Raw genomic sequence first — 144,179 nt, 5'->3', positions numbered from 1 at the left:
GCAGTGCAACAAATGTACATTACATCTCGATCTTCTCTGTACCTGTCAACAGAACCTACAGAGAATATCACAAGAGGCAGTGAAACACTCAGCGTGGTTGTCAGGCTTTCTCATATATTTTACAAGCTTTGAGTCCTTCCAAGATCATGAATAATTGAGTGTATTTTGAGTATTAGTCTTGGAGACCTGACCTAAAACAGGGAAGGTTGATTATCCTATGAACTCTCTGAGACCATAAACTGTTTCAACTCCTATTTGGGATCATTTAGTTGAGCGTGTTTAAAATCCAACCCTTGGCCTAATTCTCTTCAGAAAGGTCACTTAGTATAAATCACCCATGTAGATTTCTTATTAAAAAAGGGAGCCTGGGACTGTCACCCCACCGAGACAAGGTTCAAAATTAACAGTGTAGAATCTGGTTAAGCTAATGATGTGGTAACCACAGACCTGAAAGTCCTTATAATGGGATCCCAAAAACAGAATTATTCCATGGCTACTTCTATGAGATAGAAACTCAATCAAGGCATTAGCTACCACCTAATCACATGTATATGGCCATCTGTGCAAGAAGGACACAAACATCTACAGAAAGAAAGACTAGTAAAGAGGCCCTCTGACATATTTCAAAAGGGTCCCCCCAAAGCTTAGCTCTCCCCAGTATGGCACAGAGGGTAAGTCCTTGCCCAGTCTCTGAAGACGCATAGTCCTGGAGTCAAATCCCAACTCTAACACTTACTAGTTGTTTGATCTTCAGCAAGTTACTTAACCTCTCTGAGCTTCAGTTTCTTCATTCATAAATTGATGATTATATCAATTATAATAATATCCACCTGCCAGGGTTGTGGTGAGGAATAAAATAATTTATGTAAATTATTTAAATAAATGTTTATACAGTACCCTGACACATGCCATTCCAATGAGTTGTTGCAGTCAATGTTATTATAATTGTTGTTGTTGCTGCTATAATTAGCAAGACCAACTTTAGAGTAAGAGTTATATTATTTTAAAAGTAGTGTTCCCAAATTGGCCCCAAGTGCCCTCAAAGAAATAAAACCTTTTATTTTAGAATTGGTAAAGAATCTTAAAATGAGACGATCTCCTCAGAACTGTGATGTGTAGATTTAAATTCACACAAAGACTTAAATATCAATGGAAAATTCCTTTTCTGGTGGAGGTTTTGAAGAGGATGGAATGAGGAATAGAAGATACCTATAAAAGGAGAAGAAGGTCAGAGAGGGACTACAGGGGAACTTTCCACCTGGGCTTTGAAATCAGACAGAAGGGGATTTGGTTCCAGACTCTGTCATAAAATGGGAATAATTGTGATACCTGTGTCCTAGGGCTCTTGTAAGGGTTCAGAGAGATACAGCCTATGAAGCACACTGGCTGATATATATAGCAGGTTGTCATTAAGGGTTGATTTCCCTTCCTACACATTTACAGTGCTTCCCGGAACTGATTCATTTTCTCACACTCAATTCTGACTCCTGGTTAGTGCTGGCTTTCCTACGGATCATGAACAGAAGGATCCAGAGATTTTCAAGATTGGATTTCTGTATGATGGTAATACCATATAGAAGCTAATGAGGCAATTTAGCTGGGAAAAATCTAGACACTATCACCTTGATGCCACTGCTAGATAATAGAGCTAAGGTCTCTCTACCCCTAGATGAAATTCCAGGCTGAAAGGCTTCTTCAATTCATCCAACCCTAGGTGACATTCACAGGCCTTGAACTGTCCCAGACTATGGAATTCACCTAAAGTCAGTCTGGGTAGCAGATGGGGCTGGGAGCTCTGCTCTGCTACACTCTACTGTCCTCGATGTACAGTCTGGAGTCCTCCCTAGCCTTTGGGTCTTACTCAAGAACCTGGCCTAAACTAAGGTACCGGAATTTCAACAGGCCCTGGAGATCCTTGAAGGCATTCCTGAGCCCCCAGGGATAAGCCAAGGGAGGCAGAGGAGGGAGAGGACAGGCAGGAACTACCAGGGATCTTGCATAGCTAAGGTTTCTACTGCTACCTCTTTCTCACCATTGGATGTGTTCCTGCTCAGGACCTCCAGGAAAGAGGAAATGGGGTTTTTTGAACTGAAGCTTTTCTAGTAGCTCAAATTTAAGAAGAGAAGATGAACTATTCAGTTTGAGGATTCCAAGACTGGGGGTCAGAAGTGGGGAGAAAGTAAGTAAACGAGTTCTTTTTACAGAATAATGAAAAGAATTAACACTCTCTATGGTGCTCACTGAACATGGCAGTGTTCTAGGGGTTTACTTACTTCATTTAATCCTACAATAAGCCTACAAGGTAGTTGACAGGGTGGTTTTTGTTGTTGTTGTTGTTTCCTTATTTTACAGCTGAGAAAACAGAAAAACAGAGAGGTTGAGTAACTTTCCAAAGGGTGCACAGCTAGTAAGTAGTACAGGCAGGATCCCCCAACAGACATGCTGGCACTAGAGTCCACATGCTAAACTCCTGAATCGGTCCCCAAGGCCCTCTTTCCTCTGACTTCCCAGTGAACTAAAGCAGCCCAGCCTAAGCTCTCCTGTTGCTTCTTCTATGCCAAGCCCTCCCTTGTTTCACTATCCTGAGAGTGCTTTTGCTGTTGCAAATAAATTTTTGCTTGCTTGACTGCACTTGGCCTCTTGACTGAAATTTTTCCTACAAGAAGACAAGAACCAAGGGCTCGTCATCTCGCCAGTAAGAATACCACAGAGCAAAAAAGTCTTGGGTTGTTGCTAATGAATAAACATTAGACAGTTTTTGCAACATCTACTTCCAGCAATCTTCATTTTTGTTGTTTATGGATATCAGGGTGCATTTAAACAAAAAAGAGTTTACTTGAGGGTGCAAGGGTTTCATGCTATGCTTTATTTTATTTTATTTTATTTTATTTTTTTAGCTGCTTAGTAGAAATCCAGCCTGCCCATCCTGCATCATACCATGGTCTTATTTGTGTTACTTCTACCCAGATGTGGAAGACATTAGCTAATGAGGTCTGTGCCTGTGTCAGAGAGGGAGGGACTCCATTAGTCCTCACGTTGACAGCAGCTTTCTTTGCTTCCTCTGATCATTCGAAACCCATCCCAGCTGCTGAGTCTTGCCTGTAGTAAATGCATCTAGTTTTCTTGCTGCCTAAAAAAATAAAGCAAATCTTACATTTCCATACTTTTAATATGTTCTTTGTCTTCCCGTTTTGCAGCTGGCGTTTGGCCGCAGTCACTCCTCAGACGTGCTCCGGCTCTTCCAGTGGCTTCCTCAGAGTGGTGAGTCGAGGGTTTTTATGGTCTGGGGTTTGAGGTAGGGGAAGTTCGGGGGAAAAAACAAAGCCATCTGCGATTTCTTCTTAAGTCACATGCACAACTCATATCGACACTGAAAAGAGTGAAATTAAATGTAAGGAGGTCAACCAGGCTGACTCTGCTATACGAGTCTCGGATAAGTCCCACTGGAAAACCTGGTTTGCAGAAGGCGCAGCTGTACCTGAGGAATGACAAAGGGCAACTTCATGTTGCAAAGTAAAAAAGAGATGTTGTTTGTGATGGGAAGAATTTTCTTAGGGTCTTTCCCACAGGATTCAGTGAAATATGTCAGGTCATCTCCTGCAGATCTCTGTTGCTTCCCTTTTGTAACTCCAAATCTATGCTGAGCCCTGGCCTCATCACTCAGACCCTATCACCAACCCTCCCACCATCCCCGCCCTCACCCACCCCTACAAACCCCCCCCACCAGTCCAGCCCTAGCAACCAGCAGGACCTGGATAGGCTAACAGCATCTTAGCCTGTGGAGAGCCCTTGTTCGTGTGTTCAACAGCCATGGGACAGGACTAGAGATCAGGAGTTAGAAATGCCATGGAAAACCAATGTACCTTTGATGGACGAGGAACAAAAGCAGGATCAATAAATGTTCTCTGCATTTGCAAACTATTTGCTTCCCCTTTCTTTTCCTTCTCCCTCCTCTCTTTTGTAGACCATCTTCTCTGTGCTTCACTCCCTTGGATAAGGCCCCCTTCTATTCCTTGTTTCTGTTCAAGTAAGTAAAAGGGCATTTACTTACTTGAATGCATAAAAAGATCTGACAGAATGCATAAGAACATCTGACAGCCCCTCGCCCTCAAGAGGGACAAGAACACATTGGGGAGATATGGCAAATACATGGGTAACACTTAGGGTGCAATCAGAGCCACCGCTAGTCTGTTTGATGTCTCGTGAGAATCTGAAGGCTGTTGGCATGGAGAAAGGAGCATGGACTGGCATTCAGCCCCTACTCAACCTGTTTTCCAGAGGCTCTTGAGCAGATCACAGACTGCATGTGGGACATGTGAGATAGCCCTAGGAACAATAATAAAAATGTTCAGCCCAATGTAATCCATTGCAAATAGGCATGGTACAGAAACTATCTGACATAGCCCATCAGAAAGGGGAGAAATAAATGCTGGATAATTTGGGGGAAGGTTGTGTATAGAACATGAGCTTTTAGACTGGTGGGGTGACTAGGGAAAGATCAGCATTCTGGATGGCAGAAGACATTCCAAAAGAAGAAACCTGAATAAGCAGAGACATGGAGGTGAAAAGGAACATCAGTCCCCATACTTCTTCAAGCCCCTTCTCCCTTTTGCTCTTATGTGCCTTCATTTAAAATGTTCCCTCAGATTTCTCAGTCCCATTAATTCATCTTTTTTTCATAGATCTTCATAAAGGATGGGCAGACATTGTGTTTGCGTGAGGAAGCCTGTTCTGATTCTGTCAGTGCTAAACCTCCTTAGTGGTAAATAAATCACTCTGGTCTCCATAGTTACTAACCTCGATCATGTCATAAGCTTCAGACACACAGCAAAAATAAAGGCCCTTGAGGCTGCAAAAGCAAAGGACTCTGTGAGCCTCTGAGGTGACTTGGCCCTACCCCTCAGCCTAGGCAACTCAGTTTGCAGAGCCTGATTTTTCATGGTTATTCTCTTATTCTTTCATCTCCATGTGTAACTGGTGTTAAAGGAAATGGCTGAAGTGTAAGAAACATCAACACCAATGTACTCATGATCAGTGGGAAAACAGAAATAAGACTGACATAAACATATCAATGAGTCATTTATCTGCCACTAGCCTAAATAACATTTTTCAAATGGAATTTTATTTTCAGACCTCAACTCTAGTTAGCAAACCGAGGGATGAAAACAAAGCAAGTTGCCAGAATATTTATATGTTCATTTCCTTCCCAATCCAATGCAAACAAAGTGACTGTTATGGAAACAAAGGAGATTGTCCAATGTCTTTTTCCATACAGGCATCTTTTCTACAATATCACTGGAGGACTATTCTTCACTGAAAGAATACCTGTGATAGAGTTTACTACTTTAGGGGGGCACCCCTTTCATTGTTGGAAAACTCTTAGTAGTTCTTAAAAATCTTCTTTACATTGCATTTGTCGCTTTCTGGTTCACTGACACCCATTGGTCCTAGGTCTGCCTTCCACAAGTGCATAGAATGTAGAGGACTTACATTTTCAATTACTTATGGTAATTGAAAGAGCACTAAACAGATGTCAAGAAACCTGATTTGTAATCACAGCATCTCCATTCAACTGCCATGCTATGTTGAGCAAAATCAAGTCAACTTCTTTGAGCCTCATTTTCCTTATTTATAAAATGAGAGCAATATCAGCCTGTCCTACTTCACAAGGCTTATGTAAGAAATCAAGTTAAATAATAGAAATGTAATGTAGGGTGTTATCATTATTTACATGCAAGCCCTCCAAATACAGGGTGGAGCAAAAGCAGGTTTACAGTTGTGAGCATGTGAAACACAATTTATTCTTGTATTATTATTTATTAATTATTGTATTATTTTCCATACAAACAAGAGTAAACCTACTTTCGCCCACCCCATATCTGGTGTTCGCTGACATGATATTTTCTAGATTACTTTTCCATGCCAAACGTTCTCATCTATAAGCTTCCAATTTGTCATTGTCTCTTTTAAACATGGTGCTCAGAATAATTCCCCAGAGATGGTAAAACCAGCAAAGTAGAAGGGAATGATTTTCCCCTGCCTCCGAGGCTGAACACAACACAACAGTTCAATTACAGTATTCCCTCACTTATTGCGGGTATTACATTCTAGAACCCCTGCGAAGTAGGAACCTTACATTTATTCTACACTCTTAAACCTACATAACTTTAACAACATATGTATACAGTACGGCAAAATCCCACGATACAGTGAAAAATACGTAATAAGTAATTAAATATAATATATTTTTAAATCCCGCGATAGAGTGAGGCCACGATAAGTGAACCGCGATATAGAGAGGGACTACTGTACCTCTGCCTCGGGTTGCACTGGTGCTTGTAACAGATTCCTCAGACATACATTAAGTTAAGGCCGCCTAACACCTCTTTGCTTTTTCACATGAACTCTGTCAAACCAGGTCTACCTTTTCCCATATTCATTTAATGTTAAGATGAATATCAATAATTTTATAGTTATTTACATTTTATTGATCTCTATTTAATTTCATCCTATTGGTATCAGCTCACTGTCAAGGAATAAAATGCTATTTCTTTATTCTTCAGCTACTTCAACTGACCTTTGTGTCTTGAATGGGAGTTTCTGCAACAATTTGTGACAGAAAGACTTCTGAGAAGTCCCAAAATGTTCAGTAAACAAAAGCACTTTGAAAAAGATCTATGTACCTCAGAAGGAAATCTCCCTAATCAAGGTCTCATAACTAGCATTCTTGTGGTGAGAAAAGATTGTTTTAATAAGATTTTAGTATTAAAATGATTGATCTAGTGAAGTATTTTTAACATTAACAGATATTTTTGTTTCTAGAAAGTCACAAACAGTATTGCAGTTCCAAAGTTTGAAAACATTTTTCTATGTTCTAAGCATTGAACATGGATTCTTTTAAATTAAAATGCTTTTTCAATAAAGTAACACCTACAGATTCACATTATCCATCATGTAAAACAGGATTGATGAGGTTTTTTTTCCAAAGGAAAAGCCAATTACTGAGTCTGAAAGTATGCATGGAGGGAACTAAAGAGACACCCAAAACGCTACCTTACCCCTGGCCTCTCCAAAGGGAATGAGAGGAGGGAGGCCAGGCAGATGGGGGCAAGATGGCCCTCACCTCCAACAGGCAAGGATTAAGTAGGAATCCTTTGGTTGCAAGTGACACAAACCCATTGCCAAGTAGCTTAATCAAAAAAGATAATTTATTGATTTATGTAGTAACTGAAACATCCAGAACTTAGTTTCAGCAATTCCATTCCTGGGTATATTCCCACATATGTATGAAGATGTTACTGACAGCATTATTTATGGAAGCAGGGATCTTTAGTCAACCCAGAAGCACTAACATAGTCAGTTCTAACTAAACAAAATACTACTAAGTCAAAAACAGAAAAAGGAAAAAAACTTAGTGAAGTCTATTATACAATGCCATTTATTTATATTTAAAACATATGCATAAAACCATGCCAATATATGTTCTTTAATATCTGTGCCCCTTTGAAAATACATAAATACATTTAAGTAGGTGCCTGTAGTGGGGAAGAGTATGGGAGAAGAGATGGAGGAGGACCGTGGACAATAATTTTTTAAATGAGAGACATTTTTTACAGACTAATAGTGATGTGTGCCAAGAATTGGGAAGTATGATTAACTTGTATTCCAATCGTCCAATAATTTTTAAAGAATTTTTTCAACAAACAATGCAATCACAAATCAGATGGTCTTTGTCTCCTCTCTGGATTGGCTTCATTCTCCAGCAAGCTCTAACCACCTGGATGGAAAGATGATCCTGGAAAGATCAGGTTTGTGTGTTTACAGTTTAGGATCTCAGGAAGAGAATGATTTACAACACTCCTACCAGGACTCTGCTTGCCACTACTTGGGTCATGCATCCATCACTGTCACTGGAAACAGGTTATTCTTAAATGGTCAGCCTGATCATCTACCTGTCGACGGGAGAGACAAGGCCCTTTGATTGACAGCCCTACTAGTGGAGACCACCACCCACTATGATAAAGCATATCTACCATAATTCCAAAAAAGTTGTAAGCAGTCTGAATTCAGAGATAACTTTACTCTGACAAAAACATGTTTACTAATCAGGCTGGACTCTGTAGAGTACAACCAGGAAATAGGTTTATTTTATTTTTCTTCCATTCTGGTGCTTCAGACCTGCTCTGTCAGATCTCCTCTTACTGACCCCAGATAATATCTTGAGCAAACTCTGTGATTTCTCCAGGTGCTTTTTACTTCTGTAGCAGTCTTATACAGGGTATTACACAGGTTCAATATTCTCTAATAGCCAAACTTAGCTCTTTTCTCTTCTTCACATCTTTCTCCCCTACATTCCACATCAAGCCTTCATCAGTCCCAGTACCCTGCCATAGGGAACTGGTCACAGTCTTACTCCAACCACAACCAATCTTGTGGGTTGTTCCTCTCCAGTTGGGGCATGGAGGAGAAAGGAGAAAAAGCAAAGAGGTTTTCATTATTGAGCTGGTAATGTCCTCTAGGAGGCAGATATTCAAATGCCAGCTGACTCTCTCCTATGGGGAATTTCCTGTTCCCTTAAGTGGATGGTATGTTCTCCTGCTGACCACTAATGATTCCCCGTTAGCTTCTGCTCAGACAGCAATCACACAGGGTCCTTTCAAGATGGTTACACATCCCACATGTGTCCACTTGGTCCTCATAAAACACAACTCTTATCTTGCTATCATAGAATTGCAGCTTACTCCCACTACAGCCTCCTCACTTCTTCTTGGTATGAGGGGCAGCTCCAGCCAGCCTCATATATAGACAAGGAGCAAATTCCATACCCTGTGCTCACAAACCCCAGGGAACAGAGGTCAAACTCCCCCAAGACCTCACAAAAACATGAACATGGATATTTATGTAGCATCATTCATAATAGCCCCAAAGTGGAAACAACCCAATATTTATCAACAGATGAATGGGTAAACAAAATGTGGTATATACATACAATGGAATATTATTCAGCCATATAAAAGAAGTAAAGCTCTGAAATATGCTACAGTATAGATAACCTTTAAAACGTTATCCTAAGTAAAAGAAGTCAGATACAAAGGGTCACATATGTTGTGAATCCATTTAAATGAAAATGTCCAGAATAGGCAAATCCACAAAGACAGAAAGGAGATTGATGATTGCCAGGAGCCAGAAGGAGAGATGGGAAATGACAACTAATGAGTGTGGGTTTCTTTTGGGGTTGATAAAAATGTTCTAAAAATAGATAGATGTGGTGATTATACAATTCCGTAGGTATACTGAAAACGATTGAATTGTGTATTTTAAAGGGGCGATTTGATGTCATGTAAATTATATCTCAATAAAGTTGTTATATAAATAAGGTCTCCCCAAAAACTCTTGTTGGAGTTGGGTGATGGACAACAGGTCATAGAAACAGTTTAGGGCACTTTTAACAAGCCCCTGTGTTGGTCTAGCTCCTCTCCATCAAATGCGCAGGGACTTGTTCCCTGTTGTGCTCTGCTTTGGCATCTCAACCTGAGACCACAGAAAAGTCCCATCTAGAAATTTTACACTGGCTCCTATTTCCAGGTTCTAAGAGTAAGATAGATGTATATACTAGTGTCCTCCCCAACCTCCACATGGGCCATTCACTTTTCAAAGTTTTCAGCAGAAGGAGGAACCCCTGCCTACATAGCTGCCAAAACTATCATTGTTTCTTCAGAAACCAGGGACACCCCAGTGCTTTGAGAGCTCAGAAATAAAGGAATTATATTCACTATTGTGACCGAATGTACTACATGAAGCCCTAATAGCTTATCATCACTCAAGACTTTATGGACCATGCAACTGTTTCCACTGTTGATGGTTACAAACACTGTTATAGTTTTAGGAGGAATTGCTTTATTCAACCACAATTTTACTGAGGTGCTACTATTAGTAAGCACTCAGATTATAAGGATGATTAATATAGGCAGGCTCCTTGCCCACACTAAGTTTGCCTCGCTTCAAATTCAGGCAGGATGTATTCTAATGATGCTGCCAAGTTTCCATCGGCAATTACTGATGATCAAGACAATGATAGCTCTAGGAGATACCAATGAGTTTCATTACATCATCAGAAGAAGTATCTAAGCTATTAAGAATAAAATAACACATAGAGAAACACACATTCTACCACCACCACCACCATGTAAGCACTAGAATTTAATTCCTACCAGATTATGTGTTACAAAACAGATACTCTGCTGTCACACCCTTTCTTGACTAAGTATTAGTGCCGTAATGTTGTAACTAACACCATGAGAGGAAGAGAAGGCTCCCTTTCCCAAAATGTTACTGCAAGATTCTTACACAAAGATTAATAAACCTTTATTTTTTTTTCAAAAGACCTTTAACAGTTTTGCATTTCTAGAAGTAGTCATACTTTGAGGTTTGGTGTTTTTGTCTATTTGTTCAAAATTCTAATAGTTACATTGGTATTGAGCGAGGCTATGCATGTGTGGGGCAGAGGGTGTATGGTAAATCTGTACCTTCCACTCAATTTTGCCGTGAACCTAAAACTGTTCTTAAAAATAGTCTTTTAAAAATTTTCTAATGGTTACCACATTTCTACTAACCATGCAGTGAAACTTTGTAATTGATATCTAGTGTGTTTCTCTGCTAACAGGACATACTTTCTAAATTTCTCCCATCCTCTAATTACTCCAGATTCACATTGAACTGGATCAAACACTGTCCCAACCAGGACTTGCCACCTCACTCTACTGAAAATGAAAATTATACCTTTCAAGAACAAGTCATGTCTTCCTACATTCCCATTTTCCTTGTTCTCCCTGCTAACACCCCTCACAATTCTTGGTACATAGAAGTACTTGATGTGTGTGTGTGTGTGCGTGTTCATATTCCTCAGTTGTCAGAGGTTGAGTAAGGAAGGTAAATATGAGTATACATATTTACACAACATCATCCAGACTTAGAACTGGAAGAAAGCTATGGAGCATCAAATTTAAGTCCCTCACTTTTCAGATTAAGAAGTAGAGGCCTGGAGGCACACAGTTAGTACCAGAGCTACAGGTAGTGCTAGATCTTCAGGCTCTCCCTCCAGTGCACAGCCCCCCATGCACTTTTTACTTATCCTGCTACATCTTTCTCTGTGCCATTATTTCCTCATCTAGAGAATAGGAATACAGTATTCCCTCACTTATCGCGGATATTATGTTCCAGACCCCCCCACAAAGTAGGAACCTTACATTTATTCTGCACTCTTAAACCTACGTAACTTTAACAGCATACGTAGACAGTACCGCAAAATCCCGCAATATAGCGAAAAATCCATGATAAATAATTAAATATAATATTTTTAGAAATCCCGCTATGCAGTGAGGCCACAATAAGTGAACCGTGATGTAGCGAGGGACTATTGTAATAACACTTCTGCCTACTTCACAGGGCAGTCATGAGAATTAATGTGGTAACACATGTGAATGTGCTTTAAAACTTTTGTAAATGTCAGATGTTATTAAAATAAAAATTATTTCAATAAAGAAAATAAATGCATATCATAAAACGGATAATAAAATAAATCACAAATGAGAAATACTCTGCAGATGACTTCTAGCACTTATAATTAAGTTTTCAATTGAATCTAAGTACCAAATAAGACTGACTGAAGGGAAAATAAGATTGTCTTCTGCACATGGGGCTAAAGAAATCAGCAGGTGGCTAATGGAAATTAGATAGCTACATGGGGCCTAATGAAAATTAGGTTATGTTGTTAAAAGTGGGAATTATACCATGCCCTATATTTCCCTTCCACTATTGACTCACTTTCCCAACAACCTAGTCAGTAATGGAACTTTGAGTTTATTACCATAATGGAGATGATTAGATGTTCTTATTCAAGAAAGTAGCCATATTCAACAGAAGCAAGTCCCTGGAAAGAGAAATTCTTAGGGCTGACATTTAAATGATACTCAAAGTTTGGGAAACTCCAAGGAAGCCAAAACAGGAATAAGAGAGAAAACAGAGGGGAAAACCATGGCTTCCCGAAACATTTAACCTGCATGTAAATATTAAAAATGAAAAATGTGTAGAAAAAAACTGAAGTCAAAAACCAGAACTGCAGCACTATGATGTCATTAACGTAGGAGAACTGGGACACCATGTATGGCTGTATTGAACAAGGCTGGTTATTCGAGGAGATAAATTAGTAAAGAAATTTCCATCAAGAAGAAAAAGTCCCCTAGTAGCAAACTTTATACAGAGTCACGCTCCTAAGTATACCTTGGCCTGTGTATAGTCACTTATTACACACACACCCCAAATCCCTTTGAACCAACAACTAAACTACATAAGTCACTTTATGAGCAACACAGAGAATATATGACTCAGCCCTTCTTCTTTACCACCTTCTTTCTGTCAATAGGAAGATTAAGTGCTGGTAGAACAGCCTTTAAGTGAGATGAAAAGACCAGACACTAAACACATGCCTCTGAAGGCTAAGCTGATGCTTAGGAATCAGGCACTTAGGAGAGACCAGTCTTGTGGGCAGGGCATAGTGTCCAGAGAGTAGAATAGGTAAGCAAGTGGCTGACACAGCAATGGAGAATCCTGGACCAAGTAATCGTCAGAGATGCTGGCAGCAAGGTCTGGCAGCCGGTAGGTGGAACCCTGCTTGGAGAATGGCATTCAGGGGCAGACTGGCAAGGTTAAGGCAGAACCTCTGCTCCAGAAGAACTGAAGTCTTGACCAGAAAGTAAGGCAGAGCCTAAGGATGCAGAAATTAGTCAAAGGTTCAGTCACTACACCAAAGATACTAGATAAAAATTTGGTCCAAGGAGGAGGGCAAAAGGCTTATCTCTATAAGTAAAGTACAAGATCTGAAAAAAATGACCTGCACTAAGAGTCACCCTGATGTTCAATAACCAAACTCTGGCTGTTCCGTATTGTGTTTTGTTTTGTTTTGTTTTGTTTTGTTTTGTTTTTGGTTTGTTTGTGTGTTTTTTTTTTCTGTTCTCCTGAGTGGGCAGAGTGGAAACAAAATTTTGATGTTGCTAATAGGACTAAGTATTCCTACACTCTCCTGTGTATATCTCTGTTGTTGTTGCACTGGCTTATTGAAAAAACACTTACATAAACACTTATATTTTATGCATATTTCATAAATATTAACTCCAATGACAACCCTATGAGGTAGGTACAATGGCGCTCCCCATTTCACAAATAATAAAACTAGACATAGAGTAGTTAAGTAAGTTGTCCAAGGTCACTCGTATAGGAAGTGGCAGAACAAGAATTTGAGCTCAAGCACTCAGGTTCAAAATCCATGTTTCTAGCCATTACCTCATAACATTTGTTACCTTTATCATGATCCATTTGTGTTTCTCTTCCATCTAAAATCTAAGATGTGGTCTCTGCTATAGAGAACTTGGGTCATCTTTGCATTTCCAGTGCTTAGTGCAATGACTAGTACATAGTGAGCCTCAGTAAATGCCTGATGGATGGCTGAATAAAAGAATAAATTAATGGGCAAATGATTATGGGCCTGGCATATCACAACACAAACACAAAGGACAGAGGGAACAATAGGATTCTGGATTTGGTTAATGTGATCTCCAAGACTGTGTGACAGAAAGCAGCCAGGATCCAAAACAGGGAGTGGCCAGTAAAGCTGCCTGGAGGGAGGTGTGGGGGATATGGCTCATTCAGGAGCTGTGGATCAGTTACTTAAAAAAGCAGCTGAGGTCAGAGGAGGCTGGGGCACAGGAAATGGTTATACAATAATCTGCTACTTGTAAATGTCCCACATCCCACTTGCTCTCTGGTATTTTAGAGGTTCTGCCCACACCTGATAGAATATATGGATTTTGTCGACCACAATTTTTGTGTGGAAATGACTCTTACTATAGATCATTGTCAATAGTCTTACAGGATTAGACATAGCAACCTCTGGGAAAGAGTCAGCTCTAATAAGCAGAACTTGAATTCAATCATCAAAGAACAGAACAATATTAAAAACAGAACTGATCCATCTAACTGCATAAAAACCAGAATGGTCACTTACAAGAGAAATCTTCATAAATGTTCAAGCCTTCAATGGGCCCGATTATGCTTTTGTGCACAGATACGGGTACACATAGGAGTTACAGTGGACAGAGGGCACATCCACATATTTCTCATTCTTCTATAATTCCCTCTCCAACTGGAACCATCGAGCTAGACAGTGAGTCCGTAATCATTTGGCATCATTTGCAATTTCAAGAGGAGAAAATAAAAGTAGCTAATATTTATTGAGCACTTACTTGGTGCTGAGTTTTATTCTAAGTGTTTACTGAGACCTCATGACATTCCCCATTTACAGAGGCAAAGACAGAAGCACGATGAACTTAAGCAATTTGTCCTAGGTCACATGTCAAATATCAGTAGAAGCAGGGTTCACACTGAAGGCATTTTGTCTCTAGAGCCTGTGCTTAAAAACACAACTCCATAGGGATCATCCACTCCGAAGAGAGCAAGTAATGGAATGACAAGAATGTAAAACTGACTTCTAGCAGCCACACCCAATTCGCCTTTGTATACCCATTTGGAGATCGAGACTGTGCTAAGTTACCCAGAATGCTTAGCCTCTAGATTTAATAAATGTAGGGAATGTAAGGATCTCAAAGGCTTCCACAGATGTATAGTATAGTCTAGGAGAGCGCTTTCCCTAATCATTGGTGGAGCAAAAATCAGATTCAAGAAATATTTAATCCAAAGTAAGACAATAAATTCTGCTCCCTGCCAGGTTAGCACAAGCTACTACTTCAAGGGACTTTTTTCAAGCCACTACTTCTGTCCCTGAGCTCCCCAACACACTTTCTTCAGACTCAACTTATTCAAATTTGAGGGTGCCTTTACATGACTAGGAAGCCGTTGGCTCCATATTTCCACCTTGGCAAGAAACCAAAGTAAGAAGGCCGTCCTCAGCCCATGTGGACCAAGCCCATCCAAAGCAAACAGTTACCATGACTGTTTATGGTAGAACAAGCTTCTTCCTTTAAACAGGGCGAATGTGGAAAATCACCCAGCCAGACATTGCTTGTTATTCTAGCACTACTGAAATTCAGGGAGGAGGCCATCCAGCCCCATGCAAATGGCAAATGCACAAGTTGGGAAACATGTCAAATATTCTATTGGCATCCATAAAGATTTAATTATTTTGTAAAAGCTCATTTTTTAAATCAAAATTACTTAAACAGTCACTATGTTTAATATCTCCACTTAAATAGCCCTTCCTGGCCCAGCTTGCAAACACTCCCTGCTTTTCTGTGACACTACCCAGAGGAAATTCATAATCTGTCTGTGTTCCTCCGCCTTGGCAAGACCAGGGAAAGAGTCTTGGTTGAGCTGCTTCCCAGCATTGGCTTCCACTGCTAGATCAGTTTCACTCTTTAGTTGTAACAGAGACTACAACACTGTTGCTGAAATACTTTGAGGCAACCATAATGTGTGCTAAGTTTTTAAAGAAAATGTTTGCAAGTATTCACAGCCAAGTCTGAAATTTGGTGAGCCAAAACAAGGCATCTGTATGATACGCAGGATAGTTGACAGCTTTATGGAACACAGGATAAAGTCAGTGAATGGAGTGTGGCATAGGCTAATATATATGGGTGATTTGAATAACTCTACTTGGATTTGTACTTTTCTCTTTTTTCTAGTTTCCCAGGAGTTGGACATTTCTTGTGCAAACTTAATTGAGCATTTGGTGTTTTAAGTTCTGAAATGACTGGGCCAATTAAAATAATAACATTAAGTGTATTGGGAATAGTAAAACAATGTCTAATTCTTATTTATATGGATCTATTCTAGAAATAGAAAAGACTATACTGCACAAAAAAAATAAGTCTCTACGTTCCTACACCATAGAAAGGTAAGCAACAATCTTTGAGAGGGGGTTATTTACTTATGTTTAAAATAAAGTAGGATCCAGGTGCCCTGCAGGGGTTACTTTGTGATTGCCCAAAATCTTGACCACTACTGATTCAGTAAGAAGGCCACTGGGGTGAGAATGAGTGAAGGAACCTCTGGCTTTACCCCTGGATGTGTGCAGTTGAGAATGAGGAGACCCTTTGGCAGTATCTGCTTCTATTTGCGCTAAAGTAAAAGGATAAGGCGAATGACAGCACTGCTGTCAGATTGGCTAATGTGCTGGCTGCTACCAGAAGCTGCTGCATGCGCCTCCAGAAAACTCTGTCCCCACAGATCAGCTTTTGTGTTCCTAATCTCAGAAATCAGGGCGGTGGGTGGCGGGGTGGCATGCATGCAACTGCAATCCCTTCTGTATCACTCTGGGAAATAAACAGTACCAACTTCAGACACCCACAACTGTCAACTGCGGTAAAAACACAAATATGTACACCTTTAAATATGTACACCTTTGTATATATCTTCTAACCAAGAATTATGTGAAATGTAAAAAAAAAAGTCTTTTACTCAGCTGTTGCTGCTTCTATTCTTTTTTAAATTAGGGAAGATCCATTGTAAAGAGCTTTGATATTTTTTAAGGAAACTTGTAGTTATAAGCAGAAGGGAAAAATGAAGAAACAATTTTTTAATTAATGCTACATTGTTTATAATTAAAAACAGAATTTGGAAGCATATACAATGAGTAATATCCTAATGGCTAGTATTAGCATGTTCTTATTTTTTTGTTGCCTCATACTCTTCTTCATTCACTATCACTTTATATTCGTATTTGCAGAACACTATAATAATCATTCTGTTAATCACATGGTTATTTTCAGTGGTGTAAATAATTCTTTTAGACAATGTTGAACACTGATCACATATATTTATGGACTCCAGTTTTCTCTCTTTGGCTAGGTTGAATATGTCTACCACATCAAACCAAAGCCACAAATTTCAGTTAGAGTCAGTTGTGTTTGTTTTCTATTTATTTATAAACCCTGTCTCCTCCCAGAAAGGGCTTGAAGCTGCTGTTAGTCACACCAGTCCTTAAGAGTCCAACAGTTGGTTGAAACCAGTATTTCTGGTTTCTTACTGCCTGTGGAAGCTCACTGGGCTGATTCACAGCAGTCAGGACCTGTGCGGACTGGCTCAGATAAGTGCCCGGAGAACTAGCCGTTCCAGCTTGCTTCACCAGCCAAGAGTGGAGCCAGCCAAAGTGGAAACTCTATAGAGGTTATGTCTTTCTTATCAGTATAGAACTGACAATCACTACTACCAATACCCCTCACTCTGTGATAGAAAAATACATACCCAACTTCAAAGCAGTTGCTCAAAGATATTATGTCCTCGACTCTGCCAACTGTCGACACAGTCAACACACTTCTGTCAACTCACAGGATACACGTGTGTTCTGTCATCAATGTACTTTCTTCTCATACAGACAGCTTTCCAACTCTAGGCTTCCCATTCACATATTTTTAGTGTTTGTTAGAAGCCAGAGATTTTCCAGGGAATCCCTACTAAATAGCTGGATGAACGATTGATGTTTTTATAGTCCAGAGACACACTGTTCTTTCTGGGCCATAAACTTGTCACCCTTCATTTAACTCTGGACAATTCTTAGATAAGAGCTTTCGGGGAGAGGGTGAAAAATTCGATTCCACATAAACTGGGGTCAATAACCCAAGTGGCAATTTTCTCTCTTGAGTAAGATTTAAATCAACACACTAGTTGAAACATGAGCCTCCAGTCCTGACATAATTTGATTTTTTGAAAATACATCAATGCTCCCTAAAGGATTATGATACAAAAGATATCTTGATTCATTCTTAAATTTTTTCATGGTTTCAAATTAGAAGTTGCTCTTGACTTTCTCTCTTCAAACCTATTGTAAAGTCTTAGTGGTGCAGAATAACCAGAGAACAGTTCCTCAAACATCTGCTGTAGCCCAGCAGTGTTTCAACTCAGATGTTCTACCTGGTAGTTCTCAATCCTCCTTCTGCAACCAGTCTTTCCTCCTGAGGTTCAGAGAGTCCTGATGAAAAGGAAAGAAGTTGGCAGTGGCAGCCTACTCCTCATACTATTCAGGAATTTTACTGTGAGCCTTCCCTTTCTATCTCCACTCTTTCAGCCACCAACTGCCAGGAAACTCTTCTCCGACATGAGGATGGTTTCAAGGATTTCAGGATACACTTTTCCTCTTAAAAGAATCTCAAGGAAAAAAATTGGAACTACTGTAACAACATAATCAATAAAATATACTTAAAAAATAAAATAAATAAATAAATAAAGGAATCCCAGACCTAGCATGACACCGAATACATAGTGATACCAATAAACGTTAAATGAATTAAAGAATTCATGAATGAATCATTCTCCTTCTCTGAAACTTCCCTCTTTCATCTCCAAACCCTGAATACTCTTTCCTTAGCTCTAAAAAACTCCAACTATTATGCTATATTAACTATAATGGCTTTTATAGAGGGATTGTTGAATCAAAGGGGGAAGACTCTTCAGGAATAAGATAAAGACATTTCATGTTCAACATTAACTCCAACAAATCAAAATAATTACCTCCTTTTATTTTAACAATGTTTTCAGTGTTTATGTCTAATTACCCGAAGTCTATGAACACATAAGCTTTTTAAAATAATGGTATAGAAATGTTGTCCATCTACATGTCTTCAATTTAACTAGAAGGAAAAATAGCCTTAAGAAATGAGATAGCCCTGGCTGGTGTGGCTCAGTGGAATGAGCATTGACCTGTGGACCAAAGGGTTGCTAGTTTGATTCCCAGTCAAGGCACATGCCTGGGTTGAGGGCCAGGTCCCCCAGTAGGGGATGAGCGAGAGGCAACCAATTGATGTATCTCTGCACATCGATGTTTCTCTCCCTCTCTCTCTCTTCCTCCCTTCCCTTCTCTCTAAAAATAAATAAATAAAATCTTTTTTAGAAAAAGAGATAGAGTTTATGATGGTCCTGGAAAGAGTCAATAAAATAAATATATAAATATATATGTGTGTGTGTATATATATATATGTGTGTATATATGTGTGTGTGTGTGTGTGTATATTCCCTCTGTCTTTTATTTCCAGCCCAAAGACCTCTGTTTATCTCAGTAGAACTGATTCGAGGTCAAATGGGAGCATGTACACAAATAGGGTTAGAGAGGTAAAAAGCAATATAGTAATAAAATATATTGTTGTTGTAGTCTTATTGTTGTTTCCATAATAATCAGCTGATTAATCCTATTGAAGAAGGCAAAAGGCGGGTTTGTAACCATAGTCCCATTGCTTAGCCTGCCACTACTCAAAACATCATTAAAGAAAACATCTTGGGGTCCAAAGAGAAGCACAGAAGTCAGGAGGAACAATCAGCACTCCAACACAGGAAAATCAATGACTAAAGTGACTTCACATACTAAAACCCCCTGAAATGGAATCTTATTGCTAGTTTCCATCATCTACTCCAGACATCCCCCACTTCAATGCCTAGCTATATGTAGTTTCATTCACACTATTAACAGGTGTAAATACTATGGAAGAAAAGCCATTCAGTTATCTCAACAAAGGGTTTACATTGGTATGAGTGAGAAAGACTTAGATAACTCACTAAATGGTGATATTTTTTAATGCTAGTTTATTATGAAATATTTTCTTCCAGATATTGCATTATTTCTTTAACGTTAAAGGGCAGAGTGGTTATTCTAACAGGAAAATGTGTGATCTTTGTATAATTTGTTTTGTGTATTTCAGCATATTATAATAATTAATCTGGCTTCTGCTCCTGTCATTCTACTGAAGCCTCTCTTAAAAGGCATCAATCACCTTCTAATCACTAAATACTATTTCTTCTGTCTACATCCTCCTTGAGCCCTCAATTGTAATCTTCAGTGTTGCTCAAATTCTTTCTGAAATCTTCTCTTAAATTCCATCACACTGCATTCTCCAGGTTCTCCTCCTGCTCATACCATTCCCTCAGTATCTTAATACCACTTGCTCTTCTTTCTCCTGTCCTTTAAAAATTAGGTTTTCCCTAAAAGTTCCCAGTGCTCTTCTTTTCTCTCTCTGGTTTTTCTTGGTGATCTTTTCCTCTTCACAACTTCTACTCTTACCCCTGCATGTCCTTATACATCTGCTCTCAAATTCTCTTTAGAAAGGCTTCTAACCACCTCCAGGATACCCATGTTTCATTGCTTTCTCAAACTCAACACATTCACAGGTAAACTTGCTCTTCCTTCTGACTTCCATATTTCTATGAATGGGGTCACCATAATCCCAGATACCCACATTTTTGGAGATTCACATCTTTTGTCTCCACTGAACTTTTTTTGGACATTCTTCTCCAAATCATCATGGCATATTGCTTATAAGCTCAGTTATGGCATTAATTTAACATATTCTCCCTGGTAATTTAGTAAACTGTACATATATCACATGTTCCCCACTAGACATAAGCTCCTTGAAAAAAAGACTATGCTTTCCTTAACTTTGTACACCCTGAAGAGTCTAGCACAGAGTCTGGCACAAGGTAGGCATATTTTGTTGAAAAAGTAAAATTGAGCATTCATTGATACATTTTATTCACATCTCCCACTGTCCTTTTTCATCTACAATCAACAACACTGAGCTAAAATCATACTGAATCTCAGTACTCCGAGGAAAATATCAAAAACATTTTAAGTAATACAGCAACATTCAGAGTTCTTACTGTACTGATTTATCGTGTATGCAGCCCATGTTTTCAGTCATTGATTCTACATGAAAAAAAAATCTATATTTGGAAGGGACACTGAAATATGTGGGAAACTAAATTCACATCTAACATGAAAGCTATTCTTTAGGTTTCTTTCCTCAGTAGTGGAATCCCTTCTCCAGTCCCCTATAATTTGCTTGTTCTGGTATTACTCCCACACTTGGCTATGAGAGCTCTGTATTGTTAAAGCTACACTCAAAACATTGCAACTTGAATTCAGTGAAAGCAAGCACCTCTGAGGGTGTGACACACTGTTTTAATGAGGCCCATGTTCCTACTTTTGCTGATTTCTTCAATGACTCTGGGGTTTAGTGTTAACTGAGCATGATCACAAACTTTAGTTGTAAGGGTTGATTTTTGTTTTCCTTAATATCAGAATAAGCAAGGTAATGGAAGGTAGCATAGTGAAGCTTTCTGATATCCTGGCCTACATTCCAATGCCAAATGCATGGCTTTAAATCCACCAATAGGAAGAGAGCAGGTGTTGGGTTTATTATAACCTGGGGAATTAAAAAGAAGCTTGCCCCAACCTGCATTCTGACACAGAAGTTTAAGAAAATTAGAACAAAACATTCCACTGTCCTCCTCTTACGTAAAGGGCTATAAACAAGTAAATAAATAAAGTCCCACCTCTACCCTAAGGATTCTTCCAGATTCATCATTTTGTAGAAAGAAAAAACATAGGTAATTCATGCCTGAACACTTTACCCAGCTCAACAGTTAATTTTGTTTAATGTCCAGCTACTGGACAGAATAAAGCTAACACATATACACCAACACCATTCATGTGTGAACGGTTTAATTTACTAAATCAATCAGAAAAGCTACAACCACAGAATTAAAGATGCATTTAGAACTCAGCTTTGGTTCACATCTAGTAATGGCTGACAACATCTCAAGCTCATGTTTGGACATGAGCCGATTTTTTAAGATTAGCTGAAATAGATCTCACCGGAAGACTGTGCTGCCAGATTGTTTTTAATGAAGCCAAGTTCGAATGGTATCACGGATCTGTTTACTCCATCCCATTCCCTACAATGTAAGTTACATCTACTTCTACAACCTGTTTCCAACCCCTCCTACTTCACACTTCCACATTCCAGCCATCTGAACAACTCATTCCTCCCCCATATCATCTCAAGGATTTCTGTTTCTATGTGTTTAATGTGCTATTTTCTGATTCACTCTAAAATCTCAGTTCAAATGTTCCTTCCTCCGTAGAATACTTTAACTCACCTTCTTCTAACTGTATCTGTACCTCTAAAATAATTTCATTACTTCCTACTTTGTTTTTTTTTTAACTATTTCTTTTTATTTTAATTTCCCCTACTAACATGTAAACTCCCTCAGGAAAAAACCCACAAGGAATTTTTTTGTATATTTAGAGCATATGTTATAATTTTTGCTTATACAGATACATTAATATACCTCAGAATAAAAGAACAAATGTTTCCCAAAGTATTACTGAGAATGGAAAACTGTCAATGGCGTGACTGTACTTCGTGGGTTGACAATCTCTGAGTCCTCCCTTGGGGTTAACATCATTGCTATGATTAGCATGGCCGCTCCTGAATTTCTTTCCTCAAAATAAGCTACTCTGTGTCTGCTCTGTGCCAAGTTTATCCATTGTTTGTGGTTATTCTTCAGCATACAGTGACTTCACTACACAATATCCATGAGCTGCATTACAAGCAAGCATGAGGCACATGTTTTATAAGTTGCCATAAAAAAAAAAAAAAAAAGAAAGAAAAAAACTATAAGTAGCAATTTTACTCTTTGTATTCTAAGGCAATGTCAGCAATCCTGAAACAGCCAGCACATGGTCACTAATGTCTTGCCAAGTCTTCTTACATTATCAAGTCCATTGATATCAAAGCCAGTCATCATCATCATCTACTATTTATTCAGTTGCCGCAGAATGCTTGGCAAAATACTAAACACTTAAGTAAAAAATGTACCTTAATTGTTGAAAGCACAGTCCCTGAGTTTTTGGAATTTCCTTCTGAGTCAGAGCACATTGGCATGAAGTGTTACCAATAAGTTACAAGGCTAAATTTTCATAAAAGAGTCTGAAGTTAGATTTTTAAAACAGTCAAGTTGGAGGACAATGTAATTCCATTGATGCTGGCATTGCCTAAAGTTATTTTAGAACTCTCCCTTTGATTTTTTTTTTTTTGTCTTTTAATTTTTTTCCCCTTTTATTCCCCCCTATATCCTCTTTAACATCCCCTATTCTCCTTCCCCTCTGGTAATCACCATACTATTATCTGTGTCCATAAGGTTTTTCTTTGTTTTATTCATTTATTTATTTAAGCTTAATCCTTTCACCTTTTCTACTTAGCCCCATTAAAGTCGATTTATAGGCATATTTATAGCCTTTCATCAGGTTTTATCTTATTTATCACATTTTTTTCTTTGCGTTGTTTTAACCTCAAGTGGAATTATCCAGCTTGGTTACCCAGACCTGGCTCCAAATGAACATTGGTAATTTTTGAAAATCACATCCATCTTTGAAAGGTGAATATTTTCTACAACAAAGGACATTTCAAAGAAGGTGTGAGAGGCCCCTAAGGCGCTCCTAAACATACTTTGAAGCATTGGCAATGCAATAGGAGTAAATGTATAATCTCACTGGGAACAGAAAAAGAACTTAGAATGTTTGTGTTTAGACATATTCATATTTAGCTTATTTCCCAAAAGAACTATAAAAGGCAAATAGAAAAGTCATTTGGAATCTTTCTCACATTTATACATGTTGCCTTTTAAAGAAAGTATTCAATTAATACTTTCTTTTAATGAAAATTAGCTATATGAGAACCAAAACATTGGATCTGAGGGCCAAACTGGACTCAGCCAAATTTTCAAACACACCTCACAGCTGTGTCGTTGCTAGAGAAATGCCCACATATTTTAGTTGTTTCCTATTATACATTTTAATTTGGTTTGAGTACTATAGGATTTCTCTTTTTTTCTAAGTCATGCCAAAAGTTTTATGAATTAGGGCCTCCAACATGGAGGTTTTACATCTCAACAACTACTCTCCAAACCAGGGACATAAGCAGTGAAAACTGCACTTAAATTTGGGGACAATAAAATAACACAATGGACTTCACGGGGTATTTGAGAGGGCACGGTTGAACCACATCAGTTAGTCATATTATATTATGTCATGAAAGGAAAAAAATGATCAAGGACTGAAGATGGAGAAGTAGACCCAGTTTCCTATGTCATGTAAAGGTATATTTTGCAAGTATTATATGTATTACAAATACCTTTTGACTTTTCAACTACTTAGTTGACCTAATAAGTTACCTCCCTACCCAGAATGATCAAAATGAGGCCTTAAGAAAACACCTCCAATATCATAAAGGTAATAAATTACAATATTTAATGAAGAGTACTTAATCTAAATAGTAATGATTATAATAACTCCATTTATTGAGCACCAATTATGTACATGTAGTGCATACTTTAAGACAGCTATTAACTATCCTCACTTAATAGGTGGAGCAAATGAACCTTGGAGACACACAGCTAGTAAACGGGCAAGGTCTATGCTGATGCTTGATTCTATAAATCCATCTCAGTTTTCAAGAATAATTTGAGTGTTAATAAAAGAAAAAGGGAAGGGGAAGGAAAGAGAGGAAAGGAAGGAAGGAGGAAGGAAGGGAGGGAGGGAGGGATGTTGCAATACAGTATCCATTATCAATACTCTTCATGGTTTTAATGATTCCATCTGCAAACCCATGACCCATCTACATGATATTAGTTCTCTGTTTTTATTGAGTCCAAGGGAGTATGCAGTCATCTGCCAAAGTGAGAAGGGGGTTGTGGCTGGTACAAAACAATGTTAATTCTGTATATTATTGCCCTTGCCTTCCTGGAGTTTATGTTCTGTAAGAGAGTATGTCTGTTTTCTCACTAACACATTCCCAGCCTTTGGCACAGTGCTTGTCACAAATTGAGCCCAGTATTTATGTGTTGTTGAAAGCATATTGAGTGTTTTGAGCGAAGCATAGGTAAATTTAGGGATGTGGCTGCCTGAAATAATCATAGAGCAACAGAAACTGCCCCTACTCATAAGAACCCCTCAGGGATATCCTACCATTTTACCACTTGGAGATTTGAAGATAAACCTATGACTGCATAGCAGTCATTCACATCTTGGTGCCAATGATTTTATCAGGGTAAACATCTTTGGGAGGGGGAAGGGTGTCAAAGAAAAGGGAGTTAGAAAATGTGACTAAGCAAAAGTAGAGAAAGATTCCTCTTGCTCCCCCAGCTTCTTCCCCACTTCACTTCAAACTTTTTAATGAGTTGTCTTCTTGGGCAAGAGAGTCCTTTATTAAACAAGACTGAAGAGCTTCTAATTACATCATTAATGCTACCATAGGGAAATGTTCCCATTTATACAAGACTTCAGGTCTAAGTTGTACTACTTTTACACACAACTGCAAATGTGTATTCTTAGCCTAGGTTTTCTAATTCACTAATTCAGTACTTGGTCTTTTTTTTTTGCCTTGACTTTAATTGTTTAACAACATCTATATATTAAGCTGTGATTTTCATAAATTATTTTTCCAAGTGTATGAGATATAGAATCATAGAGTTATAGATAAACACACAACATAGTGTAAAACAATCTGCCTTTTTCTAAATAAAAATTGGTTTGCTCCAAGGTTTTAGTAGTGTTATGGAAAAATTGATGATCTTATATTCATAAGTCTCCAAGTCATAGCCTTGCTATTTATTATGTGTTTGGCCTTAGGCAAGTCACAGCCTCCTTGAACTTAATTTTCTTCCTCTGTAAAATGTAATAATAATAATGCATACATACAAATAAAACTGAGGATCCTTATGACTTTAATTAAATTTAGTTTTAAATCCTATTTCTAGAAACCCTATTTCTCTCTCACACTCTCAAAACTTAGCATTTCCCTCAGATAATCAGCAACCCCTGAGGCAGCAGACAATAGCCTGGAGCTGCCGCATACCTCTCCCTGGCTAAAGAGAACATCTTGACCTCAGTTATGTTTTAGCTACTGAGCCCTAAGGTGGACTGACTATCTTTCCATGATGTCAGACAGATGGATGCCGGGAAAAGACCTCAGAGTTGTCCTCAAGGCCTGAAGAAATGATTTATCACCCTTACCTCACCTCCTACCAATCAGCGTCTAGCATGACTGGAAAGACTTAGCCCACCATGTCTTGTGATTTTGCCCTGTGCAATCTGTAACCTACATGCCATCAGGGAGTTTGGGCTTTTTAGCATCAGCCTCTTGTTCTCCCGGGTGGCGACATTCATAATTTCTCCACCGCAATTCTTCATGTTTGGCTCTGCTAGAGCTGGGTGCACAAACTCTTTCTGTTCTGTAACACAACTTTAAAACTTTGTAATAATATATACCTCACAGAGCTGTTGGGAAAATTAAGGTGATAACATGGGAAAGTATTTTGCAAACTATAGAGCTCTGTACACATATAGGATACTATTATTATTTGAAGAAACTGAATTTTATCAGTTAGACTAATTTGCATTCCAATCATGGCTCCTCTGCTTGTGAGCTGCATGACATCAAGAAATCATATAATCTGAATTTAAGTTTTTTTCCTTTGTAAAATAGAGATAATAAAGACTTCACAAATGAGGTGTGAAAACAAAACAAGAAAATGCTTTTTGAAGTACTGCCTGGAACTCAGTAGGTACTGAGTAAATGTTAGCTACCTTTCTTTTTTCTGCTGCAGTTTTAAATGCCTTTATTTTTTTTAAATCGGGATAACTTCCACCATTCTCTTGCCCAATAATAGCCAATATGAATCATGATGATATGATGCAACAACAGAGCAGCAAGTCAATGATAAGACATAAATCATGGTGTTTTCCCATCCAGTAAATAATCTCTCATTGTGCTGGAACCATTAATAGAAAATCGCACGAATGCCAAATAAACAGCCTAAGAAACAGCATGAGGCAACCATGGTAAGGTAAATTAACCTGGAAAGCTACCGTAAAAATATGAGTGATAACCCCAAAAATATCCTTGTTTGTATTCAAAAACATAATTGCAAATTGCTTAGACAAGCAGGATATGTTCAATTAGATTCTTGAAATTTTACCAGAAAAATGATTTCAGCTCTCTAAAGACCTTGTAGAGTCCTGGGCCCACAGCACACTAGCTATTTATTCAGTATTGCTTCTTACCCCTCCCCCCAAATTTCTTTAAATGTGTAATATTGCATTCCCTGCCACTGAGCTCTATGGTGTGTCATCCTAATTAAGGATGCAGACAGGCTGTGCAGTAATGATGATTGATGTCTGCTGCATGTCTTAGTGAGGAAGAAGGTGAAGATGAGCATTAGCTGCAGCCCACAAGAGAAACCTGGTAATTGGTATTGCTCACTGCACTGCAAATCACATCTTCCTGGAATTACAGAAGAGGCACTTAAGAATAGGGAATTATCTTGCATAAAATTGTAGCTTTGCTCATCCTAAGGAACAAACCTGCAAGGCCCTATTTCTAATTATTTTCAATATAAAAATTAATAACTATAATATTTATCATTTCGTTTCATTTGGGGCATCACGATACCAATAATAAAAATAGTTAAATTTTGACTTTCTGACATGGACCTCATTTTATGTTTTGTGTTTCAGACTTCTGTGCCTTGAGATTTATTAGTCTTCTTGTCTGTATGTATACCTGACAGCTTGAAACCAGCTATTTGGATGGTACTGGTAATAACTGTCCTTGAAATCTGTGAGTAAAGAGCTAGTTCAATAGCCAAATATTGGCTCTTGGCCTACTCCCACCATCATGCAGCTTGTTCACTTCTTTTCTCTAAAAGAAAACACAGTAATTATCACTAGTTAACAAACGCCAAGCACAGGTAATACAAGCAACCATACAAGGTATCATGTGGACTTCACAGCAGAGGGAAGTTTTGCCTACAGAGACTGTACCTACTACTTATCAGGAAACGCAAAAAGGGGTTTCTGCTCTGAAAAAGACATGCATTCTACTCAATCTTTTTTTTTTCCCAAATGTATTTTATTGATTATATTGTTACAATAGTTCCAATTTTCTCCCCTTTACTCCCCTCCACCCAACATCTCCCTCCCCCAGCAATAACCCCCAGCATTCTACTCAATCTTAATCTTATAAAGCCAACTTCCTAGAAAGTGAGGGGTCTTTATCTATGCTCTCTAACTTATCCATTTACCAAATCCAAAAGTAGAGTTAAAATGTTCATTAGTTGGGGAATAATTTAATAAATTATAGCATACCCAAAAAATGAAACATCATATGACTATAGAAAAGAAAGCAGAAGTGGATGAATACTATGAGCTCATTTATGTAAAAACAAGGAAAGAATAAGAAAGAGAGAGAGAGAGAAATAGAAGGAAGGAAGGAAGGAAGGAACAAAGGAAGGAACAAATGAATGAAGGAACGAAGGAAGGGAGGAAGGAAGATTTTAAAAGTAATCCCCACACACAAAATAATTTGAAACTTTGAAAGGTGATGGATACAATAATTAACCTTATTGTGGTAATCATTTCACAATGTATACATACATCAAATCATTATGCTGTATCCTTTAAACTTATACAATGTCATATATCAATTGTATCTTAATAAATATGGAAAAATTAATATAAATAAATAAAAGCAGGCTCTGGTAAGAGACCCAGAAAGCCTCTCTCCCTCGTCTTCATCAGGAAGAACAGAAGGGAGGGAGGGAGGAAAGGAAGGAGGAAGGGAGGGAAGAAGGGAAGAAGGGAGGGAGGGGGAGGGAAAGAGAGAGAGAAAGAGAGAGGGAAAAAGGGAGAAAGAAAGGAAGGAAGGAAGGAAGGAAGGAAGGAAGGAAGGAAGGAAGGAAGGAAGGAAGGAAGACAGAGAGGAAGAAAGCAAGCTGTGTGTGTGTTTACATATATGCATTGAAATCTTCTGGAAGGGTGTATGGAAGGGTCCTTGTAGATCCTCTTCATTTATTTGTATTATTTGTCTTGTTCACATTACTTTTATAAAATAAAAAAAAAAGTGGGAGTAGGTTGGGTTTAAAGTTCTCCAACGTCTGCAAATCAATTTTATCCCATTGCTGCTTTGATCAGGAGCAACAAATCCATTCCAGTGTGTACTGTATTCTGGATATGTTTCTCTTCTCCTTATGAAGCATATCAGTGAAGGGACATAAAGGAAAACGAAAGTGACAGACTTGGCCTTTCTCTGACCATGAGATGAAGTGTGAGAAAAGATGTTTAATTCACATTTACCTGATGACTTAAAAAAATTAGAAAGAACACAGCATCCCCATTTTGTAAGAAGCTAGATAGTTTTATAAGGGGGGAGGTGGAGGGGAGGTTGGATAAACTGTCTCTATCATTCAAAGGAGTCAATCAGAATCGACCTCAGTAAGCTCACTGCATTCTCTTCAAAGGTCAATTTTGACCCACTCTGAAAGAAAAGAGAGGGGTAAATCAGGGACTTAGACCTCAATAGAGCAGAAGAAATTGAGGTTTTGGGGCTATGTCATGCTCAGACTGAGGAGTAGAGTGTTATTAAGGAGTGGATTCACACTATGCCAAAAAAGTTGAGAAGCTGAATATAAGCTGGGCTGGGGGGGATCAAAGTGAGATGAATCTGACCACTGGGTCCTTGCCCATGCCCCCAAATTTGGGACCACTGTTCAACTGATAAAACAACTCAAGACAGAACGACAGGGCTGAGCGAGAATCAGAAAGCTGCTTTGGGACCTGGCCTTCAAGTTCTCTGGCTTTGCAGAGACAGAAATGTCAGGGACAAGACTCATCATTATTCCATTTGCCCAGTTCAACCTCATTCGGCCTTCTCTTTCTCAGTAGAATTGTAGACAATTTGTAGACATTTATAGAGCTGATAAAAATTGTGGAGCTGCCACACCCCCACTCTTATTAAGGATTTCTTGACCTAAGGGTAAGTAGGACGATGACCATGTCCAGCCTGAAGCAGCTAGAGGAGCATGAGACTTTCGCTCATTGTCCTTTATAAGATTATAAAGGGTCTTAAGTCTGAGGAAGAATTGTTACAAAGTGGGAGTCCCCAAAAACCCCTAGAGCCTGCAGTTAGGGGATGGGGGAAGGGGGCAGCTTTCAAGATGCCTTTGTGTATCTATGACTGGTAGCTAGTGTCTTGGTTATGCAAATAAATTTGGTTCTTCCAAGACTCCAAGGAGATGGGAGGGATTTTTGACCATGGAATGGTGCGGAAAGAGCATATGGGCTTGTGCAAGGTTCTGTGAATGGTCAGAACCAGTAACCAAGCCCACTCTGTCACAGGCCAGGGTCAGGGATTTAAAAATAAGGTGGCAGCCATTTTTTAAAGAGAGGAGAGGGAGTACCTCACCATTTTTAGAGAGAGAGATATTCATGCAGCTTTGAAAGGGTAAAGAGAGAACCATATGATCCATTGTAACATGGCACATGTTTTCCTGGACTGTTATATGGAGACTGATGACATCGTACCCCAGATCCTGAAGGAGAGAGCTGACAGTTAAGGAATAGGGAACTTCTGGGCATGTTTTTGGTTTACAGCCTTTTGAGGAGCAAGGGAAGTGCTGCGTCCTGTGTGAGAACAGGGCTCTGAGCTGAAGTGCTCACTGACCTCCCCAGGTTGGAATATTGTAAATATTTAGCTGTTTACCTCAAAAATTAAAATTAAATAAAAAGATAGATTACATTGAAAAAGAGTTGTGGAGCTGAACACTTTATTCATTCTACCAATGTGAACAGAGACCTAAGAAAGGATGCCACTGCTATAATAGAACACTGGCCAGGGCGCTAAGGACATCAAATCTCGAATTAGCACTCTGGCCATAACTATCTATGTGACTTTGAGCAAATCACTCCTCTTCCCAGCCTCTCTTTCCAGAATGAACAAATTGCTTCTCCCCAAGGTGCTAATCACAGACAATGGTCCAATGTTGCATTTCGTCCAGAGGCTTCTGAATTTGAATCCTCCACTTCTGGAATAAAATATTTTACTTCAAAGGAGTGAATTTCAAATAATGAGAATTATAGTTAGCACTGCTGTCTTACCAGTGCTTCCTTTTACTATTTTGATTTATATATTTATTTTTGCCTGCACACAGTGAGGTTACACAGCCAGCAGTGATGTTAACAAACTTGAATTTGAATTGGAGGGTTTGATGGCATGACTTTCCGTAAGCAGTTCCAATCTTCAAGGCTATTCAAATTATGTATGATTTTGTAACTAGTGGGGCTTCCAACTAATGCCAATGCTATTTTTCTAAATCGGTCTCATTATTTGGAAAGTAAATAAAAGATGTATTATTATCCCCAAAGATATAATTTTATATGCAGAGGGTTAGAAAAATGTTGAAAGAAAAAACGGCTGAAAAGAAACGGGCATTAGATATGGGCATTTTTAAGCAGAACAAGGAAAAGTTGTTGGGTTTTTTTCAAAAAAAGGATTCAAAGTTCTTTTACTTGCAAATGGGAAAGATGACTAAATATTGACATTGTTCTCTACTGTAATTAGAATTATATACACTAGATATGGTTGACTCTCAATTAGTCAGACAAAAGCATACCTAAGCAATTATCTTTCCATGTGTACAATAAGCAATGGTGTCTCAGAATGAGATATTATAAATATGCAAATCACCACCATTGTGAATTAGCACAAATTACCCAAGACTCTTCATCTGTTAAAAAATGATCACTTGGTTCCTTTCCAGCTCACAGTGAGGTTTCTCTTCCTTCAGTGGAAAAAGAGTCAAATTAGCTACTTGCAATGAATCAGTGGCAATATGACTTACCTTGGGCCACTCTTTCATGTATTTCCATGTTAATAAAGTCCCTGGACTTAAATGAAAACCCATATGGTTTAATTTATAACTTAAAAAATAGAAACTAGATATTTTTTATTATGACAATCCATTTCTTTCAGAAGGCAGAATAGCTGAGAACATTTCTAGATCTTTTTTTTTAACTGTTTTTACTGTTCCATTGTGTTGAAATTTGTTGACCAATGATTTAAATAGAGCACTGTCACAGGGTAGGTTCCCTAGTAGATCTACTGGGTTTAAGAAACACAGAATGTCTAAGAATACTGCCTTCCCAGAGCAATGTGTGAATTCCCTTCCCATGAAACATAGATTCATTAATTCACAGGATTACATTCTTCTGACCATTTCCCTCTTTTTCTTACATAGGGCAATTAAATTGTGTCTAGTAAACATTCTAGTGTCCCATACATATTTTTTAAAAAAGATCTGCCTTTTGCAAACAGCATTTTCTCAAAATAAACATTGAAAATTTTTTGCTTCTTTAATATACTTTCTCCGCAACTGAGTGCATATCTTAGTTGGAGAAAAACTAACCACCACCACCCCAAAGTTTGGGTTGCAAATGTAATTATAATGCTATTTTCAACTGCCCTATAGCTTCCTGCAAAGTTAAATCTGAAAAAAGGTGAGATTGTTTTGTGATATGAATTTGTATCAACATTATTGCTTCTTGCCTAAGGAGTGGTTTCTAAAATAGAAAATAAAAAATAACCTTGAACCTCTGACTATAATTTGACCTATTTAATGATGCCATCATGGTTTCCTTCCACTCAGTAAATTATTCCTTCTGAAAAATAAATTACATCTGCAAATAACTTTCATATGTATTATCTCATTTAATTCTAACCACAACCATACCAAATAGGTAATTATCCCCATTTTACAGATGAGAAAACCAACCCCCAAGTGGGTGTTACTTAAAGCAGACCTTCTTCTAAGTCCATTGTCCTTTCCACTACACCAACTGCTTCAAATTGATAGAAATATCAAATTTTGCATGAGGTCAGTCAGTGGTGTTAAGTGATAAACTGAGGCATATTAAAATTTTTAAGGATATATTTGTGCAAAAATCAATTTGGATCAGGCATCATTAAATCTAGAACATAGAGAGGAGCTCCAAGGAGCTGTACAAAATGAAAGACTTTTATAGGCAGAAGGGTTCAGAAACAAGGAAATTACAACTAACAAAAAAACAGATTGGTTATTGCAAGGTTGCTTTTCTTTAGGGGAATAAAAGGGATCCACCAGGCAGGTGACCTAAGTAATGTTGATCAGGAGATTCCTGATTGAGAACTAGTCTATGATTCCATTTCTGGGACAGCCAACACTGTAATTGTTTTGTTTTGGTGACGTGGAGCCTAGCATAAGGGACTACGTTTTGGGCCTGTTGTCGTTTTAACAGTGGTAAAACATGTTTAAGATCAGTTACTGATAAGGGGTATGACTTCCAGAGGACGTAATCGTGCTTGTATGTTTGTGAGTTCCTCTAAAGCTAATTGCTGCAGTGCCTCTAGTTTATAACACATGCATGAGATTGAAGGTTCTCTAAATTTTGATTTGAATTAATGAAACATAATTGAATAAGTACATGACTAAACAGTGCCTTTTTCTGTTCCTTTGAAACAGTGTTTTCCAAGTTGTTTCAAAAAATAATAAGAAGTATACCATAAAAGTAGTTTCTACTGGTAAGTGGAAATTTGGGGATTATTATTTATTATAGACCCTTCTAGAGAATTTACAGTGCATATTAGCTTAGTAGAGGTTCTGAAAAGTCCTTTGGTAAAGAATCTTGTTTAAATTGATTTAACCAAGTATTTCCTAAACATTTGCCTGCAGAAATCACCCTTTTTTCTTTTTACAGAAATATTGTAACTTCCCTCCACACACCAGTTTTCATTAGTTCCAAAAAGAATTCTTTAAAATAAAAACCTGAAAGAGAATAGTGGCAGAAAGATACCACAAAAGAGAAAAAAAATATTCTAGGCAGAGTAGCAATATTTTGAAAAACTTAAGAGCAATATAACTGAAGGTCAATTGTTGTGAGATGGACAAGACCCAAAAGAGCCAAAGAATCTAGGATGCAGTGACCCATTAGACACACTCCTGTGGACTGGGAGCTCTGAGACTGATCCACACTGGACAGAAGCCCAGACAAGGAAGGGATCAATGTCTGGAAGATTCCATGTAAGTGCAGGTGAGTCTCAGAAAATAAGAACTCAAGCATCTAAGGAATTCAGGAGCTGGCCAGAAGCAGAGATGGAGGTAGCTGATCATCAGAAACAGAGAGGGCTCAGTAGATATAAATCTCTGCTATGTGGTGGAGCTGAAGGCCAGGAATTTAGGCCTAAAAACCCTAGTGAGTAAAGTAGAACTTTAACCTCAGAGAAGGTCAAATCCCAAGTCAAGAAGATGGGCAAAAAGCAGCAAGTCAGGGGCCTAATGACTATAATTATCATGGATATATTGTATTATACTATAAATACAATACAATTAAGAAGGGGGCAGCCCTGCTACTAAGACCAAAATTTGGAAGGCCTCCCTTTATGCCACCCTAGGGTCTAGAGCACCCAGAATCACTGCTGTTTCCAACACATCATAAGGACTTGGGAACTAATTAATCCATATTGGATCCCCTTAGCAGACAATCAGTCTAGGTCATGGTTAGCCCCGTCCTGTTAATCTAAGTTCCTTTTTCTCCTCTTGCCTCTTTCCATTGTTTCAGAGATCTTGTGGATATCTAATCTCACCATGTCTATCACACAAGGTTACAACAAAAGGCTTGTGCGGGTCGTGCACTACCTGAGGAGCCACCATTACAAGGCACTAGCATCCTTGTTTGGTTACATGTGCCCTCCCTACCCATGTAAATTTCTCCTTCAATCTGCCTTTTATATTATCATTCATAATTCATTATTTCGGCCAATCCTTGCAATTCTCTCAGTTGCCTTTTTATTTCACCTATCTAATAAAATCCCGATCCTGTTTTCTCTGGTCCTATTCAAGCTATTCTGCGTGGGCAACAGCAGACCCTCCATATCACCCCGCCCAGGCTCTGTAGCTTCAGCTTCACTGGAGAGGACACTCCAGCGTCATCGCAAGATGTCGATTCAACACGGGAGGAGACAGATACCGTGTCACTCCCGAGTCGGACTGCACAGCCATTCTCGGCGGTGCAGATAGACTCTTAAGAAGCTACACCATCGTCTCTCGAGACGGACGGCTGCCGACGATTCAAGCTACTGAGGATTGCTGGAGGAAAAGACAGGGTTGTGCATACTGGATGCTGTATGGGCTTCACCTGCTCACACTTCAGAAATATTACATAAGCATGAAATAAACCTATTTCATAAAACCACTGGGGAAAATAACATGGTCTCTAGATGAAAACTGGGACATCAACCATGCCTACAGTTTCTTCCAGGGAACTCTCTCACTTTTCACATTTTCGTCACCCTCCTCAAGCCTCCTATTCCATCCTTGGACCCCTCCCTTTGAACCAAAGACTGAGTTCCCTATTTCCCAGGACAGTGGTGACCATCAGAGGAGAACTCCTTCAACTTCAGTCCCCCTGTCTTCCTGAATTCATACCCATCTCTGCTTCTTTACTTCCTGCCCCAATGCAAGAAGGGTCCATCCTCCTATCCAAGGTTAATACCACTTCACCCTTCCCTGACCCACTTCAGAGACCTTTTTTCTCTGCAGTTCTTACCCTTTTAATCTTCTTTCTCTACTGGCTCTTTACCACCATCTTTTAAACAATTCACCCTTCAACTCCCCAGGTGACTTTTCCTACCACTCTCCATCTCTTCCTTTTCACCTCTAAGTTTCTGGGCCCACAGCCTCCTGAACTCACTGTCACCTTCAACCTTCCCTCCTGAATTCTATTGATTCTCCTCCAGTTTTCTCCTCCCGTTCACCCCTCAGCCCATTACAACCTGGTTTCTGGCAAACATGCCACTAAAACTTTTCTTGCCAAAGCGCTCTCTACCACAAATGGACTGTTTTCCATTCCTACTGCATGCACTGTCTTAGTAGCATTTGACACTGTTGATCACTCCTGCTTTCTAAAGTGATTTCCCCTTTGGTTTACTCCTGGATTTTCTCCTGCCTCTCCAGTTTCTCCTTCTCGGTATCTTTCAAGGGCTCTTATTCTTCATGTCTCTTCAATGATGGACTTTCTCAGGGTTTTGGAACCTCTTTTTGTCCAACCGCTCAGCCTCTCTGAATAATCTTAACTCTACTCCTAGATCTGGCCCTGGCTGGTTTAGCTCAGTGGATTGAGCGTCGGCCTGCGAGCTAAGTGTCGCTGGTTCGATCTTCCAGTCAGGGCACATCAGAGAAGGAAAACTCTGACTCCAAAAAACCTCCGCTGCCTTGCGGCATACCTCTTCAGGGGAAAGGCTAAGGGAGTAAACCCCGACAGAAAATCCGGAGCCGGAGTCCCTAAGGCGGTTTGACGTTGTAGTCAACACCGGCAACTCCTGCGGCGCACCTGAAGCCAAGCTGTATTGACTCCGTCTTTCCCTTGGATCCTTCAGCTGCGAAGAGAGGGGGGGTCTGCTGCATGGGCAACAGCAGACCCTCCATATCACCCTGCCCAGGCTCTGTAGCTTCAACACGGGAGGAGACAGATACCGTGTCACTCCCGAGTCGGACTGCACAGCCATTCTCGGCGGTGCAGATAGACTCTTAGGAAGCTACACCATCGTCTCTCGAGACGGACGGCTGCCGACGACGACGACTCCTAGATCTTTAAGTATCCTCTAATGCTTACCACTTTCCAATCTTGTCTTCAGAACTAAATATCCAGCTCCTTAAGGGACATTTGCACTTGCTTCCACAAGCAATTCAAAGAGCATTTATAATTCCATCATTTTCCACAGCCCATCTTGTACCCTTAGATATCACCTTTCCCAGTAGCCACTCAGTGGAGCAAGGGATGGAGCAAGAAGTCTTTCCCAGCAAGGACTGTGGGCAGAGCAGAATTTCCTCCCACCTGGATTCCTCCAAGCAGATGGCTACACTCCATCAGGGAACCCATTCAAAGCAGCAACCTGACACTTAATTTCCCTATTTACCCTGAGAGCAATAAGGACTCAGTAAATGGTTGTAAAGTCCAAACTTCTTACCATGGTACACAAAAGTTTTCTTTGGCCACTCCCTATCTTTCATTTGATACTGTATCTAAATAATAACAAGCCCTTTTTATTATGTTATATACCAGGCACCGATCTAAGCACTTGTACATATGGTTTATTATTCCTCACAACAATCCTATAAGGCATGTTCTATTATTATTTCTATTTTACAGATGAGGAAACTGAGGGAAAAATAGATTATCTTGACCAAGGTTACATAGAAGCACTCAGAATTCAAACCCATGTGGTCTGGCTTTGAGATCATGATCTTAACTACTATGTTATATGGCCAAACAGAGCTGCTTAGTGCTTTTGGAACATGCTCTGCTCTGCTCTGCTTATCCTCTGATCTCTCTCATTCTCTCTCTCGCTCTCTTTCTCTCTCTCTCATACACACACACACACACACACACACACACACACACACACACACACACACTTCTGCCCTGTATGTTTAGGTAACTCCTACTCAGCCTTCAGATCGTAGTATAGAAATCAGCTCCTCGGGAAACCTTTTCTGCCTCTCCCTTCCTTACCCACCCCACGCTCCCAAGGTTTATGCCTCTCCTCAGTGCTCCCACAGCATCCTTCTTGTGGCTCTGTCACAACACTTATCACTCTGCCGTGATTACAGGTTAACTTGTCTGTCTACACTTCTAAACTGCAAGACCCTCAAGATAAGGACTATGTCTCAGTAAGTGTTGGGTCTCCAGTGCTTCACACAGAGTGCCTGGCACATGGCAGGAGCTGACTGGTACTGAGGTAGTGTTGAATAAATACAAGGAGAATGTTCAAATGGCACCAGCAGACAGGCTGACTTGGACTGAGTTGTCCAGATACTGGTCTAGGGCTCTTTAAATTGACCCAGACCTGACCCAGAGTTGTTCCCAAACGTAAGTGTAGGACTGAGCCTGTGAAGCCTGTGAGTGAAGACTTCGGGATCCCAGCTGTTGAAACCAAAAGAGAGGAGATTGCGGAGAGCCAGGAGGAGACTAAAGCATTAGCCCTGATAGAAGCCTGAACAGATCTTATGAAGTGGATTAGGGTATAAGAAAAAATGAAAGCAGATAAGCAGGAAGGAGAGGAAAGGATTAAAGAGAACATTATTCTGGGACGTTAAAATAAAGAGGGAGTGTGGGAATTTGATATGTGAGCTTGATCTAAATTTAAACTGGAGAGTTTAAGGTTCCCAAACCCACACAACTGATCCAGAAAATGTAACCAAGTTGAACAGCAGTCATGGTGCATTTAGAATAAGCATTTTTTGTATTATTTTGAGTGTGCTTCAAATGATTATAATAATTCACTCTTCATAGGAAGGGGTAAGCCTGGTATTTTTCTATGTTGATTTGCCACTCTAGAGAGTGGCAGATGATAAAACTCCTAATTCTAGTGGAAGCTCCATCTGGAAGCCTTTGGTATGCTTTCTGGATGAAGATTGATCTTAGGTTATAGTCATGCCATTCACCAAGTCCTTTAATAGGATGCCTGAGTCTAGGGGCAGAAACATTAATGTACTGTGACAGCCTTAACTAACAAAAGCATCTCAGTAAGAAAAGTTGTCACAGTTACTGCCACAAGCAGTAAATTATCAGAAATATCGGAAACATCATGTTTGTGTACCTATTTTAATGAACATTTATATTGACAACAAATCATCTTGTAATTATTTTAAATATCCTCATTTATATTAAACTTCATTGTTTCAGATTTATTAATATAAAATATGTGATAAGCATTTCTAGGTTTGATATATAAAAGTGAATTTTGGGTTCCATAGCATTTTTATTTTATCTTCAATAGAAAGCTTGCTTTTTTTTTTTTTTCTGTCAGATTGAGATAATATATAAAAACCACTTAGAGGAGTCCCTGGCACATAGCAATGGTTAGCCAATGTTCAATGTCATACTATGCTTGTTCTGAAATTAGGACTTCAAGAAATCAGTTTATGGCCAAGTAGTATTCCATTGTGCAAATGTCCCATATTTGTTTTATCCATTCATCTATTGGATATTAGCAATTGTAAATAATGATGCAATGAACATAGAGGTACTTATGTTCTTTCAAATTAGTGTTTTGGGTTTCTTTCAGATACTTCCCAGAAATGCAATCACTGGGTCATAAGGCAGATCCATTTTTAACTTTTTGAAGTTTCTCCACACTGCTTTCAACAGTGATTACACCAATCTGCATTCCCACCAACAGAGCAAGAGGGTTCCTTTTTCTCCACATCCTTGCCAGCACTTGTTTGTTGATTTATTGATGATAGTCATTCTGACAGGTATGAGGTGATATCTCATTGTGGTTTTAATTTGCATTTCTCTGATGATTAGTAACATTGAGCATCTCTTCATACATCTATTTATTTTGGCCATCTGTATGTCCTCTTTGGGGAAGTGTCTATTCAGGTCCTTTTCATATTTTTTAATTGGATTGTTTGTTTGTGTGGTGTTGAGTTTTGTTAAGTTCTTTATAAATTTTGGCTATTAACCCCTTATCAGATAGATATATTGGCAAATATATTCTCCCATTATGTGGGTTGTCTTTTTATTTTGTTGATGGTCTCCTTTGTTATGCAAAAACTTTTTAGTTTGATGTAGTCCCATTTGTTTATTTTTGTTTGTTTCCCTTACCTGGGAAGATGTATCAGATAAAACATTGCTACAAGCAATGTCCTAGATTTTTCTGTTCATGTTTTCTTCTAGTATTTTTATGGTTTCGGGTTTAATATTTAAGTCTTTAATCCATTTTGAATTTATTCTTGTGTGTGGTGTAAGAAGGAGGTCTAGTTTCATCTTTCTGCATGTATCTGTCCAATTTTCCCAACTCCATTTACAGAATAAATTGTCTTTAGCCTATTGTATGTGCTTCCTCTGTCAAATATTAATTGACTATAAAGATGTGGATTTATTTCTGGCCTCTCTATTCTGTTCCATTGGTCTGTGTGTCTGTTTTTATGTTGGTACCATGCTGTTTTGATTACGATGAACTTAATGATAGTCTGATATTAGGTAGTGTGATTCCTCCAACTTTGTTCTTTCTCAGGATTGCTGTTGCTATGCAACACCTTTTGTGGTTCCATAGACACTTTTGAAATATTTGTTCTAGTTCTGTGAATATGACACAGGAATCTTGATAGGAATTGCATCAAATCCATAGATTGCTTTGAGTAGTGTGGACATCTTAACGATGTTAAAAGTCTTCCTGTCCATGAAGATGGTATGTACTTACACTTATTTGTATTTTCTTCAATTTCTTTCTTCAGTGTTTTTTTAATTTTCTGAGTACAGGTCTTTTACATCCTTGGTTAGATTTATTTCTAGGGGTTTTTTTTTTTTGTTTTGTTTTTGGAAGCAATTTTATCCTTTGCAACAGCATGGATAGACCTGGAGAACATTTTGTTAAGTATCATAAGTCATAATGACAAATACCATATTATTTCACTTATATGTGGTATCTAATGAATAAACTGAACTAACAAGCAAAATAGAGGCAAACTCATAGATAGAGAGCAGGATGACACTATTAGTGAAGGGGAGGTGAGGGGTGTGGAATGATCAAGCAAAAAAGAAAAAGGACTCATGGATATGGACAACAGTGTGGTGATTGCTGTGGGGAGGGAGGTATAAAGGGATTAAATGGTAATAAAAAATACAATTAAAAAATTGTTTTAATGTCATCCCTTTTTTATCTGCATTTATTTATTAAATTTCTTAACTTGCTTTTCCATTCTTCATGTAGAAGAGATTTCTAGACACAGTTTCTGTTTCAGTTTATATACATTTTATTTAAAAAATAATAATTACCTCCTTAAGAACATAAACTGTTATTAAAGACTTTAATAATATGTGTCCAGTTGTTGTTCAATGAATATAGATTTTTAGTCATATAAGATGAAAAATGTCCTAGAGATCTGATGTACAATAATGTGTATATAGCTAACAATACTATAATGCACACTTAAAAATTATTAAGAGGGAAATTCATGTTATGTGTTTTTTGCCACAATTTAAAATAGATTCTGTGACCAAATGGTCTGTTAATTGCAAGTGAATCTCATCTCTTCATTAAAGTAAGTACTACAGCAGAATCTCTTATTGAAATCTTCAGTAAATGAGTCATAAAGGTACATACTTGCATTGCTGGGGCAACACTAATAGCTGTAACAAATAAATTTCTATTGTCTTACAGTTATTACACATTTTGAGGCCCTTTCTTGCTCACGTGGTGCTTCTGGTTGACAGGCAGCTTTCTTGCAGGTGCTTACTTAAGAACCCCAGTTCAGTTCATCTGTAGCTCCACCTCCATTAGGCCCCCATTGTTATGTGCCTCCAGATGGAGGAGGCAGAAGAGGGAATGGAAGAGGAGATTGCATGTAGAAAGGCATACCTCCTTCTTAAAAGACTTAGTCCAGAAGTGATGAATGTCACTCCTGCTCACATTCCATTGGCCAGGACTCTCACATGGCCACATCCACATGCCAGGGAGGCTGGGAAATCTAGACCCCGGCTCAGCAATGGAGTTCCAGCAACAGCTGTAACCATAAAAAGGAGAAGGGATTTTGGTGGGCAGTTGGCCACCTCTGCCACGGCACTTGAAAACAGCTTTTAAAAACATGCTTAATCTTAATTCAGACTTCTCATAAAGTTAAATTGTCATTCTCTTCAGTACCATAAGTACACTTTGCAAAAATACTATAAAATTATTTTAAGATTCTTTTTAAAAATAATTGTTTTACTTTTGTCACATTCTTAATTTCCACACATCATATTTTAAATGGGATTTTAAGTGATTCCAGAATCACAGGATTCATTTTGAGACTCTAAAACATCAAGAAACATTCAATGTTAACAAAAATGGTCTCCAACACTATTTCTAGATATAAAAACTTACATACCATGCCCACAGCATATGTTGAATGTACAGTAGGAAAAATGTCAATCAAATTCCAACTGAATTCATATGAAACACTCACTTATTCAAACTTCTGCTCTTTCCTTTTTGAATTCAAAATGCAGATTCATAATGAAATAATTTTCTGATAAAAAGTAATGCTTTAAACAATATTTTAAGAATCATTTAGTCAGGGATTAAAGCAGAAAAGAAAAACTCCTGAGTTGGCATTAGAAGTGAGTTCCTAAGAAGTAAAAGTTCATGGAGACAGGGTGTCACAAATATATGGAGGGATGATAGAATTTCAACTTCTTCCTATTTTAAAAGGAGATTGAGACAACAATTTGGGTGAATCATCTGAATTTTCACAGTTCGTGTGTTTCGTCATAATTAACTTGTGGTTATGTGTACTTTTGTATTACCATCATTATTACAATTAATAGAAATAGTAACTAACAATGATTAAATAATAGCTTACTATGTGAACCTGAACCTGTCTAGAATAAAACTGCTTTATGGTGAAGTTGGACATGTTTAAATCACATACATACATACTCTTGTACGTAATGAGAAGTGTGCATTGTGCAATTCAAAAGCAATATTCTTGTGTGGAATAAATGACATTTGCCCTTAGAATCCCCATTTCTCCTTTGTTAAAAAAGACTCATTTGAATCTTTTTGCTCTATGCAGGCTTCTCTCCACCACATCACCCACTTCAAGGACCCAGTAGCTTCCCCTGAATCAGTCTCTTAGGCTTATTGATTAACTGGCCTATTAACTGGTATGAATGAGTTTCTGTCAATGTATCTCTTCTACTAGGTATTTGTTTTTGTTTTTATTTTTTTAATCTCTAAATGTCCATGAAAGGAGTTGTAAAGAAAAGGAATTTCAGACATAGACAAGCAGATAAAGAGGTATTTGTGGAGTTAAGGAGACTCTGGAATCCCCTATGCCCACTCTGAAAGAAGAATTACTTACTTTCCTGTATGTTAAGTGGTGAGAATCTTTTGGGGGCTGTGTCTTTCTTCCTGGCCCTGAAGAAACAACAGTTTTTGACTGAGCAGGATTCCCCTGGTAGGTGGAGCACAGGCCTCTTCAACTACCTTAATCTCCCAGAGAAAGGGGTTACTTCTATGTAGCTCCAAATCAGGTCAGTAACTGAGGCCTCCCTGTTTATTCACATTCCTGATCAGATTTCTTGGAGGGGTCAGTCATTTGATCAATTGGCTGAAAAGCTCTTGGGGAAACAAAACAATCCCAGGAACCAAGTCTGAAATCAAAGAGTAAAGTCTTGAAGAGCAAAATGTCTCTGTATAGGTGCAAAGTCAACAACAAGGTTAGGTTTTCTAGGAATGAGACCTCAGTAGGACCTTACACTTTGTTAGAAACAATTCACACCCCAGGCTCTATCCAGGGGATCAAACTATCTGGAAGAAGCACCATGAAACCCAATAAACCAGAGCTTTCTTTAGGTGGTCCTGGAACTTTGATATCAGAAATAACCAAATCAGTGAGCATATATCTGCCTCAACCTACTGCTCAACTCTAAAACCACCACCATATTCAACCCATACCTGGCCTGACTTCAGGTACACTTTTTGCCTCTAGCTGCCTTACCTCATGCGTATCTTCACCTTAGATGCTATTGCTCTGTTCCAACCTGCAAAACTATGCCTGCTACAATATCTTAGCTGCTTTCTTGCCAGTCAGAGAATAGAGAGATGTCAGCAATGACTACTTTCTTACCCCTTGAATGACTTTTTGCTCTTCTGGGAAAGGATGCTAGACTCTGGCTCTCAGAGTTCTATTCCCAGAAGATAATAGAGTCAGAAGAGAAAGAATCTCATTTTTACCACTAATGTCCAGGATGGAGCCCACTCTGTCCTCAAGGCCACTCTACCTCGAACTTCTCCCTCCTTCCTTCAACACCACTGTATCATCACCACTCAACCCATAATACATCCCTTCCCTGCTTTTTCCCAAGAGTTCCAGATATAGACTGTGGATCCCCAGAATGTTATCTTTAATTCTAATTAGGATTTAATTATATATTCAGATGACAACTTCATTTTTCTATATATTATATCTTCTACATTGTTTTCTACTTTTTAGTAATAAAGGATTTAATTAAATTTAAATGTGACTCATTTTATTTGCTAACATAATACTATATTTATAATATTATACTATTTTAGACTGGAAAAAAGTCTTTATAGCAGTTAGTCCTATACCATAGGTTTCACAGGTTTTAGATCTCATGACTCTCATCTTTGTAATTTACATCAATCATTTTAATCAACTTATCAATGGGGATATAAACTACGATTTTCCAAGAACTCTAAAAAATAGTGTTTACTTTTTTGGTTTATGAACATTATCTTGGAGCTTTTAAATAACAGGGTGAAATTTCAAGAAGAATTTGACTTGAAAGACATAGTCTTTGATACTTTTCTGTCTTCTCTGCCCCCAAAACTCTCCATACCCTGAACAAAACCCTTTGTCTTCTAAGTTCTGAGTCCAATTCTGCTTCTGGAGACAGGGGATTTAAGAAGCCTCAAAAATCAACCTTCTGCCAGTTATGCTCTGTCTGGACACATCCTGGTTCTAATCACTGAGTTTTGACCTAGTTCTTCATAGGCTCTCTCCCATTTCTTACCCCCTAAATTCTCATCTCTACCCTTATTTTCCATAACATTTCTATTCTGGTGTTTATTTCAGCTAGAAACGTATTTGACTGCAACAACAGAAATCCCAAAATTGATTTTACCAAGAAATCTATAGGCAGGCTCTCTAGGGCTGGGACAGGGCTGCACTATGTTGAAGACCCAGCCTTATTTTCTTTTCTTGCTCTACCACCCTTAGCATGTTGCCTTTGATCATTATATACTGATGTAGCATGCAGCATGCTTGTATTCAAGGTTGAAAAACAAAAAAGAAAAGGTTCTTGCCAATAATATTTATCCCTATTTATCAGCAAAGCAAAATATTTCCCAAATGTCTGCTTCTTACTCCCAACAGACATCCTTTAATATGTCTTATATTAGAATTGGATCACATGGCCAATCCCTGACTGCCAGGGAGGGGAGCTAAAGATGCTTTTGGGTAACAACAGTATCTTTTGTAGTTCCCACTATAGTTATTCTAGGCCTGGGATCCATAACCAGGGCAGTGCTACCCACTTCCAGTCCTTTCCTGCTGACTACCTGCCCAGGGTTTTCTACTCATTGCTCTTACATGACTGTATGGCTGTTTACTCTCAAGAGACTGACTGAACATCTTTCTATCACCTTAGCTGGCCTCATCCTCAAAGCACCCATTCTCTGCCAGGTGCTTGGTCTGAAACTCTGAGAACCCTACCCCACCCTGTAAGCCCAACTAGTCAGTAGGGCTGAGCCTTTATACTCACCCTCAGAGACAATGCAGCATTTCAGTCTCAGACTGCCTTTGCTCTTACATTTCTGGGAATATATCTGATACATGGTAAGCCCCCAATAAAAGTGTGTTTTGTTTTTTTTTTAATGAATGATGAATGTCTATGTCTACCTGATAGGCATGGAGCAGAGTGAGAGACAGTTTGGCAAAGCCAGAAATCTAGAGGGAATCATCTATGATAATTCTTTGTTCTGTGTGACACTCTAGGAGAACAGGTTTCTATGTGACAGAAATTTACATGTAGACGATTAGTTCTTCAGTTGCTATGCTGCTTAGAGAATGCTGGTGGAAAAATATTTTTCTCCCCCTTCTTGGAAACTTAAGGAAAGAATCAGGCACACATCCTCAGATTACATTGAAACTAATAAGTTTTTTTGTTGGCCTTCCATGCAGTTTTAATGTCCCTGATTTTATGAACCATGATATATAGACATGGATAATCGGTGGCAGATGTACGTATCTTCTCTTCCAGAATAAGTTTAAGGAAATATGATCTAACTAAGGAACAGTTAAACATGCACTGATATTTAAAGGCCACGATCCTTTTGGATAACACTTAAATGAAAGGAAGTTTTTGTTACACAATTAAAAGCATAAAATATAAATTTAAAAGATGATAAAATATTTAGGAAAAACATCTTTCACTTAGAGTTTTGACAAATATTCTACGTGGACAGACCTTAAAGAGAAAAATGCATAAAAAGCCCTTGTGGTTTCCCATTATTTGTTGTGGTAACAGCAAAGAAGCTCTGTTATATGTATAGATATTACTCATCCTACATTACCATGATATTCTAATTATAACTTTTACTTAGCATTACTATCACGTGCATACATGTATCCAAAACTGAAGCAGAGGAACAGAGAATACAAAATCTCCAGACAAAATGGAAAGTTCTATGATTCCCTGTGTTAACTCGGGCACTTCTAGGAAAAACAAAAAACAAAAAGACAGCAATTATACAGCACAAGTTATTACCAAAATTACAAATACACTATGTCACTGAAGAAACTATTGGTAATGACTTGTCTTGCTGTTTACTAAATTGTTTTAGGAAAAAAATATCAGTGAATGAATTAGACTTAAATACATGAGGGAATTTGCTACAAATCATCTAATGTGATTCTTCTTACAACTTAACTGTAACTCTAAATTTTACATTCTCATCAACATTTTTGAAGGAAGAATCAGACTCTCAGAAGATAGTCACTACTGAAATTTTCTAACTGTACTTATTGACTAATATTATAGGCATTCATACTTCTAACATCTTATCTACCAGAATTAGTCTTGTATTAATAAATGTGAACTATAGAAATAATTCCATGTACCCATTTTCCTCACGTCTTTGATCTTTGTGGTTTTTTTTTCTTCTCAGTCAGAATTTCTGTCTGAATTTGGAGAAGAGGTTAGGTACCAAGTAGCTTACTAGTGATTGACCCTTTTGTGTTTTGTTTGTTTTTTAATATTTAATATGCATATGGTAAAATTTTAATTGTTATTGTAATTTTTTTCATTACTGTTTATCCCTCTTATATCCCCCTTATATGCCCACAGTCACCACACTGTTGTCCATGTTCATGAGTCCTTTTGCAATACAGTTTCCAGCAAAAGATTCTCACTCTGCTGAGCAAGCTTAGACCATCTGACTGTGTGGGAGGACGGTGTTTGGAGATAGGTATTTATGGGTACCTCCAGTATTTTCCTCTTTGTCACACCCCAAATTCAGGAAGGTAGTAGACCTCGTGCTTCTTTGCCTAGGAGAGTATTAACATGTCACAGAAGAAAGCAGAAGCTGACTTCAAGATACTTCCCTTCTTGGTTTTAATTCTAAATGCCTAAACCACCCCCACCCTCAGAAGTCTCTGCTGGATTCCCCGAAGGGAAAAGAGATCAGAAGTCTCTGCTGGATTCCCCGAAGGGAAAAGAGAACTGGGTTTGCCTCGAAGGGAAAAAGATGCTGCTGTGAAGAAAATGAGAGATGTCTCTGCACCTTGTGTTCTCCTGCCCTCTCTTCCCTGGTAGTAACCCTGCAGAAGTGGGCAAGCGTTTCTAGCTCACAAAGACGACTGTACCCATGGATTGAACGAAAGCAGCAGGGGCCTAGATCCGAGGGTTTGGAAGAACAAAGGCAAAGGGTGCCTCCGCAGAACCCAGAGTGGGTGGATGACTAAAGGGAACTCCCCAGTGTCTTGAGGCTATGTGAAGTCTGCACTTTACAGACATGGGGTGTGGATGACAGGGGAGGGGAGCCCCAGAAATTATTGAGGTTGAGTTTCTGGTTTATCTTGTAGAAGAGAAGACTCCAAGTCAAAACTAATTCAAGTACTAAAAAAGAGCAATAGTCCCCTCCACCAACAACTAATATTCTTTAGGAAAAAATCCAGTTTTGTTTACTGTGGTAAACTACATGTAAGAACTAGCTGTGATCGTTTGAGAATGTGATCCTGAAGTACATTTGAAGGACTTGGTGTACCAGTGTACCTTCAAATATACAGTTCTGTATCACTCAAACCTCCTTATTCATTTAAGCCATCCTTTCATTTCTCCCATTCATTCTTTCCCTGAGCTCACACACAACATTCATTTCCTGAGCATATTCCATTGCCTTTCCTATTGTAATAATACTCAGTGTCCAGCTTGTGCAACAGACTGTACAGCCCATAAGAAAAGAGGCTTTGAAAGGAATTATTTTTCTCTAAAGCACTAGTATACCCACTACTTTTTTAAGTTCTAAAATACAGAGTAATAACAAGAACAGTGAATAAAAATATTAACTATTTTCTATCTGGGATGAACCAGCATTAATGCCAATATGTTTTTCCCCCTAAAATAAAGGCTAAACTGCATACTAAGTTTTTGATGAGGTAGAAAGAAAAAGGGAAAGTTTGTCACAAGTACTTCCAGTTTTTTATAGAGGACAATTACATATTCTCCTTAATATTGGCTCATAGTCAGTAGGCAAAGCCACAAAATATATTCATGGATTCAAATTTAATTTATTTTCAATGAGACTCTGATCATTAAAGCAACAGGATTCTCCTGGGTGTTTAAAAAACGGAGGAGACAATCTGTTACAGATAGATATTCATTATATGTAATATTCTTAACAAAAGATAGCACTATATCTGTTCTACGCTTACTTTCTTTTCCCTAAGTAAGGTCTAATTCATGTTTATTTTCCTCTATTTATCTCTCTTTTCCCCTCTCTCTAAAAAATATAAAGAAAGAACGGTTTTCTAAAATGATGCAAAACAAAAGAAACCCAAATAATCTCAAAGGCAGAAATAGGGTTACATCTAAACACAGTTTTCCCTTAGAAGGAAGCAGATGGATAGATCAGACAAAGGTTTTTATCTTGTTCCTTTATGTATTTGGAACAAGACATTCTCCTTTCATAGAGAAAGCAATAAAAGCATCTGTATACATAGCTATAATGTTTAAATGTCATTTAAAATATTTTTCTTCTCTGTACAAAGTTTTATAAAATAAAACAGTTACAGTTAGTAAGTTTTTGCCTTTAGGTAAAATCACCCATAATACATTTTCAAAAGGTTTTTATTTTTTTCCTTTTAAGAACTACAATAGAAATACATTCTACAAAGTTCAAAATTCATTTAATTGTTTGATGCCCTTATGGTAAAAATATGTAAGTACACCTAAATTTCATTATGTGATTATATGCACATTTCCCAACTCAATCTTAATTTCTAGAGAGAAAGAACCCTATCTTCTATATAATAAATTTTCACAAATGTTAAGATTGTTGTTAGGTTCACTTTTTTTTTTTCCCCTCATGGACAAATGATTCTGGCTTCTTCAGCTTTTCCCATCAGGTCTTACTTTCTATTCTTAAATTATCTTTATGGAAATGATGAGAAAACGTGCAACATAAAAATGACAATTTAGTATCGTGAAACTGTCCTCCAGTGTACCAGGACATTTCTAACTTATAAATACCCAAAATGGCCACTATGTTTTCTTCCAGTGAGGACTCTACCTTAATATTTCTGAGCTTTTGCTAAACATATAATTTAATCAATCTGCACAAGCAACTACTTCCATGAGCACAATCTGTAAAACATGGTATGGTTTTTTCCTTATGAGGTTTATCATTTATTGGGAGTAACCCAAACCATACAAAAGTGGACATAGTTGTTTGTAATAGGCAGACCTTGCGTATTACAAACATCCAGAGAAGAAAGCCTTCCTTTGTTGATTTGGGGGACATTTCAAGGAGTGTCCTGAGGTGGCTGGGAAGGTCGGACGGGCCTTGGATGGGCAGGGAGGGGAGGTGAAGATAGTCCAGACAGTGAGAACAGCAAGAAAGAGCAAAGCCCCCCCCCCCCCCCAAAATGCCATACAGGGAAGAAGGAAAGATTGAAAAGGCAGCCGAAGTGAAACAATGTTGAGAAGTGGGGGCAGAGAAGGCGGGAGTTGTGAACAGCTTTGAAGCCAGTTAGAGGAGCTAATTTGAGACAGTAACAGACAACAGGGCATCATTGCAGGCTTTAAAACATTCCTATTTTCACCCGACTCTTACTGTATATGGTAGAAATAGGCAGTTCAGGCAGAAAGAGTAATTTTTCAGTTTATAGATCCAAACCAGGGAAAGAAAGAAAAATAGCTAGCTGGTTCTCAGACAACCACAGCGAAGGATGCAAATAGCGCTAGGAATCTCCCCTTCTGTGTTTTTGTTTTTGTTTTTGTTTTTAATCTCTACTTTGCTTTCATATTTTCTATGATATTAGAACCATAGTCACCAATATTTTCTGGGTTGTCTTTTCCTGAGTGTCCCATCAGAAAAGAACTGACTTTTTCTCCTAATTCTAGTTAAAAGAAAGAAAGAACAAAATACTGGGAATGCCTCTGGTTATCCCAGTGTGGAAGGCTTGCTCTCACCTGTAACCAGGGTAAAGAGGTACCATGATTAGCAGCAGCCCTTAAAACCACATGGGTGAGTTGGAAAGAGCAATTCCAAAGAAAACATATGGTCTCCAGAAGAAGAGAAGAGAACAGGACAGAGGAAATAGCAAATGTCCTCTATAGAGACATTTATTGATTCTGTTATTGTCATTCTCCGTGAATAAAAAAAAATGCAAAATCATTTTGAAAGCTGGGAGTATTGGTCAAACACAAAGAAGTAAAAATTAAAATTGCCTAAAGTTCTTAATCTAAAGATAATCCACCTGTTAATATTTTGGTTTTTTTTTTGTTTTTTTGTTTTTTTTTTTTTGTTTTTCATGCATTAGGACATCAAGATATCCACGTTCTAATTTCTGGAACTGCGAATATGATAGTTTATACAACAAAAGGGATTTGCTGATGTAATTAAGTTAAGGATTTTGAGATATAAATGTCATTCTTATTTATCTGGGTGGGTCCAATGTAATCACAATGATGTCTATAGGAGGTAGACAGGAGGGTCAGAGTCAGTGAGAGAGGTTGGGGAGATGCTATGCTACTGACTTTGAAGATGGCAGATGAGGCCATGAGCCAAGGAATGCTTGCAGTCACGAGAAACTAGAAAAGAATAAGAACAGATTCTCTCCAAAGCTTCCAGAAGGAATTCAGCTCTGCTGACACCTTGACGTTAGCCAGCCTGAGACTAATTTTGGACTTCTGACGTTCAGAACTATAAGATAATAAACTTGTGGGGTGTTTTTTTCCATTCCTCGCTCAAGTATATGTTTGTTGGTTTTAGAGAGGAGGTGGGGGGAGAGAGAGAGATACTGATGTGAGAAACATTGGTCAGTTGCCTCCCACATATGCCCCAAACAGGGATCAAACACCCACAATCTAAGTATGTGCCCTGACTGGGAATTCAACCTATAGCCTTTTGGTGTATGGGACTGTGCTCCAACCAACTAAGCCACCCAGCCAGGGCATAATTTTGTGTTGTTTTAATTAACTGAGTTTATGGTAAGTTGTTACAGCAGCAATAGAAAGCTCATACAATTGACGTATATGTATGTTTGTGGGTTTGGGTTTTTGTTTTTTTTCCCCAATAAAATCAGGATTATACTATACTTAATATTTTGTAATGCATGTTCTTCAAAATAAAAACATGGTAATATTTTTTGGTTTGTTTTAAGCAGAAAAAATAATATGGTGAAAGTTGTCCTGGTAGTACCAGAAATTGGTTAGGAATATTTTGCAGGGTATTTCAAAGGGAGAAGAAAGAGGCTAGCAGGAGATGAGCCCTAGGCTTTTGCAAATCCTTTGTTTGAGATGATGAAGATCTTGAGATCTGTGGTAGTAGAAAGAAGAGTGAAGAAGTGACAATAAGGGAGGGGCATCTGAAGAGCATAACCGATGAGACTCAGTGACAGCAGCACTTCGATTATGTCATATTTTTGGCATGGCCTTGTCTCAAAACACATAACTGAAAAAAAGTTCTAGTGCTCAGCTATTCGTCTGTTTACTTTGTTTTCCCACGACGTATTTTTTAATGACTTTTCCCAGCCAATTCAAAGAATCATACAAATGATCATAAGGCAGCAAAGGGAGAGAATCATTTCTTAATTTTCTTGTCAATCTCCTAGATGAACTGCAAAGAAGAAAAGAAGTGTTAAATGATAAATATATAATAGGAGAATCTAAAATTGTTTTTGGTAAAATAATGGACTTTGAAACTTCTAATTGTTCCTATAAAGCACATTTTACCTATACACTGCATATACATATACATTTTGACCATAAAGTCTGGAAACCTAGATTTTATATATACATTTATTTTTAATTTTTTTTTATTTTTTTATTTTTTACAAATTGAAAACCCTTGATTACTGATTCTTCTTCTCTAAAGAGATTTATATTTATTCAATGAAAATCTGAGACACAAATCATTTGAAGCACAGAATCACAGGTGGATGTGCAGGAATCGATGGAAAGACTGCCTTAATGCACCACATTCATTGTAATTTTGCACAGTGCATTGAATGATATGTTGCTGATGAGGAGCAGCACATTAAACATATAACACAATGTCATTGAACACACCACGTATGGTAATATCAATAATTTATTATATATGATATATGTATATGTGTGTGGGTGTGGGTGTGTGTTTCTAGTCTTTATTTGCTATGTAGTCTTTATGGCCACCAGGTGCGTATTTATGTCTTCAGCCTTGGATGATGTCCCTTCCCAACAAATATTTATTGGGCAGCTGTTATGGACTGAATTGTGACCCTCTCCCACCAAATTCCTATGTTGAAGCCCTAACTATCCCCCCACCTGGACTGCTACAGCATTACTTCATGGAAGTTTATGTTCTGACTTATTTTTTCCCATTGTAGACAGTCAATTTGGAGGACAGGGTTTTTAAAGAGGCAATTAACTTAAAATGGGATTGTTAGGGTGGTACTTAATCCAATATTAGTGGTGTCTTTATAGGAAGAGGGAATTAGGACACACAGAGAGATGACCATGTGAAGACACAGTGAGGTGGCCATCTGCAAAACAAGGGGAGGCCTCAGAAGAAAGCAAGCCTGTTGTACCTAAGACTCAGCCTCCTGGACCTCTAGCCTCCTGAAGAACTGTGAGAAAATAAATTTCTGTTGTTTAAACCACACAGTCTGTGGCATTTTGTTATGGTAGCCCTAGGAAACTAATACAGCAATCTGCTCTCTGTAATATGCATGCAGAGTATTGCTGAGTTGTGATTGGTTAAATTCCTTCGTGGTCCGATTGTGAACGTCAGAACACTCACAACGGTGCAGGTTGTGATAACTGCTCTTGCATAACAGCTGGTGTTTGTTCTAAATCAATATCTGGAAATGTCAAGTTCTACATATTTAGAAAAAAAATGCCACCCCCCCCAAAATGCTTACTTATAAATCATTTACTATAACTTAAACATATATATTACAAAGAATATGTAATACTCTATTTACTACATATTTATATTACATAGGGCATACAAATTCCACCTGTGTGAAAGAAGCGGAAATACCTTTACAGTCAAGGATCAAGTGTTCTGCAGTTAAAGTTCAACTGGGAGGGGTGAGATGTGTGTAGGATAGGCCATGCCAGGCCCTTGCCTCACCTTGTATTACTGCACCTAAACTCTGTTTCTCCCTGTGGGATTCAGATAAGTGCCAGCTAAGTCTCACTTCTTTCATGAAGTCATTTTAACCTACGCCAACCCTAGTCAATTTCTTTCTTCTCTTAACTCTTACTGTATTTATAGTCTGTATCAGAGCTGAGTAATTGGTTATTCTCTGGTTATTTCATGTTCTTCTCTTATCAAGTTTCCTGAATGCAGAGATCCCTTTTTCAATTAAAATTAACTTTATTTTTTATTAAATAATGAAAGGTTTGTGTGTTGTTCTCCTCAACATTTTGTTTTAGAGTTTATTTAACTTCATAAATATTGATTTAGTTCATTAAACTTAATTGCCAGTTAAAGTATACAAAAGCATTATTTAAAAATAAAAAGATTAAAGAATGTACCATAATTACATCCCTCAGCATAAACATTTTTGTATTCTTCTTGTATTTCTTTCTAGATTTTCCTATATCATGTTTTTTCATGAGTTCATATTCTATGTAATGTTTATAATTTTTAAAAGATTTTATTTATTTTTAGAGAGAGGGGAAGGGAGGGAGAAAGAGAGGGAGAGAATCATCAAGGTGAGAGAGAGACATAGATCGGTTGCCTCTCCTGCATGCCCTGACCAGGAAGAACCAGAACCCAGACATGTGCCCTGACCAGGAATTGAACAGGTGACCTTTTGCTTTGCGGGCCACCACCCAACCAAGTGAGCCACACCGGACAGGGCATGTTTATAATGTTTTATTGGTTAACATATTATGCACATCTTTTCATATAAAAAACTACTTTTCTAGCAATCTTCATTTTCTTAATCTCGTTGCTGTATATTTAGATTTCCAATTATTTACCATCATCCCACAATATGCTCCTTGAAACAAACTCATAGAAGAAAAATTGCTTGATCAAAGAAATGCGTATTTTAAAAGTTTACTGTCTTGATAAACTCTCCTCCATGACTTATACTTCCACCTGCAGGATATGAGTATGTTTTCCTCCTTGCCAATAAATGGGTGAGTCATTTTTAAAAATTAGAGACTATTTCTTGTATTTCTCTCATACTTCTTAAGTGATTCAACAGAGCTAGGGACACAGTGGACACTAAAGAAATAGTTTTGATAAATTGTTTAATAAGTAGTGTTCTTTCCACTACTTATGGCTAATGAGTTCTTACAAGATTTTATTTTTAGAGAGAGGGGAAAGGAGGGAGAAAGAGAGGGAGAGAAGCATCAATGTGAGAGAGAAGCATTGATCACCCTGACCAGGACAAAACCCGTAACCCAGGCATGTGCCCTGACCAGCAACTGAACCGTTGATCTTTTGCCTTGTAGAATGATGCCTAACCAACTGAGCCACACTGGTCAGGGTACCACTGACTTTTTTGAAGTTAGTAATTATTCATTCATTCGACACATTTATATTGCACGAGATGATCCTTGGTCTGGCTGCTGAAAAGAATTACAGCATTTAGAAACAAAACAAATATTTTATAAATTACTGAGTCATAAATTAAGACAGTCATAACTAGTTTCAAAGGTAATGTGAATAGAAGCTATCCTTAAACTGAAAGCTGTAGTGTAATCCTAAGAAGTCTCTTGGGAACAAACAATTTGTCTCATTTTTCTAAAAATAGGAAGTACTAAAAATTTCTCCTCTGGGGAATAGAACTATGAATTTAAGATACGAAACCTTCCCATCCTTTAGCTGTTGGAGTATTCAGGATCTGGGGACTTGTACCAGAGATGAAGTCAAAACCTGGTGTGGATTTTCATAGTTTCAGCACACTTTAGAAGCTGGGTTTTTTTCCTTCAATATGAAGGGGGGGAAATCAACACTAAAATTTCTGGGGAGAGTTTTAATGTTTCCTTTCATTCCTGAAAGTTTGTTTTATTTAAAGCTTCTTCAGGGTTAGGGTGACTAGATGGATGTCATAGTCAGTTAATTTAATTTTACAAGGTTTCTGTTCAATTATCAAAAGATCATATTAAAGCAATAATTACAAATCTTTTCACCTTATGTAAATAGTAATCATTAAAAATTAGCATAGCTTTAAAAGTTACTGATCTGAAACCTCATTTAGAAGAATATATCCCATAATTCTTCTATAATATTTTTCTGCCTGTGATTAGCTGATGGAGCTGGAATGAGTTTGTAGCTCATAAAGCATTATATATTGGAACGAACATGTGAGTGGAGTCAGGAGATACAGCTTCTGGTTCACTATCTTCCAGTAGTAGCTATTTAACTTTAGGCAAGTCACTTCTCGAGGGGCTGTAGTTTTCTCCACTATAAACCAAAAATCTGGCTTAGGCCAGCATTTCTCAAAGTGTATTCTGTGGAAAACATATCTTGTGAGATGTTGCATTAGAAAAAGCATTTCAATGGAATGGACTCCGTATTCTAATAGTGACTTCCTCACCTCCTTTATCCACTAGACTATGTGCTTTTTGAGGACAGGAACCAACTCCTCAAGTCTTTCTTGTCTTTGTATTTCTAGGCCTTAGTTGGAGCTCAATAAATCCTTGTGGAATGAATGAATAATTTCATGTTTTAAAGGAACTGATAAGAACCTGCTTAGGTACCTTTCTCACTGACTGAAAGTTACTTTGTTTCTGTTTCTAATTAGCTTAGACCAACCAAAGCACTGGGAGGAGAGTTGGCTAAGAGCTATCTAAAAAGCATTGAGTGGTCTTATTTTTTTTTTTCTTTTTCTGAATGGTCTATTTTTAAAGATTTTGATAAAGTAAATTATCTTCCTTGTAAAGTGGTATCACAACCTATTAATAGCATTTGATGACAAATAGGGATGTATTAGGTTTGGCACCCAGGTGTCAAACAAACTTGGCATAAAGGAAATGGGCAAAAGCCTCTAGAAAAGCGGTTCTCAACCTGTGGGTCGCGACCCCTTTGGGGGTTGAATGACCCTTTCACAGGGGTTGCCTAAGATCATCGGAAAACACATATATAATTACATATTGTTTTTGTGATTAATCACCGTGCTTTAGTTATGGTTGGGGGTCACCACAACATGAGGAACTGTATTAAAGGATCGCAGCATTAGGAAGGTTGAGAACCACTGCTCTAGACAGATTTGCATAAATTATCACTTATGAAAATATTTTATTAATTTAGTTTTTAAATATTTTATTTATTTTTAGAGAGGGTAAGGGAGGGAGAAAGAGATGGAGAGAAACATCAATGTGTGGCTGCCTCTCATTCACCCCCACTGGGGACCTGGTCTGCAACCCAGGCATGTGCCCTGACTGGGAATCAAACCAGTAACACTTTGTTTTGCAGGCCAGCATCCAATCCACAGAGTCATACATGCCAGGGCTATTAATTTAAAGATATTTATTGAGCAAGATACTATGCTAAATATAATGCGAGATATAAGGATGAATACATTGTTGTATTACATTTATTGGGGAAGATCATAACTTAATGAAATAATTATAGTTAAGAGGTAACGAATAATGAATTTCACAAGAAAGGAATAGAGGCTATAGCAATGGGTCAGCAACGCCATCTTTATATATGAGATAACATTTTTCTACACAAGCATATTCAAGCACCTACTTAACTTATACAAAAGTGCAGTTATGTTTCTACAGTACAGATAGTTCAAGTGTGAAATGCAGCTTGTGACTGTATTGTGTGATTCTAAATACCAGTTTTGAAACAGACTGTGTACCAATTTGGAACAGATTGGGCATAAAAGACCAAATCCAGTTGAAAGTCCTCAAGAATATCAGAAAGAAGGAATGTAATTAGCAAAACCAGGATTTGGCCCCAGTACACAGAAATGAACACCCTCTTTATTAGAAAGAGCCAAGATCTCAGAAATATACAATTTTTTATTTGTGAAAATTCAAGATACATATACTTTTACTTAGCAAGCAAATGGGAAGACATGAAAAAGGAGTATTTACTGCCAACTAATTTCAGGTCACACTCCTGACTTTTCAATTGTTTTAACGCTGTCAACGAACTTGCTTGGCACGTAGCAGGGCAAAAATCATTTAATACTATTTTTTTCCTTTAATCAACTTTAGGAGGTCAAAATACAGATTCAAATTAAAATGTACAAGTCAAGCCTGCATCAAAATAAGCAGTAATTGAGTAATTGAGAGCTTGGCGATAAGGAAACAGGCCAACACCTTACTCCTAAAGAATTTCAATAAGGGGGTAACAGCTATTAAGAACGCAAGATAAGGAAATGTCAAAGTTTAAAAGTACTTCAAGGTAACTGACATGTCTAATTTTTAAAAGCTTCCCAGTATAGTGAATGAAACTGCAGTTGTTGGCCAAAATGGGATTTCCTTAAAAAAAAAGGCCTTACAGATAGCAAGGACAATGGTCCTGTGAGTGCCTAAGACAACATCTGTTGTGCCGCCGGCGTCCTTGAATACTCCTGCATAAAGGTGCTCGTACGTAGGTCCGGGACAGACCGCTCAATGCCTCGGCGTGTCCCAGGGCCCTCGGACAGAGGCCGCCGGTCCTACTTCCAAAGAAAGGCGAGCCAGGGGTGGGACAGTGCCGGGATTTTCCATCTTCACTCATTCATTCTCTGATTCACTGGTTCCCGAGGTGACTCCCAGGGACGCACGGAGGAAAGGCGCAGCACAGAAGACTGCCCGGTTTGGGTGCGGTCCGGCGCCCGAGGGGAAGGTGAGCAGGCGGGGCTAGGGGCGTGGGCAGGGGGCGCGGGCTGTGGGCCGGCGCCCGAGAGGGGAGGGCGCTGCCTCCTGCGCCGGAAGTGAGTGGTTGGCGGCGGGCGGGGGCAGCGAGCGCTCGGGCAAGAGTCGGTGAGCTTGTGGGCCGCCCGGCCCTCAGCCCCGCCTTCTGTGTCTCGGCCGGACGCGGCCGCACTTGGATCCGCAGCGGCTGGGCGCTGCGGCCGCCCCTCCCGGCGCACGCTCCTGCCCCGCCCCCGCCGCCGCCGCCACCGCTGCCACCGCCGCCTCCGCCTGGTCTGTCGGTCAGTCAGTCAGTCAGTCAGTCACGGAGCGCGCGGCGCAAGAGCTGCGGGCGCTCACGGTGTCTCTCGTGAAGGAGCTCCGCGCCTGGGGAGGAGGCGGTGGCGGCGGCTGGAGGAGTGCGAGCGGCGGCTGTCCAGCCCGGGGCCGCCACGGTCGCCGGGGCCGCGGGAGGACCAAGCGGCTGTAGCGGTGAGTGTCCAGCCTCACCCTCGGGGTTGGCGGAGGGAACCAGCCGGGCGCAGGGCTGTGAGGCACTGCCGCCGCTCCCGTCTCCATTTTCCCGGCGCCCGGCCCCGCCATCCGGGCGCGGTGCGGGATCAGCGAACCTGGGGCGGGGTCGCGGCCGGGGCTGGTTGGACCTCGCCCGGCGAGGGGTGCCAGCCGCTTGGCCGGCCGGTGGGTGGGAGTCGACGGGGCCTGGATTGCACCCTGCGCCCCTGGGGGCGCGGTGGAGGGAGACAATGAGATAGAGGGCTGCCTAGGAGGGTGCGGTTGGGCTCCTCCGAGCGGCACCGGGAGAGCTGGTGGCCCGGGACCGCGGGGAGGAAAGGAGTCTCCCCTGACTAGCTACAGAACGCAGTGATTCGATATCTGGGGTTCCTCAGGTTCGGTGCCCCCCTACCCCCATCGTTCGTATTGGAGTTCAGTGCAGAGACAGAAAAAGGCGGGGCACCTTCTATGTCTTCTTTCTAATTAAGCAGGCTAAGTAATTGCTCCGTTGGTTTTGAGCCCCATTTCATCTTTCTGTGTGTTATTCCCGCCGGAAATCCAAACTGCAATTCATGAGGGGTGGGGGGCAGTGTGAGAGCACTGGGATGCCTTCGTTCTAAGATGGTTTGAAAGATGTAATTTTCTTTTTCAGACAGTATCTTAGGGTGTCCCCACAGTGGGAGCTGAAAACCGCATGAGCCTTATTGCGTGTAAGCACGAAGACGTGGCTCAGTATGAATTAAGAGCTTTTTGGAAGAGTATAGGCGTTATGTCAAACGTGTGTTGTGTGTGCGTTTCTTACATTCTGTGGGAAAAACAGTTGGGGAAATCTGGGAAAGTTGGAAGGTTTTCAGTTAACCTCCCAGGGAGTGTTGATGTCTGCAGCATTTTTCTGTGGAAATGTGGAGAGCTGTCTGTGAACGTCAAGTCCACTGTAAAGGAACAGTCAAGGTAACGGGATAGGGGTGGGGCGTAATCAGGTTATTGAATGGGTGGTACTGAGTCCATAGGAATATTAAATTCAGCAAATATTTGTGAAATATCAACTGTTAGGCAAGGCGGGGGACCCAAGTGAACAAGACCTGTCGCTTACGGTGGTGAAAAGAGCTCTTTGAAGCCGGAGAATCCGGCAGTTCCATAAAGCACTGTAATTGGTTCAGCAGTGTGACGTCGGATAAGCTATTGAACTCTCAACAGTGCGTTCTCTATCAGTAATATGGGAATGACACCACCTGCTCCCCTCCCCAGATGGTCGTCCGCCAGATTAAAATGAGATAACGTGTGCAAAATGCCTAACACCTTGTTTGGCACTGAGGTTTTAACAAATGTTCATTCCTTTCTTCCCTCACCCACTGCTTTTGGGATTTTTTTAGGGGAGAGAGGGAAAAGTGAACGTAAGTAATTGTATTGCAATGGATTATGTAACAAAATGTTGAAGTAGAGGTGCAAAGTAGGGTGTAGAGGAGAGAACTTAATTCAAGATTGGCAGCACTGGGGGGAAATGGATGGAGCCTGCAGCATTGAAGTGGAACCTTGAAGGATGGGTAGGATTTCAGCTGATGTAGATTTGGAGGGGGAGGACTTCCCAAGTAGAGGTGGTGAACTTCTTGAGAGCCTATTTGTGGGGGAAGGGCAGAAGAGTCGCTCAAAAGCCTTTTCGCTCTTGTTGAGTCTGACCTTCAAAGATAGTCTCTGTTATTTTGCTTTTTGTGTTATGAATTTCCCAGAAGCCAGATCTAGACTATTCAATTAAGTACAGAGAGATGTCTACAAAGCTTAATACATGAATTTTTTGGATTAGACATTTGGGGTTATTTGGACTGCTGCTATCTTCTGTTTGAATTTCATAAAGAACTATTTGTAGGTAAGTCCTCTGTTTGGTAGACAAAGCATCTGATTTTTCAGATTTAAAGGTCTTGCTAAGATTATATTAAGTAACTGGCTGAGGAAGTGGAGTAGTGGCCACATGGGTGTGTCTCAAACTCTTAATCCATTATCATTTGTTTTTACAAACATTTTAACTTTTATTTTCCACAGAAGTGTATTTAACTTGTCTTTAAAGAAAATTATAATGTCTTTCTTTTGGTTTTGTTATCATTGGTTTCCAGTCATTCGTAATTATTTATTAGATTAGCATGGTGGGTGATGATCATGCTCTTCATAGATTCTTAGGCACACATTATAGAATCTCATGGCTTTGCCTTCATTTTCAAGTAGTTGGATGTCAACATTAGTATTATTAATCCCAAACTCTTATTTTAGGAAAACGAATATTAGTGGAACGAGATAGGTAACTCTCAATTCCTTTACCTATAAAATGAGAAATATGGATTAATTTGTTCAGCAGTTTTCAACCTTTTTCATCTCTTGGCACATATAAACTAATTACTAAAATTCTGTGGCACACCAAAAATTTTTTTTGTTGATCTGACAAAAAAATAGGTATAATTTTGACTCATTTACACTGCATGGCTATTGTTGTGTTGGCTGTTGTCATTTTTTTATTTGACAGTTTAAGGGAAAAGAAGTCAGTGCCACTGAATACTAAATAGTCAAGTATTGCATGTTTTAAAAAGTCTTGCAGCACACCAGTTGAAAATCGCTGGATTAGATCACTGCTTTTTAGTCTGTGTTTTACTAAACTCTGGATTTTGAGGAGGACCTCCAGAAGTTCTGAAGATGTTTGAATGAAATCTCACTGAAAATGTACTTTAAACCCATAATAATAAAAAAGTCACTGTTGTATGACATGCACATGCTTTACATGTATTAATTTACTGAATTCTTGCAATAATCTTAATAAGGTTCTGTTAATATCTAAGAAAATAGGCACAGAATACTATAAAGTGGTAGAGCTATATAGCATAAATCTTAAGTATATTTTACTGATTATGCCGTTACAGTAGTCCCAGTTTTTTTCCCTTTGTCCCCCCTCTGCCCAGTATCCCCTTCCCTCCAGCAATCCTCCCTCCCTTAATTCATATCCATGGGTCATGCATATAATTTCTTTGGCTTCACCCTTTCCAATGCTCTTATATTACTTTTTAAGTATATTTTGTTGATTATGCTGTTACAGTTGTCCCAATTTTTTCCCTTTGTCCCCCTTTGCCCGGTACCCCCCTTTCCCTCCAGTAATCACCACCCCATGCCTCAGATTGTGTCCATTGGTCATGCATGTAAGTTCTTTGGCTTCACCCTTTTCTATACTATTCTTAACATCCCTGTCTATTTTGTTCCTACCAATTATCCTTTTTGATCCCTTTACCGTTTCCTTCTTTCTGCCCACTTCTCCCTCCCAGCCGATAACCCTCCAAATCATCCCCATTCTTATGATTCTGTTCCTGTTCTGGTTGTTTGCTTAGTTTGTTTTTGTTTTTGTTTTTAAGGTTCTGTTGTTGATAGTTGTGGCATTGTTTTCATTTTAATATTCATAGTTTTGATCTTTTTCTTTAAAAAGTCCCTTTAACATTTCATATAATAATGGCTTGGTGATGATGAACTCCTTTAGCTTTACTTTGTCTGGGAAGCACTTTATCTGCCCTTCCATTCTAAACAATAGCTTTGCTGGATAGCGTAATTTTGGTTGTAGGTCCTTGCTTTTCATCACTTTGAATACTTTTTGTCAGTCCCTTCTTGCCTGCAAAGTTTTTTTTTTGAGAAATCAGCTGATAGTCTTACAGGAACTCCTTTGTAGGTAACTTTTCTTTTCTCCTGCTGCTTTTCAGATTCTCTCCTTATCTTTAACCTTTGGCATTTTAATTATGATGTGTCTTGGTGTGGTCCTCTTTGGGTCCAACTTGTTTAGGACTCTCTGTGCTTCCTGGACTTGTATGTCTATTTCCCTCACCATATTAGGGAAGTGTTCTTTCACTGTTTTTTTTTTTTTCCAAATACCGTATTTTTTGCTCCATAAGACGCACTCCCCCCCCCCCAAAAAAAAGTGGGGGTTGGGGGGGAATGTCTGTGCGTCCTGTGGAGCAAATATTGTGTCACAGACCGTGATGTGTATTACCTGACCTGTCAGTGGGGGCAACAGCTGTTAGAAGAGGAAGCAGTGGACCCATGCGAAATCCCTGGGGATGCTTAAATGTCCCACTTCACTGCTGAATCTCAGGGTGTCTGGCCACTATGAAGATAGCAAAGAAAGTGATATCAGTGGTTGTGAGCAACTGAGCTTCAGAAATTCTGACACTAGCGATGATGAATTCTTGGGGTTCCCCAAAAACTAGAAGAGTACTTGAACCTTAAAGTCTCCTCATTTGTTAATGACAGTGATGATGGTTCTTAATACCGCTGTTGACTTCTGTTCACTTTACATGGTTGAAATATTATTCTGTTATATTTTATTAAATATTTTAGTACACCATTTGGTTCAGAATATTTTTTTTCTTATTTTCCTCCTCTAAACTGAGGTGCATCTTATGGTCAGATATGTCTTATAGTGCGAAAAATACAGTAAATATATAATTTTTTAAAGCAGGAGCAGTGAATATGCTGCATCATGTTTGAAAAATCTGGGTTTTACCACTGGGTAATATAGAAGTTCTGAAGTCTAGATGTTAAATCTGTTAATTATGGTACTTGGCCTTTAATGCTTGTCTTAGCTAAAAGGTAGCTCATGTAGGGACATATACCCAGAAAGAATAAGTTCATCTTTGGCTCTGCTGTCTAAATGGAGATACTCGTTGTTTAATGTCTATCCATTAATTATTCAGATTTGTCTAGTAAAGTTTCCTCTTCCTGTGCAAATCAATGTGAGGATATTTATTTATATATTTTTAATAATTGTGTTTAAAAGTAATAGAAACTCTTTGAAAAGCATTTAAAGAGTTAGAAAATGGTTTTTCTGTTTTAGAATATACAGGAATGAGTGTTTCAAGATATCACACATCTTTTGGAGTAAAGTTACTTTCTAAGTTTTAAGATGCCTTATTTACCTTTAAGGTACAGATTGATTAACCATATTTTTGTTTTTAAGAACAAGGGACAGGCATGTTGCCAACTGTTATTTATCACAAAAAGTAGCAAATTTAGACCCTTCTTTTTGTAAAAGTTAAATGTTAACTCATCTTGAAATATGGCAACACTTTTTTAAATACAGCCCTTTTCCATGAGACAACCACTAAACCTGTTTGGTACAACATACATGGTCACTCTGCAGCCACATCAATAACATCCTGTAATGCTTGACACTCTTTTTGCTTCAACTTCTCTTTGCTGCAGTAGTTGCTTTTGAAATTAAACCTCACCTCGCTCCCAGGTTTCTTTAATTGAGATCTAAAGCACCTGCTTCATTAAGTATTATATAATACAATTTTTCCATAAAATATTGTTCCTATTAAGGAAATCATTTGTTATTGATAATGTATCTTCTGTGGAACACCAGTCTCCTGTAGCAGCTTATAAAAAGGTAGGTACTTTATTTTATTATTGAAAAAGAATCTAGTAAATGCTATCACTTTTAGGATACTTAGAATCACTTAGTACCAGGATACTTAGGTTACTTTTATATGATGTGTGACTGTATGACAGGTGTTCATATTGAAGATGCCAGTGTCATTTTGTATTACATTAAATGCATATATGTATTAAGATAAAGAGTGTCCTCTCCAGTGAAACTGAAGCTACAGAGCCTCAGTTTCTGAAGCTACCGTGCACAGCACGGTGTCCTACAACGGCGCAACCTCTGAGGCCTTCCCAGTCAGCAGCGGAGTAAAGCAGGGCTGCGTCCTCGCGCCTACGCTGTTCGGAATCTTCTTCTCCATGCTCCTCCAATACGCCTTTAAGGACTGCAGCGAGGGTGTCTTCATTCACACCAGATCCGATGGCAAGCTCTACAACCTGGCCCGTCTACGAGCCAAGACCAAAGTCAAAGAGGTGCTCATCCGTGAGATGCTCTTCGCCGACGACGCAGCTTTGACATCACACTCCGAAGAGGGACTCCAGCAGCTAGTCACTTGCCTTTCCCATGCATGCAAGGAGTTCGGACTAGCCATCAGCCTGACGAAGACGAATGTTATGGCTCAAGGCACGGGGACTCCCCCATGCATCACCATCGACGGATACACCCTGGAGGTTGTCAACGACTTCACTTACCTCGGGTCCACCATCTCGAGCTCTCTGTCAGTCGACTTGGAGGTCAACCGGAGAATCGCCAGGGCAGCCACAGTTATGGCCAGACTGAACCGGCGAGCGTGGAACAATTCCAGCCTCACTGAGAAAACCAGACTGCGCATCTACCAAGCCTGCGTACTCAGCACTCTCCTCTATGGCAGCGAGACGTGGACCACCTACACAAGGCACGAAAGGAAACTCAACAGCTTCCACATGAGGTGCCTGCGACGCGTCCTGCATGTCGCCTGGCAGGATAAGGTCCCCAACACCGAGGTGCTGAAGCGAGCCAATATGAGCAGTTTGCATGCAGTTCTTAGCGAGAGACGCCTCAGGTGGCTCGGCCATGTCAAAAGAATGGATGCAGGCCGTATCCCCAAAGACCTCCTCTACGGCGAGCTAGCAGAAGGCAAGAGGATGACAGGGCGCCCAAAACTGCGGTTCAAAGACATCTGCAAAAAGGACATGACACAATGCTCCATCAATCTCAACACATGGGAAGTTCAAGCAGACGACCGCCTAGCCTGGAGGCTCGCGGTCAGGCAAGGTACGTCACGCGCGGAGGCTGCGCGCAACGAGGAGGCGGTCCAGAAAAGATCGAGGCGGAAGCAGCGTCAACAGCAGCAACAACGGCCATCTGCCTTCACCTGTAACAAGTGCGGCAGGGATTGTCACTCCCGAGTCGGACTGCACAGCCATTCTCGGCGGTGCAGATAGACTCTCAGGAAGCTACGCCATCATCTCTCGAGACGGACGGCTGCCGACGACGACGATACGACGACGATTAAGATAAAGATTAAATATAACTAATATGTTCTTATATCTTGGTAATTCCCTCATACCTCCTGGGGTACAGTCACCTCCATTGTGGAAACCAGTGTTCAAGTTTATCAAATTACTGTTGATGATAACCCTTTCATATTAAGTTCCATTCATAGTGGATACTATTTTTATGTGAAGCCTTCTTAAAAATAGGGCACGTGGGAAAAAAAACATTCTGATTCTCATCCTACTTGTCATGTTTGTAAAAGAAAACTAAATAAATTTCTGCAAAGTAAGACCTTAATAAAATATTTTTCACCACAGTTGAAATTATTTTCTTCTTTTAGAAACTTATATGTGGATTTTATATCATGCTTTCTGTAATTATTCAAGGTGAATTAAAAGTACCGATTTTAACATTTAATTTAGTAATTTAGTAGTATTGATAGATTTACAGTTTTTTCGTGTCCATAGTGAGCATTTTTTCCCTTGACACCCCTAGAAAGATAAAACATTTTTCTTAACTACCCTTTACTTTCCCTTCCCTTCTCTCCTCCCTGTCCTCAAAGCAACTGCGTGCACAGTTGCTGAACCACATGTAAGCTTTGCTTGTTCTATAACTTTGTATTATTTGAATCATACATAGGTACTCATTTGTCTCTGTCTTGGTATTCAGCACGTTTTTAGTTGTATCAGTAGTATGTTTCTTTTTATTGTGGAGTAATAATCAGTTTTACAAATATGTTGAATATACTATAGATTTTTTATCCAGTTTCCTATTGATGGGCACCTGAGCTACTTCCAGTTGATACTAGTATGAAGAAAACTTTTATGAATATTTGTGTACAAGTCTATCTGTGGACAGATGTTTATCTTGGAGAAAGGAGTAGAATTGCTAGGTCCTACGTAGATGTTCCCCCTTTTAAAAACTTGTATTGAAGGACAATGTAGATTGTTCTTCAGAAAAGTGCATGCATCATAAGTGTACATTTTTACAACCTGAGTACTCCTGTATAACTTGTACACAAATGAAAGATAGAAAATTACCAGAGTGTTAGAAACCCTGTCATACTTGCTTCTTTATACCTCTGTTCCCTCTTGGATAGTCACTGCCTTGATTCATAACCCTAAGTCTGCTATAAAGTTCTTTGGTTTACTTGTTTCTTTAACAGTGTTTCTATTTTGTTGAGGTACAATTTAGTATAATAAACTGCACACATTAAAGTATGCAACTGATAAATTTTCATATGCTTTTGAAGCCATCTCTGCAATCAAGATTAGGAACATTTCCATCATCCCACAGAGCTTCCTTATACCCATTTGCAAGTATGCTTCCCTCCACTTCTATCTCTGGGCAATCTGTCACTGTAGATCAGTTTGTACTTTCTAGAATTTTATATATGGAATCAATCATACAGGGTTCTCTCTAGCTCATTCTCTTTTTCTAATCTGCAGAATAATGATTTTTAGATTGTTCCATGTTGATTGGATTAGTTCTTTTTTGTTCTGAATGGTATTCCATTATGTGTACATATCACATTTTGTTTAATCCATTCACCTGTTAATAGATATTTGGGCTGTTTTCATTTATGGCTTTTACAAATAAAGCTGCTATGGCATTTATGTATAAATCTCTTCGTGGATATATGTTTTCATTTCTCTTGGGTAAATACCTATGAAGACATGCTGGGTTATATAGGGTAGGTGTATTTTTAATTTTTTACAAAACTGGTATCATTTTTATATTCAACAGCATTATATGACAATTCTAATAGCTCTAAATCCTAACTCTTGGTATTGTCATTCTTTTTCATTCTAGCTACTGTAATGGATATGTTGTGGTATCTCATTGTTTTAATACGCTAATTACTAATAATTTTAAGCAACTTTTTATGTTCTTATTAACCATTTGGAAGGTGACTGTGAGTCCTTTGCCTATCTTAAAAAAAACTGGGTTGTTGTCCTGGCCAGGTGGCTCAGGTGGTTGAAGCATTTTCCCATACACCAAAAGGTTCTGGTTTTGTTTCCAGTCAGGGCACATACCTAGGTTGTGGGTTTGATCCCTGGTCAGTATGCATGTGAGAGGCAACCGATCCATGTTTCTCTCTCTTACATTGATCTTTCTCTCCCGTCTTTTCTCTCTAAAATCAATAATAAAAATATCCTTGGTTGAAGATTTTTAAATATTGGGTGTTTTTTGTTATTTTTTAATTTAGTTGTAGCAGTTCTTTACATATTCTAGATATAAGTCCTTTATCAGATGTAGCTGTGAATATTTTCTCTTAGTCTGTGGCTTGCCTGCTTATTTTTTTAATGATGTCTTTCAAATAGCAGAAGTTATTGGACTTCATCAAAATGATCAGTATTTCCTTTGATGCTTAATAAATCCTAATAAATCTTGTCCTACATCAAAGGTGAAAAGATATCTGTTTTCTCCTAGGAGTTTTGTCATTTTAGCTTTTACTTGTCAGTCTATGATCCATTTTGAATGACTTTTTGTTAACGGTGTAATGTGGAAGGCCCCTTCCTCATACTTATATTTATTTGTTCCAGCATCATTTGATAAAAATACTCTCTATTTTTATTTGTCAGTTATACCTCAGTAGAGCTGGTAAAAAAAAGAAAATCTCTTCCTTTATTACCATTGACTTTCACAACCCTGTTGAAAATCATTTGACAGTAATGATAAGTGTGGGTCTGTTTCTGGTCTCCTCATTCTGTTACATTGATGTAATTCTCTGCTCTTTTGCCAGTATTACATTGTCTTGACTACTTAGCCTTATCGTGAATCTTGAAGTCAGGTAGTGTAACCCCCCCCAACTTATTTTTCCAGATTGTTTTGGCTATTCTAGGTCATTTTCTTTCCCATATGAATTTTAAAATTAAATATTGGAATATTTGTTATAATTACATTGAATACCTAGTTCAAAATGCGGAGATGTAACATAGCATTATTGCATCTTCTCATCCATTCATGTGGTATATCTGTCCATTTATTTAGGTCTCTAATTTCTCTCAGCAGTATTTTATATTTCTCAGTTGGCATAAAGCATATTGTATAAACACTATATGCTGTCCTATTTGTATCATTTTTTAGAGCCAAGTCATTTACACATGCTTATTTGTATGGTATAAATTACAATTTGGTATGGAGTTTTTCCATATAATAACCTTATCTAATGCATAGATGAAGGTACCATCTATTCTGATGAGTGCTAGAAAGAGAGGAGACTAAAACATATCTTTAGAAGCATTAAAGCAGAAGTTCATAACTGTATAATTATTGACAGTTCTTTTGGCTTATATGGTTGTGGGTATTAATATTTCAAGAGGTTTACCTTTATTAACATAGGTTGATATTTTTAGAATCAGAAGTAAAACAGAATTTGAACAGTTTAATTGAGGTATACATTTTTACCATTGGATTTTGAATTTGCATTTTGTAGTGTGCCTTCTTCCCCCTCTTTCATTAATATTAATGACAATATGCAACCCTTAGAAATATATAAAAGTAAAATAAAATCCTATCATCCAAAAATCATTACAGTTAAATTTTTTGGTATATTTTTTTATATGTGTGTATATATGTATTTATGTGGCTCATAACTGTATGCACAATTTAGTCCTTTCATTTAAATTTATATCACTAGCATTTTCCTATGCATTAAATGCTTTATGAATAATTTACAGCATCTGCATAATCTGGGATGGCCATTATAAAATACTTGAATTTATATAGTTTTTGTTTTCTTATAGGATATTTAGTTGCCCTCCCCATCCTGGTTTTTTGTTTTTTTTTTTAAATCTGGCTTTGATAAGCATACTTGTTCACACATTGTCCATATTTTGAATTTATTTTTAAAATAAATTTGTTTTTAAAAGAAAAATATAAAACATGACAGACATTTACATACTCATCACCAGTAGTAATCAATTGTTTACATTTTGCTTCATATGATTTGTTGAAGGAGAAGTAAGATACAACAAAAATCCTTCCTTCCCCAGGTAACAATTTGTGGTGTTCTGGTTCATATTTTAGTGCATTTATATCTCCATACAATTTTACTTATTGCTATCTGTACTTTTGAATTTTATGTAAAGAATAAACTATTGTATATTTATCATTCTCCTAAACTTCACATTATTATTCATACTGGTTTCTGTAGATTCAGGTCATTCTTTTTATAAGAATAGGGCAGTTTTCCATTTCCCTTTTGAGGGATAGTTAGTTAGGATGCTGCAGTGAACATTCTTTTACATTTCTCCTGATGCTTGTCTCTTAAGTACCTGAACACTGAGAGGTGGTATTGTGGCATCATAAGATATGTAATCTCCAAATGGTTCTCCAATGATGAGTTATATATGTCCCTACCAACAGCGAGCATTGCTCCACATCGTCCCCAACCTTTGGTTTATCAGACTTACTATTTTTATTTTTGCAACTTAATGGGTATGAAATGGGTAATATTTTTTTCTTTAGTACATTATTTAGGAATACAGTTATTGGGAAAAGGAATATGCAGTTCTGTAGCATATTCAGTAAAACTTTCTATCAGTGAAAACTATTCTTTCAAACATCCATTGAGAAATGTTTCCAATTACAAAATAAAGCTTTTAAAGAATTTTGATACTGGAGAATTGCCTAAAATGCATTAACTCCTATTTTTTGATATCTGTGTAGATAATTTAGATTAATAATTTTCAACTGGTGTGCCGTAAGAATCTTTTAAAACATGTCAATACCTGGCTATTTAGTCAAGGGCACTGATCTCTTTTTCCCTCAGATTGTCAAATTAAAAAATGACAGCCAACACAACAATAGCCATCTGGTGTGAATGCCCTGTCTTGAACCATAAAAATAATACATAAGTCATATGATAGAGTTGCATTTTACTGGTTATGTTACATAATAAAGTTATATCTGATTGTTTAATTCTTGGTACCAGAAATTCGTATATACAAGTACAGGCACCTGATTTTTTAAAAAGTCACTTTTGAGCAAAAAGGGTAGGTAATTACTAGTATTATTATTAATTATTATTGTAAATCAATTAAAGTTGTACCTCTTTTTGTCAAATTGGCAAAAATATGTATTTTTTCGTGTGTTGCAGAATTTTAGTTATTAGTTTATGAGTGCCATGATATGAATAAGGTTGAAAGTCATTGATTTAGATGATTATTTCGCTAACAGAAACCATGACTGGTTTTATGTCTTGTGAGCTTTTTTAGGGAATGTTTTATTTTTTGTAATCATGTGTAGTCAAGTAAAAATTCAATATCCCATTATATACTTTTTAAATTTTAACAGTGGCAATTTGATGAGTGCTTATTTACTCTGGGAATGGTGAATGTATCATCCTTACAAAATTTGTCTTTAACCCCACCACGTGTGTACGTGTGTGTGTGTGTGTGTGTGTGTGTCTGCGTGTGTGTGATGAAAAACACTTTAGGTTTAAAATATAAGAATAAAGGTATAAAAGTTGCGTTCTCTTGTTAGAGATTTTGATGGAACTGCCCGAAGACAGTTTTATCTGCTTTTTAAACAGCTATATTCCCTGTGCTTCAGTTTGGTGCTGGATTCATGATAGTATCTCATTAAATATTTATTAAATGAACACTTATTTCTTGTTAAGAGGTAGAAATCTTAAGTGAAAAATAACTTTTTTAGTACAAATAACCATAGCATTAATCCTTTTTAAAACTAGAATTCTACTAGTATTCTTCAACAGTAATATTTAAACTTTAGTCTTTCTGGTCTTTTTAGAGAAGCATGCAGGTAACAACAATCCTAAATTTTTTATTTTTTTTAATAGAGAAACCCAACTCTGGATCTATTTTTAATGAAAAAGGAAAGCTAACTTTTTAACCTAAGAATTCACTTGGAGCTCCTCTGCATGATTTAGTTGTGTTTAGCCTGTGGGTGTCCAGTTTCCTCTCCGTGATTTTTTTAAAAAATATATATTTTATTGATTATGTTGTTACCGTAGTCTCTCTCCATGATTTCTCTCACTTGATTTGTTTATGGTCTCATCTCTCTCTGCTCCTGTGTCTTTTCCCCTAGGCCATGTAGGCACAAAGCCCTATTTTTTACGAGCCAGGGGTCTCATAAATTTAGTGACTTTATTGACAATTTGGGGGTTTACAAGGAACAAATCACATGATGTCTGTGTAGCTTTTTACTATCTTATAGCCTCTGCACCTCATCTTTAGTTGCTTTCCCCAGCCAGAGCTTCAGACCTGCCTGCCACCTTTTTGTCCTGTACAGCTTTCTCAGAACTTTAGTCTAGTCTCCCACTTTCAAAGTGTTTTTGACAAGGAGTAGCACTACATTGCATTATCTATTGCTGTGTAATGGATTGCCCCAGAACTTAGTGGCTGAAGACAGCAGCAATCATTTTATTAGTATCTCCAGTGATTCTGGGAGTTGACCCGGCTTAGGTGGTTCTCACTGGGAGTGATTCTTGCAGTTGCAGTTGCAGTTACTGTATATTGGCCCTCCTGGGTAGCTCAGTTGGTTAGAGCATTGTCTCCATACAAGGTGGCAGGTCTTATCCCCAATCAGGAAACATACAAGAATCAACCAGTGAATGCATAAATATTGAAATTTAGATGAAGAAGGAACATGATTATTTGATAGTTGCTCTGGGGTAAAAATGAGAACCATATGTCTCTCCAAAAGCCTGTAACCTAGTTGGGTGTGGAGAGTGATAAGGCAAGTGCACAAATAATCACCACATAATACAAAGCTGATTAGCTATAAATGTCAAAGAGAGGTACAAAGTTCATGGGCTTCTCAGTAAGTAGTATCTAAGTTTCTTGTTTTTAGCTAGCACAGTGCCCTTTTTTTTCTGTTTAGTTTTTTTAAATTGAGACACAATACGCATACATAACATTCACTCTTCAACGTGTAAAATTCAGTGGGTTTTAATATATTCACAAGGTTTTGCAACTTCACCACTAATTCCAGAATAAACTTTAAAAAATTTGAATGTTTTTAGCTGAGGTTTGCCCTCTTATTTCTTGGACTCTTCCATTCCCTATTGTTTATATCTGTCTACCATTGGTATTTATATTGGCCATCTGACCCCAGAAGGTATTTAAATTTGCTACCAGGCTTCGAGAGTTGTTGTTGTTGTTGTTATTGTTGTTGAAGTTTCCTTAACCTTGGAAGCAAATGCCAAAATTACCTCCCGCGTGCCCATGTGGTTAACACTGGTTGCTGTCCTGCTGAGCATCCTTTTTCCCATCTCTGTTCCTTTTCAGACTCTACCATCTGTCTGCTTCCAGAATGGTCCCCATGTTTGCTGCATCCTTTTGTGAGCGATAACTTCTCATTGCCTTCAAGAAGGCTTCCTTAGAATAAAATCCAAACTCCTTTTCTTGGTGTACAAATCCTTGCATAATCTGGCTCAGTTCTCATCAGACTAATCTTTCTATTCCATGACACACCAAACTTGTGTCCTCTACCTGGAGTGATCTCTCTGATCTTTGCGCATCTGATTTCTTCTCATCATTCAAATCTCACTTTAAATATTACTTCTCAGACCTTCCCTGTTCATCGAATATAAAGCGGCTACTTGGTCACTTTTCGCACAATCCTCATTGAATTAACACTATACTTGTTATGGGTCTGATTTGTTTTGTTTTTAATTAATATTTTTCTCCTTTGTTTGGCATAGAGTATGTGCTTACTACGTATTTGCTGAATAAATACCGAGTGAAAATACTTGCTTTGAGCTATGGCTGCTTCCCTGGTTCATCTGGCTGTGTAATTCCATCTTTTTCTTCAGAAATTTACAAAAAATCTCTGGTCTTTTGATCCCTTTGCCATCTTCAGCTCTCACTGCCTTTACGAGTTTTTTTCCCTTTTGTAATTGTTTTCTGTCATTTCAGGGGGATGTTAGGGAAAGAGAGAAATGTAATTGGTTGCCCTTTTGACAGGCTGAGATGTTGCTCTAAAGTTGGAAACATGAACAAAGGCCAAGTTAAGAAAGCATGGCTTGGCGCTGGCATGGTTGCTCAGTTGATTAGAGCTTGTCCCAATATGCCAAGGTTGCAGGTTAGTTGTTGGGACATATATAAGTGGGACAACAAATCTCTCTCTCTCTCTCTCTCTCCCTCTCTCTCATCAATAAATAAAAATTTTTAAAAATGAAAGTGTGGCTTGTTTTTTGAGAATAGTAATTACTTTGATTGAAGAGTAGAAAATAAGGTTGAAATTTTAGGTTGAGGCCATATCAGAAAGGGTCTGAAATGATTTGATGAAGAGTTTGTACTTAATTCAGAGTGTCATAAGGAAACTTTGTGGGTGTTTAGGCAGAATCATGACACAAATAGAGTTTTTAAGGAATATTAGGCTGTCTGTGATGGATTAAAGAGTGTCAGTTAGGAGGTTGCTAGAATAATCTGAGTATGATGATAATAGTGTGGCTCTGAACCAAGATAGTCATCAAAATGAAAAACAGAATAAGGAGTCAGAAAAAATAGTTGAGCTTCCTGGTGCTGAAACTGATAAATTGCTCTATAATAATTACAGTTTAGCCATATGACTTTTACTTAGATGAGTTGGTTGATTGGGACTGTGCTAAATGTATCATCTATGAGTAAGGTGTTGTAAATGCCTTTCCTAGGACTTTACATTTATGAGATAGATGAAACAAAACAAGACATCTCAGCCTTCTTGGGTGCATTTGGTCAACTTGGGCACTTGCTTTCCAACTGCAGATGTTGGCAAGAAGTCAGGGAATGTTATGAATAATGCAGGGTACAAGTGTTTCACTATTTAACTCCCTTTGTTCTCACATTTAGTAACAAAACTTTAAAACTTTAGAACTGAATTTTTATTTCTTCCTGACCTACTTTTTAAAAATTCGTTATTACTTGGTTTTTTATCCAAAGGTTAGAAACTATTGTCTTTTGCCTTAGTGAAAGAACTATCTGATGAACAGTTATTTTTCTAAGATGTTAAGCTTCTATTTGCATTAAGTAAAACTAATTTTATGATGACCAAAATAAGCTAAAAATGTTAACTAAGCCAGGAAAATGCAATTTAGGAAAGGTAACACATGTGTACATAAAAAAAAACATGTGTTGGAAAAATATACCATATTTTTCAGGGTCCTTGGGTTAAAAGTGCATTATTTTATTTGTTAAAATGTTTTTCAGCCTGTATGACTTTTTTCCTTAAGTTTTTTCTGAATTTTAAATGATTAGTTGTCATACTCTGTGTTCCTAACTAAACTACAGCTTCCTGAAGGCAGAGACTATTTTTCTCTTTCTTTATCTCTTCTTTATCCCTTTCTTTCTCTTTTCCTGTTTATTTTGATATAATTTCAAACTTACATAGTTGTAAGAAGTGCACAATGAACTCCTATATTCTCTTTATGTAGATACACCTATTGTTTACATCTTGCCTAAGTATCATTCCTTTCTCTCTGTATATATATATGTACATGCTAACATACGAAGGGGTCTCCCCAAAAACTGGAATTATCTTCTGGAAGTCAGGCCCCTGGTAGTACAGGCTTCCCTTGATGGATGAGTATTCTAAGGACCCATCTGTAGCAGTGTACCAACTGGCGTCATTGTGAGAGGTTGTGTTCAGCTTCAGTGAATTTTTTTAAGACTCTTTCAACGCGTTTGCTCATTTCATAGTGTGTGATTTACAAGTGCACCTACCCATACCCTTCTGAATATTCAGTTTTTGACCAAAGCCACATGACCCCCATGCCCCACCCTCCCTGTTTACTTGATCTCGCCCTGAGTGACTTGGTTTTGTTTCCCTGGGTGGAAAAAGTCCTCAAAGGGAAATGTTTTGCTGATGTGAAAGAGGTCAAACAAACCAACAAAAAACAAGAAAGGAAAGACAAAAAAAAAAATGGAAGCACTAAAAAGGCATCAAAATCGACGAATTCAAAAACTATTTTGAGCAGTGGAAAAACATCTCGAGAGGTGTATTGCATCAAATGGAGAGTATTTTGAAGGTGACATTTAAACATGTAAGAATAAATACAGTTTTTTATAAATAAGGGCCAGGGTTGTTTGGGTCCCCCCTCATACATGTATACACACGTTTTATTTTCTGAGCCGTTTGAAAATAAGTTGCAGACATTGTGCCCTTTATGATTAAGTTCTTTAATGTTTGTTTCCTAAGAGCAAAGCTATGCTGTTACATAACTGCAGTACTATATCAAAATCAGGAAGTGTAACATTGATAGGATACTATGATCTAATTCACGATCCATACTCAACTTTTGTCAGTTGTTTCAGTATGGTGGTCCTTTATATACTTGTCTCTGGTTCAGGATCAACCATTGCATTTATTTGTCATGTCTCTTAGGTGTCCTTTCACTGGAACATATCTTCAGTCTGCCTTTATGTTCTTGACTTTCACAAATTTAATTCTATAGGCCAATTATTTTGTAAAATGTTTCTTAACGATTTGATGCAGATAATGCATTTTTTGTCAGGAATACTACAAAATGATGTCACCTCAGTGTATCATTACAGAGAGCATATGATGTTGCTTTACCACAATATTGGTGATGTTAACTTTGATCACTTGGTTAAGGCAGTGTCCCCCATTACTTTGTGGGGAGATATTTTAAGAATACATAAGTAGTGTCATTAGATTTTCATCCACTAATTTTAGCATCTATTGATGATTCCTGCCTGAATCAGTTGTTACTACAGTGGTTACAAAATGGTGATCATCTGTCATTTCTTCTATAGTAATTTGTTGGCATTATATTGTAAGGAAGAGCTTTCTTCCTCATGTATTTATATCAGTATGGATTTATGGGTTCTTGTCTTATTCAATGGGTTAGGATTTATTTATATCATAAGTTATTTTGATGCTTCAGTTGTCCCAGATTAGGCTCCTGGGACCCCCTTCAAACCTGGCTCTTATGTTCTTATGACGTCTCTTTAGTGAGCACTTTCTGGCACAAGATATTCTAGGGGTTTGTCTTGTTTTTTCCCTATCCCAGCCCTGAAATTATTACTCCAGTGATCACTATTACTTTTGGGTAGAATATGTATTTAGAAAGCAAAAACTGGCACTAGATATGCCAATTGGGTGTCCTTGCTATGAGGCCCTTTCAGTGGCCATAACCTACAAACACACATACGCACCTGTCTTTATTTCTACCCTTCCCTTTACCTCTGTTTAAAACCTTGAATTCATACTGATGATTCAAAATCAACTCAAATGGCTTCTATGCCACAGGCTGCAGTTGTCTGGTACTCCACCACTGCTCCCACACTCTCCAAAGCATGAACTGCCGTGAGGGGCTGGATTTGACTATTCCTGCCATGCATTTGACTATCTTGTAGGGAAATAGGGCAAAAGTGAACAAAAAAAGTAGTTACCTGCCTCCCTAATGAGGCTTTCAAGAATTTCAAGATAATTTCTCCTACCCAAGAGAGTCTAGTCGGAGCATGCACAACATCCACTGCTTCCAAAGATATTAACTGTGTGCTTAGGTGAGTATAGCAGGAAAGGTCCCAAGTATGGAGCAGAATGAGCAAGATGAACATCTCTGGAAGCAGTCGTGGAAGCTCCATTTCTACAAATATAGTGACCATATTAGTTTCCTAGAGCTGCTGTAACAAATCACCGCAGACTAGGTAGCCTAAAAAAAAAATTTATTTTCACAGTTTTTGAAATGAACCTGAAAAGGTAGCATATAAACAAAGGAATGTTACAATTCTTTGTTTTGTGTGTTTTTTATTAGCTGCTCAGCGATTTCAAGTTATGGTTTATGATACACTGTAATAAGTAATGATAAAATTGATTATTGGACCTTTTTTATTTTTAGGTATGTTAGGAGTTTCTTTGTAGAGCATAGAACTGAGATATTTTTTCACTTTAAATAAGGAGTTCCTTGCTTGAGGTTTAGTATATTAAGTATATCCACGTTACGAAAATCAAGTGTAAATAAAGGAATGAATATGGTTCATCTTTCTGTAAAAGGTGTTCCCGTACTAGGCGGTACATTTAAGTGCTTGATAAATAAAACATTAAATTAAAATTGCCTTTGATTGGATTTATAGCTCTTAGGCATCATAACCTCTTTCAACTTTTAAAATAGTTGTTTTTATGCATCCTTATTTGATCTTCAGTTATCTCGCAGTTAATGTCCATGAGAATGAAAAGAATATGTTAGTTATATCCTGGGTTGTCAAAAGCAGACTTACAGGAGAAGGCATAAAAGAGTATAACTCACCTTCACTAGTATTTCTGTGTCCTCCGGGTAAGGAACCTTTTATTAGGGAGGTACAGTTCCATGTGAAAACTTGACAAGAGCACGACAACAGCTAAGGCGGGGCGGGGGTGGTGGTGGTGGTGGTGGTGGTGGTGGTGGTGGTGGTGTTGTTGGTGTTGGTGGTGGGGGTGGTTAGGAGGTGGAGGGATCGAGCAAAAAGGAACTCATGGGCACCAGTGTGGTGATTGCACAGGGGCGGAGGGGGTGGTTTATAAGGGGACTAAATAGTAATAGAAAAAAACAATAGAATTTTTTTTTAAATAAGGTATTTATTGATAGGTTAAAAAAAAGAAACTTACTTAGTTCATGCAAGTTCCCTTATAGCCACATTTACTGTTCTTGCTCCTGTGAAGCCTTTGAATGACTCAATACATTGCCTCCTTCCTAGTCCCTTTCAACACTTAGGAGATCATGGCTTCCTTTAAGTTTGCTTTATGTACAGGCCTACAAAAGGAAAGAACTTCGTTCTTAGAGAATTTGTTAATCAAGATACTTCTGTGTTTACCATCTCCCCCACAGTTAGGATTAATATTCTTTGAAGTCATGGAAGGTGGTTTTGCTTCCTTTGTATCCTTCATATTACTTAGTAGGCAAAGTATTTTGAAGTATTAGGCCCTAGGTAGAAGTTGGGCCTTCTGTGTTGAGGACCACTAACCTACAGAGAAAATCAGTGATATATATATGAAAAGCCAATTCTGACTTTTTTCTTTTAACTTATCTGCTTTGTAAATTAATGACAGAAGCTTAAAATTATTATTTTTATTTTTTAGGAATAGGCACACACTGGAAGAGGATCCTTAAAAAAAACCCTGTGTATACATAGAACATAGATATAAAAAGAAACATATCAAAGATGGGAAATTTTAAATTTGGGGAAAATTCAGTTTAGGTTCTCACACTCAACATGTGTGTCAAACTTAATAACTACATAAAAGAATGAATAATAAACTAAAAATTCACAAATATTTATTGTTAGGTGGAGAATAATTTACTGAACTAAATAATGTAAGAATTCAGAAGGAAAAGAATTTGTACCTCTGATAACTGTACAAAATAAAACATTTATCAGTGTCTTAAAAAAAAGATTATTTGCCCTGGCTGGTGTGGCTCAGTGGGTTAAGTGCTGGCCTGCAAACCAGAAGGTCACCAGTTTGATTCCTAGTCAGGGCACATGCTGCCCAGTTGGGGGTGTGCGAGAGGCACTCAATCAGTGTCTCTTGTGCATTAATATTTCTCTCACTTTCTCCCTCCCTTCCCCTGTCTCTAAAATTAAATAAATAAAACATTTTTTAAAAAAGATGATTCGACAAAATAAAAGGTAAAACCTAAGGAAAGTATTGCCATATACATAACATAGTTAATATCTGAGTCTGTAAAGAGCTCATGTAAATTCACTTGGTTTATTAAATCCCAGTTTCCATTTGGTCAGTTTACAAATGATACCATTTAGTTCACAGCAGAACTAAAGGGCCTGTGTTGTAGGTTAAATAAGAGAGAAACATACCTCTGGAGCCTTATCCAGATGAGTAGTTAATGGCCCTTCATCCCCCACAACTCTCACTTCATTTTACATTATGTTGTGTCCCTTTCTCTCCTTTTCCTTCTCTACCCGGACTTCCTCCCTCTTCCTTTTGATGGGTCCTCTTCCTCTTTTTGTGCCTTACTAAATTTAACAGAGGTTTTTTTCCTTACTGTTCCTTTTTGCTTTTTTGTTTTTTGTATGTGTGTGGCTGATTTAGGTTTCCTTCCTCTTGCTTTTATTTTGCAAGAGTTTTATCTTGCACAGTTGGGGGCACTCCTTGAACCTGGGAGTCTTCACAGCCCCCCCCCCCTTCTTTAATGCCTGTTTTTCTTTGGAAGTATTTATGAAATTAGAGCAGCATAGGAGGTGTTTAAAAAACGTGTGTGTGTGTGTGTGTGTGTGTGTGTGTGTGAAAGAGAGAGAGAGTGAGAGAGAGAGAGAGCGAGTGCTACTGAAACATAGCTGTATGTGAAGAACTAAAATTTATTTCTAAATAACTACGAGAAGCATGGAACTATGGTGATAAAGGAGAAATAATTGGGGTGTGTTAATTAAGGAATCATGAAGCTGCCTAATTTCTTTATGGTCTTAGGGAGTACGCCTTCTAGGTTGTTCTGCCTTTAACCAAATTGTGGTTATGCAAAACTCCATTACTTTCGTCTTGCTAGTCCTTCCAGTAATTATAACACAACACACTACAGCAGTCTTAAGACTTCAGTAGGCATACAAAATACCTGTGGGAACTTGTTAAAAATGTCCCACTCCCTGGAAATTAGTAGAGTTGATCTTGGGCAGACCATTTTAAAATGGACTTTAAAAGAAGCACCCCAGGTAATTTTTTTTTTTAAGATAGAGAATTTTTTAAATTTATTTGTTTATTTTATTTTTAGAGAGAGGGGAAAGGAGAAAGAGAGGGAGAGAAACATCACTGTGTGGTTGCCTCTCACTCGTACCCCCAACTGGGGACCTGACGTGCAGCCTAGTAATGTGCCCTGACTGGGAATCGAACCAGCAACATTTGGCTCGCAGGCCGATGCTCAATCCACTGAGCCACAGCAGCCAGGGCCACCCCAGGTAATTTTGATGCAAGTCATCAGCGGACCACAATTAGAAAATCATTGCTGGACAGCATCATAGCCAAACTCCTTGGTATGGCTTATAATTTTGCCCCTACCTTCTCTCCAGCGCCATTTTCCATAGGTCTGCACCATACAACCTTGCAGAAGTGCTTACATTTTATAGGCTTTTGGTGATTTATGACACCATGGACACAAGTACATGTGGGTTGGACTCATACACTGCTGCAGAAGGCAATGATAAATCACTGCTGCGTTTTTCCCTCAGTCTCTTTATCTTCTTACCTGAAAACCCTATAGTGAGACAGCACACTCCTTCATAGGGTCGCCAGGAATCAGAGCCCACTCGATGGCATGTAGTAACACCACCATACAACCTGTGCATTAGAAATGTTAAGCAACTTAAGAATTATCAACTTGTCCGGCTTTCTCACACCTTTATATCTTTGCACATGCTGGTCTCCCTGCCTAAAACACTCTTCCTTTTATCTGCTTTGCACAGTCATTCTTCAGATCTTGTCTGAAGCATCACACCTTTCCCCTTTTCCTTGTCAAATAGAGTTAAACTACACTCATGGACATACCTCTACTATAGTACTTAACAGTGTTTCATCATTGTTTTCCTTTTCTGTCCCTTAGTAGATTATATTCCTTCAGGAAAGAGACTGTCATGTTCATTTCTGTTCTTCCAGTGTCTGGTACATGGTTAGATGTATAGTAAACATTACAATCAAAGTTTCTCTTGCCTTTTAGAACGTTGAGCATGCTAGACTTAGAGAAATGCTGTAGTGGCAGCTCTGCACTCCTGTATTCAGGGAGTTTTCATGTGATTTTAAGTACAGAGTATTTGTTTTTTTAAAACAATTATTTTTGAATTATTAAATGGACAAAAAAGAGGCTCTCTGGCTACACATCCTAGCTATGTACCATGTATTTTTCTTGCCACTCTCTAAGTATGCGATTTGTAAGTTTGCCTCCTCTCAGCACTTCAGTTTCCCCGTCTGTAATATCTCTACCTAATATGTATATACAGTAGCCTTCTCTAGTAACTGTTATACTGGCCCCATGTCCTTTAAGTAAAATACCATTTCTTCCCCCACCCCTTTCATTTCTATGTTTAAGAATCCAGTTGTCTTGGGGGTGGCGATTGGTTTTCATGGTTTTGTATGGCCAGGTCCAGCCTTAGTCCTTGACTTTTAAATCTTACTCTTGTTTCTTTGAATCAATCTCATGACAGTTTCACAAACAGACTTTCTCCTTTGCTCTTTGTAATTTGCCCTGCCTGGAATGTATTTATTCAAATTTTTAAACCCTAATGTAAGTCCAGCCTTCTTAATAAAGATCATTATTTTATCTCACAGTGGGAAAATTAAATAGTAAACAAAAATATCTCCCAAGGGAAGGATAGGAGGGAAAATATGCTTGAATAATTAACTTCGTGGAAAATTTCGTGGGAATAATATTTCATACTAAGGCATACTAAATGGATGGTTTCATTATATGTAGTGGTGCTTACTAATATTACAAGTTTTAACTAATAATTAAAGCATGATTATTCAGTTATCTATGAAATATAAGCAGTGGTTGTATGTCCCCATTACCTCTATTTTTACCTCATGAGTAAAATAAATATAAATTATTAAAAAATATTAGTTAAGTCATTATTACTATAATCTGTAATTTTTCTGTAAAAAACATGATTTTGAAATAATAGGCTAACTAAACCTCATTAGCTTAATTCTTCCTCATTTTTTTCCAGTTGGTTGTTTGCTAGGCATCTCAGTCTTACCTTTGGATCAGAATCCACACCCTTCCAGTGTGGCTGGAGGGGAAAGCAGGAATAGAGGCCAGAGAGGTCCTGGAAGGCCAGGATTACACAGGGCCTTGTTGACCTGCCATCAGTTTTGGATTTGGCCTGTATTCAATGTGTCTGCACCTTGAGGGGAGTAAACCTTTTCATTTGTGCTAGGATACATTTATTCTCTCAGGACATAGGTGTAATGGAGCAGGGAATTTAAGTAAAACTTTAATATATTCCCCAAAGTACCTAATCTGTCACAGAATAATAGTATTTGTTGTAAGGTAATTGTAGTTTCCTTAGGCTTATTTGTACATCATTAAGGAAAAGCATCATATTAGAAGCTATTTGTTTAAGTCCAAATTATTTTAAAAACAAAATTTATAAGTTCTATTTTCTTTTATTTAATTTTTCTCCCCCTTGTTTGGAGCCACAGTTGAGTCACTATTCTATTAATTTATTTACATTTTATGCTGCCATCATTTCCAGTAAGGGCATTATGTTGGGAAAATTCAGGTTTAGAATTGTGATTTAATTGGAGACAGGCATTGATATATAACAAAGAACGAATTTCCTTGCTAGCTTTACTAACTTTAGACAGTATAGAGCCTATTAAAAGAACTTTCAGGGGGCTCCTCATTTGGTGTGTATAATAAAAAGAAATGATGCCATAGTGGAGATAATAGAATAAAAATCAATATCAGCTTGTAGAGAATAAATGTCAAATTAATTTTTATAAAAATAACCCAGGTGATAATAGGAATTCAAGAAATGCTAATATTGACAAGTTAAATAAATGGTAAGAGCTGAATAGTTGCTTCAAAATTTCCCTATTCCATTATTCTCCTTGAGTCTATAATAGTCTAGATAAACAAAATTATTAGTAAAAATATATAAGATTTTTTTTAATGCAAATAATTACTAGATTTGAATTATGATAAGAAATTCACAGAACACACCGTACTTTGATGTCTGGTGTCTATAGTTCTATTTGGTTCTGTGATAATTTAAAATACTAAAATTCATTTTGAACTGTTCTGTGTTGGCTTTGTAAAATCCTATTACTATTGTTTCTTTCTTTCTTCCTCCCCTCCCCTCGCATTTCCTCCCCTCCCTTCCCCTCCCATTTCCTCTCCTCCTCTCCCCTCCCCTCCCCTCTCCTTCTTTCTCTAGTATAGCATCTTCCTTATAGGCAATGACATTGTGTGCTCACAAGGGAAGTGCAGGCATAAGTATCATCTCAAAGCAGAATTCCTCCTAATATTTTAGCTTCTGGGTTATTCCAATATGTTCAGTTTTGAAAATTAGGAAGAGGAGGTTGACCATTATCCTTCCCAGTTCTTGTTGCTTGTTGGCCCTCATTAGGAAGTCTGGGTATTACTACTACTGGATGTTCTCATACTAGCAATTGTTATGTGAGTACATCTCTTGATCACATGAGGTTTTTCTTTGCACTAATATTTTATATTTTTCATGGGTAATTTAGTGAAGAATTATATCAACTAAGATCTGTACATAATTCAGTAATGAATAAAAATCTTAGAAATAGTATTAACACAAGTGAATTTAAAAACCAGATCTCTTCAAGAGCCACATTTATGAATCAGAAGATTAGTGGATTCATTTTCATTTTTTAAGGTAGTATGCCCGATTTATACATGCTTAGAGTAGTGAAATTAAGAAATTAGAACAGTTTCTATTAGAGACATTGATAAGCTGTTGTCTATCCTCTGTAGTTATTAAGCTTAAGAAAATTTTTCCCTTCAGTGATTAAAATGAGATATGGTATGATTTTTAACATTGTTAGAACTAATTTCAGTTTGATTTTTTTTCATTATTATTTGACCCTTTCTGCAAATTTTTATATAATAAAATAAGGTTGAAATTTTAATTTCATGACTTCTTATCAGCTAATTAGCTTCTTTACATATTCATAACCACATTTAAGGATCACAGAGGTAATTTTGTTGATAGTTTCTTTGGAGGTATAAGATAGTACAGATTATTATTTGAGATTAAGGATATCTTTAATTTCTGAAGAATTGTTTAAACTATCTGACAGGTCATTTCATTAGTGGGAAAAAGGAAAAGACCTTTTTGTCCAAGGGACTATACTTAAAGAAGTCACTACATATGGGAAATTTTGTATACTAATTTAATTCTAGTTTTCTGTTTCAATTCTAGTTCTTGGATTTTGCAGGAACAAATGGGGAAGTAAGGTAAAAGATAGATGGGGTAGAAAGTGAGAGTAGGATAGGAGGAACTAATTCAACAGACAAAATTTTGTTTTGTCTCTTCTCTGAAATGCTTGTTGGACCAAGCTTTTGCAGGATACATACTTATTTGTATCTAAATAAATTTTTACAAAATAAATGACTTGCTGCATTAAAGTCTTCTGGAATTGTTTCACTGTGGTGTTTTAGAATTTATTCGTGGAGAGAACTGTTCTACTGTCATATGCTCTAAGTAATGGGAGTGATCCGCAGTTTTTAAATTGTTGCTGCTTGTGATTCTGGTCATAATCTGATACAGTTCACTTTTCGCAGTTTTCTAAAAATTTGAGACTTAATTGTTCATTTCTACTCACTTGTCATTCCTGACTCCAGAATAACTTCTAATTTCCTTTTATAATATAATCTCTTTAGTTTTGAAGGTTTGACTCCAGAGAGTTGTGATATATATCAGAGTATATATGGCATAATTTTAAAAGATTAACCTGTAACTGTCTATTCTACACAAATGTGTTTCAGATGGAGCAGCTATCAGATGAAGAAATTGACCATGGTGCTGAAGAAGACAGTGACAAAGAAGATCAAGACCTGGACAAAATGTTTGGAGCCTGGCTGGGGGAGCTAGACAAACTCACTCAGGTTAGAAATAGCACTTGAAAAACTAGTTAAGGATTTTAAGTCATCACCGTGTGCTAAAAAGTTTATGGTGCATTCATAAGGATATGGATGTAGGTTACATTTTTAAATACTTCTGTAAAGGGAAAATGTCCAAAGCATTAACAAGTAAATGAATAGTACTATAGGACAAAGTATTATCTTCTGTGGTTATTTGAAGGAGTTAAAAACAAAAAACAAAAAAACAACTTTTGACAGTTTCTGTTCATCTACAGGAATTAATTAAAATCTGTTTCATAGATTGAGATTGCTGGCTGAAAAGTTTTAAAGCCTATAATTCTTCACTCTAAATTTTAGTAAATCCTATTTCACAACTTAGTTAATTTGAATACATTTTACAACATAAATAATATCTTCACGTGCAAGTATTTTCTATTACATGATTATAGAATACTGACAAAATTCCATTCCCAGCTACATTTTAAAACACTGACAAAGCTTTCATTTGGCTTTATTGTATCTTTGGGCTTTTCTGTGTGTTTGTTTTTAAAGAACGAACTTACCTCTAAAGCAGGTCACTTTTAGAATAAAGGGTACACTGTTACTACCCCAGTTAATACATTGTACATTTAAAATATGAAAATGGTTATGTTTATTAAAACTTTGTGGCAATGAGAATAGTGGAACAAAAATTATTTTCATTCATCCTCTAATACTTCTGGGAGAACTTTTGTATAAAATTGCTTAAGTTACAATTTCTTAATTAGTAGAAAAGATGGTAAGGTAGAAACTTTGTTTCTTTCTATAACAGTCTGTAATTAACTGATACGTTTTTCACGTAATTCTTAGATCATTTTGAAAAAGAGACATGTTTCTGACCGTAATCTGTTCTGAGTTTTGAGGAGAAAGCTTCCAATTCCAATAGGATCTTATAAGAATCATTCTCTTCATCTCCAGTTAGGAGAAATAACATTACTTGTTGAGAAAAAAGATCTTATGTCTTTCTGTCTGTAGTTGTGAAACCATATCAGTTTAATTCTTAATTTTTTTATAAAAGGTGGTTTTGGCATAGATACGAAGTCTAGACTATGCAATTCTTGCTGAGGAAAAAAGGAAAGAAGAAGTAAAATAGGGGAAATAGAAAATAATGCATGAAGGAATGCATGTGAGAATCAGCTGACATGTGTGGGGTTTCTTTGGCTGTATGATTTAATTGTTCATACTTGGGAAGGGGGCCAAAAAGAGAAAAGACAGGTAGGTATCACTCCAGCCATTCTGGGAGGAGTAGTACTCCATGCTACTTACTGCAGATGGCATTTCTACTGGTTCAGTACCTTTTATTCTTTTTTATATTTTAAATCCTCTGATGTCTAATGTGAAGAGCCACTCACCAAAAATGTTGGCTCCTAAACTAATGCTACAGCTGTTCTTTTTTTTATACAAATCTGTCTTTAGAGAGAAAGATTTAAAAAAACATTGTGTAATGTGGCTCACTGCTAATAAGCTGCTTTTTAACACTTCAGAAATTTTCAAAAATTTTTACTAAGTTGGTGGTTAAAACCCTAGTTTTTTAAAATTTATTATTTTAGTTCACTACAGAGTGTCATCTATGCACCTGTATCATGCATACAGTGTTAATGGGGTTTTCACTGTTATATATATGAATTTTTTAAGTATATTTTATTGATTATGTTGTTAGAGTAGTTCCAATTTTTTTCCCCTTTGCTCCCCTTTGCCCAGTATCCCCTTCCCTCCAGCAATCCCACCCCCCTTAGTTCGGGTCCATGAGACGTGCATTTAAGTTCTTTGGCTTCATCCTTTCCTATATTATTAACTTCCCCGTCTATTTTGTACCAACTGATTATGCTTCTTAGTCCCTGCACCATTTCCCCATTTCTTGCCCTCCCCCCACCCAGCTGATAACCCTCCAAATGATATCCATACCTATGATTCTGTACCTATTCTGGTTTGCTTAGTTGGATTTTGTTTTTATTTTTTAGATTCAGTTGTTGATAGTTGTGAATTTGTTGTCATTTTAGTGTTCATAGTTTTGATCTTCTTTTTCTTAAGTCCCTTTTACATTTCATATAATAATGGCTTAGTGATGATGAACTCCTTTAGCCTCACCTTGTCTGGGAAGCACTTCATCTGCCCTTCCATTCCAAATGATAGGTTTGCTGGATAGAGTAATCTTGGTTGTGGGTTGCTTTTCATCACATTAAATACTGCTTGCCAGTCCCTTCCTTCCTGCCTGCAAAGTGTCCTTTGAGAAATCAGCTGATAGGTCTATAGGCGCCCCCCTGTAACTACTCTTCATCTCTCTCTTGCTGCCCCCAGGACTCTGTCTTTATCTTTCACCTTTGGCATCTCATCATGATGTGTCTGGTGTAGTCCTCTCTGGGTCCAGCTCGCCCGGGACCCTCTGTGCTTCCCAGAACTGTATGTCCATCTCCTTCGCAAAATTTGGGAAGTTTTCCTCATTTTTTTTAATTCTTGCTTCCTCATTCTGCATTGGTTGACTTTTTTTTTTCTTATCTTCCAAATTATTGATTTGAACCCCAGTTTCCTTCCCTTCACCATTGGTTTTTGTGTGGATTTTCCTTCGTTTCACTTAGCATAGCCTTCACTTCTTTTCTTATGCGTTTGCTGTACTCAAGCATATCTTTCAAGCCTGTGAGCATCTTTTTATCACCAGTGTTTTGAACTCTCCATCTGTTAGGTTGTCTATCTCCTCTTCTGTTAGTTTGGCTATCTCCTCATCGCTTAGTTCTCCCACTGGAACCTTGATCCGTTCCCCTTTTTGGGCCATACTTCTCTCTCTCCTCATTCTGACAGGCTCCTGTGTTTGTTTGCCTCTGCATCTCAGGTAGAGCTGTCGCTCCTGTTACATTGTAAGGGGCAGAGCCTTAGGGATTCGGCAGTACAGGGCAACCTGTTTCACCATGCTGTGGCACTGTATGTGGGAGAGGTGTCTGAGAGGGAACAATGCCGCCTGCCCAGCACTTGCCCCTTTCCGAGGCACCTGTCCCACTTCCACACTGGACTGGCGCCCCTCTAGCTGCTGCCCTGGCCGTCGTTCCTAGAGTGGGTGGGTCTGTGGATGTTCTAGGACCTTGGGGGCCCTTTAAACAAGCGGACTCTGCTGAGACTGACATTTTCCGCCTCCACCCCAACCCCCATCGGTCTGCAGTCAGAAGCAATGAGGCTCAATTTTCCCCGGTGCTAGGACCATGAGCTGCGAGGTCGGGTGAGGACCTGGGAATGCTCCCCAGGTGTCCCTCCTTACTTTTTAAAACATGTGACTGCAATTTCTGCCAGCCTGCCGCTGCTGCAGCTGCTGGCTGCTGCCACCACCACACTGCATCCTCTCCGCCCAGGCTCCACCCCTCCTACCTGTCTGGATGAGTATTTCTTCTTTATATCTTTGTTTGCAGGGCTTCCATGCAGTTTGATTTTTCTGGGACTTCTAGTTGTTTCTAGTTTTGAGGTAGTTGTATTCCTTCTTAGTTGTGGAAAGAGACTACGCCTCCATCTTGGCCGGAAGTCCTTACTATAATAAATCAGTTTTAAGTTTTAAGTGATTGGTGAATCTTCTGAAATTACATGTAAAATTACATGTATATTTACATTTTTTTATGGAAAATGCATAGCTTTTTTCAAATTCTCAATGAAACCCCCCACTCCCCCCCCACACAAAAAAGGTTAAAAACCACCCTACTAGATTACCAGTTTCTTAGTATCAAGGAGTATTTCTTGCTTTTTCTCTTGTTGCCCCAGAACTATTAGCTGATGATTGCAAGTATCTGTTTATTTAAACTGGTAAATTGACTTTTAATATGCCTTCAATTATATTCAAGTTACCTATTAGTCTTCCTTTCCACTGAGTAAAGGAGCTATCGTCGGCAGACGTCCGTCTCGAGAGACGATAGTGTAGCTTCTTAAGTGTCTATCTGCACCGCCGAGAATGGTTGTGCAGTCCGACTCGGGAGTGACACGGTATCTGTCTCCTCCCGTGTTGAATCGACATCTTACGATGACGCTGGAGTGTCCTCTCCAGTGAAGCTGAAGCTACAGAGCCTGGGCAGGGTGATATGGAGGGTCTGCTGTTGCCCATGCAGCAGACCCCCCCTCTCTTCGCAGCTGAAGGGTCCAAGGGAAAGACGAAGTCAATACAGCTTGGCTTCAGGTGCGCCGCAGGAGTTGCCGGTGTTGACTACAGCGTCAAACCGCCTTAGGGACTCCGGCTCCGGATTTTCTGTCGGGGTTTACTCCCTTAGCCTTTCCCCTGAAGAGGTATGCCGCAAGGCAGCGGAGGTTTTTTGGAGTCAGAGTTTTCCTTCTCTGATGTGCCCTGACTGGAAGATCGAACCAGCGACACTTAGCTCGCAGGCCGACGCTCAATCCACTGAGCCAAACCAGCCAGGGCAGAAAAGGAGCTATAAGGCTTGAATTACAGCAGAAGACTTAGGCTTGAGGTTAAAGGAGAATTTCCTGGTTATTTTGTGAAATTTTGAACTAAGGCACTGAATGGTCATAAATTTCCTTCATATGATAGTTTTAAAAACTGGGTTTTTTTTTTCTTGAGATAAATTAATAAAGAAGATAGCAGTCCAATCTAATTCCACGATTCTGCTATCCATCACTTTTTAATTTGAAATTATTTGATAATTATAGATATAAATTTAAATTTTGAAAGACTAATCTCAACATTTACCATTTAAATAAAACATAAATAACTACTCACTCTTACCTTGAATTTCTCTGTTGTAAACATCTTACTTTCCTTATTGCAGAAAGGTTAGAAAAAATGTCAATTTAAAACATGGTGAGATAACTTACTAGACATCCTACCCTAACATGTAGTATAATTCTAGACTTAGCACAAACTATATAGCTAGGTTTCATAGAACTTGGAAAGAACAGTGATGTTCCATTATTATTTAAATTAGTTGCCACTCTGTTAAGATTTTGGACCCTACTAATTTTGAGTCCAGAATTGTACCTTATTTCAGGATACTTCATGCCAAAAATGATGCTGTGCTAGACCAGAAACAAACTACTTTGAGGAAAGAGAGAACAGAATTATCTGCATCGTTTCCTCCTATTTATCTTACCATGCCCATATTTATATATCTAGTTTATTTTATAGTGATACGATGTAAAATGAACTGTTGCTATACTTGATGCATGTGGAAAGATACTTACTTTAAACTCTTTGACAGTCTCAAGTGCCATAAGTAAGATTATCTAAAATAAATTTTTAAAAACTATAACCAAAATAATACAAAAAAAACAATTATACTTAAGACTGTTACGTAGAAAAACTAAGGTTTTATTTGCTATTCTATAACAATTTACTTAATTATAAAATGAACTTTATCTTTTTATATAATTGAAGCATGAATATAATGACTTATAAAACTTTCTTTTTTAAAGAGTTTGGATTCTGACAAGCCCATGGAACCAGTAAAAAGATCTCCTCTTCGCCAGGAAACAAACATGGCCAATTTTTCTTATCGCTTCTCCATATACAACTTGAATGGTAAGATATAATTTAAAATAAAATTTTAAATTGTATACTAAGTTATATAATGTAGAATCAATGCAGCTACAATTCCAAATAGCTCAATATAAAAATGATATGCATAACTTAACTGAGTTCTTATACTTATTCATGTATTTCATTACTAATACAAATGATCACAAAAAAAAAAAACAGACTGGAATTAAAATAGTGTTCTAATTGAGTTGTTAATAATTGACAAAGTACATACTCAGGTGGAACCCCACAAAAAGTAATAAAGTCCAGTGAAGGTACTTGTTAGTAATTTTATAATCAGCCCCTCTGGCCTTTATTAATGTCTTCTACCTAGTCAATTTTATTGTATTTGAAATTAATATTCCAACTTGTAATTTCTTTAGGCTTTACATTTCTCTTTATGGCCTCAATTCTTTAGGTAATATTTCTACCAGGTCACTGATCATATTAACAACTTAGAGCCTCTGGTAAAAAATTGCATTAGGGGTATGGTTGAAACTAGGGACTGCGTATAATTTTTTGCTTTATTTTTACCTTTCTTATAATTCTGTTCTCCTCTGATGGCTGTAAATCTTAAAAGATGGAGTGTTTGCTTCTAAGAATTTGTCCTGGAATATAAAACAAACAAAAACTGTTAGAAATATACTTGAGGCTTTAGGCTCAACAGGATGACTTTTTTTGCTTCTTCCCCTGAATTCATTAACTGATTTATAATAGAATGTATGCATTCTGATTCAGTTGTTTTGGAAATATCATGTATGTTGTTCATTGCAGAAGCTCTGAATCAGGGAGAAACTGTGGATCTGGATGCCCTAATGGCCGATCTTTGCTCAATAGAGCAGGAGCTCAGCAGTATCGGTGCAGGAAATAGTAAGCGTCAAATCACAGAAACAAAAGCAACTCAGAAAGTACCTCCTAGCCGACATGTATCAAAACATGGCACCTTGAAAGGATTGTCTTCATCATCTAATAGGATAACAAAAACATCACATGCCAACTACTCCTTGGATGATATTACTGCACAGTTAGAACAGGCCTCCTTGAGCATGGATGAGGCTGCTCAGCAATCTGTACTAGAAGATACTAAGCCCTCAGTAACTAATCAGCACAGAAGAACGGCATCAGCAGGCACAGTGAATGATGCTGAAGTACGCTCTATTAGTAACTCCTCTCGCTCCAGCATCACTTCTGCAGCTTCCAGCATGGATTCTTTGGATATTGATAAAGTAACACGCCCTCAAGAACTGAATTTGACACATCAGGAGCAGCCAATTACTGAGGTAAGTAGATTGATTTTTTTTCTGGTATTTTAAGAAATGATACTTTTTAAATGTAGTTTTAAGTAACTTTTGTCTGCATTTAAAGTTTATCAAGGATACCTCTGAGCAAAGTTTTAAAATCACCAAAAAGGTAATATATTACTATGGCAATGTCACAAAGATGATTAAGAAGAATTTAGGCTGCCCCAAAGGTGCAGAAGAGCTGTGCAGGGCTGGTACTCATGGCCTATCCTGCTGGGTTTGGAGCCCATGCATGGAGCTGGGACTTTTGGCCCTGCCCTGCTGAGACCAGCTGCAGAGTTAGGATTTTCAGACTGTGTCCCTAAGGAGGCTTCTGTCTGGTAGCAAGATGGACGAGTCCTGTGCTGTGCGACTACATTGTGAGATGCAATTCCACACTCCCCTGTGAGTTCATCCCACACTACCCTGGAAGGAAAAGAGGTGCCCTCCCCCTTACAGGCTTATGGGCACCAACCCCAATGGGAGACTGTTTGGATCAGTCCTGCCAAGTCCCAGATGCCCCCGGGGGGTGCAGTTCCATGGGCAGGAAGAGAAAGCGGCTCAGAACAGGGATATTCGAAGTGTGAGACCGTCAGAGGTTATTGTTAGGGACTAGGACAAAGTGCTCAGCCTGCTTCTGTGGGTTGGGTTGGCATCATCCCCAATGGAAGACTTCTGATCTATCCTCCTTAGCCCAGGGCAGCTGAGCTTGCTCTTGCATAGGGGACAACTGACTGTACCCACCCTGAATCTGCAGCAAGCCCCCATAGGGGGAACTAGAGTTGGAGACTCTGGCAGAGACTGAGGGGTGTGGCTTTGAAGCAAGGGATGCAAGATTGGTATAATATTCGCAAATCAATAAATGTGTTACATCACATAAACAAAATGAAAGATAAAAGTCAAATTTTCATATCAGCAGATGCAGAAAAAGCATTCAATAAAATATAGCACCCATTTATGATAAAAACTCTGCAAAGTGGGAATAGAGGTATCATACCTCAACATAATAAACACCATATATGAAAAACCTATAGCCAGCATCATACTCATTGGGCAAAAACTTAAAAGCATTTCCATTAAGATCAGGAACAAGACAGGGGTCTGTTTTCACTACTCTTATTCAATACCTTACTGGAAGTCCTAGCCAAGTAATCAAACAAGAGGAAGAAATAAAAGACATCCAAATTGGAAAGGAGGAAGTAAAACTGTCATTATTTGCAGATGACATGATATCGTACATAGAAAATCGTAAAGACTCCACCAAAAAACTGTTAGATTTAATCAATGAATTCAGCAAAGTAGCAGGATACAAATTAATATTCAGAAATTGATAGCATTTGTTTACACCAGTACTTAACTATCAGAAAGAGAAACTAAGAAAACAGTTTCATTTACTATTGCAACAACAACAACAAAAAAGGTACTTAGGAATAAATTTAACCAAGGACGTGAAAGACTTGTACTGTACTCAGAAAACTAAAGGACATTGAAAAAGGAAATAGAGGAAGACACAGATAAGTGCAAACATATACAATGCTCATGGATAGGAAGAAATAACATCATTAAAATGTCCATACTACCCAGAGTAATGCCTATTAAAATACCAGTAATGTATTTCACAGATCTAGAACAAATATTTCAAAATTTTATATGGAACCAAAAAAAAGAACCTGAATAGCCTCAGCAATCTTGAGAAAGAAGAACACACAGTGTTCTCACAATACCTGATATCAGACTATTACTACAAGGCCATTGTAATCAAAACAACCTGGTACTGGCATAAGAACAGGCATAAAGAACAGAGAACACAAAAATAAACCCACGCCTTTCATGGTCAATAAATACTTGACAAAAGATTCCTGGCTGGTGTGGCTCAGTGGATTGAGTGCCAGCCTGCGAAACAAAGGGACGTCAGTTCAGTTCCCCCGTCAGGGCATATGCCTGGGTTGTAGGCCAGGTCCTTGGTTGGGGGCATGCAAGAGGCAACCACACATTGATGTTTCTCTTCCTCTCTTTCTCCCTCCCTTCTCCTCTCACTAAACATAAATAAATACAATCTTTATAAAAAATATTTGACAAAAGAGGCAAGAGCATACAATGGAGTAAATACAATCTCTTCAATAAATGGTGTTAGAAAAGTTGGAAGGTATGTACAAAAAAATTAAACTAGACCACTGACTTCCACCATACATAAGAATAAACTCAAAATGGATAAAAGACTAAATGTAAGTCATGAAACAATAAGAATCCTAGAAGAAAACATAGGCAATAAAATCTCAGACATCTTTTCTAGCAATATTTTTGCAATATATCTCTTAGGGAAAGGGAAACAAAGGAAGAAATTAAACAAATGGGACTACATCAAAATAAAAAGTTTCTGCACAGCAAAAGAAACCATCAGCAAAATGAAAAGGGCACCTACTGAATGGGAGAACATATTTACCAATTACACATCTGATAAGGGGTTAATTTCCAAAACACATAAAGAACTTTTACAACTCAACACCAAGAACACAATCCAATTATAAAATGGGCAAAGGACTTGAATAGACACTTACCCAAGGAGGACATACAGATGGCCAATAGAAATATGAAAAGATGCTCAACCTCCCTATTCATAGGAGAAATGCAAATTAAAACCACAATGAGATATCACCTCACACCTGTCAGAATGGCTATCAGCAATAAATCAACAAACAAGTGCTGATGAGGATGTGGAGAAAGGGGAACCCTTTTGCACTGTTGGTGGAAATGTAAATTGTTGCAACCACCGTGGAAAACAGCATGGAGATACCTCAAAAAGTTAAAAATGGCTCTTTGCGACTTCCACTGTGAGGATGAAGACCATTCTCAGCAATCAGACTGTCGACATCCCAGAAAATGTCGACATCACTCTGAAGGGTCGTACCGTTATTGTGAAGGGCCCCAGAGGCACCCTGCAGAGGGACTTCAACGTTGAACTCAGTCTCCTTGGAAAGAAAAAGAAGAGACTTCAGGTTCACAAATGGTGGGGGAATAGAAAGGAACTGGCCACCGTTCGCACCATCTGCAGTCATGTACAGAACATGATCAAGGGTGTTACGCTGGGCTTCCGTTACAAGATGAGGTCTGTGTATGTTCACTTCCCCATCAACGTTGTTATTCAGGAGAATGGTTCTCTTGTTGAAATCAGAAATTTCTTGGGCGAAAAATACATCCGCAGGGTTCGGATGAGGTCAGGTGTTGCTTGTTCAGTATCTCGGGCCCAGAAAGATGAGTTGATTCTGGAAGGAAATGACATTGAACTTGTATGAAATTCAGCTGCTTTGATTCAGTAGCGACAACAGTTAAAAACAAGGATATCAGAAAAATTTTGGATGGAATCTATGTTTCTGAAAAAGTAACAGTTCAGCATGCTGATGAATAAGATCGAAGTTGTCCAGCTATAGAAACAGCAAGATGCCGAATGATTCCTCACGGTTATTTGTGATATTCCTCACATTTGTATAATTTTAAGGATGCAATAAAAGCTGTGTACTTGGGGGGAAAAAAAGTTAAAAATGGATATGCCTTTTGATCCAGCGATCCCACTTCTTGGAATTTATCCAAAAAAACCAAAACACTAATTTGAAAGAATATAAGCACCCTTATGTTCATTGCATTGTTATTTACAATCACCAAGATATGGAAGCAGCCCAAGTGTCCGTCCATACTTGAATGGAGAAAAAGGCTGTGGTACATTTACACAGTGGAACAATGGAATATTATGTGGTCATAAAAAGAAGAAACTTACCTTTTGCGACAGCATGGATGGACCTGGAGATTATTATGCTAAGTGAAATAAGCCAGTTGGTGAAAGACAGATACCATATGATCTCTTATGTGTGGAATTAAGGAACAAAATAAAATGAGGAACAAAATAGAAACAGGAGCATGGATACATGGAACAGACTGAAAGCTGTCAGATGGGGGGGGTAGGAGGGGACTGGATGAAAGAGGGTGAGGGGACTAGTCCAGAAAGAGGGTGAGGTCTGTTCAGAAAGTATCCATCCATGGAATATGAAAAATGGAGACACTGATTAAAGATATGAGATAGAAGAAACAATGCACATAAGACAGTGATGCTTGGGACCTCACACAGTTCTCCCAATTGCCATCAGCTGCCCCATCATATTTTCCTGATTTCATTGACAGGCTGAAATCTCTTCCCTTTCAAAGGTGATTTTAGCTTTGGGAAAAGCCAGAAGTCACGGGGCACCAGATCTGGGCTGTAGGGGGGCTGAGCCACCTGGGTAATTTGATGTTTCACAAAAGAACTCTGCACAAGATGTGATGCATGAGCAAGCACATTGTGATGAAGCTGCCTATCACCAGGTGTGCAGGGCTGTAGCCTTTTGAATCATCCGAACAGTTTTCACAGAGGAATGTTCAAGCTTAAAGCAAAATTTGATGCAGATTTGTTGCTGTACTCAGTCATTTTGAATGCGACGGCCAAACAGTACACATGCTCACTCAGCAGCATTTTCTGCCCTCACTGACTAGTACAGTGAAGTCATCATTGTTCATGCATGCACATTCTAGTCCACTCTCCTTGGCTGCCAGGTTACATCGATATTGTGCAAACTGTTATATTAACAGTGGCTGGACTTTTTCCGGACCGACCTCGTATACAATACTCATAGACAGAGACAGCCGTGTGGTGATAGCCAGAGGGAATTGAAATTTTGGGGTGGGTGTGGGCAAAGGGGGAAAATATGGGAGCATCTGTAATAGTGTAAAACAATAAAAATAAAGAAGTAACTTAGTGTCTTCATTTTTATTCCTGTGACTACTTTGAATTAATGTTAGTTGTTTCACATTAATCAAAAACTTGAAATGTGGTTTATTTGACATTTTTCCCAGTGTGACTTGTAAGCTAATAATTGCTTAGTGTATGTTTATTATAAAATAACTTAATAAAAAGATTCATTCCTATTGTAGTCTTCTAAGATTCTAGTTTTTAGGGTTTACAGTACTTTATTTTATTATCGAAGTGTTGGTGTGGTGTAGTGGAAAGAGCCACTGGGCTTGGAACCAGAAAATTTCATTCCAAGTGTTTTCTTTGCCACTCACTACCCATAGAATCTAAATGAGTTTATGCAGCCTCTGTGAACATCAATTTCTCATAAGTAAGAAGGAGCTAACATTACATAGTCTGCCTTTGTCATACAGTGCTTCAGAGTCAGCAGTGATATAATATAGAGGAACAGATTATTAAGATGACATATTTCAGGATATGATGGGAAGAGGGTAAGGAATGGATTTGTGACCAAATAAGTTTAGGAAAAGTTGACTTTAGTGAAGGTGAATTCTTTTTTATTTTTTCCTTTTTATTTATTGGGGTGACACTTATTAACAACATTATACAGATTTCAGGTGCACAATTCCACAACACATCATATGGACACTGTGTTTGTTGTGTGTTCACTACCTGAAGTCAAGTCTCCTTCCATCACCATTTATCTCTTCTGTACCCTCTTCCACCTCCTGAAGGTGAATTCTTTATTGAGTTTTTTTATTAAGGAGAAGGCAGTTTTGTTAGAGAGTAACAACAAGAAGGAAGAAAGTCAGTGGGCACAAAATAAAGCCAGCTATCCTTTCAGTTTGTATTTACAATGCTCTCTAATACAGGGTAAAATAATTTATTTATGAATAACCAAAAGGTAAAATCTTATAAAACATTGTTTAAGGAATTGCACAGAAATTTAAAATTTATACCTATTGATGTTATTGAGTTTTCCCCCATTGATTTAATTTATTAGATTACTTTTCATCACTCACTAATTATTGGTACCTACCTATTTACCTATCTTTGTTCTAGCTAACATGGAGCAAAAAGAAAACATGAATCATGGTGGTTTGGAGATAAACTTGAATCTTATTGCTTCTAGAGAAGGCAAATTATATCAATCTAACAATAAATTTTCATTTAATTAAAATGAAACTTATCAAAGTGGTATATATATATATTCTATAGAGAATTTGAAAACTGATTTCTGTCTACTATACCTGGGGATTACATTTATACCAGCTACTTATTGAATGGTATGTATGCATCATTTATGTCTTTTAGGTTTACCTATTGGGATATGAGCATTATTTTATTAGGGATGTGCTTTCTTGGTTTTTCTCTTTTTGTATATTGATATTCCTTCTTTCGTATTATATTACTTTTAATTGGGTCAAGATCATTGAAGATCTGTGTGTGTGTTTCCATCTGTAAAATACCTTTGTTATAAAAGTTCAAACAAAAGAGCAAGTAAAATGCCCTGGCCAGTGTGGCTCAGTTGGAGTATCGTCCTACACACCAAAAGGTTGTGCGTTTGGTTTCTGGTCAGAGCACATACCTAGGTTGCGGGTTTGATCCCGTGTCAGGAAGCCTATGAGAAGCAGTCAGGAAGCAGTCAGTCACTGTTTCTCACATAATGTCCTCTCTCTCCTCTCTCTCTCTCTCTCTTTCTCTCTCTCTCTCCCCCCCCCCCTCTCTCTCTCCCTCCCTCTCTCCCTCTCCCCCCCCTCCGTCCCTCCCCCCCCCCCGCCCCCTCTGTAAAAGGAATGAAAAAATGTCCTCAGGTGAGGATTAAAAAAAAAAGTAATTAAAGAGAAAGAGCAAATAAAGTAAAAAAAAAAATCCTCTCCGTGCAAACACTTCAAGTGGTAATCCATGGGCAAGGATATCAATGTGCAATGGTGTTATGTTTAACATAAAGCTTTAATATAAGGTTTGGTGAGTAAACCAGGAATAACACAAGGAAAGGAGTTAAGGTCTTCTCTCTTCAGCCTGTTCTTTTGCCTTGGCCAGAAGAGTAGAAAAGTGATTTAACTGGAACTTGCTTCAATATACTTTTTTTCTGGATGTAGTTTGTTCTGATTCAAATCAAGAAAACTAAGGGAGGCATACTAGGTCCCAAACCCATATATCAGATTGTCCCTATACACATATACAATTTTTTAAAAACATACTAGTTTTATGTGCATGGAACTTAAAGAGTCAAATGTTTCTTCTATAAGACTTGATACCACTACTCTCCTAAAAACTAACATGGAAATAAATTTGCATTTTACTTCAAATATTAAAAAAAATAAGAAGACTTGTTACCAAAAATGCCACTACCTATGCGCGCATGCACATGTGCACGCACTCACTTGATCTATTCCCAGAAGTAAGAACTTTCTGCTCTTTTAGCTGATTCTTAGGGTATTTACCCCCATATCATTAAATCTATACTTAAAACACTATTTCTTGATTTTATTTCTCCAGTCACATGTATTATCTACTGACATCACTCTGGACGAATAGGAGCATGTGCTCTTTAGACGGCTCCCCCCACTTCTCTTTTTATCCCATCCTCCCAATATATTTAGGTCGGGTTACTGCTGTTCAGTGTTTATATTGTCATGACTGTATACTTGCAATTTACTGCTAAACTCTATACTTCTATTACATTTCCTTTCAGGGACATTATATTTTGGTTTTTCTGGAGTTAATAATTTTCTTTGGATTTTAAAATATATCTCTTTTTTGTATGTTTATCACTATTTCAACTCCAGACTTGCCCCCAGTTGATTAAATCTCTGTTAGTTTCATCTTAAAATTTTTTTTATCTCTTTTGGAGTCTTTAGGATCATTCTTTGGTTCTTTTCTCTCAGATGGGTAAGCTTCTCCAAAGTAGGTTCTTCCAGTCCCCTGTGTGCAGGGCGTATACCTGGCTCCCAGTGCTTTAGTAGCCAATTTGGGAAAGAAGGCTTGAGATGTGGGGTGGTCCTCAGTGTTCAGGATGCGATCTTCCATTTAATCCTTCTAGGTCAGGGTTTCTCAACCATCAGTTTATTGACATTAAGGGCCAGATAATTTATGGTTGTGAGGAGCTATTCTGTGCATTGTAGGGTGTTTAGCAGCATCCCTGTCATCTACCCACTAGGTGCCAGTAGCACATACACTCCCTCCAATGTGACAACTAGAAATGTCTGCAGACATTACATGTTCCCTGTAAGGCAAAATTGCCCACCCCCCTTGAGAATTAATGCTTTAACTACAGAGTTAATAGTAGAACTGAGCCCTTTTATTCATGAGAAATGACCTTGTATTTTCTTTCCCCTGGAATTTATTTACTAAAAACTTCATTAATAAATACAGAATGTTTTCTGGTAATACTGTATGTGATAAATTGACCCCTGATTGATAAGTGCATATGGATCAAGAAGATGGTGAGTGAACTTTAGAAGCCTATGAAAAGACACAGACCTTGACTTCCAGTTGTGCAGTGTGTGACTCTTGTAGGTTAGCATGAACACGTCTCTTGAGGGGCCCTGGAACCTACATGCATGAGCTGTGATAATGTACTACTGGTTCTGTGGAGCAGGAAATTTTTTCTAAGCCAGGCGATTTCTGTACTTACTTCATAAAATCTATTTCTCTTAGCAACAGTTGGTCCACAAAAGACCTCTCTTAGGCTGTATAGATAATCTTTTGAAGAGAGCATGCCTCATGCTAACATGCTCTCTTTGCCTTCCTATGAACTTAATGAACCTGGTGCCAGGCTATGGTCTGTTGGGTCTTGTCAGTGAATATCAATCTAAACCGGAGACTGCTGCTGGTTGGCAAATAAAGGAGAGGATCTTAAATATGCTTTCAACCAATCCTCCTTCTTTTAGTCCTACTTTCACTTTTGCTGCTTCTGGAGACTTTTGAGGTTACATAATATAAATTGGGGTGCTCCTCTGCTTTTCGCCAGTGCTGGCTTAGCATTTAGCTTTTCTTAGGCCTGCTGAATTAGTTACCACTCAGCTATATGCTTTCTAGCTTCCAAAATTTTGCCATATCTTCTTGTAAGTTTGTTTTGAAAACAAACAAACCACACCAAAAAACCTTTTATTTTTATCTTTTTTGGTAGGATTTGGGGAGTAAGTGGAGGTACCTCATTGTCCATTCACAGTTTCCTTCTCATGTCTACAGTTTGTTGACCTGAAGTGCCCAAGGTGCAGTTCTCAGATTACCTTTCTGTCTGTAGCCACTCCTTTTGTGATCTTACGCATTGACAACACCCAAGTCTTAATACCCTATTTTTATTTAAGACACACTTTGCCCCCCACATCATCATCTCTCTAAAATAATTGTTCTCAACTGGGAGCTATTTTGTCCTCCAGGGGACATTCAGTAATGTCTGGAGACATTTTTCATTGTCAGTGATACAGGGATACTACTGGCATATAGTGTGCAAAGGTCAAGGGTGCTGCTGAAATCCTACAGTGCACGTGAGAATTCCCACAACAAAGAATGATCTGACCCAAAATAGTGCCAAGGTTGAGAAATCATGTTCTGAAATCAGGTGGCATCTATCACTCTCTGTCAGCAAAGTGGCAATTATCCTTTGTTATGTGAAGCCTTCTGTTGACAGTTTCTGATAAAGATCAAGCAAGTACCAACATGTAATCATCTTAGATTTGATGAAATAGAGTATCTTTATCCGGCGTGTCCCCTCAACTCCAGGCTCATACATTGTATCTCTAATCAATATTTATCTCTATTTGGGTATCTAATGGGTAGCTCAGATTTAACTAAGTGTATAACTGAAGCTCTGATCTTTTCCCTCTAACTTACTTCTTCTACAGTCTTCTCCATCTCAGTTAATGGCTCTTTTGTCCTTCCAGTTCATCAGGCAAAATCTTTCTGGTTTTTATCTACTTCTGTTTTTTATTTTTACCCTTCCCCCCTTTAATCCAGCAGTAAATTCTCTTGCCTTTACCTTCAAAATATGTCCAGAATTTGGTCATTTCGAACCACCCCCACTGCTACCAAGCCAGCATCATCTATTTCTTTAAGATTTTATTTATTTTTAGAGCAAGGGGATAGGTGGGAGAGAGAGAGAGAGAAACATCACTCAGTTGTATCTCATATGTGCCCAGTCCAGGGACCTATCCTGCAACCCAGGCATATGCCCTGACCAGGAATCAAACTGGTGACCTTTTGCTTTGCAGGATGATGCCCAACTAACTAAGCCACACCAGCCAGGGCCAAGCCGGCATCATCTTGACATAAATTTTTGTAAAAGCCTCCCAACTGGTCTTCCTTCCTGTGTTCATCTTCCCCTTAACAGCCTGTTACCCACACGACAGTCAGTACTATTAAAAGCTACATCATATCTTGCCCCTCCTCTTTGCAAATCCAAAGGCTTTGGTTTGTATCTGTCAGTATAAAGCCAGAATCCTTACAGTGGCCAACAGGGCTTTACTGGATCTGCTTTCCTGTTACTTCTGCCCTATTTTCCTTTCTTCCCTACTCCTTTACTCTGCCAGCCATACTGCCTCTTCATTGTTCTTTGCCAGAAGTCAGACCACCTCAGAGCCTTTTCACTAGTCCCCTGCTTGAACACCCTCCCCTATCATAGACCTTTCAAGGATTTGCCCAAGTGTCGCTTTCTCTGATCACCCTAGTTTGATGTTGAACACCTCTTCTTCTGCCTTGTGATTACTTTTATCTCTCTTTTCTCTTTTATGCTTCTCTTTATTTTATCTGCCTTTAACATACACATGTTTTACTTCTTTTTATTCTGCTCATCTGTCTCCTCTCTTGAGTATAAGCTCCAAGAGGAGAGAGAATTGTTTTTAAAATTTTGATTTCTGATGTATCTTGAGCACCTAGAATGTTATTTGGCTCATAAGAAGCTCTCAGATATTGTCTAGAAGTCTGCACTCTTAACATTATCAGCAGTTATTTTCTTTGAAGATGGTAGATCTAGTGCCACAAATGAAATAACATGAAAACTGAAAAGTGAAACTTGTTTTTTACAAATAGGTGCTTTAGAGGCAGTAATTATCCCTGTGTTAAGGAAACCCAAGACAGAAGTTACTTTCAGCTGCAGTTTAGTGACACAAAAAGCAGAATAATCAATTTGAGATTTTTTTTTTTCTCATAATGGAGACGTAGATAGTCAAACTGCCCATCTGAAAATAAAATAATACTATGATTTTTCTTCCTACTCCTTGGTCTCAAAGCCAGCAGGCATAGACACAGTACAATTTCACATCAGGAAGAGTATGTCTTTTTTTCTGAGTTTCTCTCTCTTGACTCTTACTGAAATACATGTTATCTCACTTAAGCCTCGCACTATCCCTTCGGTAGGAGTATTGTTCCAAAGAAGAGATTTAAGTAGGTCAAATAACTTGAGAAATCTGTATTTGAATTTCAAAACTAAACACTTGCCTTTCAGTTTTTATCAATATCTTAAAAATAAAGTGAAGCTGATTGTTAAAAATGATTATTTCCAGAATGTTAAAGAATGTTTTGGCATAAAAATATTTTCCATGGATAAACATAAAAATTAATTATAGAGTAATTTCATCAATGTTCTTATGAAACCTATCAGTAATGTTTATTTGCTAATTTTTTAAATTAGAATTCATTGTACTTGAAATAAATTCTTTAGATCTTAACCAATGTGAAATAAATGTTGCAGATAATTTTCTGTCATCTTGGTGGTGTTTTTATTCATATTAACTGATTAAAACAATACTTTTCAATAAGACAGCAGTTTGTAAATTTAAATGACAATTGCATGTTATAAATTTTATATAAATGGTGTTTACTGATAAAAAGTTAATGATTAAATATGTCTTTTCTGGTGAGATTTAAACTTTAATGTCCTCTGAATTTGGAATTTTATACATGAAAATGTATTTTTAAAATGAAAATGATTTTAAAAGCCGTCACCGTAGTTTATGACAGATTTAAAAGGGGTTTTGCCTAATCTTAATACTTGATGATTTTATCATATATTATGATAAAATATTTTTTAGTATCTGAGCTACTGAGATTTGAATGTTACTGTTATCTTCTTCATATGTATAGGCATTATTACTAAACGAAATTTTTCATGGATACACTGACTCATAATATGCAACAAAGAGTATCATAGCTTCAAAGCAATTCTTTCATTTCCTTTACTTTTCGGAACTATTTCAAGAATTAATGTGTGTAGAAATTTTGAGGTATTGGAAAGAAAACGGCAATTGTATTTGTAGCATCAGAGGAAAACCCCTACTGTCATTGAAGTCCATTGAATTATTCTTAGCAAACAACGCTTTGATCTGGAGTATTAACTGGGTGGGAGGGAACCACAGGGCTTTCTAAAACTTTGAGGCCTAGATATCTAAAAGATTGGGGTTATCAACTGAATTCTCAATTATTGCAGCTACATTTCTCTTAAAAGTCTAATTGCTGTGTTGCTACATCTCACAGAAATTTATTCACATGTACCAACTTGGTGTTTTAATTCCAGATTTTATTGGACTAGCCTAGTGAGTTAATAGCAGAAGGAATTGGTACCAAGTGAAAGAACAGCTGTAGACTTGGCAAAAGCCAGGGGAAATGTCTGGTTCTCACTTATAAACATGTTTCAAACACATTAATTGTCCCCATTGACTCCGGCATAAGTATCCTGATTCTTTTTGTGTGTATTTCTTAGAAATCTGTGCAGTTCTTCTCTGCAGAGGTAAAAAGGCATCTCTATTTGGTTTTAAGTCTAGTTTGTTTTTCTTCTTTGTTTTGTGTTGTGGAGGGCTAGTAAAATTCTTTTTAACAAGAATAGACATATATTCATCTGTCTTTAAAGTTAATAAGGACTATAAAATATAAAAGAAATAGCTTTAAAAGCCTTCAAATACTCACTGGCTATATTATGGCCAGTAAAAGGAGAGGAGTAAAGGGGGGTGGCGAGAAACTATAGCAGCTACTATACTGAATGCTTACTCTGTGGTGAGCATTGTGCTGTGCATATCTTAACACACCTGCCTGGGACCCGTGGAATGGGTGCCATTGCTTCTGTTTCACAGCGGAAGGAACTAAGGCTGAGAGTGACTAAATAACTTCACCAGGGATTTGGACCCAGACATTCTGATTGTAGAGCTCATACTGCAATACCATGCTGCTTCATCACAGAATTGAAGGAGAATCAAGACAAGGCTGGAATGGCCAGGCCTCTTTTAAGATCCAGGCCTTGGAGACAGAGCTTACAGGGGCTGGAAAAAAAAGGCAAAACGATTTATGCAGTAACATCCCCATCTTGTGGTGGTGGTTAGTATATTTCTGAATATAGTTAAAAATTAACAGCTCTTAAGCTATCTCTCATCTAAATGAATTGAGACTTATAAAATTCAGATGAGGGCTGAATTCTAATTCTAATAGAATTCTATTTCTAGCAACCTTTGGGGATAAATACTATTACTACCCCATTTTACATATGAGGAAACAGGTTAAATAATAAGTTCAGAGTCACATTGCCAGTAAATTGCTGAGCTGGGGCTTGAACCCAAGCATGCTGGGTCAACATTCTCAACTACCATGCCAGCTTTTTTTTTTTTTAATTTTGTGAAAAGTGCATACACATGTCAGTAAAAGGGGAATGTAAATCTGCTTTATTGAAACACCAGTGTGTGTTCACAAACCTCCACTTCTTCCAGTTGTAATCTAAGATGTTAGCTATCAAAAGGAAGGGCTTAATTTGTAACCATGACTTTAGTATGATGCTATTTCTTGATTTATGGTTTGGCTCCTATGTTCAGATCAGTGCTACTCTATATATTCCCCCTTCCTCCCCACCCCGCGTAAGATTCTGGCTCATAAATCATACTTCATTTTAACATGTTTCAGATTCAGTTCAAAAGAGTAGTGGTCCATTACTTTGCAGAGATTTGTGGAGAGTTGTTTTTTTTTTTTTATATAGATTGATGGAAAATTTGATAGTTTTATAACAAACGGAAGTTTTGGAACTGAGAATGTTTAGAGGAAAATTTATGTGGAGAATTGACTCTCAAATTTCATTTCTATTATGTGTTTTGAACACAGCTTTCAGATATAAAGTAGTGGTTAAGAGTAGGTAAAAATTAGACTGGGGAGATCATTTTCTTTGTAGAAAAATAAGTGTTTTGTGTAAGTGGACCATACTTAACATTAAATAAATTGCTCTTATTATTCCATAATCCCTTTTCTTCTTTGTTAATGTAACAACATTTAATCTTTGCATATGTACTATTTTCTATTTTTTTTGTCACTTTGCACATGTATTTATTATTGGTAAGTATGTATTGAATTTTAATAGCTAGACTATTCCATCATACTGTTTAATATGGTACATAGGCAGTCTTTTCTTTCTGAACACTTTAGATTTAGTTTTTTTTTTAATTAATAAGCATTTGGAAGTAAGTGAACTTGTGTGAGAGTCCAGAAAAAATAGATTTTTTGAAACTTTTATTTTGAAGTAATATCAAACTTAGGAAAACATGAAAGAATAGTACAAAGAACTCGTGAAACTCATTGCTCAGATTCACTAATTTCTAACATTTTGCCACATTTACTTTATTATTCTTTTAACATAAATTTTTTCCTCAACTATTTGATAGTTAATTGCATTAATCATACCCCTTTGGCCATCAGTACATTAGTCTATTTCCTAAGGATGAGTATATTGGCAATATAGATTTGATAGTCCTCGCATTGATATAGTGATTGACACAGTGTTAGAGAATATGTTTAATGAAAAAATGCAGAGGGAGAAAAACAAAACCAGTCTTGATCCAACCAAGCATGTGGCATGAAGACCAAAAAATAGTTATTCATATATTCTCAGGCACAGCACTGGGCTGTAAGGGATAAAACTGAACATAATACATAATGTCCTTATGAGGTTATAATTTATTGTATGAGGAGAGGATGTCAATACCGATAAGCAAACAGGTAATTTCAGTACAGTGTGGTGGGCACTGATAGAAAAGACAGAAAACCTTCTTGGTTAAGAGGTCATTGATGACTTTGAGAATGAATTACAGATGCATCACAACTAGAGGGATAAAAACTTTGGAAAAAATAGATATATGCTAGATTATGAGGAATTGAGGGGTAAGTGGAGGAGGTACACTATAGCTGAATTCAGGAAATTTGGTGGTGAAAACGAGACTATAACAGTTTAAGGAGAGGAGGGCACTCAGAAGACTTGATTATTTTTCAGTCCTTCCTGCCACCAATAAGCTGGACTAGTTGAATATCAGAGACTGAGATATGAGAGGGGGAGTGAGTGGCATCTAGGACATGCTTAGCTTTGGATACATTTTAGTGATGAAGATCCTCAAAGGGATGTGATTTGCTCAGTAATGGAGGGAACTGAGATCATATGAAGAGATGGGAGGGTGAAATCAGAAGCCTGGAGAACTTGGAAGCTACTTAAAACAAGCTTAGAGTGAGTGAGGAGGAAAGCTAGAACGCTGCCAAACAGCAGTCAAGGCCCAGTTGAGGTTCAGAGCATGAACTGGTCATGGAAACAGTGTTTCTGCATAGATCACTCACAGAACTCTACTGTCCAGAAGTACAGTGAGGTTATCCTTAAATTATCAAAGGTCAGGATCATCTGGTTCTTACCTTTTTTATTTTTGCATAATATAATGAAAGGTGCATGTAACTTTTCATTACCATTTTGTTTCAACTATTCATTTCAGTGATCTTTTCTCTTCCTGCATGATAATGAGAACTGCCCTTTTCCACCTCCTTTACCTATCATTTTCTTCTTCCTGCATTTTCACAGCATGCTAGTTCTCTGAGATGTCCCAGCAAGCAGGCCAAGCGTCATATTGACTTCACAGAAGAACAGGCTGAGCTGACACCTGTAAGTTCTATAAGCATGTCCATGGGACTACTTAAACATCAATGAAAAGGAATGCATTCTTTGGAACTTTTGATGATGAAACCCTGTCATACACTTGAATTTTTCAATTAAAAGTCGAACCAAACTTAAAAATAAATGAGCAGAAGCAAATGAGCAACTCGGTGATACACCACTGACTGTTAATACTAGTGGTAAGACTATGTAGGTTGTAGCATATCTAATATAGAAAAGTTCTGTATTGGAACCTGAAAGCACATGCTTTTCTTTTTTATTCCGAAAATAAAGGCTTTTGTAAATTTCTTAAGATATTAACAAATATAGCTGTTTTTCAGAATGGGGATATCAAGTAGAACGACTGACTCTCTTGACTGATGCTACCTGAAAACCAAAATTTTTTTTTTTTTTTTTTTTAATGAAAAATGTATCCTCTGGTCACTAGATACCTGGTCAGTGTATGTTTCAGAGCTGCTCTGTTTTTTATGGTGGCCACATATGGCTACTAAGCACTTGAAATGCGGTTAATCCAAATTAAGATGTGCTATAAAGATAAAATGCACACTGGATTTCAAAGACTTGGTATTAAAAAAGAACATAAAATATCTCTGATATTTTTGTATTGATAACTTATTGAAATTACAAAAGTGTGGATATTTTCAGTTAAAAAAAAAGATACTGATATTAGCTTAATTCGCCATTTTCTTTTTAAATATGGTTACTAGAACATTTTAACTACATTTGTAGCTCATATTATTTTTCCATTGGTCAGCACTGCATAGAGAAAAACATTTCTCCAACCTCAGCTCCAAGCCCTACCCGACACTCATAAGCATCAACCATACTTACTGTAATACTTGCATTGTCATCTGCTTGTTTCTTCCACCCACACAGCAGTTTTCAGTTCTTCCCGTCCAATTACCCCCATTTTATAACAAATAGTTCATAATCTTTTTTCTATTTCAAGTGAAAGTGGTAGATAATGTAACTTACGTACCTATTTTTAATGAATTTAATGTCTTCATACCTAGTTTGGAGAAATAACAAAAATTAAATTTTAGGATAACGTATCTATTTTAGTTTTAAAATTTTTTTACAGGAAAAAGAAAGCAGAAATGTAGGGTGGACCCAAAATTAAGACATGTTATGATTGATAATAGCAGACACACAAAGTTGTATATGGCAATAGGAAACGGGAAATAACCTTAACTGCAGTATAGCGATAATGTGCTGAGACAGTTTGCAGACCATCAAAGAAAAGAAAATGGGAAGTACCAAATGCTTGCAAATGAGCTGAGTCTTACTTATAATTACATAATGACAGAATCATTCCCTGCCTTATAATGTTGGGATGAGGTAGTGATAAAATGTTTTCAATATTTTATTTTTTATTTTTTATAATATAGATTTCTCGTGCTATATTTTAAATAAGAGTAATGTGAAGTATTTTAAAACAATCTTTACTAATGAAACCCAGTGAAATTCCTGCATTTTTGTCTTTTCATTAATATACTAATAATTAGTTATTAATGCTGTTAAAAGGAATTTCAGATCTTTTCTGTCATTTACTTGCATATAACAGTGCAATCTGGTAATGACAGTTTTGGTACTGGCAACTCTTACTTCCAGCTAGGTTTCCATTGCTGAAATGATTTTGTAACATAATGGATAACTCTTGGTAAATTCTGAAGAAAAGAAAGTGCTGGCTTCCCTCAATTTATTTTACATGGTAAATAACATTCCTGGAAGAGTAATTGAATATTAAAATTATATATAAATACTTTGTGTTTGTACGTAAAATGGAATTAGGTTCAAAGCTTAGATTGCTATAAATAGGACTAGCCATCTGTGTGATTTTCATATAAGAACATTAAAAATTCATGTGTAATGTGGGACTTTTGTTGTTATTATGTGATATTGTTCCATTCTTACAGAACATCTAGCATTTCTGACTTCCCAATAAATACTCCCTCCTCTTTCTTATTGTGACAGCACAAAATATCCTCAGTGTTTTAGCAGAATGCCTCCTTGAGGGCAGCACCACCTCCATGGAGACCCCTAATATCTGTCCTCTCTCTTTCTGTCTCTACTCCCAGCCCATCCCCAGCTGCCTCTTACTCTTCCTCCAGGAGGTTTTTTGAGAAGTACTTTACTGAGCCCCTAATTTTTGAATTAGGTAGTACACCTTCTACTTGCTCCCATACTATTTAACACACTGTATTGTAGTTGTCGGTTTTCTCCCTATTAGTCTCTAAACCTGGTGAGAACAAGAAATGCCTGTCTCGGTCACCTTTGCATCTTCAGTGCCTGGCATGGGTGCAGGTTCAAAGTTGAATAAATGAAAGAAAATGGGCTAATAAGCCAGTAAAATGGATTAAGATAAGAATAAGCCACTGACTGTGTTGTTAGTGATAAATGAAGGGAAATATTAAAAGATCCCATTTAAGTAAAGCTCTGTCCATTTTTGTTACAGTAACATGGACCGAGACTGAAGGCTGATTTACTGACATGCCCAAACCACTCTCCTTTACTTTCCTAAGTCCTGCAGTTGCACACCACTCTTCTCATCCCTCTCGCATCTTTCTCTAGTAACCAGCTCTCCTGCCTCTCCTACCCCACCCACACCTCCTTTCTGAGGAATCCTAGAGCAGTGTAGGACTGGCTCCAGTAGAGGAAGGTAGATAAAGTAAGGCATTTATTGAAGGGAGGAATTGTTGCTTCTGATTCCTAGACTTTCAGGGTCTTTTTCCTGCTGCAAATACTTTTAGCTTAGATAGAGGGAACCTGGCCTCCCTCCCTGCTAGTGATAAACCAGTGAGTAGCTATAAATAACTGTCTCAGAAACAAATTTATGATCATGCCCACCTATAGTTTGTGGTCTCATTTTTTAGATGTGGTATATTTTGGAGGCACCAACTATAATAAATATATCCTCTTTTTATTATAAGCTATTTAAACCTTGAAAAAATTTTAACTGGTAACTTTTACTTTAGAGTCTTCAAATATTATTCAAGCTTAAACTTGAATGTAAGATCTGAAGCAGATCAATTTTTAAAATTTGAAATACAGTTTTCTAAAGATTGATGTTCTACACATTTTGAGAATGTTTTTCTGAGAAAATAAACTTTATGAGTAAGATAAATAGAAGTTTTTAAGTAAATTATTTTCTATGTATTGTATATAATTGTAGAAGGATATGTTTTTTTCCCCCATTACATGTGAATAGCAGAAAAATGAATGAGAGTAAAAGCAATCAAAGTTATAGTTGCTCTTTTAACTGTCAATCCCAGTTTTCTCCTCAGTCCTGATTGGTAACTTCAAATTAAATTGAATTTTTAGAAATCTCTGCTTACCTAGTGTCTTTATCTTCAGGAGAATCATACCATGTAGGCAAATGATTATCTCTGTTCCTTTTGTCTGACCTTGTTGGTGCTAATCTTGATGAGTATATCTAATATTTTTTAAGATTTTTTTTAGTTTTTATTTTTAGAGAGAGGAGAAGGGAGGGCGAAAGACAGGGAGAGAAACATCAATGTGCAAGGGAAACATTGGTTGGTTGCCTCTCGCATGACCTGGCCTACAACCCAGGCACGTGCCCTGAAGGGGAACTGAACCAGCGACCCCTTGGTCCACAGGCTGGCGCTCAATCCACTGAGTCACATCAGCCAGGCCTATATCCAATATTTTTAAACCTTAGGTTTCTCCCTCCCTCCCTCCCTTCCTTCTTTCCTCCCTTCCTTCTTTCCTTCCTTCCTTCCTTCCTTCCTTCCTTCCTTCCTTCCTTCCTTCCTTCTTTCCTTCCCTCTCTTTTTCTTTCTTTTTTCAGGAGTGGGTGAAAGAGGCAGGTGTGCTTGTAAGGTTCATCTTGAATTAAAACAAAGCTAAAAAAAGATACAGCCAATGAAATACTACATAGAATCCTAATTCAACATAATGAGATATGAGCAGATATTAAGTTAATATTATTTTTTGTAACTATTTCTAATCTTAAAGTAGTGTGTTTTATTATCTGCGACAAAGAACTTTCATGAGAGTGGATGCTGCGCTAGTATTTGTTTACATAAATTAAAAGAATTTCTTTCTCTAGCCTTGGCTATTGTGGCTCAGTAGTTTGAGCGCTGGCCTGTGAACCAAAGGGTCGCTGGTTTGATTCCCAGTCAGGACACATGCTTATGTTGCATGCCAGGTCCCCAGCTGGGGGCACATGAGAGGCAACCACACTGATGTTTCTGTCCATCTCTTTCTCCCTCCCTTCCTCTCTAAATAAATAAATAAATAAAATCTTTAAAAGATTTTTTTTCTCAAGAATAACTTGATATACAATTAGGTTTATAAAATATGACATTATAGAGTATTTCTGTAACTCCACTTAGCTGTGCCATGTATTGTTTTAAATGGTGGTTAGTAACTACCTAGCATTAAAACTAATTTGGAATTATTTGGATAGGCAAGTCTGAATTACCTATATCTCAAAACAGCTGTAATTTACAGTACGTGAGTTTTAATACAGTTACATAAACTTACCTTACAACATATTTCTGAAAAGTTATTAATGGAGAAAAGGATAGTTAGGGGCTGTGTTATTCACAATCATTTTAATGAAAATAATTGAATTAATTTAACCAATTTAAGGGAACAACACGTCTTAATATTTTATTCATATTCATTTGCCACGCAAGTCCTTTACTGTGGAACACTGTCTGTTAGTATCCTTATATAAGGAATTAATAGCTATAGGTCTTTAAGTAGGCTTTACAAAGGGAAGGAATATACTTGTCATTGGTCTTCAAAGCCTATTTATTTGTGCTTCGTACACAGCACTCACAAACCCTGTCCTGGAAGACAAACTGGCTCTGTAACCTTGGCAGTGCATGATCCGTTTTCCCGAGTGAGGGATCAGCAGGAGTTGGCTAGGACATGCCTATTGGCATTGATAGTGTCTGTGCCTCCCCCTCCTTTCCTTTCTTTCTTTCTTTTTTTTTTTTTTTTTAAGTTTCTTTTGGACACATTTCAGTGAGTTTAGGGAAAAGAGACGAGGTTAATAATAGAGAATCATTCTTGCTTTGTATTTTAAACACATAAAACCTCTATTGACTTCTATTGCCTTTTTTTGTTTTTCTCTCTCTGCACAAGCACTCGTATCTGGACAGGGAAACCTCCCTTCTTCTGAGAAACATTGCAGGAAAACCTTCTCATTTGCTGACCAAGGTGATACTTCTTCTTTCCACCTGTATGTAAATATTTATTGCCTTGTAGGTAGAATATAATTTCTGGTTTTGATTGTGCTCTCAGATTTCTCAGATTGTACTTTTTTTACATCAGCAACTTTATGCTGAATAGAGGTATTTTTTTCCTCTTACTGAATGTAATTATTTATTGACTTTAATGACTATCAGAAGATATTGAGAGTAGAAAATATTTTTGGTAAAATTTCACTAGCTTTTAACTTTCATAAATACCTAACAGTCTTCCTAAGTATGTTGCACTTTTTCTAGCTTAACATTGTATTTCACTTTAAAATCTACAAATCATTGCTTTAATTTTAACTTTTACTATTAATGGTTATACATGCCGTGGGTTATTTTTAGCAGACTTTGTTTTCTAATTTTTGTTTATATTGTCAGCACCTCATTTATATAAACAGAATCTTATTTTACATTAGCTTCATCAAATAGGAAGAAAATGTTGAGTTTTAATTTCTCATTTCTTCACTTTAAGAATGGTTTGACTCAGTCCAGCTAGATTTTCATTGGGCTGGTATTTTACATCAATTTTAAATCTTTTAGTCACTGTCATCATTAACTAAGGACAACAGAATAAGGAAGCTGATGGAATAGCTTTCTACCTCTTTCAAATCCTCTTTTTATTTCATTATTTTATTTAAATAATGTTAAATTGAAGAATGTTGGGCTTGGTTTCTGAAGAATATGCATATTATAGGTAATGTTTCTAATTTTTTATTGTATCAAAAGTTTTTATTTCATTTCTTAACCCTGTAAACTTGTGAAAGAAGATGATAAACTAAAATTAAAATCATGAAAAGCAGCTCAAAGAGAAGACCCAAGAGTCAGCAGTGAAACCCTTTCTCTTGTCTTTAAAGTATATCTAGGAATGGGTTAGAAGTAGCTTAAAGGCCAGGGAAATGTAGAAGTCTAAGCAGATGATAGACATGTACTTTATAACCATAGCAAAGTTCTTTCCTTTTCCTCAGCTCCTCTCTGTTTACATGCTCTCTAACTGGAGTTCACATTCATAGCTTCAGCTACCATCTCTGTTCTAGATCACATCTCTCTACCTAAGAGCAACAAATTGCCAGACAGCCAACAGGCATTTCCTGGGAGATGACCAGCACCTTGAATCCCACAGGTCTTTGGTTTCCTTACCCTTGGGCCTCACAACTTATATTCATCTTCTCTTGACATTTCTATTTCTGTTCAGAATGCTGCCATTCTCCCAATTACCCAGGTTTGAGCCCTCTACCATTCTTGGTGGCTTTCTTTTCACTTATGATCTCAAAGCTCTGGCGAAGCTTGGGGTAATCCATAGGATTTATTGAGTTCATACAACCATTTCATCCCCATTGCCACCACCCTAAAACAGGCTCTGATCTCTTTATCTTGCCTGTCCCTCCTCCAGTCCGTTTTGTACACTGCTCACAGAGTAAGTGTAATTTTTCCATTTCCATAGCTTATTTATTCAACAAATATTTGTTGAGTCATGTACTGTGCTAGCTGCTGGGCTGTAACACTGTAAAATGGCCACATCCACCTCTTGTCAATCCCCCAGGATATCACAGTATATTTATGAAGATAAATTTTAAAAACACTAGCAAGCAAGCACATAGACAAATTCTAAATCATGTTAAGTGCTGCGAAGGAAGGCTACATTTACTTTAGATGGTAACATCAGAAAAGACCCATCTAAGGGAGTGACATTTAATCTAAAGCTTGAAATATGAAAATAATTCATCTTGGGGGTGAAGGGAAGTGGTCCATATAGATAGGACCAGGGAGAACAGAGCCTCCTCGCATGTTTGAAAGCTGAACAAAAGGGTCTGTTGCCGGAGCTGCAAAAGTTGAAAGAAGATACAAGTGTCTTGATTTGGATTTGGAGAGGTATGCAGGAACCAAATCATTCAAGGCATGCTAAGGAGTTTTTTCTCCCCCTAAATACAGTGGGAAATTGTTGAAGAGAATAATAACTTCACCCATTCAACAGATATGTACTGAGTACCTGCTATGTGTCGCACAGCATTTACAATCCAATATGCCAGTGAACTAAATAGTTTCTATCACAGGGAGAGTTGTTCTTTGCAAGTTTTGCATAGATGCAGTCAGTAACTTCATCTTCCTCAGCCCAAGAGATGGTGATACCTACTGCAGCATCAGGGCCATTCCCTACTCAGATCATATCTGCTCCTGTTACCCAAGTGATGACGTTACTGGTGTATATAGTCAACACAGGCTATGTACCAGCCTGCTTACATACAATAAGAAATTGGAGCAGGAATGTGATACAGTAGCAGAGAACCTAAACATTTAGGGTGGGGAGGGAAATGAAATCAAGGATGAAGTGGCAGAACTTCCAAAATAACCTGAGCCACAGGGGCCTCTCAGTGTTGGTGTCCTCTGTTCCAGAGCACCTGGCTGTTTTGAAGCTAAAATGAGTTTCTACCTACCTCTTGCATATCTCCTGTGTGGCAGTCTGGTGCTCTATCCAAAGAGCACGTGCCCAAGTTCCTGAAACACCTCTGACCTGCACTCTTTCAAACTAGGACATTGTAACACCCAGTAGCTAGTACCCAGTAGGATGAACACAGCAGCACTGTGCTTAGGCCAGAGCAAAGAAAGAATGTGTTTATTTGTTTGTTTTCTCCCACTAATCCAGTTGTAACTAGACCACTGTTAATGAAATAACTATCCCACATGGAGTTCTGAGCCAGGAGACTACAAAACTAGTGCCAGCCAATTTCTTCTAGGAGTGGCATTAGTGTCAGCACAGGATTATTTTGCCATAAATGAGAGCACTGGGCAGAGGACATTGCTGATCCAGTGGCCTTAACTCTCTGGATACCATTCTAAAGGAATTCCTGACTTCCTGATATGGTAATGCATATTTCTCACTCTTATCCTGCTTTATTTTATTTTATTTTTTCCCTATAAGCCTTCTCACTGACTGACTTATCACACATGTTTTGTCCCTCTTATAAAATATACGCTTAAAGAGAGCCGGAACTCTATCCTCTGTACTCAAACCCAAGCCTGCTGAGTCTCAGCAAACATCTGTCAAATGAAAGAATAGTCTTCAGTAACCATCACGGTTTCAAGAACTGCTCTAATGATGACCAGCATTATCTTCACTTCAGAGAAGTAAAAATGCTATTATAAGAACTGAAAATCTTTTATGTTTGACAGGCAGTTTTAATTAAGTGTTATCCCAAAAGTTTGTGTTACAACCCTTAGGGCAAAAGGGACTGTCACACTGTAGTGGAAAGAGCAAGTAGTCACTTGGTAACTGCCTGTATAATCTTAGGTTAGCTTTTCCAGGCCTTAGTTAATCAGTACGAGGGAATAATAATAATAATAGCCTCACATTATTGAGAATTAAATGAGATAGTATGTGTAGCATGCCAGTTAGTGTGTGACAAGTTTTAGGGTGTTCAGTTAATGTTGGTTCTCTTCTCGGTGAGAGGGTGTCAATTTCATTTCTTTAAGGGAAAAACTAGTTGTTACTATTATTATTTTGGCTTTATGCTGTTTTATTGAATAGACCATTTCATGGGTATCTGCATATAACTCCCAGTTTTCTTTGAATTCTTTTAATTTACCTGTTTTATGTTGTAATCTGTGAAATAAATTAGATCCTAATGAAACTAATTACTCTTTAGCTCCTTAATTTCAGTCAGATTTTTCTGAACCCACAAAGACTTAATAATTTCCTAGTTGAAGGAATTCCCTAGCTGTCTCTTAGCAATTGTAACTCTTTCTGGAAGTATTCTGATTTTTACACTGAAGACAATGTTTTAACACTTTGTAGCCACAGCGTTGGCTTTCATTTAATCATAAGATCTTCACTGAGTTTTTGTCTTTTATGTAAATTTGAGGAGGCTTGGCATTTGATGATTATTGATAGCCACACAGGAGTTTTTCAGGCAGAAAATGGGTTATCTCTTGCTCTTTTAAGAGAAGGGGTAGGAGAGAAGGTGAAGTTGTTATATGTGTGAGGTATCCTTTACTTATATTTAGGATAGTTGTGGGACAAACAGTGTGAAGAAAGGGATAGTCAAAAGATAAGGGGCAGAAGACTTAAAACCTGAGTTTGTCAGCTTTAACAAAAAGAAGAGAACATGAGATGAATAAAGCTTTGTTCTTTGTACTAAACTTGAGCTGCAGACATTAAACAGATTTTCATTTCCTTTATAAATATACTGAGATATATTTTAAGTGTATAATCTAAATACATCAGCAAAAATTTATTGATCTTTCCTGTATTGCATAATACTCTATAAGCTTACAACAGTTTCTTCCCTTCCTAGATTGTTATGGTTAAAAGATATGATTATGGCTTATAATAGTAAATGAAAATCAAACTTTCTGAGGAAGAGCTTTTATTATGCGCCCGAAGAATAAAATACAATGAATTTTGCCACTTGGTATAAACATGTCATTTCCACTTGTGTTCCAGTGATGATACTCAGACCCTAAAAGTTAGAGGTATCTTGATCGTTTCTTTAGAAAGCTCCTAGCAAGAATATCCTTGTTAATGAACTAGAGAAGACTGCACTAAAATTTGCCAAGGTCGAAATTAAACACATAGCTCTTAAATTTGAATTTGATACAGTTTTAACACAGACCAATTGATGTAAAGAGTAGTATTTTCAGCAAATGGGAGAATTGCTAACTTTGGATGTTAAAATAGCCCCTCCTCACTGTTTTACCTAAAAATGGTTTCTTATTGATGGCTAGGAAATGTGATTGGTTTAATGTATGTTCGCTGGTTGCATGTATCTCTTGGTTTTTGGTTTTTGTTTTTAAACTGAATTTATTGGGGTCTCTTGTTTCTTTAAACCTTTATTCCATTGTGTCAGCTTTTTTCCTGTTAGCCTGTGGAGTAGAAACTGATCTAGGAGTTTAAGCTAATCTTATAATGACTTTTTATGTCAGTTCTTCAAAAAATAGCACTGATTATGTTCTCAATCATATACTAAAATGAGAGTTATGAAAATAAATTTTCATACTAAAATTTATAACCAATATCAGATGTAATGTTTAAACTCTTATATTCCTCTTTTGAATAGACTTTATATTTTATAGCAGTTTTAGGCTCACAATAAAATTAAAGAAAAATAAAGAGATGTGCCATATACCACCTACCCCCAAACATGCATGGCCTCAATTATCACCATCCCCCACCAGAGTGGTACATTTGTTACAATTGATGAGCCTGTACTAACACATCATTCTCACACAGAGTCCGTAGTTTACATTAGGGTTCACTCTTGGTGGTGTACATCCTAAGGATTTGGACAAATTTATAACAACATGTTTCTAGCATTATAGTATTATACAGAATAGTTTCACTCCCACAAAAATTATCTGTGCTTTACCTGTTCATCCTTCCCTCTCCCAACCCCTGACAACCACTAATCTTTTTATTATAGTCATGGTTTTGTCCTTTTCAGAATGTTGTATAGTTGGAATCATACAGTATGTAGCCTTTTCAGATTGGCTTCTTTCACTTAGTAATATGCTTTTTAAGTTTCCTCCATGTATTTTAATAGCTTGATAGCTCATTTCTTTTACAATAGCACTGAATAATATTTATTGTCTGGATGCAGTACAGTTTATCCATTCACCTACTGAGGGATGTTTTGGCATTTTATAAATAAGGCTGCTGTAAACATCTATGTGCAGGTTTTGGGGAAAAGGTAAGTTTTCAACTCATTTAGGTAGATATTAAGGAGCATGATTGCTGGGTCATATCAAGAGCATGTTTAGTTTTATAAGAAATCACCAAACTGTCTTCCAAAGAGGCTGTCCCATTTTGCATTCCCACCAGCGGTGAATGAGAGCTGCTGTTGCTCTACAGCCTCACCAGCATTTGGTGTTTTCAGTGTTTTGGATTCTGGCCATCCTAATAGTGGTATCTCATTGTTTTAAATTGCAGTTCCCTAATGACATACGATTTTAAGCGTTTTTTCATAGTCTTATTTGTCTGTGTATCTTCTTTGTTGAGTTGTCTGTTAAGGTCTTTTGCCCATTTTTTAATCGTGTTGTGCATTTTGTTGGTTTTTATAGTACAGATAAGTCTTTTATCAGATGTCTGATAAATATTTTGCAAATTTTTTTTAGTCTGTGGTTTGCTTGTCTTCTCATTCTCTTGAATATATTTTTTTCCTAAAAATGTTTTATGACTTTGAGGATACCTAAGTTTTTGTTTGTTTGTTTACTTCTCCATATTAAACTATGAAAGAATTCAGCCTTGTAGAAGCTCATGTTTATATTCCAAATACACAAAGCATTGATTCTACATATCGGTTTTTTCCTCATCAGTTTTTGAGATTTAAATTAGAATAGTTTGGTTTTCTCATTTTATAACCTGCCTTAAAAAGAAAAAAAAAAAGTTAAAATATACAGTCTGTATATTTTACAATTCTGTTATTTATTTGCATAAAGGGGGAATAGGGTGATGTAATCTTTTAATCAAATGAATATATCTATAAAAGTCGAAGAATCAAGTCTTATCTTACTCCCCTCCATCCTTAAAATAAAGTTCTTTGTTCTCTGTCTAATTGGGTTTACAGATAGTATTTCCAGACCTTGGTTATTATGTTAATTCCCTGGCTCCTTTCATTGAAAAGGATCAGATTTCTGACAAACAAGTCCACTGTCTTCCCTAACCACTATTTTCTTCTCTGTTCCACAGAGTAGTAAATACTAAGCTTGAAATGAAGGGAGACAGCTTAGAATGTGAAATGGAAAGAGAAACATTTCAAAAACAGGAAAGCCAACGGAATTTAAGAGTACAGTGAATAACTTTATTAATGAATTGAGTTTTTGGGTTTTGCCCTGGAAAGATTAGGTTTTCAGTGAAGAGTAACACATAGATTGTAGTTTTTAATCAGAATCCAGAGCAGATAAGTGGCTGATAAAATTAGGTTTTTTTCTTTTTCTTTCTTTTAAAGTTTTAGATTAAATAAAGAAATCTACAAGATGGCAATTTAGATTTTCTTAGTTATTTTCCAAAGAAATCAAGGTTTAGAATGAGAAGGTAACCCTTTATAAGCAAAGGTTTACTTACATGAGTTTTTTCAACTGGAGATTCATGCTGCAGTGTACTATGGCCTATTGCTGGAAAGTGCAAGTAAGTACTGGTATCGTAGTAGTACATGTTTCTGGGAAAATAGACAAATGATTTAAGTATAGTTTTAGTTCTTGATAATTTTATTACTACTTATCTAAATTGTATAAGGTAGAAGTTACTAGAAATCAAATATTTTGAAGGTTATGTATGACTTTAAAAAATGTATCCACAAATTAATGGAAATGAATTTGAGTTTACTGACATGAGACATTGATTATATTGTGTGGTTTTCCAGAGTAAAAACCTAGAATACAACGTAGCCTCCTGTATTTGTATTGGCATATTAATGAAATTGTACCTACATTTTTTATTAAGGAGTTTTATATGGTTGAAAAGAAATTGATGCTGGTGTTTTGTGTTTGTTTTTGTTTTTACTATTTTTATAATAATGATAAGTTTTAATGTAACAGAACAAAACATTAGTATGCAAAAAATGGCTCATGCTTTGGAGGGGGTGTAAATTCAGAGTTAGGGACTGTGCAGGTATAACAAATTGGCAGGCCCGTAGATAGCTTATATACACTAGTGTTTCCCCTACTCCAGTACCCGGAATTTATGTCCTTCAGATTGACAGAATCAAACTCATTAATTTACTAAGTCACTGATTTCTTTTTCTCTAGAATATGGAATCTAGTCTTATAAGAGATCTTCAAGTCTACATCTTTTAAAAAGTATTTTTTATAATATGTGTGCTCTTTGTAAATAGTGTTTTTTTAAAATATGCTATATATAAATGTGTGAAGTTATATCTGTACTGAAATTCAATGCTGGCAATATCCTTAAGGATAAAAAGACTTCTAAAAAATTCTCATAATTTTAGCATTAGTTTATCTGAAGTGCTTTTGTTCACAGGAAGAACAAGCAGCAAAATTGAAAGCTGAGAAGATCAGAGTTGCCCTAGAGAAAATTAAAGAGGCACAAGTGAAAAAGGTGATATTTGGGCTTTTTCTGGGTCTGGGATTTTTTATCAGTTTTACGGATTTTTAAAAAATTGCCTTGTTTATATAATGTGTCTCTAAGATGTGAAGAAGTAGAGGGTTATTTCTTCCTATTTTCACATGTATTTTTTGTGGATAAAGTGCATTATAAAAGAAATAACTTTCTAGTTTTACATTGTCCTAAAAGAGTAAAACAAAATAGACTTATTATAATCTTACCTGCTAGTATAATTTTAAGAAGGCTTTAAATTTGTTAAGGTTGGTTATTTGATACCTAATTTTAGAGTATATTTTTTACATAATTAAATTGTTTATTTAAGAATATTACTGAGAACATTACCTCATACTGGAAGACTTTTCTAAAATGTCTAATTTTTTATTTGCATTTAATTTTCTTTTCCCTGTTATAGCTGGTGATTAGAGTCCACATGTCTGATGATAGTTCTAAAACAATGATGGTGGATGAGAGGCAGACAGTGAGGCAAGTTCTGGATAACCTGATGGACAAATCTCACTGCGGTTACGGTTTAGACTGGTCACTGGTGGAAACCATCTCTGAGTTACAGATGGGTTAGTAATCCCATTGCTTCAGTTACTTTTTAATTTCTATGGAATTCCAACAGTTTTGCGTTGACAAAAGCACCTTGAGACATATTGATTTTTTTTCCTATAATATAACCATGGTTTTTTAAATTACCTTTTTTATCAAGTATTTTGAGATTTCTTTGAATGTGAGGTTTCTAGTTCACTTCAGACTCTTTTACATGAAATATTTGACATTTTAAATAGAGAAAAATATTTCTAATACAGGAAAAAAAAAGGAGTAAGGCAAAAGATTTTGTGTTATGCCCAGTCAATGAACTCTTTTACCAAACAAGAAGACATTTAGGGATTACTAAGAAAGTTCTATGATTTAAGAGTTTATGGAATATTGCAGCAATAATATCAACAAAAATTAATCATATATGTAACTCAAGGAAGCACACTAGTAATATGAGTAAAAATAGTTTATTCTTTGCTTTTTTATCTTTAGTAAAATCTAGCTAGAACAAACTTCTTTTTAAGGTAACAGAATACTATTTTCCTTCAAATAAGAACTGCATAGATCAACACATTTACTAAAAGACCAGTTTATTATTCTCATTTGTATTAAGTCTTTATATCAGCATTTGACTTTCAGGGGAAACACAGAGCACAAATTTCTTACTTTTAGCTAGGTGTACTAAGCCTTAGTTTCTTAAGATTTGTAGTTTGGTATGATGTTTTCTAATTGTAAACATTCTCATTTTTTATATCATCATTGACTCTTAAAAAGTATTAGTTTATGATTATATAAACATTGCAATAATTATTTTATTACACTTTATTGAATCAGTTATCAATTTTAACTTGCTATTTTATTTAAAATATTTATTTGCATTTCTTACTACTTATTGTATCTTAAAATATTCACAGCAATTTCCAGAGAAATAGAAATTTATTAACCCATTCTCTCAGAACATACGTACACAATTCCCATAACTAAACCATAAGTTATTAGAACTTCATTAACATGTATAAGAATATATTCTCAATATTCATCTATATCTGTTTTAACAAATTTAAAAAGTCATTTGAGTTCACAGATGTAGTATTATGATATACAGAAAATGTGTGGATGCTAATTTTAGAATATTTCCATGGTCATAGCTTAAAAATTTACATATATAATAGTTCTGTATTACCTTTTATATAATTAGCCATGGTGTCTTTAAGTAACTGTTATTTAATCATATATAGCACAGTGCTTCAAATGTAGTATGAGGTCAATTCATAGATACAGAGATCAAACTGATCAATTGCCAGAGGGGAGGGGTGAAAAAGATGACAGGATTAAGAACTACAAATTGGTAGTCACAAAATAGTCACAGAGATTTAAAGTACAGCACAGGGAATATAGTCAATTAATACTGTAATAAGTGTGTATGTAGCCAGGTGGGTCCTTGAATTATCAGGGGAACCACTTTGTAAAGTATATGGTTGTGTATCCACTATGCTGTATACCTGAAACTAATAAAGATAATATTGAATATAAACTATAATTGAAAAATAAAATTAAAAAATATATAGTATGTGGTTATTCAGTATTTGTTGAGTGAATAAAAGAAAAGAAAACAAGGGACTACTGAGAGCCCAAAATAAGGTGGTGGAAACAAATTATAAATGCAAATTACTCAAACAACAAAAATTATTAGGAGGGATGAATAAACAAAATGCAGCTGTTTGCTGTTTAGAAGACCTATTACCTAAAGATACATGAAGGTTGAAAGTAGAAGGAATGTGAAAATACGCTAACCAAAAGAAAGATAATTAACTATATTAATATCAGACAAAATAGACTTTAAACAGAATGTATTGCTAGAGATGAAGAGAACATACGTATTTACCAGGAAGAGACCATCTTGTTTTTAAAGATTTTATTTATTTATTTTCAGAGAGAAAAGAAGGGAGGGAGAAAGAGAGGGAGAGAAAGAAACATCGATGTATGAGAGAAACATCAGTTGTTTGCCTCTTGCTTGCCCCCAACCATGGACCTGGCTCGCAACCCAGACATGTGCCCTGACTCGGAATTGAACCAGCAACTTTTTGCTTCAAAGGCCGGCGCTCAATCCACTGAGCCACACCAGCCAGGGCAAGGAAGAGACTATCTTTTTAAATTTTATCTAATAGCATTAAAATATACAAAGCAAAAACTGACAACTACCAAGAGAAATTCACAAGTCAGTCTGCATATAGTAGAACCTTTTCAGTGATCAGTATAATCAAGCAGATAAAAAAGGATATAGGAGATTTAAAAAATAATTTGACCTACAAAATATGTTTAGTACACTACCTAAAAACAGGAAAATACACAATTCTTTTCAAGCAGAAATAGAATATTCCCAAAAATTAAGTATGAGAACATAAGCAACTCTCAAGAAATTTCAAAGAATTATCTAGAATAGGTTCTTTGAATATATGTTCAATCTAAAGGACATGAACTTTGATTCCTATTTGGAAATTAGAAAATATGTTTAAAATTAAAAGTCATGGATGAAAAAAGTAATTATCTTTAATTTCTTTTTTATTTTTAAGGACTGAATAGTATTGGAAATACTTAATATCAGAATTTATGAAATGCAACTAACATGTTTTTTAAGGATGGGATAGGAAAAGGCTGAAAGCTGAAGGAAACCTAGAAGTTAGAAGATCTAGATTCTAGTTCTAATTCTTCTACGTAGCAGCTGTGTGACCTTGCCGAAGTCACTTAACACCGTTAGGACATGTTCCCTTATTTGAAAATAGATGGAAAACCTCATGACTTATAAGGGCCCAGGGCTGTGTGTCAGTAAAAATTCTATGGTTCTGCTGTGAATCACTTTGCAAGGTTTCATGTCATTGATGCAGTTCTGATAAATACTAACAAAATATTGATTTTTTATTTTGGGACAGAGAGAATCTTTGAAGACCATGAAAACTTGGTTGAAAATCTTCTTAATTGGACAAGGGATAGTCAAAACAAGCTTATATTTATGGAGCGTATAGAAAAATACGCACTTTTCAAAAACCCACAGGTAAGACTCAATAACTTATAGAGGTTAAGATTTTTTAAAAATCCTCACCTGAGGATATGTTTATTGATTTTAAAGAGGGGGGAAGAGAGAAAGGGAAACATCAATGTGAGATAGATATATTGGTCAGTCATCTTTTGGGTGTGCCCTGACTAGGGATCAAACCTGCAACCCTTTGGTGCACAGGACAATGCTCTAACCAACCGAGCCACCCGGCCAGGATGAAGTTAGAATTTTGAAATGCTTATATTATTCTATTATTGCTAAGTTAATAGAGTTAAAAGACTGGCACCACCTGGCTGGAACAGGGTGGTTGTAAAACCCGATGGGAGCATTCACTACTGCTAAGGTGGAAGGACTGCTAGGCCCAGCTGTCAAGGCTCAAAGAAGTTACCAGCCCTCAAAGCCAGATGGGGGGTAAGCCCATGGGGAAGCAGAAGTAACTCCAAAGAGTTCCCAGGTTCCTGCTCTCTCTAATCCAGAGCTGTGTTCAATAGCTATTTGGTTTTATTTCTTTTTTACATTGTTTTTTTATCACAGTAACCTTGATTATAAATGGTTCCACATTCTAATATATATTATCTTGATTTATTTGGCATCTTTGCTTATTCTAGAACAATGTTTGAATTAATACTTCCTATTACCCTAATATTTTATAAAAATCAGAAGATGAGAGAAAACAACCCCACTATAAAAAGTAGTAATGAGGAAATATAACAGTGTTAAAGGTATTCAGTAGTTATTCAGGTGGCTTAATCATGAAACATCTTTACTGGATATTTGAAGTGAAGAATACATATTTGGGAATACCAACAGATCTTTCTTACGGGTGGTAGTGAAAGATTTTCTCATAAGGCTTATAATTAGACTTTATATTTTAGTTGAGTCACCCAAGTGAAATTATAATAGTCTTAGAATTTGGGATTTCTTCTTTAAAAACCAAAATATAGATTAAATTTTCTGCATCTGGATCAGTTAAACTCAGCATATTTTAAGGAAATTTGCCTTTTTTGTTATACTTAATAATTTGTAAACCTTTCAGGTCCTATAAGTATAATTTTCATAAAATATATTAAAACAAATTAGCCAGCTATAGCATGTAGTATCACATCAGGATTTGGAGGAGAGCAATTTATGGAGTAATACAAGATAAATGGATAAGGTAAGGAAGAGCTGGTGTTAACCATTTAACGATGATGTCCACGCACAGATTCCTTTTCAGAGTGTCCCTTCTCACTCTGCACAGGCAGAAATTGACACAGAGTTGCTATGTCTCTAGACGAAATCACATATGCACTTGTGCCAAGGGAATTATAGAACCAGTGTATCCTTTAACTTTCATTTATTCATTTTTCCAGAACTATCTTCTTGGGAAAAAGGAAACAGCTGAGATGGCAGATAGGAACAAAGAAGTGCTATTGGAGGTATGACTCTTCACTCCCCCATCACCCTTTCTCCTTACACTTCTATATTAAGCACATTCTTTTTTACGTATGCCAATGCAGTATATTTATTTTTGCAGTTATAGCTAGAGAAGACTATGTTCTTCTATAGCCTGATGGAGAGAGTTCATCTGTGTGAATGTTAGGCCACTGAAGATGCTTTAAAAAAAAAGACTGTTAACTTGCCGTGCAGTATACTTGGGGTACTGAAGGAGCGTGAGCTGGTAGGGGCTGACCAGTGAGAGAAGAGGCTGGTCAGTCAAGCATGTGATTGTGCTGTTTTATCTGCTTACCCAGAGAAAACTTTGAATATAATGATCTGTTTACAAAATATTTCAAGCCTTAGTCTTACATAACTGAATTTTTAAAAGCATAATCACTTTAAAAAATACATACCTCTCCTTATTTAGAAGAGTAATAAAACAAATTCAAATGTAATTGAATTGTTGGCTTTTGCTGATATAAGAGAATGTTTGAAAATTTGAATAAATTGCTTACTTAGCAACAGGGCAGTTAGGAAAATGAAGATCAGCACTCAGCTTTTCATAAAATACTCACTACAATTTTAAAAAAATCCTCTGTAATTCCTAATTTTTCAGTACTTTGTGGGGAGAGAAATTAAGTTAGGCTCAAAATATCCTATATTAATGTTTAGTGAGCATTTCTTTAAGTCTTTTACCAAATAAATGATTGCTTTTTATTTAAAAATTAAATTTGTATCCAAGTATAGACAGAATTCAGAATTTTGAGTTTCTTTACATTTATTTCAATTTATCATTAAGTATTTTTAAACTAAATGCTGTCTTTGTTTTAGTCATAAATTGATACAGTTTTAAATATTGAAAGTTTAATCATTCACTTAGCATGTTGATTCTTTTAAAATGTTTTCCTCTTTAGCTTGACAACTAATCTAAATGTGTTAATAATTTAGAGACAAAGTTCAGTGCTTATGTTAGCTCTGACACTTTTATTAAGTTCAGTATAAGTATGCTGATTCCAAATTCATTTATGTGCTATTACATGCAACTCAGTTGACATTTCATCTTAGTTTCTTCAAAACAGATTTTAGGTAAAAGTTCACAGGGATTGCCATATTATGTTTAGAATAGAAAGTTCTAATTGAGGTAAAATTAGCAGCATGGTTTTATTACAAAGCCATTTCAGTTTAATTAGATTGTCATGCATTTCACAGGGGTAAACAGGACTTTGCTTTGAGAATCCAAGGATCGTATGTCTTTACACCTCATTTTCTTACTTTAGGAATGTTTTTGTGGAAGTTCTGTAACTATACCAGAAATTGAAGGAGTCCTTTGGTTGAAAGATGATGGCAAGAAGTCCTGGAAAAAGCGTTATTTCCTCTTGAGAGCATCTGGTATTTACTACGTCCCTAAAGGAAAAGCAAAGGTGTGTCCACTTCTGCTGGCTTTTGAATTTCTTCCTTATGCTAATTGATTTTAATTTGCAGTGTGTGTTGACAAGGTGAATCCACGCTCTGATTTGTTTCAACTTCTATAGGACACACAGAACATTCTTTGCTTACTGATATGTTGTAAAGAAGAAACCTGAAAATGTTCACTCTCCAGAACAGTAGTTTGGCCCATCTAATTTTCTTGCCAAATTTGAACCATACATTTATTTTTGGAACTTCTAAAAGAGTGGTTTTTTGCTTGTTGTTGTTTGAGAATAGCTTTCTGGGATTATAGATGTTTCAGCCTTGCTTGGGTAATTTGCTTCTTCTGAGGGCCCCCTTGGTACCTATCACTTCTGTGCTTATTGGGGCCAGCACTGTTTTAAACTTACAATATCACTTCTTCCAGTCTCTATTGCCATCCTGAGAGGTTGCCCCTATTTAACTGGTGAGGAAACACTGATTTGAGAATCACTGTACTTGATATATGTGTGTACAGACACTGAACTACATTCTTTTCTTGTTCTTTCCAAAGAGCCCTATTATGCTAAATTGAATTTAATATACTATCCAGCGGTCCTCAGCCTTTTTGACATCAGGGACTGGTTTCGTGGATGACAATTTTTCCAAGGTTGGGGGGTAGGGGGCAGGGTTTTGGGATAATTCAAATGCATTATATTCAAGCTCACCTCCTGCTGTGCAGCCCAGTTCCTAACAGGCGCTGACTGATATCGGTTTGTGGCCTGGGGGTTGGGGACCCCTGTTAATATACCATATAAGGGAGTACCCCCCGAAATTGGAATTATCTTCTGGAGAGTGGGCCCCTTGTAGTGCAGTCTTCCCCCACTGAGTGTTCTAGAAACCCATCTGTATCAGTGTACCAGCTGGTGTTGTGAGAGGCTGCATTTGGCCTCAGTGATTTTTTTTTTTTTTTTTAAGACACTTTCAACATGTTTGCCCATTTCTTGATGGGTGATTTATAAGTACACCTTCCCACACCATGCTGAGTGTTCAGCAGTTTTTGACCAAAAACAGCATGACCCCTCCCCAGGTTTCATCTCCCTATCGATCTCGCTCCGAGTGACTTTCTTTTTTTTCCTGGATGAAAAAAGTACTCAAAGAGAAACATTATACCAGTATACAGGAGGTGAAACAAAAAGCGCAGAAACATGGAAAGGCGTCAAAATCGATGAGTTCAAAAATTGTTTTGAGCAGTGGAAAAAAACATCTTGATAGGTGTATTACATAAAATAGAGAGTACTTAGAAGGTGACTGAAGTTTAAATATGTAAGAATAAATACACAATTCTTTATAAACAAATTCTACTTTTGGGGGGGGTCCTCCTTTGTATTTAAAGTTTCTTTAAAATGCCACTCTTTTTCCAAGCAAGTCATTGTTCATTGTAAATGGCATAACAGTAAATAAAGGGGCGACTTTTTTTGTTGCATCATGGATTAAAAAGAAATATTTATAGGAAATCTCACTGTCTTCTGCAAAACAGCAGTAATTTCTACTTGGTCAGGTTTTGATTTTCTACTAGAAACTGTTACCAGTTATGATGTTTGCTTGCTTACACATTATTGTTAATTCTTCTTTTGGGTGGTTTTTTATCTTAGGTCTCTCGGGATCTGGTATGCTTTCTCCAGCTGGATCATGTCAATGTCTATTATGGACAGGACTATCGAAACAAATACAAAGCCCCTACAGACTATTGTCTGGTGCTAAAGGTAAACATGTATCCCTTTTTAGTACTTTTAATTGATATTAGTCATAGAACAATTTCTGGATACTTTAGAATAGTTTGGATCTTGATTGAGTATACTGTTTTTGCTTTTTTTCTATAGATTTTTAAAGGAATCGTGAAGCATAATGAAAAGAATAGTGTGCATCCCACAACTGTCCCTTACCTAAGTAGCCTTTATTAGATTGATGCTGCTAAGAAATGGATACTAGATTGTAAGCTTTGAGTCATAATATATGAGATTAGATTATAAATTTGAGACTTTCATTTAATAACAGGCTTATTTTAGGAAATCTTAAATCAGAGCCAAATGTGAGACATAGAAATTTTTAGTGGTTTGGTTTTTCTCCTGTACTCTCACTCAGCAGAACCATCAGAGGGCACTGTGCCCAAGGTCAAAGTGGACTGGCTCTCATCTGGTCCAGAAATAATTTTTGTTTCCCTACCCCCAAGTACTGCCCTGATAACTCATGCATGTCTGAGCTGTGTTTAGGTTTTGTTTTGTTTTTTTTCCCTTCTTGACCCAAATTTGTGAGCTTCTCACACCAGTTACACCTGTACTTTGAGAACTGACATTTTTAGTGATTGGACACTGATAAAAATAACTTCTAGTCCTGGCTGGTGTGGCTAAGTGGATTGAGCACCAGCCTGCAAACTAAAAGGTTGCTGGTTCGATTCCCAGGCAGGGCACATGCCTGGGTTGTGGGCCAGGTCCCCAGTTTGGGCGTGCAAGAGGCAACCAATCACACATCGACTTTTCTCGCCCTCTCTTTCTCCCTCCTGTTCCCTCTCTAAAAGTAAATAAATAAAATCTTAAAAAAACAAAAAACAACATTCAAAAACCAGGATAATTATGGAGATGATTAAGTCTTTCTCATTGGCTCTATCCTAGTAACCCCTTGGTAGCTACTTAGGCCTACTTGTTTATGTCATTGTTTGAAATTGTTTTTCTGAGAATTATCAGTTGGTTTTGGGATAGTGGTATTTGTTTAGGGTTTTGGGATAGAATTTTTATTGCTTTGATAAAATTAGGTGTATTATAATGATAACCCTTTATTAGGTAATCCTTTCTTAGAGAATACCACCTTATCATTTAGGTTACAACAACAAATAATTTTTTATAAGTCAGTAGAAAGCAGCTTAATTAAGCAGTTTTCAGAATGAGGTTCAACATCCCCTGGGAGTCCCTGAGGACCTGTCAGGGGTCCATGATGTCAAAATCACTCTTCTGATAATGCTAAGGTGTTATTTGGCTTTTACACTCTCATTCTCTCACAAATGTATAATGGAGTTTTCAGAGAAGTTACATGATATGTGATGATATCTTTGCTCTCTTGGGTAGTGGAATGTGTTATTTGTATATTCTTGTATTTTAATTTTTTCTAAGTTTTAATTTCTTAGAAGGTAAATGTCAGTAAACACAGCCCATATAAATGAAAGTTATTTGGGGATCTCATAACATGAGGACAGTAAGGGTTGATTATTTTAATGGCTCAGGACCCATCTTTACCTGTTCCGTCTTCTGCATATCAGCTTATTCCCAGGCTGGCTCACTTCACTGTCACAGATGGCCACTGCAGTTCTAGGCATCATGGGGTGACCTAGAAAATCCATTCATCTGTCGATGAACACTTAGGTTGTTTCCATATTTTGGCTATTTTAAAAAATGCTACAATGAACATAGGGGGTGCATAAATCTTTTCAAATTAGTGTTTTTATGGTCTTTGAATAGATACCCAGGAGGGTGATTGCTGGATCATATGATAATTCTATACCTAATTTTTTGAGGAACCTCCATACTGTTTTCCATAATGGCTGTACCAATATACAATCTCACCAACAGTATATAAGGGTTTCCTTTTTTCCACATCATCAACCAACACTCATTACTTCTTGCAGTATTATTTTAATCCCTTTTGCAGCTTACATAAAATTCTTAGGTTAAGAATATTTTTCTTCTAAGGGTTTTTTTTTTTCTTAGGTTTAGAGGGATCAAAAGTATTAGGTGGGTGGAATGTTACATATTTTTATTTTTTAACTTTTTGCATGTTAAGGGAACTAATTTTTAAGCCTGTATGTGTTTCCAAAGTAATAAATGATAGGTATACATTCAGTGGTTTTCCTTTAGCACTTGGACTGTGATTTTAGAGCATCACTTTTATAGAGTTTTAGAAATTATCAGCCTTGATCTAATTTTTGACATAAACAGAGAAAAATCATCTAATAGCACAACAGTAATCCAGAATTTCATATTCTTAAATATAAGGTTGGTGCAAAAATAATATCCGATTTTGAGGTCTATTTTAAAAAGGAAAAAGCTCATGATTATGAAAATATTCATTAACATAACCTCCTTTGCTTTCTAGAACCTCATTCCATCTTTCAACTAGCTTATAAATGCCACACTTGTAAAATTCTTTAGGTTTTGAAGCAAAATATGAATCCAACTCATTTTCAACCTCTTCTTTTGATGTCAACCTAAGACCATCAAAATGGTTCTGTAGTCCCCGAAACAAGTGATAATCAGAAGGAGCAAGGTCAGGAGAATATGGAGGATGAAGCAATATTTCCCAATCAAGCTCTTTCAAGAAATTTTTAGTGAGTTGAGCTGTGTGAGGACAAGCATTATCGTGATGGAAGATGACACCCTTTCTGTTGACGAAGGAGGGTCACTTTTGGTTCAAAGTTGCTTTCAAACGATGAAGTTGTTCACAGTAAAGATTAGCAATAATTGTTTGATTGCTGTCTAACAGTTCATAATGGACAATTCCTTCCATGTCCCACCATATACTCAACATGATCTTCTTTGGATGAAGTCCTCCTCTTAGTTGTTGAACTCTTCTTCCTCCTTGACTGATCCACGATCGGCGGCGTTTAATCTTATGGTAAAGGATCCACTTCTCATCACCTGTAACAAGCCTACCTAAAAATGGTGCCTGAAGGTGTCATGAAAGCAATGATTCACAACAAGCAACACGCTGTTGCAGATTCTCTGGAGACAGTTCGTGTGCGACCCATTTTCCAACTACTGAAACCTTTCCGATCCTTTTCAATTGGCGTAGCACAGTTGTATGGGCTACATTAAATTGTTCTGCAAGTTCCCTAGAGGTAATGGTGGGGTTTTCTGCGACAATAGCTTCCAACACTTCAGAATCAAGTTTTTTTGGACGATCCTCTTTTGGCTCGTTTTTCAAACTGAAATCCCCACTTCAGAAATGGGAAAACCACCTCCTGCAACTTTCAGTCACTGTATCATCCCCATAAGCGCTCTGAATAGACTTTGCTGCTGTACTTGCATTGGCACCTTTATGAAACTCATAGAGTAAAATATTTCTAATGTGGTCTTTAGATGGGACGACCATGGGTGCAAATATTGCGGATGATTATGAACAATACTTCAATAATCTGAAAAAATAAGGTATAAATTAGTCACTGTGACATAAAAAAATTATAAGAAGAGGCACAAATTTAATAAATACTATCTAAAACTTTCTTTTAAAAAAATTAGACATTACTTTTGCACCAACCTGATACTTTCATTCTCAAAATTTTTACCTTTTATTAAAGAATGTAAACTTTCCAAATCAACATCATTTTAGAAATGAAGTAATGACCTTTCTGTATAGTTATTCATTTGTTTTGGGGGACAGTTTTATTATATATTCTCTTTGTGGTGTTTAAGAATATAATGCAAAGCTTCTGATTTTTAGCAAACAGTGTCTCCTTCATACTTACTCTTAGCTCATGTGTGATTTTAAAAGTGGTGCAATATTATTTGGGGAAAAGAGAAGCAGCAAATTTGGAAGATTTCAGGAGACTTCTGGTCAAGATGAAGGCATAGGTAGACACGCTTCACCTCCTCACACAGCAATGGAAAGAATTACAACCAGATCTCTAAAACAAATAACAACCAGAACCATCAGAAAATCAAGCTGCATGGAAGCCGGACAACCAAGGATTTAAAGAAGCCACATTCATCCAGATGGGTAGGAGGGGCAGAGTTGCAGGATCAGGGCGGAGAGGCGGTGTGACTCAGACAAGTGGTGGTGGTAGAACAGATGGTCCAACATTCACTTGTGGTGGATAACAATCTGGAGGGATATCCTGGGAGGGAGTGAGTGCAGCCCTAGGCCAGACTGCACAGCCTGGGGTTCTAGCACCAGGAAGATAAACCCTGTTTACCTCTGGCTGTAAAACCAGTGGGGGTTGGGGCGGTGGAAAAAACTGTAGGATTTTCATTGCTTAAAGGGCCCACATGGTCTTAGAACTTACAAAAACCCCAGGACAACAACTGGAAGGGCACCAATCACATATAGGAAGTGACTGAAGTATCTGGAAATAAGGCAAGGGTCTGGCAAATCGCCAGAAGACAGGCAGTGGCTTTGTTCCCTCTCTGAGCCCTCTACCACAAACAGAGCCACAAACTGGTGAAGCAGGTGGCCCTGTCCTGGCAATTACCTAAGGCTCTGCCCCACACAATTTACAGGTACCTTTTCTACATAGGCCATACTACTAAGACAGGGAGTAAAAGCGGTCTACCTAATACACAGAAGCAAATACAAGGAGCCTGCCAAATTGAGGAGAATAAGACATAGAGCCCAAATGAAAGAACAGAACAAAACCCCAGAAAAAGAGCTAAAGGAAACGGAGATAGCCAGCCTATCATATGCAGAGTTCAAAACACTGGTGATCAGGATGCTCAGAGAAATGATGGAGTACGGCAAAAAAGTAAAGAAATGAAGGTTACACAAAGTGAAATAAAAAATATACAAGGAACCAACAGTGAAGGGAATGAAACCAGGATTTAAATCAACAATTTGGAAGAAAAGGAAGAAATAAACATTCACCCAGAACAGAAGAAACAAGAATGCAAAAATGAGGAGAGGCTTAGGAATCTCTGGGGCAACTTTAAAAGTACCCATATTTGAATCATAGGGATGCCAGGAGAAGAGGAAGAGAAAGAAATTGAAAACTCATTTGAAAAAATAATAAAAGAAAACTTCCCTAATATGGCAAAAGAAATAGACATTATAAGTCCAGGAAGCATAAAGAGTCTCAAGCAAGTTGGACCCAAAGAGGACCACACCAAGACGCATCATAATTAAAATGCCAGTGGTTACTGACGAAGAGAGAATCTTAAAAGCAGCAAGAGATAAGGAGAGAGTTACCTTCAAAAGAGTTCCCATAAGACTTTTGGCTGATTTCTTAAAAGAAACTTTGCAGGCAAGAGGGGATTGACAAGAAGTTTTCAAAGTGATGAATAGCAAAGACTTACAACCAAGATTACTCTATCCAGCAAAGCTGTCATTTAGAATGAAAGGGCAGATAAAGTGCTTCCCAGACAAGGTAAAACTAAAGGTCATTATAACCAAGCCATTATTACATGAAATGTTAAAGGGACTTATTTAAGGAAAAGAAGATCAAAACTATGAACATTAAAATAACAAAGTCACAACTATTAACTGAATTGAAAAAACAAAAACAAAAGCAAACTAAGCAAACAACCAGAACAGGAACAGAATCATAGATACAGGGATCATTTTGAGGGTTATCAGCTGTAAGGGGAAAGGGGGAGAAGAGGGGAGAAGGTACAGGGATTAAGAAGCATAATTGGTCGGTACAAAATAGATGAGGGTGTTAAGAACAGTACAGGATTGGGAGAAGCCAAAGAACATAACATGCACAACTCACGGACATGAACTAAGGGGGGAGGGGGCCCTTATTAACCTTTCCCACTCTCTTATTAACCTTTTCCACACTTTTATAAACACTACTTATGCTCCTAAACATATTCTACACTCTTAAACCTACGTAACTTTAACAACATATGTATACAGTGCCGCAAAATCTGTGATATAGCGAAAAATCCACTATAAATAATTAAATATAATATTTTTAAAAATCCCGCGATACAGTGAGGCCACGATAAGCAAACCACGATATAGAGAGGGACTACTGTATAGCCATTAAAAAAAAATTTAGAACTAAAAAGAGAAGTAGTAATTAACAATTATTACATCCAAAAACAAGTGTAATTTAGGGTTTTTCTTTCCAGGGACCTAGTGCTTGTGGCCCAGTGGAGTTGAAATACCTTAAGTCCGGCCCTGTTTGGGTCGTTCAGTTGGTTGGAGCATCTTCCCATACGCCAAGAGGTTGCGGGTTTGATTTCTGGTCAGGGCACATACCTAGGATGCAGGTCCAATCCCTGGTCAGGGCATGTATGGGAGGCAGCCAATCAATGTTTCTCTCTCTTTCCCCTTCTCCCCTCTCTCCCTGCTTTCCCCATCCTACCTCCCTCCCTCTCTAAAATCAATAAACATATCCTTGGGTAAGGATTTAAAAAATACCTTAAATCTGTTCTAGCACTTGCATTTTGTATTCAAGGTCAAGCCAATCATCTTCCATCCAATCCTTAACTGAAAAGCACATTGGGTTGTGAAAACTAAATCTGATGAGGCAGTTGAAAAGCTGCTCATTCCCTGGAAGGCCTGTGCTGCGTAGGGGTAGAGGAGCCTGCAGAGCAGAGCTCAGTCCACAGTGAGCACCACTGCAAGGGTGCGAGCGCCCCACCGTGCCCCAGGTGCTACGCTCTGTGCTTGGTCCACCCCACCCAGTTGTTCACCTCTGGAGAAGCACTGAAAGCTTTCCCAAAGACTCTTGGTTGGAGTCTTCTGAACCCCTTTCTGTGGTTTCAAAGTGAAATCAAACGTTATTTTCTTGTTTCATAGTTTTATAGATTAATAATTCTACCTTAGTTACCCCTGTTTCTTTGAAATGTAGAAGGGGTATTTGGGAATTTTCCATATGTGAAGGTAATTTTTAGCTTGGATATCTTGACTAAAATTCAACCTATTTTCTTCTATTTATTTTGTAAATATATTTATGGGCCATTTTATTTGGCCTGTGGCCATATGAGAAGTATAAATTACTGGGCCATTATTCTGATGGCCTGTAACTTGTCAGGATATGTTTAAGCTTTGGTAGAGTTTTTTTTTTTTAGTTCTCCAGTGGGCTTAACTGGACTTCATCTTTAATCTTGCAGCACCCACAGATCCAGAAGAAATCTCAGTACATCAAGTACCTGTGTTGTGATGATGTGAGGACCCTGCACCAGTGGGTCAATGGTATTCGCATTGCCAAGGTAGGTTTTCTTTGGTTTTGATGGCAGAATAATGAGGTATTTAATGATAAGGTTTTGATTATCATGACAGTTATTCTGGTGGTTTTGTGTTCATGACTTTGCCAATGTCTAGTTTTTTCAAGGCCTTATATTTAAAATGTCTTTTTCTTTGGTGGTATGCATAAACTTTGAACCAGTGGTATTTATGGAATAATACTGCTGGTAAAAGTTTGTGTAATAGCAAAGTGATTTATTTTGACTTTGGAGCCCATATTATATGATTCTTACATAGCAGAGTTTGAAAATTAAGTTGCCTTGAGGTAGGAGGAAGGGTGAAAAAACAGAGTACAGGATTTTTAGGGCAGTGAAAATATTCATACTCTATAATGACGGGTACATGTCGTTATTCATTTGTCCACATCCATAGAATATATAACACCAAGAGTGAACCTGAGATAAACTATGGACTTTGAGTGATTATGATGTGTTAATGTAGGTTCATTGATTACAACAAATACTATACCATTCTGGTGGGGAATGTTGGTAGTAGGGAGTCTATGCATGCTTAGAGGCTGGTAGTATATGGGAAACCTCTGGACCTTCCTCTGAATTTTTCTCTGAACCCAAAACTGCTCTATAAAAAGACAAGTCTTAACCCTTTGAATGCCACTGTCGCTGTGAGCAACGCTGACAAATTTCCCCAAAAGTGCCAGTGTCACTCTCAACGACACTTTTTTTGATGGCTGTAAATGTAAATAACAATGGAATAATTCATATTTTATGTTTTGTTCTCTTTTTGTACCTCAGGTTATATATTGATATAACTTTTTCTCATGTTGATCCAAATTTCAAACTTTTACACTTGTTCAAATGCTGACATTAATCCTGTTATAATTTTTACTTAATTTTAAATGGTCCTTTTAATTTCATTTATATTTGCAATAATTGTCGAAACTATGCAGTGTGCATGATAAGGAAGCTTTTGCTAATGGACATTTTCGTTGCTTCACAGTATAGTGTTAGCATTTTGTTTATAAACTTTTTCACTGTTGATATCTATTGATATATCTAGTGTGAATGCCATTTGTATTCAATTTTTTTGTACGTTATGTTTTTTCAAAAATTTACACAGTATTTGGCATACTTCTTGCTTCTTATCCATGTTGCTCTTTGTTTTTTCAAATTATAATAATAGGTTTTATATTATGCCATATGTTATACTTCAAAAGCCATATTGAAGGAAATAATTTTTTTTCTTAATTGTTATAAAGTAATTTTAATGCAATAGATTTTTTGCTAAATTGCATCAAAGAACACTGCTTACAAAATAAGAGTGTATTTAGTATATGTCTTGAAATTTTCAGCAAATTATTATGAATAATAATGTTTTTATAAACATTTTTCATAAACTCTGCATTTCTCAGCAAAATAGCCTGGCATTTCTCACATGAATTTTAGCAATTACGCATGGCACTCAAAGGGTTTAAAAAGAATATTTTAAAGGACATCTTAAAGATGATATTTATAAATATATTATAAAGAAATATTTATAATATTTATAATAAGAACTGGAAATGAAATTTATTATAGCTATAAAATCAAAGTTGCTTGAGGAATAACTGAAAAAAAGAATCTTTATATTGATAATGAACACAATCAAGTGTTAACTTCTTGCTGCCTTTGTGAAAAATGAAAAATAAGAGTAGATTATAATTTACTGGTATTAAAAGAACTTTTGAAGGATTATGGGTATTAATTTTAATACAAACTATGAATCAGTAAACAGAAATGTATCCCCCTTCCCTACCTCATCCATCTGTGCCATGCCCTGTAAAGTTCAGATGTCGTCCTTTACTGCCCTCTGTTTAGTATGGGAAGCAGCTCTACATGAACTATCAAGAAGCCTTGAAGAGGACAGAGTCTGCTTATGACTGGACTTCCTTATCCAGCTCCAGCATTAAATCAGGATCCAGTTCTTCCAGCATCCCAGGTAGTTTGAAATGTCCAAAGCACTGTTGACTAGCAATATGAAGGTATCTCAATAGACTGCTAGTATACCTGGTTACTTCAGCATGATTCTTAAAAACCAGAGCCATACCTAATTTCTAAATTAAATAGGTATATGAGGTTGTTTTGTTTTGTTTTCTTTTGTTGCTAGAGGCCACAGTATCTTGGGCAATCTAATAATATCTACCTCTCACAGAGTGATTGGATAGGACTAGCTTTAATATTTGAGTCTCCCACAGATGTCAGGAATTAAACTAGGCGCTTCTGCATGATTATCTTACCTGACTTGGAGTCCAGTGAAGCAATCTTCCCAGTTCCCTCATTTTGGGTGTCATTCAAATTACACTGTATCCTTAGCCATTCCCTGTTCCCTTGAAGACTTGCCCTCATGCCTTTCCAGGAGGCCAGGCTAACAGTGCAGTGGCCGCCTTGTGGTGCCTATTCCTGAATCCCAAGGAAACACACTTCTCACTTGAGGATCAAATTCTAAGTGTTGTTCATTGCTGGGAAAAGACATAATCATCATATATATATATATATCTAAATTCGTAAGTGATAACTCTCTCAGGTGTCCTAGAGCAGGGATATATAAAAAGATTGAATCTCAATGTAATGAAGATACAATTGAAAAAAAAAATCACTCCTTAAATGATGGTTCATTAATTTTTTTATTTGCTATGAGTTCTTCCAAGACAGATTATCAGGATACCAATAATGTTATATGAATCTTTTTTTGTAATCATCAGTCTCTCATGGTGAACTGTTTTAAAGGATCCAGATTTCCTATTAGCCCCTAAGGTGAGGGAAGTTTCCTAGTGGAAAATATGGGCTATGCTTTATATGAAATCAGTAAAGGTAACTTATTGCTATTCTCTTTACACCTAGTCTTGTGTAAAAGATCTATCTAAACGTTCCTATTCATACTGTCAGAACACTGACTTGTGTAATCCTGTTTTTGAAACTATTTTAAACAGAGTCGCAGTCAAATCACTCTAATCAGTCTGATAGTGGAGTATCTGACACCCAGCCAGCAGGACACGTCCGTTCCCAAAGCATTGTGAGCTCCATTTTCTCTGAAGCCTGGAAACGAGGCACTCAGTTGGAAGAGTCCAGTAAGGTAATTGATAGAAAAAAATCTTTGGTTTTCTGTGGGTTCAGCTTATTGCTCTCTGTTCCTTTATTAAGAGTCTTTCTTAACTCTGTTTCTATATTCTTTCTTTGATTTCTCCTCAGAAATGAATATTGAATGTGCTCTAGTGACCTAAGATCTCAAAAAGCAAACAAACAAACAAAAAACACTGGCAGTTTAACTTTTTCGGTGGCTCAGATTTTTACGAAATAACAATTTTCTTCCTTCCTCCTTAATCAATTTGGATGGAGCAACACCATTTAGTGCCAGTGCCCTAATTTTGTTCCATAGAAGCTGCTAATAATTATTTCTTTATCCGTTATTAATTTAAATTATTCAGACTCATTCCTTTATCTCCTTTTATGCTTTTTGGCATTTCTCTGCACATTGATGAATTTTCTCAAATTATGGTGTATGTGGAAAGTTACATTCAAATTAATACCCTTAAAATTTTGGATCCCTGAGCCTTGCATAGTTCAGTGACACTGAGGATGAGTATAATTGTTGCAAGTCTATTTAGAAAAATGGAGAGGTTCTTTAGACAGTTGAAAAACACCACATCAGACTGCCTCCGGGGTTCCGTGGGCAAAGGTGTGTCGGGCGGCATCCACCCTCTGAGCAGGCAAGAGCCTGCACCATCACTAAGGCTCCCGTGGTGCGTCTGGCCTGACTGTTCTGTCTTTACTCAATAATCATTTTGATTTGTTTTTCTTTTGGTCTCAATCACTTATGCAAGTACATTCATCAGTGTAAGTGGATATTTTGTCACTTTATTCCCTGATTTGCATATCTAGTTAACTTTGGCCCTCAGGAGGGTGGAAGAGGTGTTAGTAACCCAGTGTGGGGTCTCTTGGAAGTAAATATTTGAGAATTGGTTCTAATGACCTAAATTCTCAAAACACTGATAGTTTGCTTAACTCCCTTACCAGAGGTTGAAACTTTAAGAAATAGTTCTCTCCTTTTCCCCACTTAATTTGGGTGGAGCAGGTATCCCTTATCTGGCGCTAATAACTCAGTGTACATAGTAGAGAAGTGGGTTTCCACAATTCAGACATCTGAAGAAAAGTCTTTACCGTACTAAATTTTTCACGGTGTTATCCATGTACATCTTAAATGAAAGGCCAAGGAAAAGAAAGGTTTGGATGCTCTGTGATTAAGCAGAGTGGTCTCATTGCAGTTTCAGAAAGAGCGTGAACCCTGCCATGCAGCAGCGACAGTGTGTTTGAGTCTTGATCCCCATGTGTTTGTTCTGTTACCTCAGTCTCAGGTGCCACATGAGAAGGCCAGCACAGCTAAGGTCTGCACCCCTGCAGCAGCCAGGACAGGGTCAAGTTAAGGTCAGGGGCTGTTCTTTGGAAGCACATTAACGTGGGTGACTCCTGTAACCAAGTCTTGCAGACTAATGCTTTTACTTTGATGTGCAATTTTTAAAGAAACATTCTAGTGCCCTAAGAGCATTAGAATTCAGCCCTGTAATGAGCCATCTAGTTCACTAACCTCAGTTCTCCATGCTAATTAGACGTCATTCATAATTGGAAATGAATAGTTTTATCTTGGATCCTCATAGGATATTCAAAAAGCCTAAAAGATGTACCCAAATTTATTAAGCCAAGGGCTCTTCCTTTACTCTTTTCAAAAGTACTTGAACCACATTCATGCATGAGTAATTCCATGAAATACGTGACCAGATGTGGTGATTTGGGCAGTACCAAGAGGTGCGCAGTGGGCTGGTCAGCAGGTCTTTGGCAAACTCTAGCTCCCCTTTCCTGATACATTTCTTTACTCTAGACTCCCAAAGTTTCCTCTCATTTTCTTTTGGCTTTTTCTGTATGATAGTGCTATGATCTTTTGCTATAATGTTTATGAAGCATTTCTTTAAGCATTTCTTTATGTATTTTCAAGTAAAACAAATGTAAAGAATGCCGCTGTTGACCTGCATTGCTGGACTTCTTTGCATGTTGGATGCCAGTGTCTCACATGAACACGAGTGTGTGTGTTAAGCTCATTCATTCTTGTATGACTGCATGCCTGCTGAACACTCCCACTCTCACGTCAGCTTACTAGCACCAAAAAGCCACCCTCATTCCTCAGAGGCCCTCCGTCAGCACCCCTAGAACCAGTCATGGCATCTGCTTGATGTGGATGACACATGGACTGGAAGGTAAACTCGAGCCACCACACCTCCCCTTGCCGAGTCCGTGTGGCGTCCAGTGCGCAGAGGGCCTCCCGGGGAGGGATCCCATTTGGGACAGCCCGCCACCATTCAGACGGCTTGCGCAACAGGCAGTTAGTTGTTCCTAGATTATTAGCCATCTAGCTATTTGAAAATATTGTTGAATAAACGGATTTCCCCTGTGCCTTTGCTGTCCAGGGAGTCACATGTTAGCCTTCCTGACATTGTCCATCTTTACGATCACCAACTCCTGCATCTTCCATGCATGTCCGAGTCCTTGCTTTTTACTTTTACCCACTCGAAGCTCATCTCTGTAACTGTTTTTGTTGTTTTCTCTCATTCCTCCCCTTTTTATACTCCTTTTAGGCCAGAATGGAGTCTATGAATCGATCCTACGCTTCACTGATGCCCCCTTTGTCCCCACAGCCTAAACTAGTCAACCCCTACACTGCCTCCCAGCCTTCGCCTCCTCTACCGCCCCCACCTCCCCCTCCTCCCCCACCTCCCCCTCCTCCGCCCCCCCCCCTCCCCCTCCTCTGCCCAGCCAGTCTGCACCTTCTGGGGGCTCAGCAGCCACAATGTTTGTCAAGTACAGCACGATAACTAGGCTGCAGAATGCTTCTCAGCATTCAGGACCCCTATTTAAGCCTCCACCGCCCTCAGTGATGCAGCCTCTGCCCATGACCTCACAGCCAGCAAAGCCTCAGATCCCCGTGCCCCCCAATGGAGTTGTGCCCCCACCCCCTCCTCCACCTCCAGCCCCCACCCCTGGCTCAGCTATGGCCCAGCTGAAGCCTGCACCGTGCGCCCAGTCCCTTCCACAGTTCAGCCCCCCACCTCCTCCACTGAAGATTCATCATGTTCAGCATGTCATCCAAGCTGCTCCTCCAGCACCCCCACCACCTCCTCCTGTCCCTCCCCAGGCTCCTCCCAAACCTCTTGTGACCATGCCACCAGCCAGCACCAAGACTGTGCCCCCCGTTGGGACACAGGCTGTGCCCCCCACACCTGTTCCTCCAGTCCCCCCAGCAAAAAAGCAGCCGGCTTTTCCTCACCTCCCACCCTCTCCTGCTGCTCCTCCCGGTCCGGTCCCAGTGCCCCCACCCACGTTACCCAAGCATCAGAGTTTCAGCGTAAAGCTACCTCCCTCTCCGCTGTCGCCGGTGCCCTCGGTGGTGAAGCAGATAGCCAGCCAGTTCCCCCCCTCTCCAGCCCCGCCTCCGGGGGAGCCGCAGCCCTCAAAGCCGGTCCTCGCAAATGCAGCCCCGCAGTCCCCTCCTGCTGTGAAAGCCAAACCCAAGTGGCAGCCCAGCTCCATCCCTGTCCCGTCTCCAGATTTCCCTCCACCCCCTCCTGAAAGCAGCCTGGTGTTCCCTCCTCCTCCTCCTCCTCCACCACCACCACCACCTCCACCAGCGGCCCCGGCCCCGCCGCCACTGTCTGCTACGCCCGCAGCTCCTGCCCCTGACAAAAGTGGGTCTCCAGGCAAAAAGACCAGTAAGACGGGCAGCCCCGGCGCGAAGAAGCCTCCGCCGACCCCACAGCGGAACTCCAGCATCAAGGCCAGCGGTTGTGCGGAGCCCCCGGAGCCGAAGAGGCCGTCCGTGGACAGTCTCGTCAGCAAGTTCGCGTCGCCGGCAGAGCCCTCTGGGTCTCCAATCAAGGAGACGCCAGCACCTCCTGCAGCGCCCCCCAAACCCGGCAAACTGAATCTTTCTGGAGTGAACCTTCCAGTTCTCCAGCAGACGGGTGCGGCCCCCAAAGTCTCGGTCCTGAGTGGGCGTGGCAGGGACTCCGTGGTGGAGTTTCCTTCTCCTCCCTCGGACTCGGACTTCCCGCCCCCTCCGCCCGAAACGGAGCTTCCGCTGCCTCCCGTAGAGATCCCAGCAGCGTTCTTGGGAACCGTCGCTCCCAAAGTGGCGGTTGTCAGTCCTCAGCCACAGCAGTGGTCCAAAACGTCGGTGAAGAAGGCCCCTCCGCCCACACGACCCAAACGGAACGACAGCACCCGCCTCACGCAAGCGGAGGCCCCGGAGCCGCCCGCCACGCCCCCAGTTGTGCCGCAAGTGCCCACCTCTCCCAAGTCCAGCCTTAGTGTCCAGCCTGGGTTCCTGGCTGACCTCAACAGGACCCTGCAGCGGAAGTCCATCACTCGGCACGGCTCGCTGTCCTCCTCCCGCATGGCCAGAGCAGAACCCACAGCCACCATGGATGACATGGCGTTGCCCCCGCCACCCCCTGAACTGCTTTCTGACCAACAGAAAGCTGGTTACGGAGGCAGCCATATATCAGGCTATGCGACACTGCGGAGAGGACCTCCTCCCGCTCCCCCCAAGAGAGACCAGAACACCAAGCTCTCGAGAGACTGGTAGCTACCATAGGACTTCATTTTCATGGTATCTGTAATCAGTTCTACAATCAGCTTACCTGATCATCCCCGAATTCAGGTGTTCAGAGCCTTCTGGTGTGTTATTCAGGTAGTGTCCAGCTGTGTGTACACAAATAGCTATACATTGTGTGTGTATATGTATATATGTATACATATGTGTGTATATATATATAGTTGGGAGTGATTTATTCCTTTCCTAATCTGAACATGGATTTTGTGTATTTTTGGCAGGAGAGGCATGGAAGGGGATGTGTGTCCTGTCCCTTATGAGACCTATTATCTGTCATGTGGGTTGGACCAAAAAAACTTCTTTCTTAAAGAGAAGGTATTTTATAAGTCTCCACGTGCAGCCTGTGTGCATGTTGTGTATTAATATTAAGGAATAGATGTGTCATGTGCTGCTTCTCAAGTTTGAGAAGACAACCTGAATGTTTGGTGTATCTATAGGGCTTTTGTGTTTGTTTTTTCCCCAGTTGGCTGAAGTTCGAGCTGTTTGACAGTTGATTACTATACATAAAGGAGCACTTTAACCAGGAAAGTCTCTCAGCTTCATAGATGGGTAAATAGTGCGGTATGGGGAAATTTCAGACACTGTGTACACAGTTGTGCGTAGGAAGTAAATACGTAGTGTGACTAAACCGTTCTAGTTGCAGTACTGCTGCAGTGACCCACCTGAGTCTAGGATGTGTTCTGTCACAGGTAAACTCTGCCTACAACACGTGGATTATTTAGTACTATAATCTCGGCTAGATCTCTTAATAC

General features: G+C 37.8%; 1 protein-coding gene and 1 pseudogene across 1 annotated transcript; both read left to right on the top strand.

The window, feature by feature from the left end:
* The first annotated feature begins 58,034 nt into the window (after positions 1 to 58,034).
* On the top strand, positions 58,035 to 143,728 carry RAPH1 (Ras association (RalGDS/AF-6) and pleckstrin homology domains 1). Its single transcript, XM_090282845.1, is given in 17 exon segments — positions 58,035 to 58,231; positions 84,538 to 84,657; positions 90,070 to 90,175; positions 90,947 to 91,452; positions 107,043 to 107,123; positions 112,251 to 112,325; positions 120,333 to 120,410; positions 120,829 to 120,988; positions 123,890 to 124,011; positions 125,367 to 125,432; positions 126,711 to 126,854; positions 128,475 to 128,585; positions 135,642 to 135,740; positions 137,589 to 137,709; positions 138,701 to 138,843; positions 141,395 to 141,544; positions 141,547 to 143,728. Coding segments are annotated over 16 exon segments (3,936 nt in total). The 5' UTR covers positions 58,035 to 58,231; the 3' UTR covers positions 143,401 to 143,728.
* Positions 94,266 to 94,974, top strand: LOC150022537 (large ribosomal subunit protein uL6 pseudogene; annotated as a pseudogene).
* Positions 143,729 to 144,179: the final 451 nt, after the last annotated feature.

This window comes from Furipterus horrens, unplaced genomic scaffold, assembly GCF_987537825.1.
Source record: "Furipterus horrens unplaced genomic scaffold, mFurHor1.1.pri manual_scaffold_1, whole genome shotgun sequence".
NCBI classification, from domain to species: domain Eukaryota; kingdom Metazoa; phylum Chordata; class Mammalia; order Chiroptera; family Furipteridae; genus Furipterus; species Furipterus horrens.
This window is presented reverse-complemented; position numbering and strand designations above follow the sequence as displayed.